Source organism: Arachis stenosperma, chromosome 3 (assembly GCF_014773155.1).
Source record: "Arachis stenosperma cultivar V10309 chromosome 3, arast.V10309.gnm1.PFL2, whole genome shotgun sequence".
NCBI classification, from domain to species: Eukaryota; Viridiplantae; Streptophyta; class Magnoliopsida; order Fabales; family Fabaceae; genus Arachis; species Arachis stenosperma.
The window spans coordinates 171,304,421-171,426,979 of record NC_080379.1 but is presented as its reverse complement, the minus strand read 5'-3'; the positions used below and the strand labels follow the sequence as shown (position 1 = coordinate 171,426,979).

General features: G+C 34.6%; 13 protein-coding genes across 22 annotated transcripts; 9 read left to right on the top strand and 4 right to left on the bottom strand.

The window, feature by feature from the left end:
- The first annotated feature begins 19,199 nt into the window (after positions 1-19,199).
- Positions 19,200-22,350, top strand: LOC130970500 (small ubiquitin-related modifier 2-like). Its single transcript, XM_057896604.1, has 4 exons — positions 19,200-19,547; positions 20,238-20,375; positions 21,493-21,642; positions 22,104-22,350. The coding sequence occupies exons 2-4, from the start codon at positions 20,238-20,240 to the stop codon at positions 22,179-22,181; spliced, it is 366 nt and encodes a 121-aa protein (XP_057752587.1). The 5' UTR covers positions 19,200-19,547; the 3' UTR covers positions 22,182-22,350.
- Positions 22,351-24,693: 2,343 nt separating this feature from the next.
- On the top strand, positions 24,694-29,455 carry LOC130967361 (uncharacterized). Its single transcript, XM_057892177.1, has 9 exons — positions 24,694-25,174; positions 25,293-25,385; positions 25,849-25,953; positions 26,399-26,551; positions 27,011-27,109; positions 27,206-27,334; positions 27,976-28,155; positions 28,337-28,453; positions 29,061-29,455. Exons 1-9 carry the CDS (start codon positions 24,860-24,862, stop codon positions 29,211-29,213), a joined length of 1,344 nt encoding a protein of 447 aa, XP_057748160.1. The 5' UTR covers positions 24,694-24,859; the 3' UTR covers positions 29,214-29,455.
- An 841-nt stretch (positions 29,456-30,296) lies between these two features.
- Positions 30,297-33,791, top strand: LOC130967928 (actin-related protein 2/3 complex subunit 4). Of its 2 annotated transcripts, none has more exons than XM_057892981.1 (9): positions 30,297-30,401; positions 30,560-30,618; positions 30,717-30,782; positions 30,877-30,929; positions 31,167-31,194; positions 31,919-31,993; positions 32,443-32,547; positions 32,924-33,013; positions 33,378-33,791. In XM_057892981.1, the coding sequence occupies exons 2-9, from the start codon at positions 30,616-30,618 to the stop codon at positions 33,465-33,467; spliced, it is 510 nt and encodes a 169-aa protein (XP_057748964.1). In that variant the 5' UTR covers positions 30,297-30,401; positions 30,560-30,615; the 3' UTR covers positions 33,468-33,791. The 2 variants fall into 2 exon arrangements, with proteins under 2 accessions (XP_057748964.1, XP_057748962.1); XM_057892979.1 differs by having other exon boundaries at positions 30,348-30,366.
- Positions 33,792-34,450: 659 nt separating this feature from the next.
- Positions 34,451-53,749, top strand: LOC130969165 (protein NO VEIN). 2 transcript variants are annotated; one of them, XM_057894783.1, is made up of 13 exons: positions 34,451-34,984; positions 35,127-35,464; positions 36,228-36,906; positions 37,248-37,352; positions 37,977-38,151; positions 38,996-40,728; positions 41,237-41,449; positions 41,569-43,830; positions 44,261-44,379; positions 44,875-45,268; positions 45,341-45,658; positions 51,404-51,661; positions 52,049-53,749. In XM_057894783.1, exons 1-13 carry the CDS (start codon positions 34,523-34,525, stop codon positions 53,168-53,170), a joined length of 8,178 nt encoding a protein of 2,725 aa, XP_057750766.1. In that variant the 5' UTR covers positions 34,451-34,522; the 3' UTR covers positions 53,171-53,749. The 2 variants fall into 2 exon arrangements, with proteins under 2 accessions (XP_057750766.1, XP_057750767.1); XM_057894784.1 differs by having other exon boundaries at positions 34,904-34,984; positions 35,204-35,464.
- Positions 53,750-55,509: 1,760 nt separating this feature from the next.
- LOC130968311 (geranylgeranyl transferase type-2 subunit beta 1-like) lies at positions 55,510-59,120 on the bottom strand. 2 transcript variants are annotated; one of them, XR_009081581.1, is made up of 10 exons: positions 58,881-59,120; positions 57,824-57,889; positions 57,538-57,688; positions 57,329-57,445; positions 56,967-57,033; positions 56,730-56,878; positions 56,416-56,549; positions 56,228-56,336; positions 56,044-56,119; positions 55,510-55,806 (listed from the first exon to the last, which is right to left on the bottom strand). XR_009081581.1 is itself a non-coding variant. In XM_057893504.1 (10 exons), the coding sequence occupies exons 2-10, from the start codon at positions 57,875-57,877 to the stop codon at positions 55,712-55,714; spliced, it is 942 nt and encodes a 313-aa protein (XP_057749487.1). In that variant the 5' UTR covers positions 57,878-57,889; positions 58,881-59,118; the 3' UTR covers positions 55,510-55,711. The 2 variants fall into 2 exon arrangements, 1 of the variants encoding a protein (XP_057749487.1); XM_057893504.1 differs by having other exon boundaries at positions 56,228-56,326; positions 58,881-59,118.
- Positions 59,121-59,166: 46 nt separating this feature from the next.
- LOC130968310 (uncharacterized) lies at positions 59,167-66,966 on the top strand. Its single transcript, XM_057893503.1, has 16 exons — positions 59,167-59,650; positions 59,759-59,860; positions 59,959-60,025; positions 60,388-60,569; positions 61,347-61,595; positions 61,927-62,010; positions 62,119-62,166; positions 62,255-62,319; positions 63,061-63,109; positions 63,242-63,500; positions 64,298-64,419; positions 64,905-64,985; positions 65,118-65,192; positions 65,756-65,943; positions 66,041-66,191; positions 66,426-66,966. The coding sequence occupies exons 1-16, from the start codon at positions 59,264-59,266 to the stop codon at positions 66,621-66,623; spliced, it is 2,307 nt and encodes a 768-aa protein (XP_057749486.1). The 5' UTR covers positions 59,167-59,263; the 3' UTR covers positions 66,624-66,966.
- Positions 66,967-67,179: 213 nt separating this feature from the next.
- Positions 67,180-79,565, bottom strand: LOC130968309 (beta-galactosidase 9). Its single transcript, XM_057893502.1, has 19 exons — positions 79,227-79,565; positions 78,615-78,710; positions 78,389-78,501; positions 77,608-77,674; positions 76,692-76,784; positions 75,958-76,101; positions 75,599-75,687; positions 74,750-74,855; positions 74,104-74,191; positions 73,875-73,996; positions 72,584-72,787; positions 71,981-72,213; positions 70,924-71,039; positions 70,065-70,162; positions 69,722-69,832; positions 69,505-69,612; positions 68,492-68,700; positions 68,018-68,366; positions 67,180-67,492 (listed from the first exon to the last, which is right to left on the bottom strand). Exons 1-19 carry the CDS (start codon positions 79,425-79,427, stop codon positions 67,349-67,351), a joined length of 2,691 nt encoding a protein of 896 aa, XP_057749485.1. The 5' UTR covers positions 79,428-79,565; the 3' UTR covers positions 67,180-67,348.
- Positions 79,566-86,113: 6,548 nt separating this feature from the next.
- On the top strand, positions 86,114-90,490 carry LOC130968766 (disease resistance protein RUN1-like). The gene is made up of 6 exons (XM_057894216.1): positions 86,114-86,715; positions 86,885-87,995; positions 88,082-88,360; positions 88,462-89,232; positions 89,312-89,801; positions 89,900-90,490. The coding sequence occupies exons 1-5, from the start codon at positions 86,219-86,221 to the stop codon at positions 89,750-89,752; spliced, it is 3,099 nt and encodes a 1,032-aa protein (XP_057750199.1). The 5' UTR covers positions 86,114-86,218; the 3' UTR covers positions 89,753-89,801; positions 89,900-90,490.
- A 1,646-nt stretch (positions 90,491-92,136) lies between these two features.
- Positions 92,137-100,489, top strand: LOC130968767 (disease resistance protein RUN1-like). 4 transcript variants are annotated; one of them, XM_057894219.1, is made up of 7 exons: positions 92,137-92,364; positions 93,152-93,189; positions 94,741-94,851; positions 97,743-97,966; positions 98,118-99,225; positions 99,312-99,590; positions 99,692-100,489. In XM_057894219.1, the coding sequence occupies exons 4-7, from the start codon at positions 97,755-97,757 to the stop codon at positions 100,487-100,489; spliced, it is 2,397 nt and encodes a 798-aa protein (XP_057750202.1). In that variant the 5' UTR covers positions 92,137-92,364; positions 93,152-93,189; positions 94,741-94,851; positions 97,743-97,754. The 4 variants fall into 4 exon arrangements, with proteins under 4 accessions (XP_057750202.1, XP_057750201.1, XP_057750203.1 ...); XM_057894218.1 differs by lacking the exon at positions 93,152-93,189 and having other exon boundaries at positions 92,139-92,364; XM_057894220.1 differs by lacking the exon at positions 93,152-93,189 and having other exon boundaries at positions 92,288-92,368.
- On the bottom strand, positions 93,414-93,926 carry LOC130967317 (zinc finger protein 4-like). Its single transcript, XM_057892133.1, has one exon. It carries the CDS (start codon positions 93,924-93,926, stop codon positions 93,414-93,416), a length of 513 nt encoding a protein of 170 aa, XP_057748116.1.
- A 111-nt stretch (positions 100,490-100,600) lies between the features above and the next one.
- LOC130968769 (disease resistance protein RUN1-like) lies at positions 100,601-104,314 on the top strand. The gene is made up of 6 exons (XM_057894221.1): positions 100,601-101,098; positions 101,185-101,487; positions 101,589-102,028; positions 102,116-102,359; positions 102,439-102,940; positions 103,300-104,314. Exons 1-5 carry the CDS (start codon positions 100,601-100,603, stop codon positions 102,889-102,891), a joined length of 1,938 nt encoding a protein of 645 aa, XP_057750204.1. The 3' UTR covers positions 102,892-102,940; positions 103,300-104,314.
- Positions 104,315-111,232: 6,918 nt separating this feature from the next.
- On the top strand, positions 111,233-116,313 carry LOC130968412 (disease resistance protein RUN1-like). 4 transcript variants are annotated; one of them, XM_057893671.1, is made up of 7 exons: positions 111,236-111,892; positions 112,626-113,739; positions 113,826-114,104; positions 114,206-114,645; positions 114,733-114,982; positions 115,062-115,560; positions 115,910-116,313. In XM_057893671.1, the coding sequence occupies exons 1-6, from the start codon at positions 111,396-111,398 to the stop codon at positions 115,509-115,511; spliced, it is 3,030 nt and encodes a 1,009-aa protein (XP_057749654.1). In that variant the 5' UTR covers positions 111,236-111,395; the 3' UTR covers positions 115,512-115,560; positions 115,910-116,313. The 4 variants fall into 4 exon arrangements, with proteins under 4 accessions (XP_057749656.1, XP_057749654.1, XP_057749653.1 ...); XM_057893672.1 differs by having other exon boundaries at positions 111,377-111,614; positions 111,695-111,892; positions 114,206-114,982; XM_057893673.1 differs by lacking the exon at positions 114,733-114,982 and having other exon boundaries at positions 111,233-111,892; positions 114,206-114,439.
- Positions 116,314-116,717: 404 nt separating this feature from the next.
- On the bottom strand, positions 116,718-117,632 carry LOC130967316 (zinc finger protein 4-like). The gene has a single exon (XM_057892132.1). The coding sequence runs from the start codon at positions 117,630-117,632 to the stop codon at positions 116,718-116,720; it is 915 nt and encodes a 304-aa protein (XP_057748115.1).
- Between the last annotated feature and the right edge of the window lie 4,927 nt (positions 117,633-122,559).

The window sequence follows — 122,559 nt, the reverse complement described above, 5'->3', positions numbered from 1 at the left end:
ATATTAACTAATTAATTATTTAATTAAATATTTAAATATCACACTCATTAATTTAATTAATTCATAAATATCAAATTGAATTTCAATCATTTAATTATGAAACATAACTTCTTCTTGAAGGTATTTTTCAATTTTATTTTGTTTGATTGATTAAACTAAATTAATTATAATCAATCAATGAGTTATAACTCAAATGACATAGTCTTTTCATATTCTCCTAAAACTTAGGGATTCGAGTCTCATTCCTATCTTTGATTAAAAAAATAATAATTATAATCAATTATAAATAATCTATTATTATATCAATTATTTGATTTTAGATGGAATTAATAACATGTCACAAGCAATAATTTTTTTCAATTCATCTAGCACAACATAATAATGAACCTAATTATATTAATATGCTAACGTTAATCTAAGTCATTAATAAGTTTTTTTATGAAAAAATATTAATATTTCACGTTAGCTTTAAAACTTTGTTATTACTATATTAAACTTAATTTGTCACTGTGATTTAATTTTTCAATTATGCAATATGTTTTTTTTTTTTACAAATCACATTAAAATATTAAATACATAATTTTAATTTGCTTACATATAATTTTAAGTTCTCATTTACTATTTAATATTCTTTATATCTTTCATTTTTTAATGATTTTTTTATTCTTTAAAATGTTCAAATATATACATAAATAAATGAAAAAAATGTGTTTGATTAAAACTCTAATTTATAACTTTATATGTTTTAAATGCAGTGACAATACATAATTTAGGGTAAAAAACCATATTAAGCCAAATGAGTCAAAAAATAACGTAAATACGCCAAAGCAAAAATCGTTTCAGCAATAAGCCAGATCGTATTTTTATATAATTCGAACCAGGTTGGTTCGAATTCTAATTGTTAATAAATCGAACCAGGTGAGTTCGAATTAGGGTTTTTTGTTGGTAATAAATCGAACCAGCCTGGTTCGAATTAAGAATGAACGTAATTCGAACCAAGGTGGTTCGAATTATAGAGAGAGAAGGTTTCCATGTAATTCGAACCGGGCTGGTTCGAATTACACCAATCATAGTTCGAACCAGGCCGGTTCGAATTAGTGTGAGACTGACTGAGCTGTGTATCTATGGACGAGGCAGATCCGAATCGGCCAAAGAGGTGCGGCCTATGTCGCCAACCCGGACACAGACGACGTAGTTGCCCACAGGTTGGAGGCTCGTCTCAGACAGGACGCCATGAGTATGCATGGTGTTAGTGTTAGCGTTATTTACATGAGTGCGCATGTTGCTAGTCTTAGTGTTATTTACATTAGTCCGCTTGTTGTTGGTGTCAGTATTGTTTACATTAGTGCGCATGACTTTTACTTTGATTGTTTATGAATAATGCTACACTTTCCGTAGATGCACAATTTAATAAGAAAAATAAACACTAAACTGTTTCAAGATTCATTGATCATACAAAATGAATGTCCCAGAACACAAATAAAAAAAAACATAGGTAAACAGACTATAACATAACAAAAAAAGTACAAACCACTATCATACATGATTGAACTTTAAAGAAAAAAATACATGAAACGTGAATCATCTAAACAGATGCGACCCAGTACCACAGCGACGGGCTACCCGTGCCCTCTGACCTCGGCGGATAAACGGCTCCTCATCCTCGATGTCATCCCCGTCATCCGGTGGGGCAGGCTGTGCTGGTGGCGCAACATGCAGGGGTGCCGCCGAAATCCCTGCGACAGACTCTGATGCAGCGGTGAAGGCGGATGGAGGAGTACCTCCGAGACAGAACTGGTGACCAGCGGATGAGGATGGAGGCTCATTCAGATCAACATCTAACGGGGCCTGTGTGCCTGAGGTCTGACCACCACTGCGTGGAGTCGCGTCCCCCTGCGTGATGGCGGTGATCTCCTCAAGGAAGCGTGGACTCCCAAAGTCCCCAACAAGCGTGTCTGACCCAATAAAATCTGACCACTGTGATCCCGAGATGCGCCAAGGTGTCCCCCCCTGCTCAGGCTGGTCATCGGCTGGCACACCAACGAAGTAATCTCCAAGAGGGCCTGATCCAAGTACAGCGTCACCTGTGTCAGCCCCGGCACCCATCCCTGTACCATACCACTCACCTACATGACCCTGATCGTGTGTGCTAGTACCAGCAGATGCAGCAGCCCCTGAACCACCCCCACCAACGTGCCCATGCTGATCAGGGTCATGCAGATCAGCCCTACCTCGCTGGCCTCGTCCTCCGCCTCTAGCGGGACCGGCGTCGTAATCATCGTGCACAGCATGGTCAGGCCACCTCCACTCACGCTGGCTCCGCCGTGTCCCCACACCCATCCTCCTCTCAACCCTACGCCTGTCCGGCACGTCCTCAGGACGATCCATGTCAGGAACTCGCCCCGGACCCCTCTGTGAGGCCTCTAATGGAATAGGAACTGTTCTAGGATCCCCCAACTGCGTCTCCGGAGACAAGAACCTCTTCCCATGCTGACGCCACCAGTCAAGGAACGCATGCGAAGGTCCGGGGTCGCCGACAACGTCGAACCTCAGCACACAGTCCTGACGAGAGTCCCAAAGGAGATGCCACTTCTGCAAAGTAGACGGGAACCATCGATCGCCGCCTCTACCGTCCTTGGACATCAAAAAGTCAATGTTCAGGGCGGGATGCGGAGGGGGCTGAACCCCACCAAACTGCGGAAGAACACGATCTATCTGATGCCACTCTATCACAGCAAAGTAGATCAGCGCCGTCACAGAGCGCCACAACGCCATATGCCGAGGCTCCAAAACCTCTGGATGCACAACCTGAAGTACGTCGGGAGTACTGTACGGCATCCATAGAAACTGCAAAAGGAACTCACATTTGTCAGGGCAACTGTAGCACACAACTAGAAATGCTAGATTCTAAAAGGACACTTGTTAACTAGCATACTCACCTCCCCGTCCTGTAACCGGTCTATCCTGAGCCTCCACAACTGCACTCTAGGACCCTTCTCGCTCCCGGAAGGGTTGTAACCTGACCATCTGCACCATACACATTTGTTACATCAACAGAAATATGTGTTCAAACTATGCAATAGAATATTAATGACTACGCAGTTATGTATGTCAAATTGAAATAGAGAAGGCCTAGTAATGTACCTCGATGCCAATGGCCAGCTCAACTCCTCATAGCCGGCAGGCCTAAACCGAGGAAAGCGCCAAAAGATCCAAGACTGGAGTAGCTGAAGCGGGCCCGCTAACTTGACGACATGTCTGTTCGCCACTCGGCAGTGTGAGGTAGAGGATGCGTGTTTTCTTTGCTTCCATATTGCCGACATTTACTGACCCAAAGCTGATAGTGATCAGTTGGTGATGTACGCATAAAATTAGGTTAGTTGATAATGTTACGCTGATCATGCTAATTAAATTATTGGGCCTATGTTTGAAGACCCAGCAAGTGTTGGCAGCTATATTTGAGGGTGGCTTTTTTTCTTGTGTTATTGAACAAAAAAAGAAGTGAACATGATATGTGACACTAGAATGCTGTTTTTGCTTAACATTTTGGACCATGACAATTTTTTTGTTGAACATAAACATGAAGTTGGATAATGAAAATACAGCTATGGTAATAATAAACAATAGAAATATATAACTGAAGAAGATAAATAATAACAATAATAATAGTCCTTACTTATCTGTTTTGTTCTAAGCCCATGTTATTGTGTTATGAAATTTTGTTCTATGAATGAAAGAAAATTAATAACCTTTATTTATCTGAGAAAAAAATCTATTTAGATATTTAATATGTCAAGTTTAATAAATTTAAATCTTTAAAATAAATAAATTGAAAATTTTAAACAGTAGTTTTTTGAAGTTAAATATAACTGTTGAAAGTGTATGTTAAATCTAAAAACAATATTTAAATTTAAATTTTTTTAAAAATAACGTTTTTATAAATTTATTTAAATAGATATAATTCAAGTTATAAAATTTTAAAATTTGATATTTGCATTAAATAATTTGTTTAATAATTTAAATGGATATTATTTAATCTTAGGTTAAGTAATATTTATTTAATAATTACTTTGTTTGAAGAATAAATAATAGTTTATAATAATGGTTGTTGTTAAGTCTCATCGAGTTCTAGGAAGAAAATTTTGAAGTCCTTCTAAGTTATTGTTTTTGTTGTTTAACACGGGTACGAGTGAAAGTGGGCCTTCGTGAGCCGTGGTTGATAAAGCTGAAGCTCGGCTCACGAAAATTGCGGTTGGCTAACAGCTGGAGTCGTTAACAATGAAGTCGAATTTTTAAGCCGACGGTCGACTGACCGAAAGCTTAGTAGCTCACTCGAGTACACGAGCTGGCTCAAATATACAATAGGAATTTAATCGATAATTCTATATGAATAAATTATAAGTTATATATTTTAAAGATATTTAAAAAAGAATAATGTTGCATATTAATTATGTTATCGAGCAAGTTTTGCCGACAAGCCCACGATTTTAAACTGAAAATACTACGACTAAATTTTTGAATTTATTTAATTTCAAAATTAAAAATAATTAAACTAAAAGAATTAAATATGTAAACAAATACTCTCCCTCTTCATTCAGCAATGACGGTGGCCCCCAACAGACATAGCGGCGGTTTAAGCTTAGCGACGAAGGAGACAAGGCACGGCGGCTGTAGCAGTTCGACGGCGGCTAGGCAGAACGGCGGCAGTCCTTCATCCGCGTCTCCTATCTCGCACTCGTCCTCCCTCTCGAACGCATCTGTATCGATCCTGGCCTCTGATGACTAGCAACTGCAGCGAGCTGGACGAGGTTGGCGGCGACGAGACGGGACACGAACGGCGTGCTCTAGGCCCGCAGTGATGAGGTGTGACCGTCTCTCCTCGCATGGTGGCTCATAGTTCAGTTCTACTATTATTTTAAATTATGGCCAGTGGTACGGTGCTTAAGAGAAGTTTTTTCTGCCGGTGCTGAAAATGTGTGGCAAGGAGAAGGAAAGGACGCGTGGCACTGATGTCTCCCAAGTGCCGACAATTTCTGCGTTAAAGTTGATAGTGATGTATGCTGAAAATTTGGTTAGGAGAAAATAATGTTGTGTTAATGATGTCAATTATGTTATTGGGCCTATTTTTGTGGATCCAATAAATATTTGATCTCATTGTTTTTGTTATGCTATGGAACAAAAATAAAATAAATATGATATATATCACAGTGACCGTTTTTGTTTGATGGTTTGGGCCTTGAAATATGTTTTTTGGACATGAACCCAAAATTGGATCATGAAAATATTATAGTAGTAATAACCAATAAAAATATAAAATCAAAGAAAATAAAAATAATAATAATAATAATAATAATAATAATAATAATAATAATAATAATAATAAAGGGAGAAGATAGCTCTAAAATTAAGAATTTAGGATAGAAAGAGAGAAGATGTTTTTTATTGGTCTATGTTGTTGTAAAGTCCATGTTATTTAGTTCTGAAATCTTTTTCTTTGGAATAAAAAAATTTAATATCTTTATTTATTTGTAAAAAAGAATATTTGTTTAGATATTTAATTCTTTTAGTTTAATTATTTTTAATTTTGAAATCAAATAAATTAAAAAATTTAGTCGTAGTATTTTGAGTTTAAAAGCGTGGGCTTGTCAGCCAAACTTGCTCCATAAGATAAAGAATATATAAAATTATTCTTTTTTAAGAGTGCGTTGAAGTTCTTTGAACGCTGTATTTTAATGTTTGGCAATCCTTTTTTTCTAAACGCATAAGTGATTTCACAGCTTAAAAGCACGTTTACTAAAAGTCAAAAATTGTTACTCCTGCGTTCACTTCAACGCGAGTTCACATTTTATTATTATTATTATTAGTATTATTATTATTGGTGTTTTCCAAAAGAGTTTTTATATTTGTTTCATTATCGGTGTTTTTCAAAAGAATTTTCATATTTGTTTCAAGTCATTTCAAATATTTTAATTTTTTTTAAATTTTAGTTTTTTTTATATTTTAGTTGTTTTGCGTCTCGGTATGTCTTTCGAAGAGCTTAAAAGCGAAAACAACACAAATAGCCAACACAGGAAGAATATGAAAGCACTCAACAACACAACATGGCAGCAACTACAAGAAGCACGTATAGCAAGTAAAGCAATAACAAGAACACAGCAAAATTTTAAGGTGGAAAACCCCGTCAATGCGAGAGGTCAAAACCACGGGTCGTCCAGACCGATGAAATTGCTCCACTATAATCGAATGAGATACAAGAAAGTCTCAAACAAAGCACAAACATGTGCATATAAGCATCCAAAACATGAAAGCACCAAAGCACGTGGATCGAACGGTTAAAGAATGAGAAACTGCTGATCCAAGGTTGTTACTACTCTGTCTAAAAAATGAGAAACCTAATTTCTCTCTTGTGAAGGCAATTTCTCTCCATGAAATTCTCCAATGAACATCTCCACCGACCATAATGAAGAACAAGATGATAGGAACATGCAGTTTAACCTTCAAACTGGTCCAACGGTGAAAATTTGAGAAATTGCCGTTTGAAAATTTCTGCTTTGCGCAGAAAGGTAAATTCTATTTCTGGCCTTCTCTGTCTCTTTGGTGGCTACTATCTTTTTCTCAGATGACCCCCAAAATTTGAGTTAGGGTTGTGGCACAATGAGTGCAAAGAATAACCATCAAAATTATGGGACGTTATGCATATTGTTTAAAACATGCCTAAGAGATTGAAGCGGTTACTCATTTAAATGAGTGTTTATCTGCCAGCTAATCTCGTGCCCGACTTGTTTAAGACATATCTTAGCCTGCACCGACTTCTTGACACCAGGTCGGCGCGTAGTAAGGCTCAATTTTCTGGATTAGGCCTTTCTTTTGGACCTGGGCCTTTATTACTGGGTCAGGGTATGAACATAAGTTTTTCTCAAAAATGTGTCATAATTTAATTGGTAATTATCTCAACTATAGTTGAGTTATTTTGTAATTTATAATTTCAGATGGGTAATTGTATAAATTTTTAAAATGTTTAAATTCTACCCCGTTAATTGTAGCACGTTCTGACGCGATCTCTTTCATCATTCTTTAACGTCTCATCGAATTCCTATGACTTGTAATTTCTCCGTTCTTCCCAGTATAGGCAGCGCCGACTTCATTCCTATTTCTTGTCCTCTCAGTGAATCCCCTTTTTTTGGCTATGACAGATGAATCACTCCATACCAACATCAACGTCGTTAGTAGTTAGTTCAGTTCTTAAATTTTTTATTTAAAAAATATATTTTTATTTAATTACATGATGGAATATATATTAATATGTAAAATGTAATATAACAAAATAAATCTATTCTAAATAATTAAAAATATTATTAGGAACCATGAACATATAAATATAAAATTAAATTTTGTTCTCTAACCAAGTTAACATATTATTTATGATACATAAATTTTTTTAAAAATACATATATCATTAAAATTAATAATACAAATTTAAAATAATAACATGTCATATTTGTTACTGTATTTTTAATAATGTTGTTATTTTTTTAATTTACAATTTATTAGTCATTTATTATGTAATTAATAACAAAACAAATTATTTTAACGAAAAATTAAATTTTGTATTATCTTAGGGAAGAGACCAATATAATAATTTAAACAATAAGGTAAAAATAAAATTTTAAATAAATTTATTTAATATTAAAACTTTTACATACAAATATAATTTGTATAAATGTTTAAAAGATAAATATAAATATATGCATAAATTATATAAAACAGATAAATTGGGAGTATTTATGGAAAATAAATAATTATTTTTGTCTTCTTTTTTTATTTTAAACATATATTTTATATTTGTATCTTCAATATGTATACAGTTTATTCTTGTATTTAAAAATTTGAATATTAACTATTTTTTATTTAAGTTATCATTTTTATATTAATTTTTAAACTGATTTTTTTGGTGACTATTTTTAAACTGATTTATTGGTCTCTTCTTTATGATTATACAAAAAATGATTTTTCATAAAAATAATTTTTTTTATCATTCATTAAATAATAAAGTACTAATAAATTGTAAATAAAAAAAATAAAAAAAAATATAAAAAATACTTGTACAAAAATTGAATTTTGTCATATTAAATTTTTGTTAATAATTTTAACAATTTATATTTTTTTAAATAATTTATGTATGATAAAATGTTTAAACAGGAATACAGAATTTTTCTTTAACGAAAAATACAGCTTCAAAAAAAAATTTTGGGCTTCAAATCAAATTGGCCCAAATACTTAACCACATTAATTAACATAATTTACTACCTAACTTACTAATCACTATCACAACTTAAAGCCTGTTGTCTCTCTGCTTCTGTTACATATGTCTTGTCCTGGGGAACATTAATACACGCGTCCAACATCTATGCATTCCACCTTGTTTCAGCATGAAAAGAAAATTCTTCATCTCATCACCGTAGCACTCCCCTTAATATATTGATGCAAAGACTTATATAAATGTCTAATATTATTTGATAAAATTTAGATGTATTTTCTACGATTTATTATTATAAGTGTCATTTGGTTATTTTTTTAAATAAAAAAAATTTATAAAAAAAAGATAGTGCCATTGTCAGAATGTGCGTGCCTCGTTATTTTCATAATTTAAATATATTATTATCTATATTTATGAATAATCTGAAAATAGAAGAAAAACAAAGAAATTCAAAACATCAAACCTCAATTTGAACAGTACATATTCACAACAGTACACTTGGCATGAAATTCATATAAAAAATAATCTAACCATTAGTTTCCGACGAGTCTAATTAACAAAATATGATATTTTTTAAATTAGTTTTTAAAAAATTTTATCAATTAAATTAATTTTTTAAATATTATAAATTAATCACATTTATCATTTTATTATATTAACTATTTTTATCAATAATTAATGATATAAAATATTAACTTATAATATATATAACACTTAATATATTTAATTAGACACTAGCTGATCAAATATTTTGATAAAAATTTATCAATTTAATTTTAAATTATATTGGAATTAAAATTTATATAATTAAAAAATAATTAAATTAATAAATGTTTATAAATATATCTTATTAACATCAAATATGTCAGATATTATGTATACGTCAATTAACATTTTACATTATCAATCGTTAACAAAAATTCTTAACGACATGATACAAAAAAATAAATATAATTAATTTATAATTTTTAAAAAATTAATTTAATTAATAAATTTAAACCAACAAATTATAGTTTAAATAGCATAATCTCTTTATACTCATCTATCTCACTTTTAATTTTAAAAATAAAATAAATTTTTTATAAACTAATTTAACTATTAAACTAACGAAAATGAGTATAACAATACAATAATTTTGCCTTTTAGACACTAACCAATAAAAGAAATCAATAAGAACATGAATCAATATCAAAATTAAACCACTAAAAATCCCGTTGAAGGGCTTACAAAGGCCTTTAACATTGCTTCAAGAGAACTTTCATAAACTTTCAATAAACTTTACAATTTTGTGATCATATTTTTGTTGACTTGCTGTGTTCTATCTTCTATGGTTCAAGCCGAACAAAAAGCTCAAAGTATTGCTTTAGAATTTTTTTTGTTGATTAAAATATGCCATTATTTTCAAAATATCATATATTAAATGAATAGCAGATCCTATACTAACTTGTTCTAATATGTAATTGTATGCTACCATGTGCTTACTATGTAGTTTGGCTGATATAATATGTTCTTTGCAAGCCTGATTAATTTGGATCCATTGGCATATTATCGTTATCTACTTATCTTAATAGTTATTTTCTGCCGCCATTAAAATGTGCATTGGCGGCCTCTATGCCAATGGCAAGTTGGTGACGGGCATGTAACTACTTCTGTAAAATATTTGTGTCATATCAGATTATGTTAGCCTCAGCTAGGGATGGCAACAGATAGGTGAGGGCAGAGGATATTTTTTCGCTCTCTATTTTTATTTTCAGATTTATTTTTTATTTTTGTTTTAATTTTTGCTATTAAAAATATTTGTCTTCATTTTTATTTTTCGTGGCTCTCAATTTTTTGCGGGATTTTATTCCTCATTTTCTTATATTGATCATTTATATTAAAATTTTAATAAAAAATTAAAAGATAAATTAAAAAATATTGTTACAACAACAAAGACACAATCACGTACAGTAAAAGGGGGAAAGGACGTCGCGATAAGAGATAATGAGGTGGCAAAAGGGTGACGACAAGATAAGCACTAAGCAGGAATGGTGAAGAATATGATTGAGATGATATAAGAGATTGGAATTTGTGAGTTCTGGCCTTTTGAAGTGATTGAGGAGTGAGACAGCGCAATGTTAGTGTTATAAAAATAAGGAAAGATATTTTTGAAATTAGGGTTAGGTTTTTCAATATATATATATGGTATGTGAAATGACTAAAAAATTTATATTAGAAATAAATTAGTAAAAATATTTTAAGTAAATTTCATAAATCGGAAATTAGTGACGACAGGGCAAGGATCCCTACTCGGATCCCCACGTTTGTTTCGGAAGAATTTTGGCCTCCATCTCCATCCCTGCAGAGAAAATTACCCATTTTTTAGTCTCTACATAGAGCGGCCCCTGCGGGATTCCCGCGCTTCGGAGAATTTTACTATTCCTAACCTCAACTCCCATTGTAGTATTATTATATTGATGTCAATTTTTTCTCAAGCTGAATTTGTGCCTTTTAATTCTATTTTTGAATCTAAAAAAGAAACCAATAACGTTGAATAAGTGTTCTTTCTCTATTTACTAAATTGCTCATATAATTGTGTATTATTTATCATGCAGGTTCTGGTCATTTTCTTGTGTGTAAGGTCCGAACCAAAATTTTCTGAAGTGTATCTACATTTTCATTAGTGTATGAAACAAATTAGATTTGGATTAACTTGAGTGGGCACAAGCAATTGAACAAAGAGAGGAAAAGTTGAAGAAGATGCTAATTTTACAGGGCAGTAACTTGTTTTCATCAAGCGAAAGATTGGATAGTCAAATCTTATTGAACTGAATCTTTAACTGGAAATTCTTCACTCGTAGTTCTTCAATTTGAAGAATTAATTTGCAATCTGAGCTTTGTAATATATGTAACCGCCAGAAATCATGAATAGCTTTTCTGGTGAAATTAGAACACTCTTCTTGCCGCCTTTCTCCTGATCTCCTCACGGGGGACCGTTGCGAGAATGGCTGGGTCGAGGCAATGCGCGCGAGCCGGTGTTGCAGTTAACCTCAGGGTTGTAGCGGTCTCTCTCTCTCTCTCTCTCTCTCTCTCTCTCTCTCTCTCTCTCTCTCTCTCTCTCTCTCTCTCTCTCTCTCTCTCTCTCTCTCTCTCTCTCTCTCTGTGTGTGTGTGTGTGTGTGTGTTTTGAACCTTGTACCTAAGTTCTTACATGATCCGGGAGTTATTGTTACCTGTACCTCCAAATGGACGCCTTTTAGGAGGATTGCTCGTGGAGCGGCCATTGGCAGAAGGGTTGGCCAGCGACTCCAAGAGGTTTCCATGCTCACCCTATTCATGAGGCGACGCCCTTAGCGGTCGCTCCCTTCTTTTGGCTCGTCCATTGGGCGGAAAACCTCAATCCTCAACTCACATCAGGTCCCCACAAACGGCGCCATTGTTTAGTAGTCCGTTAGACCGGTGGTGGAAATATCGTTGGAGGTGAGGGTCGGAACCTGAGTGCAAAGGTTGAGATGGTATGGTACCAGCAATCGACGGTAGATCAGTGGGTGGTACCACTTGCATGGACATTTCGATATCAAAGTAAGTGTCCATACGACAAGCAGCTATATTAGAGTTATGGTAACGTACCTGATGAAAGAAGTAGATCCTTCTCCTTTATCTTTTTCTGTTCGAATGGGCCCTCCTACTCGGCTGAAATTATTTTTCATATGGAACCCTCTTTGGTGTATTTGCTGATTATTGGTGAAGGAGGTGTTTTGTCGAGGTGTGAGACTCAACACGCCGGGAGCATGGTACCGGAGCCCATTAATGGCGTGTCAGTCCCCCTTCAACACGCAGGGGGTGTGGTGATGTGGCGGGCAGGGACGGGTGGCAATGTCCTGCCAACATGCGGGGGTCATGTTGTCCTGGAATCCGTAAAGCGTTGCAGATTTTTGCTAGGTTCCGATGATGCAGCAGCAGCACAGGAGGAGCGTGTTGCAGGCTTGTCTACATGCAGGGAACAGTCCCCCACCTCAATAATCAGCGACCAATACCATTGAAACTCTATAAATTGAAGCTTCTCCTCATTCTATTCATGCATATTATCAAAGAAGGGATCACCGAGAAAGAAAAAAAGAGTATGAAAAAAAGGGGCGTGTTACCTTGAAAGAAGAAGAGAATGTTACTAGCAGTGTGTTAGTGATACTAATAGTGTGAGTAGTGGTTTGAAAGAAAAAAAATTATTAAAAAAATTATTAATTTATAGTGATTAAAAAATGGTACATAATTATATGGCACTTGAGGAAAATATTATCAATTATTTGGATCATTCAATTTATGTAAGTTGATCATTTTAATTTTTTTATATATTTAAATTTTTTTAAATTTTGTTATTGTTAGTATAATGTAAAAATATTGTAGGATTATTGTTTTTTGTATTTTATGAATATTTTAAAATAAAATTTTTATTTGTATAATATAATTATATTTTATTTTATATAAATATAAATATATAATTTTTTTCTGTTATAAAAATACTATAATGGAATATATATTTTATAATTTTTGTTATGAATATACTAATGAATAAATAAATATTTTGATTTTTTGAAAATAAATATGCGAACATGTATTTTCAAAATTTTAATAAATAAATATTATAATAAATATGTAAATATTTATAAAATATATTGTTATTAAATATTAAAAAATAAATATTTTAATAAATAAAAATGATTAAACATTTTATTTAATTTCAGAAAAAAATCATTTATATTTATTTATTTAAAAAAAGAAGTGTAACTATAAATATTTATTTATAATATTTAAAGAAATAAATGTTAATATATAATTTTTTCATGGAATTATTTTTCTGTATGTTTAATAAACAACTTGAATATTAATAAATAAATATTTTTTAAAAATAAATATGATAATATTTGTTAAGTATTTTAATAAATAAATATTATAATAAATATGTAAGAATTATTATTTATTTAAGAAATATCATTTGTAAAATTTATTATTTATTTAAACTAATAAATATATTTTTGTTGAATCAGCCTAACAGAAATTTGATGGTTCGTAAATTGGATCCGCCACAGATGCGAAATTCGATGGTCAAAAATCACTTACGCTCAATGGGATTCTATCATGTTTTTAGGATTGGGGTGATAAGAGAAATTTACCCCTTATTAGCTGCTCTGGTGAAAAGGTGGAGGCCAGAAACTCACACCTTTGTATTGCTAGTGGGTGAGGTTACTGTGACACTAGAAGATATCGCTCATATTTTTGGCCTACCCATTGATGGAGAGCATGTGAGCGAATGGACAGATATATTCGGCACGGTCCACAACGTGGTTATCGAAGACCACATCGAGATTTAGGCAGGATATAGACTACATGGAAGAGGTAAATTTTGAGGGTTCGTGTGATTCCTCTTTCCAAACATTAATATTAGGGTTCTAATATACCAATAATATGTGGCAGTTTGAGTGGCGGCTGTACGACAGATTGATCAAATCCGACGAGTTACATGGACATCTTGAGGTGTGTGACATCGTTGCTCCATTGTTGTCGTTCGAGTGTGTCGAATGGCACCCTGTGGACCGAGTGATGCGTCAATTTGGGTATGAACAACCTCCCTCGCGAGTAGCAAGAGACATTCCACTGGACCAACACTACCTCACTCTTCACGGAGTGCAACTTCATGACTGGACAGTTTTACATGAGGTATGGATAGCGGAATGGGGCAACAGGTGAAACACTCGGCTGCGGGATCTGCACCCCCTTTCGACATGCGACTTTATACCAATAATGGAGTACCGAGATTGGTACATGGGCTCATACGGACATATGATGAGATTGTTGGAGCACGTTTCTCAGCATCCATATCAGCCACCAACACCACAACCACTAGCACCACAGCCACTTGCACCTCAGGGTCCACCTCAGCATGCAGTGTTTGAACCGTTTTCTTAGTATGTACCACAGCTACCGGACCATAGTCATGGTAGCCATCACACTCACCACGGTGAGTCCAACCACCACGTCCAGTCCGGCGACCACGGCAAGGGAAGTCATCACAGACGTCGCAGTCAGCATAGTGGGCACCGTCAGCACACTCGGCACAGTCAGCACAACCAGCACTCTCAGCACAGCCACCAAGGTCAATCTGACTAGCATAATCATCTCATACTTACCATTCCAACTGGTCATGAATGGTTTGACTTTCCATTGATCCCATCGCAGATGCCATTTGACGGTCATGGAGATCAACAAATACAGCATTGGGCCAACGCTGATTTGGGTGGTTGGCCAGATCTTACCACTATGCCTTCACCGATAGGGTCGACTGATCCACATGGGGTATCAGTAGATATGGCCCATGGTATGCAGGGTCTTGCTTCCGAGCACACGTCAGGGGGTGCGTCGTGTGACAGTGGTTTCATCTAGCCGTAGTGGGCGTTCGAGGTTGTTGATGAGTACAACCCTGGCACATCTGCTCCGACGGAGGCATGTGGGTCGGCCACTTCGGCAGAGGCAGGTGGGTCGGCCGCCCCGGGTGTCGATGACTCAGTTCGGGGTCACCCGTATGACCTACCGACAGAAAAAATTCCACCTGATAGGTTTACTTCGTCATGGTTCGGTTAGGGCATAATGGGTAAGGGACTGAACCGGATGGTTCGAAAGAAGTGAGCTTGGGCTTAGTGTTTTTAGATTTAATTTTAAGTTATAACTTAATGTAATTCGTAGTTAATCTTAGTTAATCTTTTGTATGTTTACTTCACAGAGGCAGTAAATGATAATATTAACCTAACATTAAACATCAATTGATAAACTCTAAATTTAAAAATACAAACACGACTAACATAAAAAACATCAATTGAAGAAAACTAACAAAGACCTAGGGACCATCATCGTTACCAGCACCACTCGATCCAACACGCTGAGGATATCGACTACAACTTTATCCCTGATCACCACAGAGACGGCATATCCGAGGACCACGCATGTCGCGTGAGTCCATTTTATTCAAGTATCGGTCAAATTGGGACGACCTTTCGACGTTCGCCTCAAGGCGGGAGTAGCGACCAATGTGGATCCCTCATAAGCAGGACATGTCTTGGGATTCCCTAATGGTGTGAACTCAAATCTATATACCTTACGAACCTCTGTCATCTTGTACACATCATGCACATACAACTATCAATCGAGACGCTGGTTAGCACAACAAGCAATAACATGGCGACATGGTAGTCGTTCCACCTAAAAGTGTCCACAGTCACACGTCCGTCGTGCAAGATCAACAACTAACACCTTTCTACTAGTCATTTTGCGCACCTCAAACACCTTATTTCGTTTATCAAACCGGTGCACAACTATATTCCCAGCATGTTGCATATTTGCTTCTATCCGCTGTTGTGCAAATATAGAGTAAGTAAATCCAGCACACCTGCGTTCATGAGTCTCGATACTCTTTCGCGCAAAACGTTCATTTAACCGATAATATGTTGCTCGGACGAGCGCTAACACCGATAGATTCGGGCACCCTTCAACACTGAGTTAATGCACTCGATAAGGTTCGTCATCATATGGCCCCATCGAGATCCCTCGTCGAATGCCAATACCCAATGTCTGAGTCCAATGGCATCACACCACCTGGCATATGCCTGACCTCACTCTTTCAACCTCTTATAGCTGATATTGTATTCCTCCACCGTTCTTGAATACCCTATGTTGACAACAAGTTTTTGCAAATGAAGGACTTTGAATGCCCTTAAGAAGTTGCTGCCGATGTGCATTATATAAAACATCTACCATGCTCTTGGAGGTTGCCAGTCACCTCCATAATTATTTATTGCTGCCTGGATTGACTCATGTCGGTCTGAGATCATACCCACACCGTCTCTTCTAACAACATGCATTCCAAGATTCCTGAGAAAGAAGTACCACACATCAACTGTCTCCCCTTCCACGAAGGCAATGCAATAGTCATAATATTCTGGTTCCCATCTTGTGCAACAACAACTAGAAGTGTACCTTTGTATTTTTCGTATAGGTGTGTGCCGTCAACCTGAACTAGAGGCTTGCAATGCTTGAACGCCCTAATGTATGGATTGAAACTCCAAAATACGCGATGAAGTATTTTTACACCGTGTGCCTCCTCATTCCCGTTGTACAGTGGTCGTGTTTCTATTTGGACAATTGAATCAGGCATTTTTTGAACTATGACCGAGAGCCACCATGCAAAGCTTGGTAAGAATCTTCCCAATCACCGAAAACTTTGGGTATGGACTTCTGCTTTGCCAACCAAGTCTTTTGTTAACTGATGGTATAGTTGAACCTTGACTGGACTTCTGCTATTATAAATTTCACCTTGATGGATGGGTCAGTCTCAACCAATGGCCTTATAGCCTCAGCAACTGTATCCGAGTCCAACTTGGAATGATCCTGTGAAATCGCTTCCATTGTGTACGTGTGCCTACCGTTGTATCTGCGTATCTCCCAACAACCTTTTTTTCTGTATCAAGTTGGCTCAGATAAGCCAGTAGCGCCCATGCCCAAACGTCTTGCATTTTGCATAGAACGTCTGTGGCTTAGACTCATAGACATTGTAGTCAACTCCTCTAGAACTGTATTCCATTCCAATCATGAACTCTCCGTCCTCAGGATCAGCAACACCTACAGAAAATAGAAATCATCATTCATTAATCAATCCAAAATATAAATTCACAAAAACGTATTATTCAGTCATCACGTACCTATGTTTGCATATTCCGAAAATTTCGGTGCATGCATGGCGTCAAGATCCAAGTTACGCATAAAAGGTGGAACGTTCATCGATTGACTACTCGAGGGATGAACCACTACATTCTCCGCTGCTGCCTCAACTCCAACATCACCATCCTCGTCTTCGTCGCCGGCTTCATAAGTGGCTTCGAAGTCATCTTTGCTGTTACTATTCATTCCTTCGTACACTATAACTCTATCATCCTCTATATCTAAATCATTTTGAATCCCATCTGCCTCTACGTTTTCAAACTCAACATACAGCTCAATCTGTGGCTGTCGCATATGAGTCTGCCGGTGAATTTGGAACATATTCTGCATACTCGCTTCGTCAATGATCGACATGATATTAAACTGTATTAGACCACCAAAAACTACAACCGGATTTCGGTATAGAATTCTGCTCACTCTCCTCAACATACCATTCTCCATACTTTGACATAGACCATTTTGAAACTCCATTAACGTCATGGTGCATGGAACCACAAATGAAAACAGATTCCAACCCACAAACCTCACTCCCTCATGAGTATTCCGTATAATCTCACTGTTGCGATACACTACCAAGTTTGCGATACCCTCCATTACATTACCAACACACTCAAAGAACACTAAAAAAAATACTCAAAGAACACTCTTCTTTGCAATGAAAATTGTACCGAGTTTTGTCTTATATAAAGGGGAGCACTCAACACGCCCTCCACGTGTTGCTTCATCAGTCAATCAGAGTGAGCCACATGTATACACGCCCTATGCGTGCTGAGTCAACACGCCTTCCACATGCTTCTATTTTAACCAATCAGGCTTTGCCACGTGTCAGCATGTCTCCACGTGCTGCTGGTCAACTCAAGCGGACTCTACCACGTGTCTTCCACGCCCTCTACGTACTGCATGTAGTACACCCCTTACGTATTAAATCTTGTATCTGACACGTCTACCAAACTGTAAATATACTGACTACACTTTTTTCTAACTAAAATACCAACCCTAACTCCATAATCGAATTCTTGAGCCCCCACTGGCACCCAATTTTTAGAAATTTCAGTCAACTATTCTAGTCTCCTCTAGGGAGATTCTGTCATGCGTTATGCACCTCAATACCTCATTGCACGGTCAAGTTGTGGGTATGCTTCGTGGACTCCCAATTACTATTAGGCCCGAACATGATTCATGTCAGTAATAATTATTTTTTTTATTTAAAGTTTTGAAAATTGCAGTTAAATACTTAAATCCACCGTTTAACGATTAAGTTTCCCGCATCATCGTATGTGAACAGGCATTCATTTATTCATTTGTTTAGATAATTGTTATTCTAATATTTTTTGGGTGACTAAAAATCCTCACTTATGTTTTCTTTTTCCGTTTTTTATTTTTAATATTGAAAAAGAAGGTATATTTTATTAGATCATAAAAATAAAAAAATATATCATAAAATTGTAGGAGAAAAATAAAAGTAATCGGATGATCAAATTTAAAAATAAAAAATCTGAAAATTATGTTTATATTTATAATTTTTTTTATTTTTTTTAAATTATAAATTTGAGATGTTTATGATTTTTATCTTTTTAAATACAAATCTAAAAATTAAATTTGTATTTAGGTCGTTTGGGACTTTTGACTTATAAAAAATAGTAGTATTAATGTCTTAGCGTAATTTTTAAAATCAAATTGCGGTTTTTTAAGAAGTTATTTAGGAGTTTATAAAAAAATTAAAAATATAATTTCTCTTATAATACTATTATTTTTTATTACATTTTTATAAAATAAGTATTTTTAGAACTAAAAATTTAAATATATAATAATTTATTTATAAATTATTTTTAATATAACCATTTATTATTTAAGTTATTTTTTCAAAAGGTAACTTAATTAAACTGTTTACTGACCTTAATCTGATATCTTTATATTAAAAAACATTCAGTTTATCCGCATCAACGAAACACATAATATTTTTTTATTAAAAAAATTAGTCTTTTTTTCCGTCTTTTATGTGAAAAAAGAGTTATAAAAATCAAATAAAAAATAAAAAATATTAGAGACTAATAAATTTTATGTTTTATAATTTAATTGACCATCAATAATATTTTTTTTTTTATGATTAAGGCTGGTTAAATTTTAAAAAAATGTTGGTCCTATATTTTCTCCAAAAAAATATAGGAATCCGAATAAACACGTATCTGTATGTGTGAGTGGGTTTTACTTCCCATCAGTCTATCAAACTGAATTGATTCTCCTTCTGCTGCTGCATATCCCGTGACGTTAGCAATATACTGATAGGAGTTCGTTTCAACTTTGAATTATCGAGTTGCATAGTTCCTTTACATTTGAACTTTCATCTGTTGAAAAAGTAAGCATGGTGGAAAAAGCGTGATGTGCATGTGCAAACTAATTATACAAAATTTTCCAGATATAACTATACAGGTTTCAAGACACTCTCACTCCTGTTTTGGAAATTTAACAACTGGCTTCAACAAAAATCGTACCAAGACAACCACTACAGTCCTTTCAACACAGAGCTAGGGATCGGACATCGCAAGGTGCATGCAAACTTCACAACTTTGAACTTCTCTATTTCCAATTTTTTTCTTCTCTTCATCATTCTCACTCTTCGATCTCTCCAAAAATCTCATTCTCCTCTCCTCCTTCTGTTATTCAAAGGAGTTTTGCTTTGGATTTTTTCCCCTTTCCCCGTGAGGGTTTTTGTGTTACGGGGAGAGAGAGAGAGAGAGAGATGATGATGATTTCAATTTCGAGAGGTTTGTTCGATTTCGAGAGGCTTGTTCGGGTGGTGACCCGCCGCACGTACAACCGCTCACGCCGGTGTCGGAGCCGTAGGAGTCACCATCGTCGTACCTAAACCCTTTAGTATGGTTTCGTAGAGTATTATTTTCTTTTTAAATAAAAAAAGGTATTTTAAATTTGTTAAAGAAGCTGGAGTTCATGAGAGGTTATTTTTGTACGAAAAAGTATTGGAACGAATGGAGTACTTGTACAATAGGATTTTAGAGATGTTCGATTCAGCAGAATATTATATGTTTATTATTCTGATACTTTGATAGTTATTCTGAATAGAATGAGTATATTGTGTTTGAGAAATTAAAAGTATTTTATTTTAAATGTTATTTTTTAACTAGTATTGGACTAAATAGTTCATTGCACAAATATTTCATTAGCTTCCGAATTCTCTTTGTATTTGGAATTATAATTCAAATTCCTTTTGTGTGCAGATGAGTGTGTCTACAAGCAGTGGAGGCATTAAGAGGAAGGGTTCAGACGAAGGGGAAGGAGGTACTAAGAGAAAGGCCTTAGACGAAGGGAAAGGGAATCAAGACAGGCAATATGTCGAAATTTGCATCACAGACCAGGTATGTAAACATATATATGTATTTTATTTTTGGCAATCTTACTTGGCCAAAAATATTATTATTTTAGGATATTAATAATTTTGTAAATATTTGATAATTAAAAAAATTAGACAAAAATCGTCAAAATTTATTTTATTTAATATTTATTAATTATTGTTAAAATTAATAAATATTAAATAAAATAAATTTAAATTTTTTTATCTTTTAGTATTACTATAATAATTTATATCTATATTTATAGAAAATTTATATATATAAAATATATAATTTATATTTATATTTATTAAAATTTATATAAATTAATTAATTCCACTTGTATTTATATTTATCAAAATTACTAAAATTTGTTGGCTCAGAGACTGTGTTCTGTACTTCTATTTTTATGTATGTACGAATGTATAATGTATTAATGTATAATTCTTATTGAATGGTAATTTTTTTAAAAATTGTATTGAACATAAAAGACAATCACCCATTAGGTATTCACTTCATCTCATGGTTGGTTTTGTAAACACATTTTATTTTTTCTTTATAAATAAATGCGTCTGATTTTCCTGATATCCTTTTGTATTAGATTGTAATTTGTAAGATTTGTGTGTTGTGTCTGCATCATGTATAACGCACGGGACAGGACACATGGCACTCTGCGACTCTAATTTTAAATTATAATATTTTTTAGTATTTTATTAATATTTACGTACAAATTAATTTTTTAAATATTTTTAATCATATCAAATATTTCAGACAATTTTTTTGTTAATAATACATATTATTTTTAATTGAAAGTCAAAATTATATGCCAAGAATGGTGTTGGATATATTGTAAAATAGTAGAAATCATAATATAATTTTTTAAAAAAATATTATTTGTATACTAAAATCTATCATCAAAATTAACTACTATGTATTTATGTATAAATATATATGCTGTTTAACTTATTTTCAATATATATTTTACATTAATAACTAATTTTAATATACACGTAGCATTATTATTATTTTTTTATATATAACAGTATGTACACTTTAGACTATTCTTATTTATTTTACTTTTTTTACAGCATTCTTTTTTATTTCCTGCTACCATTCCTGATTAATTATGTTCATCGAAATGCAGAATGATCGCAGGATGTACTTCAAGGTGAACCCTGTCAAGCCATTGTCTTTAACATTCCAAATTTACTGTGAGAGGTGTCATTTGGAATATTCGACGTTGCAATTCTTATATAATGGTTGTCGTGTTCATGGGAAATATACGCCAAAAAAGGTTAGGTTTGTTTTTCCATGCTCATTACATTTAGGACGTGTTTGATAAGAATTTTATACCAGGAAAGATGGAAATAGAAAAGAGAGATTCAGTTGAAAAAATCTGTTTGCATCTGTTGTCTCTGATTTTGAGATTTTAGATAAAAAGAAAATTAAACAAGTTTGGCTCTAAAATAGAGATATTTTGCATTGTTAAATTATTTGATTCTTTATATAACTTTAGTTCTCCTAATGTATATGTAATGTGTAATTATATATATGTTTTTTGTCATGAGACAAGTAACAAGGAGGACCTCTTATTTGTTGTGGTGGCTTAATAACTTTCACAGATTAAAATAAATAGTTAAGCATGCTCTGAAAATACACTAAATTATGCTGTAAAAGAATATAAGAAATTTGTGTTTAGTACTGTGCTATACTACGTTGTTAACTGATCTTATTTTAATTGTTAATGCACTCCAGCTCAAGATGAAAAATGGAGATGAGATCTTAGCTGTTAAACATGTGGATGGAGGTGGTGTTGCAGCACTTAGCTTTTAGGATGCCATTGATATGATTCTGTAGTGGACATATTATTAGGATAATATATTTTATTGTTGGACTATAATTAAATTATCATGAACTAACTTGCTTACTTTTTATATCTTGTGAAATATGATTATAGCAAGTGCACTTTAAAACTTTGCAAGTCAATTGATGAATGCTTAAGTTAATTACTCAATGTGCTTATATTGTTCTGGCATTCATGAGTTAGGATTCTGAAATTGTGTATGCTTCAGCTATGATTTATGTATGGATGTTGCTTAGTTTTTTTTTCCCCCCTTATAAACTGCATTTTAGATTATTATGATTCGGGTAGAATAAAAAAAATTATTCAAAATAAAATCACTTTTTCATCTTCATCATAAAATTAATGTCCTAGCAAATATAATCAAATCTAATCATACAACAATTGAGTTTGTTATCTTTTGGTTGATTTTGGTGTACTTTGAATTGTTTGTGTCATCGACAAAGTTTTAGGATTAGAATTATTTAAAAACCTCTTTTTGTCTTTTTACTAGTTAAAAATATGACAAAAATATAAATCACTGAGAAATAAGAATAATTTAATAGTTGGTAATTTTGATATTATGCTTGAAATTTCAATTAAAACTACATTATTAATGTCAATATATTTTTAAAAAAATAAAGATATTGTGATAAAGAAGGAACCACCATAACTCCATAAAAGTAACTAGAGACTAGAGTGTAGCCAGCTCTTATATGGAGCCGATTCCCCCCAAAGAGGAAACACACAAAACCAAGAAAAAGATCACAAAACATTATTGAAAAGAAAAACGAATAATAGAAGCAAATCCCAATTGATTACACTTGAAAAAAAAAAGCCAGTTCCTTCAATTATATTTATAATTCAAGGAAAAAGGCATGCTTTTTCTCAACTATATATATGCACTTCAATTCAGTGTTGATAAAAATATAAATCAAATCCATAAGTGGACTTCATGACTTTTTAAGAGTATACATTTTCCTTGTCTAAAAAAAAAAAAAAGAGTATACATTTTAATTTTAAAATAAGCATGTCACATTATTAAATATTTAAATCTCTTTAATTTTGAATGATGTTGCAAAGTGCAATCAAACTCTCAATAAGAAAATAGTAACTTGTACTCTTTTTTGGTGACTAAGGCCAATTTGAAAAAATAATTTAAATAATAAATAATTATATTAAAAGTAATTTATAAATAGGTTATTTTGTATTTGGGTTCTTAATTTTATTATTTTAAAAGTACTTATTTTATAAAAATGTAATAAAAAGTAGTAGTATTATAAGAGAAGTCATTTTTTTTAACTTTTCTATAAGTTCTTAAATAGCTTCTTAGAAAGCTACAATTTGGTTTTGAAAATTGCACAAGAGATTAATACTACTACTTTTCATAAGTCAAAAGCTCAAAAAAAATTATTTTTGAAACTTTCCAAACGGGCCAAGTAACTTAATACTCTAAAGTCTGAACTCAATAAACATGTTTTATTTTTTATTAGAAATTGATGCCAATAAAATAAAATGAATTGAGGTTAATTTAGATAAGAAAATACGAAAATAGATAAAATAAAAGGATAAATTGTTTTCTTCATTATGTTTTATTCAAACTCTCGCATTATTTTTTCTTTAGAGTTGAGCAAAATAATCTTTTTGTATTTATAGTTATATTATTAGAAGAATATTAAAGACTAATATTTCAATGAACAAATTAAAAAAAGATTAGTATTGATTAAAATATAAGATAAACAAAAAATTTAGAATAAATTATTAAAATAGTATCTAAAAATTTATATTATTGACAAAAAATAATTCTTAGAATTGAATGTTTCAAAAACGTGACAAAAATGATCTATGGTTCATTCTTCTTGATGTACTTAGTGATTTTTTTTTATTAAATATGAAGTACAAAGTTGATTTTACTATGCATGTGAAACTAAATAGCAAAAAAATGTTAATTTAAAAAAAAATAATAAAGTGCATGTTATGGTATCTAAAAAATGGTATTTATCTACTAAAAAAAATTAAAAATTAATATTTAATTTAAAAAGATAAAAAGTATAAAAATAAAGGTGAAAACTCAGGTGCAGACGATTTTACGTAGAGTTGATATTTGAGAGTTATTAGATGAAAATTTAGTCAAATCAGTCAAATCATTTAACGACTCTCATGTATCAACTTTACGTGAAGTCGATTACACCTGAATTTTCATAAATTTTTTTTTAAACAAAAATCAAATCTTATTATAAAAATAAATTAGACAAAATTTAGATACTAATTCATAGGAACAGTAAAATTAGCCAAATAATAAATGTTGAAGAAGTTGTGATAATTTCAAAAACAAAAGAAAGTCATAATATTAGGTGAAATTATATTAAATTCGTTTATTATTATTATTTTTTTAAATTAAAATAAGATAATTTAAAACGTTATTAACCAAACACAATTATACAAATACAGATACAGATTAATCATAGTTCGATTAATTAAATAAAAAATAAAATCCGAGTCCGCTTAACAATCACATTTCCTTGTGATATGTGCTCATTGTTTGTGATGTGAGTTCATTCATGTTGAATGCTTGATGCTACCAATGCAATGCAATTGCAATTGCAGAAACCCTAGAATTGGAATCAAATCCCTCTTTCGTTCATTGTGCTATCACTGAAAAGTGAAAACAATGAAGAAGAAGAAGGTACCTGACTGGCTCAACAGCTCCCTCTGGTCTTCGCCCCATCCTCCTCCTCCGCCTCCGCCTCCTCCCTTCTTTTCCTCTGCTACCGTTGACCTCCCAATCGAACAACACACCTCCGCCGTATCATCCGCCTCCCCATCGCAACCACCATCCCCTCCGGCCACCGTGGATGATCCTCCCGAGCCACAGAGGATCCAAGATTCACGTCCTAAGAATCACACTCACACTTCCACTGATGCAACGTTCTCTTCTTCCCCTTCCGCCGATGACATCTCTCGCCAGGCCGAGTTGTTGGCTGAGGTTTGTTTCCTTCGTTTTAGTTTCAATTTTCTTGTTTTAGCAACAAATTAAGAGCTACCTTTATTAACTAACCAACTAACTAACTACTTTTATTGGTTAAAATTGAATGTTTTGACAGTTATCGAAGAAGGTGATAGATATGAGGGAATTGCGAAGGCTCGCGTGTCAAGGTCTTCCTGATGGTGCTGGGATACGTTCTACTGTCTGGAAGGTAAATCGGTAAATGCTTTAGCGTTTCATGTGTGATATCTGTGTGTATGAGAGAGAGAGGTGGCTATACAGTTCAGCCAATAACATTTAGTGGTTTTCGGTTTCTGTTTGTAGATAGATAAAAGAGGTGGTTATATAGTTAACTAGATTTGCTGAATAGTGTTTTTAGATTAGGTTCCTTATTGTTGTGTTGCAATTGATTCAAATAAAAGAATGGGAAAATTATTTTTAGAGCTTTTAAGTGAAACGGAGATGCATGAGTGCATTAGGATGGGGGTTTCTTTATTTTACATGCGAATTGTTTAGTCTGTTTATATTCCCTGCCATTCCAACTCTGTTCATCCAGCTGAGTTAACCTAACAGGATTTGGTTGTGTGCTTCTGGTTAGTCTAGAGTACTTTCCCTTGAACGAGGAAATGGAATTGATAATTACAGTTGCAATTTTTGCTTATTGACATTTGCAGCTTTTGCTTGGATATCTTCCTCCAGATCGTGGGCTCTGGTCAGCTGAATTAGCAAAGAAGAGGTCCCAGTACAAACATTTTAAAGATGATATTCTCGTGAATCCTGTAAGTTAGTTGTTTAGGGAGCTCTATTGTTTTCATTGAATTATTGCAGATTTCCAGCCTCTCTCTCTCCCTCCCTGGCCTTAGTGTGCAAAGGTCTCAGTTGTGATAACATAGATAGTTGATAACTTCAGTTGTCAGGAAAAAGCTGTAAAATAAGTTGCTTTAAACACAATGAAAAATAAAAAATAACAAAACAAAACAAAACCTTTCAATCACGAGTTTAGTTTTACTGTAGGCTATGGAAGATAATGCTAAAAGATTACTTATCACATTAACATACTGAATTTTGATATGATTGATTTGCTTTTTCTGTTACAATGGTAGGGTTTGTTGTGTTTGTGTCTAACTGTGACCTTTGCCGAAGTAGTGTTTTTTCACATTTTCATGCATATTATTCTTTTTGCTTTATCTGTTTGGCTCTCTGAATGTTTACGTGGCTAGCTAGTCAGAAATCACAAGGAGGATGTACAACTCAACAAGTTCTGATGCTGATGATGCCAAAGTTGAGAGTAGAACCTTGCTCTCTAGATCAGAAATCACTCATGGGGAGCATCCATTGAGTCTTGGAGAGACCAGTGTATGGAATCAGTTCTTCCAGGTAAATTGTCAGATACCTTTTCACTGAATTAATGTTTAAAACTTCGACTGCATTTGCTTGTTATATAACTCTCAAATAACTCGAGGAAAACAAAATCCCTGATTTATTTCATTTACTGAGCAATCTTACCCTTTTTATTGCCTATCTTCTTTGGAATATTTTACTCCCTAATAGTATTTTTTATCCCGATGAAGTTGTTATGAACATTTTGAAAATGATATTTACTTGTTCTTGTGATCTGCATGAACAATGTTACCGGCATTCTATCAAACTTGTCCAAGATGCTTAACATTTTACTTTAGTGGGAAACAAATGGAAGCAATTCAAGTGGAAGGTTCCTTTGCTCACAGTAATAATAAATAAGAATAAGTGAAAATGAAGTGTTTATTCATGTATTATAACTGCAAATCTCATGCTAATAAACTATAATAGATAGATGTTCCTCTTTGCATTTTGTAGGATACGGAAATCATAGATCAGATTGATCGAGATGTAAAGCGCACTCACCCTGACATGCACTTTTTCTGTAGTGAGTCTCAGTTTGCAAAATCCAATCAGGTTGGCCTTTATCCTGAAACCAATAGAACCTCAAATTCAACTCAATCTATGAAATGAGCCTTTTGAATTCATTTTTAACTTGTTGGACATTTTCAGGAGGCTTTAAAGAACATATTAATTATCTTTGCAAAGTTAAACCCAGGTGTAAGATATGTTCAAGGGATGAATGAGCTATTGGCACCTCTCTACTATGTGTTCAAAAATGACCCTGATGAGGAAAATGCAGTGAGTACATGATATCTTCATGTAAAATTGAGTCTTTTTTGTATAATCTTGTTCTATATTTCATAGCCATGCTTTACTTACTCTACCTTAGCTTCCTATCATCTAATTATATTTGTGTTATTTAGAAACTAGTTGATTCAAGTTTAATATTTTTCAAAAGAATTGAAATTTACCTAAGAATTCCTTTAAGAAATGCTTACCCATGAGAAGCTGATTGCTTTTTCCTTGCTATGATAAGATGCATGGTAGGAAAGTCTCCTGGTTTTCATCTTTTCTATTTTTTTATTTGTAAATATCTGCTTTATTTACCTGCTGATATTTCCCATGTGTGTGCTTTAATCAAAGCGGCAACCTAGGTTTAGGTTGGGGTTGGTCAAGATTCACTAGGTCTTGTTTTGTTGCTTCCTGAAGGGAATGTAGACAAGAAATGTTAACAAATATAATTCATCATTGGGGATGTTTGAAATAGAACATGAAAATATGTGAACTACTTAATATGGTGACAACATAACTTTTTTGAATTCATTGCCAAAGAATTGATTAGATAGCATTGGAGGAATTTTAGTTCATGTTGCTGTCATGTTCTGTCCTGCTATACCTTTGGTCAATCATGCTCATGAGTTACCCGTTATAATATGCAGGCCTTTGCTGAAGCGGACTCATTCTTCTGTTTTGTTGAATTATTGAGTGGCTTCCGAGATAACTTCGTTAAACAACTTGACAACAGTGTTGTCGGCATCCGTTCCACTATTACAAGATTATCCCAGCTTCTGAAAGAACATGATGAAGAGCTGTGGCGCCATCTTGAGATCACTTGTAAAGTAAGACCAAAGTTTTAATATTATTCTATCTTTTCATTGTTTATCTTAGAGTTCAAATTTGGAGATACCGGCATGCTGCAAAGAGTTTGGGAATAATGGATCAGCTGAGGCTATGCATCATTTTTGTCAGTAACAGAAATGTCTCATTTTTGCTGCTTTATTTTTGGTTCTTAATTTTCAGGTCAATCCCCAATTCTATGCATTTAGATGGATTACTCTCCTGTTGACTCAAGAATTCAATTTTGCTGACAGCCTTCACATTTGGGACACACTTCTAAGTGATCCAGAGGGCCCACAGGTATAATTTTGCTCCTTATTTACCTTGTAGTCTCTTGAACTATAATGGACTGCTATTTAGCCTTATGATCTGTTGGCGCATTTTTTATGACGAAGATAGAACACGAAAATAAAGGAAAGGATTTGGTTCTTCCTGAATAAAATGCAACAGGGTAAGGTAACCATGAATGAGGAAGTGAAGACAGCTTTAACGATTGTAGGTTTACCATCACACAGCTTCGACCCCGTTAATTCTAAGTTATAGTGACCTGCTTTGACTTTGTAATCTATACTATGAAGCATATTTATCTACTTTAGGGGATCCTAATCAAACAGGAAATCTGAATATTCATTGTGGTAGATGGTTAATTTTATAGAACACTATAGACAACCCATCTGCACTCGTTTCCCGAGCATGCATTCAATAGTCATGTCAATACGGATTAAGTCGGAATGACACTTTTGGACCCTTGTAGACTCGTTTAAGTTTATTGTGTTACAAGTCACTTGCTACATTAAATTCAGGGTGTTTCAACAAGCATGACTAATCTCTGTTATTTTTGCTGCAAGGCATTTAGATAGTTCTTTCTTCATGAAGAGGAAAACTAACATACATATTACTCATGTAGGAGACCCTGATGCGGATATGCTGCGCAATGCTAATTCTGGTTCGCAAGCGCCTCCTGGCGGGTGATTTCACTTCTAATCTCAAGTTGCTGCAAAATTATCCCTCAACAAACATTAGTCATTTGCTTTATGTTGCTAACAAGTTTCGTGTATAATTATTAGTCTAATGCTTCTCCCTCGCCTCATTGTTTGAATTTTGCTTTTGTCTCTTGGCTTAGGAATGAAATTCGATAAAATCTATTGAACTGTTTTGAAAGTTCATCAACTTGAGCTATTGAGAATGATGAAACACGCCTATATTCCATTATGTACAAGTCTCCTAGAATAATAGATTGTTGCTCACAAAAGAGCTAAAATAGCGTGTTCGGACATTAGATAAATTTTAATAGGGAATTAGTATAATTGTTAAAACTATAGATAGTATCCTCAAATTAAATCCATCCGCTATTCCAAAGTTCAGTCCGGCATGCGTGAAACGTGTAAAATATAACATGGGATAAACAGTTGCTCGATAAAGAGTTACGCAGAATTTAATTTTATCGTAACTAGAACAAATTTGATATTTGATATGATTGCGATGCTTGTGCATTATTATAACATGCATTATTTGGTAAGATTATTGTTACGACTTTTCATACAAATTTTTTAGCTGATGTGGTGTTCTACGAGCAAATGACTAGTCTTCCTTACCGACAAAGGAATGTACTGATGGGTAACATTGACTGAAACAAACTTGTAACTACCGTCCAAAAGAAATGTAATTACTCGGTCAAATTTTTAAGATAAATTACTCAGGGGATAGTAATAACTGCAAAAGGCAATTGATTAATTTTTTTGTTTATATTTGAGTTAAAATCGATTAATTTTTTTACTAAAATATTGGTTTCTTAACATATTCCATATACAAAATTAATAATATGTTTATTTTTGATTGCTAAAATCATATGATAATTTGGCTTAAATTTATTAAAACGATAGCTTTTTTAAAATGAAAAATTATAATTTAATGGAGACTAAAACTCTCTCGCTTTTTAAAATATTTAGATTTCTATGTAAAGATGTTTTTTAGAGGATCAAAATCAAATATCTCGTGATTATTTTTATGAAGACAAAGAAACAGAATTATGTTACAAGGACCAAAAATAAAACAAAATATTTAAAAGAATAAAAATAGTTTTTAAACTTATTAAATATTTTGTTTGTGCAAATAAAAATAGATCCCCAGAAAATAATAATTAAAATTCATCTTATTTTATTATACTTTATTTTTTAATTTTTGATGCGTCGACACGGAGGCGAGTGACTGAGGTGAGGTGGTGGTAGAGCAGAAAAATACCATAGTGGTGGGTGGCTACTTTGAAACACCGACCGGACTTTTCTTTTACTTAACTTTCTCTCTTGACCCACTCCACTCCCAAATACATTCATTGATTTGATTTGCTTATACTCCAAGGTTGCTTTCTGATTTCGGATCACTTCCATTTCTTTCTTTTTGTTGAAGATTCAGATTTCAAAGGCAACCACCACCACCACCACCACCACCACCACCAAAGTCCCATGGTACGCGCCCACACGTACTTCGATTTCGATAAACCTTTGTTTTTCTTTTCAGTTATTAGCTCCTCAATTCAATTCATTCCATTTTGAATGTTTTGCAGGCCTCCACCTTGCGCCCTTACTTGGCGTGCATTCGCAACACCCTTGACGCCGCTATGTGCCTCCAGGTATGTTTTTGCTTTTTCACCTTTTATTTTTTAATTATTATTGTTTCTTCTTGTTGTGAAACTAAGAATTGTTGTGGTTTTTGGTTGATTGCAGAACTTCCCTTGCCAAGAAGTTGAAAGGCATAACAAGCCTGAGGTTGAGCTCAAGTATGCTTCTCTTACATCTATATTTCACTTTTACACATTGGTTCTTATTGCTGATTTTTTTTAATTTATTTATTATGTTCCAAAAATTATGATTGCTCTAGGTTATACTTAATGACAGTTGATATCCATGTTGAAAGATTGTGTACTATGATTAATGCATTGTGTTATTTTTTATATATATAAATCAAAGCAATAAATTTCTCAGTGAAGGTTGTAAGTTTTGTCATTTATTTGCAGGTCGAGCCCTGAGTTGCTTCTCAATCCGGTAAGAACCTTCCTATTGCAAAAGAAATATGTTAGGAGAATGCTCCTAGGTGAAAGGACACACCATGGATTACCCTAATACCATGATCCAGTGATTCTATAAAAAAGTAGCCACATTACAATGTAATAGTAATTAGGCAACTGTTCACAAAGAGTCTTAGATAGATAGCTTAGATTTTTTTTATGTAGGTACTAGAATTAAGAGAGCACATTAGATTATTGCATCCTCTTGCACATAGTGAGATTACTATTTTATGAATAATGGATAATACAGGAGGAACAATTATTAAGCAGTCTATGATTTAATGACATAGGCTTGAATTCTAAAGATTAAGTGTCATCCTTTCTTGTTACAGTACATGATTTGTTTTTGTTTGCATTGTTATGGAAAGCAAGTATTACGTGCAGCAAAAGTGGAGAATGATAACATGTTTTATGCTGGCTGTACTTGGTATCATTATTTTCTTGGATCTATGCTGTTCTGTTATTGCCATTCTCTGTTTTGCTCATTCTTAGCATAATTAGGAAACCAGTTTGATTTTTGCATGTGTTTGTTAGGTAGAACCTGAGCCTGAGACTCATAGTCGGTAATTGTGCCTTAACATTTTTCACCCACTTTTACTCTACTTTTCTGAGTGATGTTTACAGAAATTAATATGTTTTGAATCAATTCTCCATAGGAAGATGAGTGCAATTTTGTTCTTTTATTTTTTTATTTTTTACAGGTTTTGATATGTAGAAATGAGGCTGAAAAATGCTTAATTGAAACATCTATCAATTCATTGCGGATAAGTCTCAAGGTAAACTTATCTTTTTCTGGTTGATACTGTATTTTAAATAATGTTTTGTTGAGACATTGAAAACATTTAGTTACTGCTGTGATAATGTGATAACTAGCTTCCTGAGTTCTTGGCTTCTAAAGGTCCCGTGTTTTCCTTAAGATATGAGCTATCAACTCGACCTTAGATTTTTATTTCTTTCCTTCAACTTTGCTGCAATGCACATTCTGCCCCTCTTGGAAACTTTGACATATGTTATACTTAGAGTTACACTTGCATCTTGAACATGGTTAAAATAGATCCCATCAGCAAAATATCATACAAGCATCTTGACAATGATCAAATTGCTTTCATAATTTAATTCCGTCGGCATATTAGCAAACTGAGAATGTTTCTAACAATCAGATTAACATATGATGTATACCAATGTTCATAGTTTCCTTTATTTTTAATTATATCCTCTCATGCAGGTGAAGCAGGCTGATGAACTTGAAAATATACTGACCAAGAAATTTCTTAGGTTTTTGTCAATGAGAGCTGAGGCTTTCCAAGTACTGAGGAGAAAGCCTGTGCAGGTATATATCTTAGACATTTACACTACGAGATTTAATTCTGCAGCAGTGTGTGGTGATAGTTTGCTGATCAAATAATGTTTAGTCATTAATGATCAAATTCTATTTTGTGGCTGCTTCATAGATGTTGTACATTGCCTGTATCTACATTCTAATGATTTGCTTCGGTTGATGAATTGCCATCCTTACAAAGAGTAGACAAAAACATAGAACGTCCAATCTCGAGTCTTGTCCATTTCCTATGTAGTAATTGATAAAAAAAATGTGAAAGAAATCCTCTGGGACAGTGGGAACTTGCTTTGTAAACACCTGATAGAAGATGCAGAGTCTTGTTAACATCTAATTGAAAATTTGATGTCTTTTGTTGCTTCTCTTGCAGGGATATGACATTAGCTTCCTCATAACAAATTACCACTGTGAGGAGATGCAGAAGCACAAGCTCATTGATTTTATAGTGCAATTTATGGAGGCAAGAATCTTATTGTGCCCATAAATAGGATTTGCATTTCATTTCATTTCATTTTGTAGCTTAAGGTAGTATCTGTATTTGTGGTAACAAATCAAGTGGCTATCAAAACTTTGAAATCCTAGGAATTTTTAAGGAAGCATTACTGATTACTCATTTGTATTTCCCATCAATACGAAAACTTTAGCAGAAGGTTGTTTAGAACATGATTCACCCAGTAATTGGTTCAGATAATAGCATAACATGCAAAAAATGCGGCAAGATATTTTTTCTTCTTCTCTTATTATGTATTGGAACATATTAATTTATGTATTTCTTTCATATTGAGTTAATTGTTGGCAGTTCAGTAACGGATTTGAAAATGCAGGATATTGATAAAGAGATTAGCGAGCTCAAAATGTCGGTGAACACAAGGGGGAGGCTTGTTGCTACCGAGTTTCTGAAGCAGTTTATATGATGCTTTACCTTAAAAACTACCAAATGCCTGTAAATTTTCTTACTGTTGCAGAGATGTTAGTTTCCGGAGTGTTGGGTCCCAATGCAATGCCAGTGTTTGTGATTGTAGTTACAGTGAATAAATTTTGTAGATGTTAGTTTAATTTAGGAAGAAAAATCTCATGCTGCATAGGCCAGATAATGATTTTATATAATTAATGGGATTCTTAGTAGGTGGAATTTTAATTAATTATCTCATGAAAATTTATTATATAGTTTTGAAATTTGTATTCTTATTCCTAAATGAGTATTAAAAATAAATATATTTGTAATTTATACTTGAGAATGCTATAAACACCAACTAAAGATTTATTATTATTATTGTTGTTATATCAAAAACGACTTTGTACTTTGTAGCGAACACTAATCAAAGATTTAATTTCACCATAAAGAAAGATAAAGGATTTATTTTTAATAATAACAACTATTTCGAAAGTTATATGCGGTGATATATGGTTGTCTTCTCAACTTTGAAAAAATTGAATTTTCAACTTAAATTTTTCTAGATAAATAAAAATTTAAATTTTATCCTAATTTTTTTATTAAATTATACAAATTAAAATCTGAAAATAATTTATATATATATATTTGGAATTTTGGATGCTGAATTTATTTATTTATGTTTAAAAACTAAAAGAAATATGTAAAAGGTAATTACCGGGCTTAAATTTCACGCAGTTAACGCCGACTCCATATGTTTGTGTAAAATATAGGCCCAACATGTTGCTGATATGTTGTCCTTAATTTTTGGTCAAAGATATGTTGGGCTTAAAACAAACGCTACCATCAGTGTATATAAGGCTTACATTTGGACTCTTACACAACACTAACACCCATTGACCCCAATGTTGGGCTTCTATCTCCATCACGCTCTTCTTTCTTTTCTTTTATTTTTTATTTTTTATTTTTTATAGTTAAACCTCGTCTTAAACCTCGTATGCGGTTTTTCTCATAGTCGTCAAGGAGTTGCGTGACCGCGCCAGTGTCGTCCCAACATTCGCCTCTAATTTACCGCGAATGTACGGCTACCAACCCCATTATCACCGTGGCGGTGCCGGAAACCGCCCCCGGCAGCCAGCTCCGCAACAGCCTCAGAACGCTGCCGTCGGATTTCAAAACCCTAACCCGTTTCCTCCGTACGGTTCCCACCGTCCGAACGCAAACGGTGCTCCGGCATGGCTTGGCATCACTCCCCAGCAGCTGCCCCAAACGCAGAACCCTAACTTCCCAATCCAAAACGCTATCGGCTTCGCACCGCAGTGGCCTCAAACTCCCAATCCAAAACAGGCCATCATCGAGCAGCTTGACCGTGCCGCCGCCACCGCCTGCCGGGACTTCCTCGCCGCCGGAGAATATGTCTCTGCGTGGAATGTTTCCCAGAAAGCTCTTTTGGCACTCCAGGTTAATTCTTGGAACACTTTGGGCATTAAAATGCAGCAGGTTCCCTCGCTTCACCGACTCATGATCACTGAAGGCAAGGTATATTTTCAGAAAGAAAACAATTAGTTGAGAATTGATAGATTTTTTAAAGGAATTTTATATTAGAAAGTAGGTTTGATTCAAATATTATATCTTTGTCTATAAAAGATTCTGCTACCTTTTTTTTTGTTTGGTTGTGTAGGTGAATGCTTTTGTGCATTGCTTTGTTGGGGTCCGAAGAATCACTTCATTGTATGATTTGAAAATGGCAATATGCAGGAATGAAGGTGTTGCGGAATTTGAAGCACTGGGTTTGGGACCTTTTTTGCGGCAGCCTTTGGTAATGCATTATTTCTCAGTTAGTCCTGAAGCTACTGAAGTGTTTGAGATAACGAGTGGGGAGATAGTAAAGTTTCTAAGTGAGTTTTTAGATGTCTCCGGGAGTAAAGAAATTAAAGCTGAAGAATTTTTGGATTTTATTGCCAAGAAGCGATTGGTCAAATGTAGGGAATGGCTTGGCATTCGGATTCACAACTTGGGGTATGTTCTTGTTCTTTCATTTTTTTTTTGGAAGGTGGTATGTATAGTGTTAGATGAAGGGGTGGAGTTCATAATGGAGAAATTTATGCATTTATGATTAAATGAACCCACTTCACATAAATTGCTATATAGTGGTTTAATGCTAAGCCGATGGGAACTGCAAAGTTTTCTGCCAAATAAATACTCAGTGGTAATAATTTTGGGTTTTTTCCTTCCCCTTTCTAATAATTGAGTTGTATGCCAATTTGAGTTAAAACAATTTTTCTTTTCCATTGAAATGATTTTAGTTTTCATATTGTTGTTTTGTGGCACTTATAATATCGTGTGTCTGAAGCTTTTGGAGAAAATTCATAATAACCTTGATAAGTGGTTTCATGCTTATGATTTTTTGCGCCTCCTTTGACTTGAAGTAGCCTTTTTATGTTTTTATTTGGCTGTACAATATATATTTGTGCCATTTCGTCTTTCTAGCCATATCCTTATTTGATTATCTTAATCCTCTTATATGTGAAGAATCACATTTGTGTGTCTCTATTTTTTATAAATGTAAATTTTAACATATAACTATATTAAAAGTTCAAAATATCTATTGGCATTTCAATACAGTGATACTGGTGTTACACCATTCATGCACACCCAATTTCCAATACTTATAAAGGAATGTATAATTGTTTTTATCTTGTCAGGTTATTTGTTACTCTATATCTATTATACACAAGTTTGGGTTTCAGTCATACGTAATTATTCTTTGTTATGACCACAGAATGCATATAGCTGCCATACGGGAAGCTAGGAATTTTGAGGAATCAACACTGGAGAAATGCTTGAAGACTTTAAAAGTGAAAAGGGAGAAGATCAGGAAGCATCCTATTTCTTCCTCTCAGAAGAAACAGTTAGATGAACGTTTTAGTGCCATAGCTCAGCGTGTTGAGTCATTCTCTTCTGTGGAAAAGTCTTTTCGTGGGAAGCATATAAGATTTACTTCATCAAGCTCAGAAGATGAAGACTGCGATTATTCTACAGAGGATGATCAAAATCAAGATAATGACATCATTAAGAGCAGCTGCTCAATTTCAACGTCACAATTTGGAAAAAGTTCAGAACGAGTGAGTACTTGTCCTTACCCATCTGCAACTGAAGAGATGGAACGACTTCGGGTGAGGTGTGATCCACAGGCACAACTGCATCTGGATAGCAGCCAAAAACAGGAACTTGGTGGACCACCTAGGAAAAAACAAAAATCCGAGAATGCAACTTCAAAATCTGCTCCTTCTAAATTGCTTAAGAAAGAAAAAATTGAATCTGATGCAAACCGGATCAAGAATGGTACCACAGCCAAGGTAGCAACTGACACGAGTGAAGATCTTTCAATGGATAATGATTCTTTACGGATGTTTGTCACAACCTGGAAAGAAGCATGTAGGGAGCACAACGTTGCTGAGGTAGGTATTTTGGGTTAGCTGAAGTTTAATTCCATCAGGTAACAATAAGTCAATAACAGCAATGCCATTTCCCACATGACGGGGTTGCTTGGAACAAATGACGTCATGATATTTAATTCTATCTTTTATTAGATTGAAAAAAAGAATTTTCCTCCCTCCACCCTGGAGGTAGATTACTAGATTCAGATTGTTTTTCTCGTATATGGTATAACACTTGCCTATTTGAGGATGAGATTACACATTGATTCAGTGTTTTGAACATATTTCCCCTTTCCTTTCATATTTGCAAGTATTTATTCCCCTTTCTATCTTTGAGCATTGACGTAGCCATTGTTGTGTAGGTTTTGGAGAGGATGCTTCGATTTTATGAAGTAAAACCACGTCGAAGGAACAAGGTCAGAATGATGTTCTCATCATATCCTTTCATCGGGTTACTGAATGCAGCTGTAAGCTTCTTTTCCTTAAATCTATTTATGTAACCTGATATGATTCTATTATGGTTTATTATTACATTTTTTTATGTTGAAATATAATTCAAATTTAGCTTTGACTTATTAATCATATTTTATTGACAAAGACTTACTTATCATATTTTGAATGCAAAGCGTCTCTCTAGAGCCTTATTCCCCTCTGTTATGCACTCTTTGAATATTTGATGAAGTCTTTATTTTTTTTTTATTGGTTTATTTTCCCCATCTTTGTCTTAGTGAAATTCTTGTCTTAAACAAATGAGTAAACAGTCACTTTAATGCGCAAAGGATACAGTTGATATAAATTTATTCATCCAAAGAAAGTTGTTAGTTTGGTCCTTCAATAATCAAAATTACCATCAAATTCATCCTTCTGCATATGGACAATAGATTGAGCAACTAAAATGATGGCTTTTGTTAATAGTAATAGTAGAGAGACTGAGTTGATGTGCTAATATGATTGAGGGACAAAAGCAAGGTTATCACTTGGTATTTAAAAGGATTAAATTGATTTATGTTTGTTATATGTTTGAAGGAATCAAATAGCTGTTTGTCCAAAAAAATGGTATCATCTATTAAAGTTCTCTGTTTTATCTGCAGGTTTCATCTATCAAATCTGGAACATGGAACAGCATCTATGATACCTTACAAGCTATTGGCCATGATGATTTAACTAACTCTTTGACCACGAGTTCTGAATACGAGACCATAGATATTGGACCAAGCCTAGACTATGTACCACTCCCTACAAAGGACAGTGCAAAGAATACACAGAGTGAGTCTGTTTACCTTTAGATCAAGCTTTCAAATTTTTTCTTTTAATTTTATTTTGTTATCCTCTGATATTGGCTTTATTTTCTCTATGTATTCCTTTTGAGAGAATTTCAATTATGCAAGAACTTGCCCAAATATCAAATAACTTTTTCTTTTTGAGTAGGAATTACTTGAATATGTATATGCAGAGTAGGATAAATAAAGCCATCAAGCACAAAAAAATATGCAAGTTATTATCATTGTTATTATTTCGATTATCATTGTTGTTTTCTTTCTTCACTTTTTGATTAATCATTGAAGTGGATTATTTTATATAAACCATGGGCTATAATTGCCACATTTGCCACACATGTTTCCATGTTAGACTATATGGTAGTGGATGCTAGATGGAAGGTTCTACAGTTGTTTTTTAGTTATTTTAAGCTGATGCATATACTTTAATTTCTTTTTCCTTCTGTCTCTATCTCTCTTCCCCCCTTGTTTCTTAATCTGTTTTTCTTATTTTTCTCCATTTGATTGAATGGAAATAAATATTACACACAATAGAAAGATTAAAAGGTAGTTAAGGGATTACCTTATTCTTTATTCTCTTAGGTAGTATATGCATAGGGGAGTTTTATACTCCTACAATCTGTATTGTATATTACTTATTCTATGGGAAATTCTCCTAAGATAATGAGTTTTATAATTCAAAATTTTTGATAGGGTTATTTGAGAATTTTCATTTTTTCCTCTCTGAATCACTAAAGGATATCCATGTCATTTGTTACCATATCATCTTTATTTTTCCACTTTATATGACCAATCCTTGCTACACTTATTCTGAGTTGTTTTGAAATCAACAGGAGTTTCTGATGAAGATGTTATCAGAAAGATTTCAACCTATTTTGACTTCGATAATGCAGTATATAGAAATTGTAACTCACCACTTGAACGTGGATTTATGTTGTTGAGGAAGTTTTATAAATGTGAAGATTGGGTGTCTGAGCAATTTGGGGTGAAGAATTTCAATTCTCTTGGCAATGGGGATTTCTTATCATTTGTTGAGAAGTATGTTCACCACCTGCCTCATGAACTACTCAAATTGCTAGTTGGTAGCACATGTGGAAAGTCCTCTTTGGAAGCTTGCATGTCCTCGAATCAGTTGGCCTTTTTGGTATCTCAGGCTCTTAGTGGTTTATGGGATAAAGAAAAGATAACTAAGAAGATGATTTCCATGCTGCTTATCAGACAGTTTCCTTCAGTTAATTTTGATGTGATGGAAAATGGTGCACTTGAGGATTTTCTGGGGTCTATTGGGGAGCAGAAGTCTTCTGTGACTTCAAAATGTGTTCTCTTTTCTGCAGCAATTATTCAAAAGTACCACTTTGAAGACTCATTATGTGATGGAGATAATTTGTGTAAGATCTCCACAGATAACTTGCAGATGATACAGAAAACAAGCTCCGAAACTGTTATAGCAAAAAAGGCAATTGAAGTCTTACTTAAGGCACCTATGTTGTCTGACTTGAGCAAGTGGTCTCACTGGGATTTTGTCTTTGCACCCTTCTTAGGCTCTCTTACATCATGGTTGTTGAACGATGTGAATACCAAGGAATTGTTGTGCTTGGTTACCAAAGATGGAAAGGTGATACGGTTAGATCAGTTGGCTACACTAGACTCATTTCTGGAGGCTGCAGTTCAGGGATCTTCTTTCCAAACAGCTGTGAATTTGCTATCTCTGGTCTCATTAGTTGGTGGAGAAAAATATGCTCCATTGTCACTTTTAAAATGCCATGCTCAGCGTGCGTTCGAAGTCATGTTCAGAAACTCAATTGAAAATATTGAAGTTAGTAATGGCAATGTTCTCCAGTCTGATGGAGCTGTGTGTAAAATGAAAATGTTAAGTGAAATTTCAACTACAAAGATGACAAGTGAGTTCAACAAACAAATGCATAAACTGAGTAGCGTAGTGTCTACTTTGTCAAGATTTATCCTTAAATGCCTCGGTTTTCTGCCTGCTGAGTTCCATAGTTTTGCTGCTGATGTGTTACTTTCTGGAATGCAATCTGTTTCCAAGGATGCTGCTTCAGCAATTTTATGTGAATGCATCAATATGGAGCAACGTCTCATGCTTCATGAAGTAGGATTTTCTCTGGGTATTACCGAGTGGATTAATGATTATAATTCTCTTATTTCAAATGATGCTTCGGACTTGTCTTGTGCTGGTTCATCATGCGTAAAAGATGCTAAGACTGAAAAAAGTACAGGCCTGAAACATGATCAAGCCATTGTCGATAAAACTTCTGTGCCACAAGCAGAAGTGGCTTCTTCACCTCAGGCTGGTGGGTTCAATGAAAGGGGTGAAAATTCTAATGTTCAATCTATCGGTTGCCCCGAAGATGCATTCCAACATGTTGAAGATACTGATGCAGCCTTGGTCATTGAATCAATTAGGCGAGATGAATTTGGTCTAGAGCCTAGCCTTTCTGATGTTGAGAATTGCATGTTGCAGAAGCAGCATGCTCGATTGGGGAGAGCACTGCATTGCCTTTCACAAGAGCTATATTCCCAGGATTCACATTTTATTCTTGAATTGGTAAGGATGCCCATTCAATTTTTTTTTTCATTTATTGCTTTGCTTGTGCTTAAAATGAAGTAGGAACGGATGGATATTTAGTGGTTCCCTCTTTCTTCATTTTTTTAGGAGTATGTTAATGTTTGTACTCTATACCCTATTAGACATCATTTATTAGATTTTCCTAAGCGATTGAACTTTGGAAGGATGGGAGAAATATTTAGATTGTGGTAAATGGAAATGTTTTTTTTTTTTTTTTTTTTTAAATCATATTTGATTGAATTTTTTGGTTTACAATTTGATAACATCATGATAAACAATTCTTTGAGAGTTGTGGCAGATTTGATTATAATTATCTGCAACGTTTTTTATTTGAATAGATTATAATTAAATGGTTTAGGGTTTTGCACTATTATGAAGGAATAGATTCCCAACATGAAAAGTTGGTTAGAATTTTGATGAGTCTTTTGGTAGCTTTTTGTTTTAATATTCTTTGTATATCTAATAAACGGTTGTTCCTATTGTTCAGGTTCAAAATGCAGATGATAATACTTATCCAGATAATGTCGAACCAACACTAACATTTATTCTTCAAGATTCTAGGATTGTTATATTGAATAATGAGAGGGGTTTCTCTGCTCAAAATATGAGAGCACTTTGTGATGTTGGAAATTCAACAAAGAAAGGATCTAATGCTGGTTACATAGGGAAGAAAGGCATTGGCTTCAAGTCTGTGTTCCGTGTATGTCAGGAATTTTTCTGAGTTTATCTATCCTTTTGTCATCACAGACCCTTTCCCTAGATAGTTTATTTTGTACTTCAGATAGTGTGCGGTATTAATTTTTGTTGGCTTCACTGTAGGTGACAGATGCTCCAGAGATTCATTCCAATGGTTTTCATGTTAAATTTGACATCAGCGAAGGACAGATTGGTTTTGTTTTACCTACAGTAGTACCTCCTTGTGATACTTGCCTGCTCAGTAGAATGGCATCTACTGATACCGATTCATGTGATGATAAACATTGGAACACATGCATAGTGCTGCCATTGAAGTCTCATCTTCCAGAAGGGAGTGTTGTGAATAGCATTATGACTATGTTTTCAGATATTCATCCTTCATTACTACTATTTCTTCACCGCCTGAAGTGTATCAAGCTAAGAAACTTGCTTAATGATACACTTATTGTTATGAAAAAGGAAATTTCAGAAGATGGTATCATTAAAGTGTCTCGTGGGAAAGAGAAAATGGCATGGTTTGTTGTATCTGAGAAGTTGCAGACAAAGTCTTTTCGCTTTGATGTGAAAACAACTGAAATCTCTATGGCATTTACGCTACAGGAATCAGATGATGGATACAGTCCATGTCTAGATCAGCAGCCCGTTTTTGCGTATCTTCCTTTAAGAACATATGGCCTGAAATTTATTCTTCAAGGTGATTTTGTTCTTCCATCATCTAGGGAAGAAGTTGACGGAGATAGTCCATGGAATCAGTGGTTATTGTCAGAGTATCCTAGTTTATTTGTCAGAGCACTGAGAGAGTTTTGCATGCTTCCCTGTTTTAGGAATGAACCAGGAAAGGGGTTGTCTGCTTTCATGAGTTTTGTCCCTTTAGTTGGGGAAGTGCATGGTTTTTTCTCTAGTCTTCCTCGTCAGATTATTTCTAAACTGCGATTGATGAGTTGTTTACTTGTTGAAGGTGACCTCAATCAATGGTCTCCTCCATGCAAGGTATTGAGAGGATGGACAGAGCAGGTGCGCAATCTACTTCCTGATAATATACTTCTCGAACACCTTGGGCTTAGATACTTGGATAAAAATACAGTATTATCTGATACACTAGCAAGGGCACTAGGCATTGAGGAGTTTGGCCCAAACATTCTTATTAGAGTGCTGTCGTCTTTATGTCACACTAAGAGTGGGATGATATCAATGGGTATGAGTTGGTTGGCTTCTTGTCTAAACACACTCTATGTAACAATATTCAATTCATCTGGCTCAATGTCTGCTAATTCTGAAATAAGAGAAGATATTCTTCAATGTCTTCAAAAGCTTCCATTTATTCCACTTTCAGATGGTACATATAGTTCAGTGGATGAAGGCACCATATGGCTGCAGTCCAATACATCAAGCATAAGTTTTAACAGCAAGCATAACCTGGAAGCTTTCCCTAATATATGTGCTAAATTAAGGACTGTAAACCCCACCCTTTTTCCCACCTCTTCTGCCGATACTTCAAGCTTGAATACAACTATCCTGGACAATGTTACACGGTTACTTCAAAGTATTGGTGTTCAACAGTTGTCTGTACATGATGTTGTGAAGCTTCATATTTTACCAGCTTTGTCAGATGAAACAATGGCAAACAAGAACAAAGTTTTGATGGTGGAATATTTATGTTTCTTAATGCTGCACCTAACAACTACCTGTTCAGATTGTGTCATTGAAAAGGAGCATATAATCTCAGTGTTACGGGGTAAATCTTTGTTATTGACAAACTGTGGCTTTAAATGTCCTGCTGAGGTTCCAATTCATTTCTGTGCCGGATTAGGAAATCCTGTCAGTCCAAAAAAGTTGGCTGATTTTGTGAACATGAGGTGGCATGAGATAGACATAAGCTATTTGAAGCACCCAGTTAATGAGTCGTTTTCTTCTGCCTGGATGAAATGGAGGGAATTTTTTGAGAAAATTGGTGTCACAGATTTTGCCCAAGTAGTCCAGGTGGATAAGAGTGTTGCTGATGTATCTGACACCACGTTTAAGCATGCAATGTGGGATAGGGGTTTAATCTCACCTGATTCTAGAGTCATTGATTGGGAATCCCCAGAAATACTGCATTTAGTATCCTTATTGTCTAAAAGTGGCAATCAAGAAAATTGTAAATATCTCTTGGAGGTTCTTGATAGATTATGGGATGCCTGCTATGCTGATAAAACTATAGGTTACTTCTCTAATTCTGACGGAGATAGATATCCCTTTAAGTCTGCATTTTTGTGCAAGTTATGTGATGTGCAGTGGGTAGCATCATCCATGGATGGTGAGCTTCACTATGCTAAAGATTTATTTTACGATTGTGAATCAGTCCGGACGATCCTTGGAGCCTTTGCACCATATGCTTCCCCAAAGGTAAAATTTTTCCTGCAATTTTGATGCAAGGATGAGTGGGTAATACTAATGAGTTGTGTAATTTGGGAGTTGGGGATTGACTATTAATAGTATATTTTTCCCCTTGTCCTTTTTAACTTCTTTTATTTTGTTTTATTTTTTTAAAAAAAATCTTTATCTGGACTATATTTCGTATTCTGGATTTTGATTGTCTTCAGTTTACGTTCCTTGTCCTGGTAGTTGTAGTATTGTCATATTTTTATCTCTGGGATTTCAGCTTTCAATTTATCATTCGAGAAGTTGTAGTGTGTACAGATATTTTCCGGTGGTGTTCTTTTCTAGTTCTCAATCGATGTCTGAACTTGTGTATCCAAGTTTTGAATGATGTGATACTGTTCAGAAAATAGAATATAGGCTTTGGGTCTTGATGTCAGTACGTTTTCTATTTCAGGTGAAAAGTGAAAGATTGGTAAATGATTTAGGGTTCAAGACAAGAGTAACTCTTGGTGACATTTTAGATATTCTTAAAGCTTGGAGAAAAAACTTACCAAATTCTCCATTCAAGGCCAGGTATGCTCCTTTTCATCTTTTGCACACAAATGTAAGTATGTAATAACTTTGACTGTGTGAATATTCACAATTGTTATCAGTAATGTTCAGTGCTTACCATTCCCTTATGTTAAAAGCTCTTGATTTAATTTCATAACAATTCTCCGAACAGGGTGCATATTAGTTGTCCAAACATTTTTGGGATTGTTACACAGATGTTCACCTCATGTCTGTTCTGAGAAGTTCTGTTTGTCTCAAGTTGTCTGAACTCTTAACTTTTTTATTTTAAAATAGGGGGCTGGTTATACAGTGTTTTGAGTTTTCATGTTTTAATTTCTGTAAGGATTTTGTACATAAAGAATATAGGGCAGAAAAAAGAGTGAACTCTTATAACAAGAAAAACAAATCTTGAACTCTTTGAATTAGTTGTTCATTAACCTGTGTTATTGCTTCTACATCTTTATGTGATGTTTAACACAATTTTGTCTGACTGTTAGTTTCTACATATTTTTCCAGCATAAGACAAATGTCCAAATTGTATTCATTCGTTTGGAATGAAATGGCAGCTTCAAAGCAGAAAACCATGGAAGATTTGATGTCTGGACCTTTCATATTTGTCCCCTACTCATCTGTCTCTAGTGATGATGATGTTGTATGTGGAACATTTTTGTATCCAAATGAAGTCTATTGGCATGATTCAACTGGCTCTGTTCAGGAAATGAAGGAGTTCCATCCTCAATGCAGTTCATCTCTTTCCCCTATAAACAAGTCATTGTGCACTATTTACCCTGGCCTTCGTGGATTCTTTGTCGAGGAGTGTGGAGTACAAGAGTCACCTCCACTACGAAGCTATATTCAAATTTTGCTGCAGTTATCAACTGCCACTTTACCATCACAAGCAGCAGATAAGGTATGTTCTGAGCAATGAAAAATAACAGATTTCTTTTGCAAGAAACCTTTTTAACATCCCCCTTATATGTAGACTTTCCAAGTTTTCCTCAAGTGGGCAGATGGATTAAAATCTGGTTTGCTGAGTCTTGAGGATGTCATATATTTGAAAGATTGTCTTTCCAAACTGGAATTCCCAGTGCTTCCTACTGTGCAAGATAAGTGGGTTTCATTACATCCTTCCTTTGGCCTTGTGTGCTGGTCTGATGATAAGAAGTTGAAAAAAGAATTTAAGCATTCAGATAACATTGACTTTCTGTACTTTGGCGAGCTAACCAAGGATGATAAAGAACAGGTTCAAAATAAAATCTCCAACCTCATGAAAAACTTAGGTATTCCTGCAATCTCAGAGGTATGATTTCTCTTCACTTGAAGGGCTCTTATTTGTGGTAGTATGTATTTTATAAGTTGTTATATTGACACAAATAAACACTACAAACATGAACATGTTTCTATTTTGTTTCATTCCTAAATTTTGTTTGATATTTTTGTTCTTGATTGTATCGGATTTATATTCTCTGTTGGTAGTTTAAAGTTAGATATTTCATTTTCTATTGCTTGACCAAGAGTTACAAATCATAATGGACATGCGCTTCCACTTTGTTGTCTGAGCATTTAGAATGTGTTCATGCATTAATATGGTAAAAAATGGCCCCTTTGGGTTGCCATTGGCAAGACATTGGATAATTCTTTGGTAACAAAGTACATTATTCAATATGCTAGGGATGAAAAACAAATTTAGTAATATACTAAATACAGTTTGTGAAATGACATGGTTTGCTTGGAGAAAGGAATTAAAATGGTTTGGTCATAAATTCACTTTTGTTTCATAACCAGATTTTTCAGATTAACTTTTATGGCTAGATTTAATTGGGTCCTAGAAAAGACCTTTCTGGCATAGTATTCCCTAGTTGGGAATTTTAAGAGCCCCAAACTGAAGTTTACATTCAGTCCCAAGATCCCTATAATAAATGCCTCAATATCCAGATCAAATTGATGAAACTCCCCTAAAATTAATGCATTTTTGAAGATAACCAAATTTTCTACCGCAACACCTACTAAAATAAACACTTTCACCACTGATTGGATGCTCATGTGAATTCCATGTCGAGGGCCACATTGTAAATCGATAGTGAAAATCAACCCAATATTTTGTTAGATAATGTATTAGGACCTGATATTTATTTATTTCTGTTTTATGCTTATGTGTATGATTCAGTTAATAGGGTCAAAGTTATTAGTGGCCTCAGAGGCAAGTTAGTTTTTTTTATTCAGCTAGTTTCTAGTTTTAAGGAAGTGGAGTCCTATTCTTAAGATAGTGGAGTGAGTGGTTAGTTTCCTTTTCTTTCTGTTATTGTATTTAACAGTTTATTGAATAGTGGTAGAGTGTAGTTTTTTTTGCTTCTTCAGTTCTCTAGTGTTCAACTCTCTCTCTCTTTTTCTCTGAACATACAACAGTTCGAGTGTGAGATCTGCAATACATTGCAGAACAGTGAGTGAGAGTGTGTGAGGATTGAGTGAAACAACAACAAATTGGTATCAAGAGCCTTAAGTATCTTAAGGGCTGTGGTGATGGAAGCTTCATCAACAACTATTGGGCTAGCAGGCATTGCTCCTCCAATCCTTGATGGGAGCAATTATCATGTCTGGCAAGTGAGGATGAAAGCATTCCTTGAAGGAGCTGATCTGTGGGAGGCAGTGGAGGATGACTACGTGGTGCCTCCATTGGTTGTCAATCCAACTGCAAATCAACAAAAGCTCTACAAAGAACGTGTGACTAGAAAAGCCAAAGCAAGATCTAGTCTCTATGCTGCTGTTACTCCTATTATTTTTAATAGGATTATGAGTCTAGAATCTGCAAAAGATATTTGGGATTTTTTGAAGAAAGAATATGAGGGCAATAAGAAGATTAAAGGAATGAAAGCAATGAACCTTAAAAGGGAGCTAGAAAGAGTGCATATGAGGGAAAATGAATCAGTTCAAGAATTTGCTAATAAACTCCTAGACTTAACCAATAAATTGGCACTGTTGGGTACTGATCTTGGAGAGGAAAGACTTGTCGAGAAACTCCTGTGTTCTGTACCTGAAAGATTTGAAGCTACTATAGCATCTCTTGAGAACACAAGAGAAATCTCAGAGATGCCATTTGCTGAAGCAGTTAGTGCTCTTCAAGCACAAGAACAAAGGAGGGTACTGAGGAGAGGAGATGAGCCAGTTGAAGGTGCAATGCAGGCTAGGGTGAAGCATGGAAGTGGTGAGAAGAAGAAGCAAGGCAAGCAGTTTGGTGCTCAACAGACCAGTTTTAGTTCAAGTGATGCACAAGTGAGGAAAAGGAGTGATGAAGCCTGCAAACACTGTGGAAAGAAAGGTCATCCTTTCTTTAGGTGTTGGAGAAGACCAAATGTAGTCTGCAGGAAGTGTGGGAAGATGGGGCACATAGAGAGAATCTGCAAAGAAAAGAGCTCTCAACAAGGAGAGGCTCAAGCAGCTGCAGGTGAAGTGGAGCAATTGTTTGCTGCTTCAGGCTTTGTGTCTCAAGTCTCACGTGATGGATGGCTGGTGGACAGTGGCTGTTCCAATCACATGTCAGGAAATGAGGCAATTTTCACTAATATTGACAGATCAGTCAATACTAGAGTGAGAATTGGGAATGGTGATCATCTAGAGGTTGAAGGAAGAGGCAATGTGTTACTTGAAGGCCCTGGAGGAATCAAGCTGATGTCTGATGTCTACTATGTTCCCAAGATAGATCAGAATCTTCTGAGTGTGGGACAGTTAGTTGAGAAGGGCATGAAGATTGTGTTTGATAAGAATGAATGTGCTATTGCAGATGAGGAGGGCAAACTCTTGTTTAGGATCCCTATGCAGAACAAAACATTTGCATTCGATCCTGCAAGCAAAGAGAGCAAAGCTATGGCATGTGTGCAGGGTCAGGAGGAGTTGTGGCATAGAAGGTTGGGTCACTTTCACTATAAGGGATTGCAGTTTATGCAGAGGCATGGTTTAGTTGAAGACTTGCCTCAGTCGGGAAGTGAAGTGTCTGATTGTGAAGTATGTCTGCAAGGGAAGCTAGTAAGGAAGCCATTCCAGAAAACAAGATGGAGGGCCAAGAAGAAGCTTCAACTGGTTCACTCAGATGTTTGTGGGCCTATGCCTGAGGAGTCACTGAACAAAAGCAAGTACTTTGTGACCTTCATTGATGACTGCACAAGATTTTGCTGGGTCTACTTTCTCAAACAAAAGTCAGAAGTTGATGAAGTATTTCTGAGGTTCAAACAAGAGGTGGAGAATGAAGCAAATTGTAAAATAAAGACAGTGAGGAGTGATAATGGTGGTGAGTATACCTCAAAAAGGTTCAAAGCCATCTGTGAGGATTCTGGCATAAAGCAGCAGTTTACAGTTCCTTATACTCCCCAACAAAATGGGGTGAGTGAAAGGAAAAATAGAAGCATTGTGGAGATGGGAAGATGTATGCTACAAGGCAAACAACTACCCAAGAGCTTCTGGGCAGAAGCAGTAAATACTGCTGTCTTCTTGTTGAATAGGTTACCAACCAAAGCTCTCAACAAGCAGACATCATTCGAGGCATGGCACGGGTACAAACCAAAGGTTAGTGGACTAAGAACATTTGGTTGTCTATGCTATTACTTAACTCCTTCAATCAGTAGAGACAAGCTTGATCATAGAGGTGAGGCTGGTATCTTTGTAGGGTATAGTTCTCAGTCTAAAGCCTATAGAGTGTATTGTCCTGATGCACAAAAGATTACTGTGAGTAGAGATGTGATTTTTTGTGAAGATAAAAATTGGGAGAGGGCAGTATTTGAAAAGAAAATGGCTGACAATATTGTAGTTGAAGCTAATGTGCAGAATGAGGATGAGTTAAATGAGGAAGCAGATCTACAGAATGAGTGTGAGCTGATTGAAGATGAATTGATTGATCATTTGCCTATGCGAGGTACAAGACCACTGGCAGAGGTCTATGCCAGATGTAATGTGGCTCTCCTAGAACCAGGAACAGTTGAGGAAGCAAAAGGAAGTGTGGAGTGGGCCTCAGCTATGAAAGAAGAACTGAGCATGATCAACAAGAACAACACATGGCAACTTGTATCTAAGCCTGATCACAAGAAGACTATAGGTGTCAAATGGGTTTTTAAGACAAAATTGAACCCAAATGGCACTGTGAACAAGTATAAAGCCAGGTTGGTTGTGAAGGGATATGCTCAAGTGAGTGGGGTGGACTACTCTGAAACTTTTGCTCCGGTTGCTCGCATGGATACCATCAGATTGCTACTAGCTGTTGCTGCACAGAAAAGGTGGACCATCTATCAGCTGGATGTGAAATCAGCTTTCCTAAATGGTGACCTATCTGAGGACATCTATGTAGACCAACCAGAAGGATTTGTTGTTAAAGGCCATGAAGACAAAGTGTATAAGCTGAGGAAAGCCTTGTATGGGCTGAAACAAGCTCCCAGGGCTTGGTATAGCAAAATTGATTGTTATCTACATCAGCTTGGGTTCCAAAAGAGTCTAAGTGAAGTCACTCTGTACTACAAACAGAGTGAGAGAGGCCTTGTGGTGGTGTCTATCTATGTCGATGATCTGCTTGTTACAGGAGAGGAGGAGAGTGAGATAGTGAAGCTGAAGGTAGGACTGATGAAGCAGTTTGAGATGACAGATTTGGGGAGAATGTCTTACTTTCTTGGCATGGAGATTCAGCAAAAAGAAGGTGAGATATTCATCTGTCAGAAAAAGTACATCAGAGAGGTCCTAAAGAGGTTTGAAATGGGAGAATGCAAGACAGTCACTACTCCTGTTAATCAGAAAGAGAAGTTAAGCAAGAGTAATGTGCAGAATTCTGAGCATGAGAATGAGTACAGAAGTCTAGTAGGCTGTCTAATGTATTTAACAGCTACTAGGCCTGACATTCAGTATGCAGTGAGTATTCTATCGAGGTTCCTTCATTGTGCAGCTAAGGAACATCTTACTGCAGCAAAAAGGGTGTTGAGATATCTAAAGGGGACTCAAAGTTATGGTGTGAAATTCAAAGCAGTTCCTGAGATGAAGCTGGTTGGTTTTGTAGATAGTGACTGGGGTGGTTCGGTGGAAGACATGAAAAGCACAACGGGTTTCTGTTTTTCACTTGGATCAGGTTGTTTTTCCTGGAGCTCAAAGAAGCAGGAAGTTGTAGCACAGTCTACAGCTGAAGCTGAATTTGTGGCTGCAACTGCAGCTGCAAAGCATGCAGTATGGCTCAGGAAGTTACTCTGTGATTTGGGGCTGCAAGAGAAAAGATCAACTGTGTTGTATGTGGACAATCAAGCTGCAATTGCAATTGCTCAGAATCCAGTCTTTCATGGCAAGACTAAACACTTCAAGCTGAGATTCTATTATCTGCGTGAAGCACAACAGGAGGAAGAGGTGGAGCTGAAGTATTGCAAGACAGATAATCAGATAGCTGATGTCTTCACCAAGCCTCTTGCTGTTAGTCGATTTAGTCAATTGATTCATGAAGTTGGAATGTGTCCAGGTCTCTAATCCAAGGAGGAGAAATGTTAGATAATGTATTAGGACCTGATATTTATTTATTTCTGTTTTATGCTTATGTGTATGATTCAGTTAATAGGGTCAAAGTTATTAGTGGCCTCAGAGGCAAGTTAGTTTTTTTTATTCAGCTAGTTTCTAGTTTTAAGGAAGTGGAGTCCTATTCTTAAGATAGTGGAGTGAGTGGTTAGTTTCCTTTTCTTTCTGTTATTGTATTTAACAGTTTATTGAATAGTGGTAGAGTGTAGTTTTTTTTGCTTCTTCAGTTCTCTAGTGTTCAACTCTCTCTCTCTTTTTCTCTGAACATACAACAGTTCGAGTGTGAGATCTGCAATACATTGCAGAACAGTGAGTGAGAGTGTGTGAGGATTGAGTGAAACAACAACATATTTGACATACTTGATTTTCTAATTGAAAGGATCCATTTCCGGTTATATTAAACAAACAAATTATCGGCAGTATAAATCCTCTCTCTGGGAATATCCTAGTTATATTTATGTCCTTGAGACCTTGACATTATCGGTTATACATTAATGCATCATGATTTTTAGTGCAGGTTGTAACTCGTGAAGCAATATATTATGGTCTTGCTGATTGTAGCTTGAAAGAGTCATTGATTAACTGGATCCTGCCATATGCTCAGCGCTACATTCTTAAACTTCACAGTGCTAGATATGCTCAACTCAAGCAGTCCAATTTCGATATTGTGATGCGTCTCAAAATTATTGTTGTCGAGAAGCTTTTTTATAGGAATGTTATAAAGAGTTGTGGCAGTGCATCAACAAATCGAGTTGAATGTAGTTGTCTTCTGCAGGTACGTTGTAAATCCTTAATTTTATGACTGAAGGAATCATAATATTTTTTGAATGAATATTTGTGATGGAAGCTGAAAACAAAACCTGAAGAATGTGGAAATGTCTGCTTGACTTCCAATATATAAAATTTTAGAAGCTAGGCATAATTTATATTTTCAAGTCATCTTCACAACGTTAATTAATGGATAAGATTCCATTAATGCATTACTAGAAAATTTGATTGAGATAATTGGTGATTTAATTCTTTACATGGACCAAAGCCTACGCCTGGAAATTAACTGTGTGTCACAGCTCAGATATATGCTGCATTTTTTTTTTTGCTTTTTGAAGTTTTCTCTTCTGAGTTCTGAACCCTACCCTTATATATATGCGTGCGTTTCTTGCAGGAAAACGTCCTGTACACCACCCAAGAATCAGATTATCATTCTTTGTTTATGGAGCTTTCTAGTTTATTATTTGATGGGACTTCTGAATTACATTTCGCAAATTTCCTTCATATGATAACAACCATGGCAGAGTCTGGGTCTTCTAAGGAGCAAATAGAATTTTTTATAGTAAATAGCCAAAAAGTGCATAAACTTCCAGATGAAGAACCTGTTTGGGAACTATCTTCTATGTCAACACTGGAAGAGGTAGGCAAGGTGCTTCCCTTGGATCAAGCGCCATCAGTAAATGGACAGCTCTTTACAAGAAGAAAGGCTGGGGTCAACAAAAACTGGCCGCCTGCTGATTGGAAAACTGCACCAGATTTTAATTATGCGCGTGCCAATGGTTTGAAGACACAAGCTCCTGGGATTAGCAACTTCACTGAAGCAACAAAGGATGATAATTCTGAAAGCACTACTGATCGACCTGTTTGTGCTGAGCAAGCATCACTTTCTTTTGATTGGACCATTAAAGATGACCAGCCGGCAAATTCGGTGGCATTAGTGTTGCATGAGAATAACAACTTGGAAGGTCAATCCTATCATGATTTTGATCCGAGTGCTTTTGCCGTCCATACTGGATCTGATCCTGTTTGCTTAGATGAACCTCTAGATGAAGTTAACACAAATTCGTCATCAGTTTTTAGCAGGAGAGATCGACTTCAATATGGCGCATTTGATGCAGTGCAAGCAAAGGCAACAGGCAGATTAGGGGAACTTCTTGCATGCAAATACTTTGTTGAGAAAGTTGGAAAGGATGCTGTAAAGTGGGTCAATGAAGTTAAAGAAACAGGATATCCATATGACATAGTCATCGGGGAGGAGAGCAATATAGAGTACATAGAAGTTAAAGCAACCAGATCCCCAAGAAAAGACTGGTTCAACATAACGACAAACGAATGGCAGTTTGCGTTTGATAAAGGTGAATCTTTTAGCATTGCATTTGTAGCAATAATGGAAAATAATGTTGCAAAGGTCACAATTTTCAAAAATCCTGTGAAGTTATGCCATATTGGTCAGCTGCAATTGGCTGTCATGATGCCAAGACAACAGAAGCAGTTGCCTCCTAGCTGCCATTCCTAATTTATTATGCTGTTTAGATGGATTTGATCAAGTCAGATTCCCAGTTTCAAGGCCACTCCTTTCTGGAGCCGGCCAGAGGCATGCTTGTTGGGAAGTTTTGTTTTAATTGCTGACACTTGAGAAGATCAATTATGAACTCAACCATGCAAGATTTGTCACATAAACTTCTTGCACCGGGATCGGGTGTTCTGCATATAACAGTTATCTCGAACTCCCCACATCAAGGGTCCTGGGGCAAATAATGTGGGGACACCTCAACAGCACTGTATGTATTTTCTTATTCCAAGATTTTCCAGTTTTAATACAAATCTCTAATTCTTTGGAAAAGGTTCATTTCAGCTATATTGTGTTTGTCTCAAAAGTATGGCTGTCAATAGGTGCTATTTTAATCCTTGATTATCTTTCCATTTGTTAGGCAAGTGCAAGGGTTCATCTTGTTGTGGATGTAAATACTAGATAGTAAATACACGACCTTTTAAATTTTACTTGTTTTAGGATCCGAAATTTTTCTCGATCTAGCACGCAGTTGGGGAAATGTAAAACCGCTTGCTTTTGCCATAATAAACGTAGTTATTGTCATGCTCTGGAGTTTTATACTTGTGCGAAAAACTAGAGTGAGACCCGTGTTATGCACAGAAAGTTAAATTTAGTATATTCTAGTATTGTTTAAAGATCAATTAGATAATATGTAAACTATTGTTAAATATAAAGTGTTTAAATTAAAAATATTTTGTAAAATATTTATTTGATAATTTGTGTATAATTTTATATAATTTTTCAACTAAAATATAATACAAATTGATTATAGTTATTGTTTTAGAAATTTGAAATAATTTATTTTATGAAAGACACAGATTTCTTATATTAGAATTATACAAATCTACATCTTTATTTGTTGTTTTCATTGTTTGCAAATAATTAAAGAAAAATGTTAGGAAAAAAATGAATTAGAATGAAAGTGTAAAAAATGCAATATAATGATATATTTGAATGTATCTAGAAAGGAGATGGGTCAATTTTGAACTTGTTTGGAAGAGTTTTCAACAATTGATATGATATATTAAGAAATAAAGTAATAGTAGTAAGAGCGGTATGTAATATATTTTATAAATAGACTGAAGTGTATAATAACGATAGTCTAATACAACATATATAAATTGGTCAAACAGTGTGAAATTTGAATATTTGTAAGTGAAATTTTTTGAGTAAATAGTCAAATTAGTTTTTGAAAAACACTCGGTTTTTTAAATTGGTCATGTTAGTCTTTTTGTCACTTTTTTTTGTTGATGGTATCAATTTACTAGTGATACGTTAAGTGACGCCACAAAACATATCTAGGAGTTTTAATTGACTATTAAGATAATAAATTTATAAAATTATATCAAATCAAAACCTAATTGAGGGGAGAACTTGAGGTATTAAAATTCTTCAATTTCGGGTTGATTTGATCTAATTTCATAAATTAATCATGTTAATAGTCAATTAGGACTACTAGGTATGTGTTGTGATGTTACTTAATGTCTTGTATCAACAAATTCTGATGCTATTAGCAATGTAAGTCCCAAAAGGACTAACATGACTAATTTAAAATCTTTGAAGTATGAATTTGATTAAAAAATTCTTTTGAAAACCAAAATTTTTTTTGGGGATTAATTTAAAGAATGAGTGATCTTTCAGAGACTAATTTGATAATTTACTCAATTTTTTATTATGATATTTTTAATATATATTGTATTTAATTAATTTATATTTTAATTGAATAATAATAATAGTAATTTTTTTAATTTTTTTCTTAAAGATAATTGGGTGATTTTTATATGTAATCATATGTTTAGAAATGCTGATGTGTCATTATTAGAAAAAAATAAGATGGTTAAATTTTATAGTACAAACTACAAAAAATTAGTATTAACTTTTATAAATTGAAAAATAAAAGAAAGAATATGAGAATATTCATATAATTTACTATTTTATTTATTAGTTTTTTTAATTTGGACCATCAAAGTCTTCAATATTCTTTTCCCCACCCAAGACAAAACCTCCTTTTTTCTTTTCTTGTTGTCTGGAGCTGATACAACAACAGTGGCTATCCGAGTTCAATTACTTTTCTGTCTCATAATTAAATTTTAATTCTATATCGAGTTAATTTAAATTTTAATTTGAATACTCCATGAACATATCTGGTATCTAATAGGTAAATATACATACAATTCCTAACGTGTCTAAGAATAATGTATCTATTTGCAGGCTGGCATAATTCTAGGTCCTAATAATATATTTCTCGGTTGCTAATTGCTATATATCCAAAATTGTAGTCTCATATAACAGAAGTATGAAAATAATTTAAGATTTAAAAATCTATTGCAATGTCAAAACTTTGCAGTAATTTTATCAGAAGATGCGTACATGTTATCAAAAGGAGATATAAAGGGTAATCACAAATCTGATGATGTTCAAGTAAGAGGGGAAATAACACTATATCAACTGCCAAAAGCGAGTCTTAAGACTCGTTACTGAACAGTAGTTGAACTTCCAAGTCCTTTATTTTTTAAAGAAAATCCGATTTACAACATCAACAGGTAAAGCATAAGCTGGATCTATTGGTTTTAGGCCGGGATATTCAAGTAGTGAAAGCCCTGCAACAACAAAACAAAACTTTAGCATCCCAAGTTTACTGTAAGAAGGGACTACTAATACTAAGCAGGGAGGACAAGAAATACCTAGTTTACCTACTAAACTCTCCTGTCTTTTCTTTTCTCTTCATTTTTTGAAAAATAATTAAAATATCATATTGTATATACAAGTCTAATATGATTAATTAAGAAGCTGACAACGGAATATGAAAAAGGGGGAGAAGACAGGAGGTAAACTACCAGCTACCCCAAAGTAGGTATGGAAGACATCCACAGCATCATCTGGCCTGTCTGAAATTCCACCTTTTTCCTTGTCCTTGAAGTTTCAACACAATATTTCAGAAATACTAACCTTGCAACTATCAAAATAGAAAAAGCAAGAGCATTTTTATTAATAAACACACAACGCGTCAGATAAACTAACCTGACAGTCTAAGATAAATTTTATAAGTTTCTCACTACTGATCCAGTGAACCCTATCGATCATGATCAGGCTAGAAAGAACCCACCATGAATAGCAGACCTGGGATGATCTAAAATCTTGTAAAATAGGCTGAGAGAGATATTAAGAGCACAAGAGCATTAAATCTACACTTGAAAACATATGCTTACATCAGGGAGTTTCTCAGGACGCCCATTCAGACCTCCAGATTTAACTTGTCGCTCACATAACCACCAACCAAGTAAGTCCTTGTTAACCAGATCTAATGACCCCGTAAGAGCGAGAGCTCCCACACAACAGAAAACTGACAATGAGAAAAACAATATGTTACAAGGATGCTTCAACGATACAACAAACTCATTCTATTTTTCAAAATTCAGAATATAGAAAAACTAAAGCAGGCATATAAACCATTCATTCACCAGTACAAATAATTGTTGTAGGTTCTGCCATTTATATTGTAAATATAAGTGATATAACGTACTTTGGCCAGCATGAGATTCCCCACCCGGTGTGCAACCAAAACCACCATCCATATTTTTGCAACTTATAATGTAATTCACAGCCTTTTCCACATTGATTTTATCCAAGCGATGTATTATTGAAAGACAACAGATAGCAATATAGGAGAACCTAAAACAAAAAATTCAGTGGTCGTTTGTCAAAAAGACAGTAATGTCATACATGCACACCAATCAGAAAGATATCTTGTTTGAAATACCGTGTATCAACTTCACCCCACATATCTCCTGAAAAAGATCCATCTTCATTTTGCAGGCCAACAATATCTGACAAAAATATTAAGAAACACAAGATAGAGACCTACACTTTAATAGTTAGTGCGTATTTTATTAACTGATCTTACGTTTGAAGATTTTAATAACTAATCAATCAAACTCAATCAAACTTGACAACCCAAAACTAACTTTAATTTTCTTTTTTTCCATATCAAGCAAGAATTATGACTGATTTTTTCTTTTTTATTTTATTTTATAATTATGGACATCATCTCTTGCATCACAGCTAAAAATCCTTGTGAATCCAAAACCTTCAAAGTTGGCCACTATGTATGTCAAAGGATACAATTTGTCACCTTATCTGCATCAATAAGATCCATCTTGTCAAAGAGAGCCAACACCTGCACTGCACTCAGTGTATACAAGATGTGTGGGTCATGTCCAACATTTCCGCCAAATCCCCCTGCATTAATGTATCTCAGGTGTTTTAATGTCAGTAGGGTCCAACAAAATTAGAATTTTGATAGCAAGGGAACAAATAAAACATTGAACAACCTGAATCATGCTGACAACTCATTACCCATGAAACAACCTCATTAACATCCACAACGTCAAGCTTTCCCATCAAATCCAGAGCAGTCAAACCCCAGTATGCCCCGTTCATTCTTAGATGCTCCATCACCACAGATTCAAAATCATCTTTTCTCTGGAAACCAAGAAAAGAATGTGACAACGAGCTATCAAACACCAAGCATTGCAGCATAAAAGACAAATGATCCACTGAAGTTGATCTCTTTTTTATTCTTTTCTTTTATAGACAATATATAAACGGGAAGCATACCTTTTCAACTGATAATATATATTTCACGTGCTTGTCAGTAACCAGCTCTCCCATCTTGAAAGTAAACTATCCAACATCAAAATTAGAAATATCAGAATCAAAGGTTTAAGGTATCTACCAATGACCAAACCCATAAGCCCTTTCTTTTTAAGGGAGGTTTCATAAATATAAAATGTATCAATACAACAATATATAAAAGTTATTTTGTTTATTTATTTAATTTACATTTTCCCGTGATTTTGCTTTATTTTTCTTTTTCATTTTTTTCCAAGAAAATTTCCAAATATCTTTAAGAAATCATCCTTATTTTAATTTAAGAAAGAAATTGCAACAAAGTAGCACATCCAAACGCATTGATATTTTCCCTTGGTTCCTTTCCTTTAACTTCTACCAGAGCCCGAGACATGAGGAACAACAAGTGGAATGGGAAATTCCCAAATGGCAGGCTTGTGATTCATTTAGGCAAGGCCTGTATTATCTCCATAACCAATCTCATACACCAGATTTTAGTTCAAACTTCAAAATAAATAAATAAGCACAATGAAGCACTAAAAGGAGGCTGAGGAACAGGAACAACAAAGTACAAAGAAGACGACTTAGACTTTAGGGGGGGCATCAAGCAAGCCATAATTTAGAATGCCCTCTTTTAGCAATTTGCGGATGTACTGTGTAGTTAGTTTTCTTCTCCTCTAGTAAGACCAACACCAAAACTTTCCATCAAAACTCATACCATAGCCATGAATGAAACATTGCAAACAGTAACCATAACCACAAGTCTTAAAAAAAAAAGAAGCAGCAAGAAACGCAAAATGAAGCAGAATGGCAAAGTCAAACCCACACACAACTTTTGTCAAACACCTGCAGTTCACCATCCATTGCTATACAAAACAAACCAAACCAAGCTGAGCACGTAAAGCTAGCATAATCCAAAAGATAAAAAGTTAACGGCAACAACTAAATCGAGCACTAAAAACAAACAATTGCAGCAATTTCAGCACAACAATCAGCTGAAAGAAAATAATAAAAATAATAATGCAAGAAGAGTAAAATGACTGACTGTTCGTGTTGGATGAGAAGGCAGATCGTGGATCAGTGAAGGGAGAGGCGCTATCCCTGCTTCGCTGCCGGTGTTAGTCACCGAAAGTGGTTTATTTGTTAAACTCGAAGATCAAGCGGTGGTGCCCAGTGATAGAAGGGAGTGATGTTCTCGTTCAGAATACGAAAGGAAAAGAGGGGGCAGTGAGGAGAAAGGAGCAAGTAGCAAATTAGATAAATTGGATAAAGAAAAAGAAAGAATTTAAGGGGTTGAAAAGTAATTTCATTAAAGAAATCCTGCTCAGACAAGTAAAACGGCAAAGCTGTCTCTCTGATAACAGTTGAGTGTACCCTGCTAAAACCCCAGTTTGAGGCAGGGAAAAAACAAGGAAGAAGAAGAAGAAAATGGGATCGAAGGTGAAGAAGAGCGGTGCAGCAGCAACAGAGGATCTTCTAGAAACCCTAGGTGACTTCACTAGTAAAGAAAATTGGGACAAGTTCTTCACTATTCGAGGCACCAACGACCCTTTCGAGTGGTACGCTGAGTGGCCCTACCTCCGAGACCCGCTCCTCTCCCACCTCCCGCCGAATGTTGACGGCGGCGACGCCGCTCCTCAGCTGCTTATCCCCGGTTGCGGGAACTCCCGACTCTCCGAGCACCTCTATGACGCCGGATACACTGGACTCACCAACATTGACTTCTCCAAGGTCGTCATCTCCGACATGCTCCGCCGCAACGTCCGCCTCCGCCCTCACATGCGGTGGCGCGTCATGGACATGACCAACATGCAGGTGCGTGTCAACTGCTCGCTTTTCGAGTTCAAAGCCGAAGCAGCCCTTCGGGTTTTGAGTTATCTGATTCCTGCGTGGTTTTCATTTTTTTTAAATGCTGGTATGCAGCTTGAAGACGAAAGTTTTGATGCAGTTATTGATAAAGGTGGATTAGATGCTTTGATGGAGCCAGAGCTTGGCCCTAAGTTGGGAAATCAGTATCTCTCAGAGGTTTTTATGATTTCTTTGATCTATTCTAGTTATTATTGTGAAGAATAATATAGATTAATTAATTGGTCATGTGAACTTGTACTGATTCGTATTTCCAGGTAAAGAGAGTTTTGAAACCAGGGGGGAAATTTTTGTGCCTTACCTTGGCTGAATCTCATGTACTTGGTACGTTTCTGCAGTTTTTGTTACTCCATTTGTTTATTATGATAGTTAGAATATTTGGTTGACAAAGGTGACTAGTTCTGATGATAATAGTTCCTTTTGTGTGTGTTTTCCTTTTCTTTTCTGCATAATGCAAATCTCATATGAAAAAGAAACATGTTGATGCAGAAGCTATTTCGGCTCTAAGTTCATTTTGGATTCTTTGTAGTGAACTTGGACAAGGAGCTTTGTTACTGTGAACTGTGAAAGAAATGATCTTCTGGACCTTGTTTTGCGTTTTAACTTCATTTGATAATTTTTTTATATCTTTATGGGAAGAAATTGACCTGGTTGGTCTTGGAGGAAACTAATTCAGGCCTTTTCAGGTCTACTCTTTTCGAAGTTCCGCCTAGGATGGAAAATGAGTGTTGATTCCATACCTATGAAGTCTTCTAATAAATCTAGCCTTCAAACATTCATAGTTGTTGTGGAGAAAGAGCTGTCTACTTCAGTGCATCAGATTACATCGTTACTTCAGGATTCAACTCTTCATTGTAGTTCAAAACAGGTAAGATGCATGGCCTAATTCTGGTGTTTCGTTGGTGTGGATGCTTTTTTTAATGATGATTCATGGATGGTTAATGCAGCATTTGTTAGATGCACTAGATTATGCTGTAGCTTGACCTTTAATTGTAATGATTTTATAGGATAGCTAATCTGGTAGGTGAAGTTGTATGATCTGGATCAGGAAGGAGGAAAGAAAGAAAAGTGAGTAAGTGACTATGGGTACTACACGGTTGAGTTAATTAGGTCAAGAACTGGTATGGTACATTGGTACTATTTTTACTGTCATGAAACCACTCATCCCAAAAGCTTAAGCTGATAGGAGAAGGTAACATTAATGGTTATATCTCTAACATTCCCCCTCAAGCAAGAGCCTCTCTTTTGGGTTTGCTTGATTTTCTATTCTTTTTCACTTTTTGGGGTTCTCCAAGGATCGAACTCTTGACCTTTCGGACATAGAGCTCTGATACCATGTCATGAAACCACTCATCCCAAAAGCTTAAGCTGATAGGAGAAGGTAACATTAATGGTTATATCTCTAACAATTACAAACCAAGCCAACTAATATAGGAAGAGTCCAATGCCTAATTCAAGTTGGAGAAGGGATGAGTAAACAGAATGAAATTAGGGACAGCTCCTAAGATTGTTTTTCAGTTAGATAACTAATTAATTTATAATATATGCATGTTCTTAAAAAAATGTTTAATATATTTATATTAGATAGTGTATTTTACATCTGTTAATTTCTGGTGTTTACGCTATGCCTTCTCATTTGTGCAAGGCTTCTGGACTCCATGAAGCTCTAGAAAATGAAAATCAACTTCGTGAAAAATACACCAGTAGCTCTCATATATTATACTCTCCGGAAGATCTGCAAGGGGAACTGACAAAGCTTTCCCCAGGTCGACGATTTCAGCTAACTTTGGGTGGACAAGGGTGCTCTATTTTTACCTATCATGCTGTAGTTCTTGATGCTGAGGAACACTTTGACTCATTTACCTATCACTGTGGGGTTTTCATTGTGCCTAAGGTGTGTGTGTGAGCAGATTTCCCTTCCTGTTTTATGTGTTGTAGTTCCACCTGATTTCATATCAAGAATAAATTTTTCTTACCATATTAATATTAGCTCATGATTTTTTTACGATTTCCACTGGTTTTGTCATCTTCACTTCAGATTAATGTACAAGTTGTATTGACAACTTAATGAATGTGAAGGTATTGTCATGAGAAAGAATTGTGCTAATTACAAAATATTTGATGCTACACAGACATAAATAAATGCGTGCAATTTATCCAACTGCTCTACTATGTCAGGCAGTTATTCTTCTGCTTGCATTTCATAACCGAATGTGAAATTTCAGACACGTTCTCGTGAATGGCTTTTCTTTTCTGAAGAAGGACAGTGGATGGTGGTCAGAAGCTCAAAAGCAGCTCGTCTCATAATGGTATTATATTATTAGCAAACTAAAATTGCATTTTCAATGTTTTTCCATTCTTGATTATTTTGAAGATAATTTCATAACTGAAGCTTCTATGCAATCTTGAAACTATAGGTTTTGTTGGATACCAGCCATATAAAGGCCAGCATGGATGAGATTCAGGTAGACATCTTATTCTTCATGGGACATACCATTCTAATGAGTTAACTGTAATTCTTTTTACTAATATTGGCTTGTTATTCCTTTTCAGAAAGATTTGTCTCCGTTGGTTAAACAGTTGGCACCTGCAGAAAATGAGAATGGAGCTCAAATACCGTATGTAACTTATACCCAATTCCTTTATTTGTATCTCCCTTGGTTTTGGCCCATTTAATTTAAGTAACCACTATATTCTATTCAGGTGTTAATGTATGTATTCCCAAATATTTAAGCATGATATTTTGCTGTACGACAGCAAATAAGTTGTGCTTCTGGGGTGCTGCACTTATATAAATGCAAAAGTCAGGGAAGCTTTTAGAAGGCAGTTTATATCTTATATTCTAATCAGCCACATATGCTGTAACAAATGTTGACACTATTACTTGAAAGTTTAGAGGCAAGGGTATACCTTGTTCTGCTACAGAGATTCCATTGCAACATAAGATGATTAATTATGGTCTACTGTGATTATGATTTTTTTTTTTCAAAAAAAAAAATATAACCTGAAATGCCATATCGCCAGTCAGGTTTTGAGAAATTCTGATTAAATCTTCACATAAAGTTTCCGTTAGGAAAGGATTTGTGTTCAGTTTTCATCTTCCATGTCCTACACTTAGAGGGGAGGAAGCCATAATGTAACTTTTGAATATAATATGCATAAAGTAAGCAAATAGTTTCTAATATCATTATATACAGGGTTGGTACGGTAATGTTGGTACTGCTGGCTCTCTTACTATCCAGGGCAGTGTTTGTTTGTTATTAGTATTGGCTAAGCTATTTTTTAATGATGTGTAGCTCATCATTATATACTTGATGAGTCAACCTTTCTCATAAATTCTTGAATATATATCTCTACAGCTTCATGATGGCAAGTGAGGGTATCAAGGAACGAAGCATTGTTCATCAGGTTAGTAACAGCGTACATTATGTTATTTAAGTTGTGATTCCACTTTCTACATTGGTTTACATTATTGTAATGGTTTACTTGATTTGAAATGCCCACCATACATAATATCATCAATAATGATGTGTTTTGTAGGTCTCATCTTCGTTAACTGGATCAATTGTTGTTGAAGATGTAGTTTATGAAAATGTTGACAGTGAAGTCAGTAGTATTTTTCCATCTAGAGAGTTGGTGTTTCGTCGCCTTGTTTTTGAGAGAGCTGCAAATCTGGTGCAGTCTGAAGCTCTATTAAAAGATGAAAATTCATCTACCAAATTGGTTAGTGAGACAGAGAGGAAGAAAACCAACTCATCTTCTAAATCTAGGAAAAGTGGATCTCGGAGACAGAGTAGTGGTAAATATTTCCTATTTGTCTCCCATATCTTTTAAATCACAGTTCAATACATCATTGCTGATGCAACTCCCTTACATGATCTGCAACTAATTTGTCAAATCATGCTGTAATGCGTTCAAAATATCATGTTGTATTCATTATTGGCCTTTCTCTTAAAGTATTTTCTAGTTCAAAAGATGATTTGCAATGATAATTACCTCCCATTTTAGCCTTTAGGGTGTGTTTGGCAAAGCTGTAAAATTAGAATTATTTCAATAATAGCCTATTTATATAATCAATTTACGTGTTGATACATGTGCTGAAAATTGGGTTTGAGATAATTTATTTTGTTTGGATTGTACGAAAAAGTTGTTTTATGTGATAAAATTACAAAAAGGATATAGAATTATTATCTATATATAATATTTGAGTCAATTAGGAAAAAGCACAATAATCTGTGTGTAAAAAGATTTTTCAGAAAAAGAAACCCAGATATTAGCTTATGCTTTTTTCCCCCTCAAAAAATAGCTTCTCTTTTTCTTTTCTTCTTTTTTTTAATAAGCTTTTAAACACTTTCAAGAAACTCAGCCAAACATGTTGAAAATTTTATAACAATTTTTTTACCAAAATAAGTCTCTTTAGGGAGTTTCCAAACATAGTTGAATTTTCTTAGAACTGTTTTGTACCTACTTCCTATTATAAGAGAGCTGATTATACAATTTTAAATTATTCTGTTTGTTCAAATGAAATTGTCTAATATCTTCTGTTATTTATCGCTTTAATCCTGTGTTAATATACTATTTTAACTGATTGTGTAGAAGCAAGGAACCAGTTTGCAGTTTATCATGGCTATGCAGCTAGTTCCTATCATACAGGGATTATTTCAGGATTCATGCTAATATCTTCTTATATGGAAAGCATGACATCAAGTGGAAAAATGGTTCGTATTTCCCGTTTTAGTCTCGGAATATTACAAGAAGGGAACTCGAAAGTTGTAGATTTTTTTTGCAATCTTGAAATATATTTAACCAAGAATTCTTTATTTTCCTCATCCTTTTTTTTTTTTAATTTTCATTTATATTTTCAATTCCTTTAAATAATCAAATCATAAAACATTAAAAAAATTTTAACATATCATTGATAATTTGTATTGGGTGTCAAATCTCTAGTATGATGGTTGAAACCTGAAAGTATCTATTTTACTATTAGATTTACATTTATGAGGTGCATTGATGTTTGGCTTTTCGAGATCTTTGTATGATCAGTTATGCCTAGTAACTAATACAGAGTCACAATTTTTTTGAAGGTAATGCTAAGTAAATGCCAAATCTTTCTTCTTTTTTATTTTTGGCATTCGGTGATATAAAACTTTCCATTACTGTTCAATGTCCATTATTGCTGATATATGCAAATTCTATATCTCAGGTTAAAGCAGTAATAATAGGTCTTGGAGCAGGTTTACTTCCTATGTTTCTTCATGGATGTATCCCCTTTTTGGAAATGGAGGTAATTTTTTCCCCTAGTAATTAAGTGAGAAAATAAATTAGATTTCAGACCCAGTGCTTGCTTGTATGCAAGATGGTTTACTCTTATGATTTTATGTAATATCATATTCTCGATATTTATTTATATCTACAGGCAGTGGAGTTAGACCCCGCAATTTTAGATATTGCAAAGGACTATTTCGGTTTTGTAGAGGATAACCGCCTAAAGGTAGGTAACATACATATGCATCTCTCTCTTCTCAGGCTTCCGTTGAAACTTGAAATTATGAACCATTTGGAACTGTTTCTTTAAAGAATTGAGAAGCGACCGTAGCTAAGATTGATAGAGTCAAAATTGGGAGGACAAAAGAAGAAAATATCGGGAGGGGCTGTAACATAAATCTAACTCCAGCTGGAAGCAAAGAAGTAAAGTGAGATTGCTGATTTTCATAGAAGGAATTATCTACATGAAATAGTTAATGTTTTGAATTGAAGCTTTTTCTGTCCCTGCTTTGAATCATATGACTTCAACTGTTCTAAGTAGATATTTTGATCCTTGTATTTTGTTGGGTGTTGTTTTTTACACTAGGTTTTAGATATTTGATTTTAAACAAGCCAAGAATGACAAAAATGTGGTAATAGCTGATAAAGTAAAAGATTGGGGGGGGGGGGGGGGGGGGGGCTGTTGTCACGATGACTGACTGAAGTCTATATCACAACATAAGATTTTTTATGAGTCAATCTTGGGAATGGTGGTTAAAACTGTATTAAATCCCATTATGCTGGGTTCAGGTGCATGTAGCTGATGGAATCCAATTTGTCAGAGATTTTGCCAGTTCTGCAGCAGGTCAGATTCAAGAAAATGGCACTGATTCTGAATGTATTGAGTCCCCTTCCAATGGGAGTTCAACGTCTCATGCAAGTGTAGAGGCAAGGAAAGTGGATATAATTATTGTTGACGTTGACTCTTCAGACCCAAGGTGAATTTTTTTTAAGTTTTCGGCATATAGTTATTGTTGATATAGACACTCTCGTCTATGATTGAACAACTACTTATCCATTGCATATTGTGTGCAGCTCTGCAATGGCATGCCCTGCTCCAGATTTTGTTGAGGAGTCTTTTCTAGAGACTGTAAGGGATAAACTCTCAGATCAAGGTCTCTTTGTTGTCAATTTGGTCTCCCGGTCCCAAACGATAAAAGACATGGTTCGCTTGAAAATGAAAAAGGTGAAAGTAAATATTAGCATCCATATTGGTTTGGAGTGTGCTCTTTCTCCTCTAGCTTTGTATCTTTGTTTAATTTGTCACATATGCCTCATGCAGTGACAGCATTGTGTTAACATTTTTTTTGACGGTGTGTTTAGTATGCTTTTTAGAGTGATGTCTCCATCTTTTTGTTGGTTTATAGACTGATATCTCCATTTTTATTTATGTTTTTTGGTTCTTCTGTCTTTTATATAGGTTTTCGGCCACCTCTTTTGCCTCCAACTTGATGAGGATGTCAATGAGGTCCATTTTGCGCTCAAATCAGAATCATGTATTGAGGATAGTTCCTTTCCCGAAGCTTCTCTTAAACTTGATAAATTATTCAAGTTTAAACATCCAGAGATTGGCCAAAACATCATTAATGCGACAAAGAAGATCAGACGTTTGAAGTGATGACCAGCATCCTTTCCAGCTTGTCTCTGAGCAATGCACTCTGCAATCTTTATGGCTGTGAGGGCTTGCTTCGGAAAGGAAACTATTTTGCCATGCCAAAATGATCATGTGAGTAATATCAAGTCTTTGATCTTTGGATTGGGTTGTCTTGTACTCGTCAATGAGATACTTGTGTTAGAAGATGTATAAATTGCTTATAAAATTACACAACAATCAGAATGTATCAGAATTTTGAAGTGATAGAATGGGGTCAAAGTTGCTGATTAATATGACCTAAGAATAGAGTCATTGGTGGGTAAAAATTCTGTTTTGTTTGACCCCTACTTTGGGCATCTTCATATTTTTTTGAAAATAAATATTATAGTAGTGGGTTCTCCCCAAGAATAGCATATTTTGGGACTTCTTTTTTCTGTGTATATCTATAATTCTGCTTCTGCAATCCTTCTTTAAAACTGGAAATAGTTCAAGCTTGTTGTGGCACACAGGAAATATTTAGACTAAACCCCAGAAGGATGTTAAGTCAGTATATCAGAACAGACTATCTTGCTGCATGCATAAAGGATGGTAAATAACTACGTAGAAAATTAAGAGTTTATTTGCTGCTGCTTTTTTCATATATTGTACTATATAAATCATAACATAATGATAGTATTTATATAATTGTATAGTGAATACAATCAAGGGTGGTTTGTTCATGTCCGCCTGTTTCACACACCCAACAGATTCTAAACGCTGCTTACGAAGCCATCACTTGACGGTGATGTGCACCTTGCCTCCACAGCCAATGTTTTGACAACACCTTCACATGGGTCACCTCCGAACACACTGCTCGATATTTTGATTGAACAGCTACTTTTCCCTTGGCAAGCCTGTATACCACGAAAAATATATTTAGAAACCTAAGCGTGAAAATTTGTACATTAAGTTTGTGTGAACCATGCAACTAATTATGTTTGATATAGCATAAATTATGATAACACAGCCACCCGTAATATCGGATTACTAGAGGAGATTTATAATCTTTGCATTCTCCCATATAATTTCTTTCCATTCTCTTTTCCATTTCTTTGGTGAATCGGAGAAGATATCATTCATGAAAAAACTGTAAGCCTGCATCAAATGAGATGTAAAACTGCACGAGTATACACAAGCCGAGCAGCAGCACCTCCCATACACCAAAAAAGTTTTAATCAATTTTCTTCTTATATAAATGTACATCCACTGGCAACAGTAAAACTTCAACAGGGTAATTATTTTGTAAGATAGCCTGCCCCTTCAATTTTATTCACGTGATTTCTAATTCAAATTCACAACCGAAAGCTTGTGTAGCTTTTATTTCATTCAGGAAACTAATTCATAGGCACTCAAGTAAAAAGCAACTTGCTGGAGTTTACCTTGGATACCGTGGACATTGAACTAGGTGCATGGCATTGCCCTTGAGAAAAATTCTGACAACTACCTTCAGGTGTTCCAAAACCAGCAAAAGTTATGGAGGAAATTATCTGTCCATCTTGGCACCATAAATGCATTTCAGGAATCATATTATCTACGGAAACTTCTTGACCAATGACATCTACATTCACCAATTTCTGCAACGGTGGATAGTGCAATTCTGACACTTGAGCACATATTGTCCTGGCTGAATGCAACTTAACAGAAATCGCAAACGGATTTCCACCTGTTTCCTCCAAAATGACAAGTAAATTGTTTGATGCTCTCAGCCATGACCGTGGCACGTGGTACCTGGAGATTGATCAATAACAGTTAAATAGTATATCTCAAAAGTTTCTTTTCGATACCTACATATACATATATTCACATGATAGTACAATAATGGATTTAAAGGTGCAAATCATTGGAGGATATACAAGGTTTGAGTAGGTTTTCCACAATTAGTTGTACACTTGTCCGAACTGTATGCTCCACGATAATCACAAAATTGTTCACATCCATCTTTAGGGGAGACCTGTGTCCAGTATCGTCCAATATGATTGCCATTCACCCAAACCTGACCTTTCCCCATGCTTTGCAGGTCAAGAGCAATTGGATTTGTGCCATCAGGGACATCAAAATATGTCTGCATCAATAAAAGACGCATGTGAGGTCAGGATCTACATTCATTATTCAAGGTTTAAATGTGTTAGACATCAGCAGAAAGTACACAACAATAATGATAATTTACTGACAAACCATTCTTTTGTCTAGTCACTTTATAGTCAGCTTTTTGGGAAGATTGTTCTTGACATTTATTTTGGTCTGCCTTAGCCAATGATCAAAAGTCCAATCCTTGCTTCTGATCAGTGTGAATTTATGGACCAACTCTACCTATTTATATTTCGCTACCTATCAATTTAACCTTTTAGAACAAGTAGTTTTATGATATGATGTTAGAATTCTATGACCAAAAGGCCTTGGATTCAATCCTTGTTTAAACCCCCGAAAAGAAAGAATTTCAGTATAAGGCAAAAAAAAATCTATGCAAAACTCACGAAATTCCAAAAATATGGAATCTTGTGTGATGCGGTGTGTGTTAGAGATACAACATTTAGATTGTTATGAGAAGACTTAAAAATAATTTAATTATTTTGAAAGACCCCCTTAAGTAGCTCTTGTAGAAAATGTGCAGGCTTATTTCTCATTGTGCCTAAATTCTACTTTATTTGGAAAAATTGTATTAACAATCAAACTTGTGCGAAGGTTTCGATGCCATGATGATGACCAACTTAGAAGCTTAAAGCTATTATGTGTGGGCTCATGAATGGATTTATATTACTAATGAAATAAAATCAATAAAAATTAAATTATAATCTATTTTCTGTGTGTCATATTTTATTATACAACTCTCATAGATATCTCAGTTCGACAGCCCTCTAACTAGTACCTTGTACCATGTAAATATGGATGGAAGGGCATCAGGACTTAATTCAACCCATTCTGCATTATCATTCTCTTCACTGTAAAATTCTAGAAACTCACCCTGAAGTCCAACCTGGTAGAGAAAATGAGAATAAACAGTAGTTAGTAATAGTATTTTCTGATAGGAGCACAGTTATAATGCCTTATCAACAAGTAAGGTTCTCAAAGATTTATATGCATACCTGGTATGTCCAAAATGATTTTGAAAGATCTATATCTCCATTTTCGAATCCCGTGAGCTTGATTGTACCTCTAATCCCTCCACCATCTTTCTCAAGGAAGGCACCATAATTCTGTAACAGTGTGTCATAAGTGAAGTAAGTCAGCAATCATTATTCCTCTCCCTCATTTGTATTACTATCAATTGAACGGTTCAAAATAAAAAATAAATAAAAAAGATATATGTTTAATTGTTAATGAATGTGTATTCAATTCTTAAGCTATCAATTGATACCTACTTACACACGCGCACAATGATTTTAAAATAATTTAATATTCTGGTACTATCCATGGTAGGACTTTCACCTGTAAGCCCACTGTCTGAGATAACAGTGTTAAATCATTGTATCCTGGAGCAAATTGAACTGTCTGCACCACCTTGACCCAATGACCAACAGTGTTACCTTTACTTGGAAAAGACACGGAGCTATGTGAGAATATAAATGCAATATCATGATTAAATTATAAAGCCTAACAGTTGCAAACACCACATTTCTATTCAAGGAAACAAAGGGAATTCAGCTAGATGTAGGATCAGCGAACTAGCATGGACATTTGGCATGAACAGAGCCTGAATAAAAATGGCATCGGTATATGGGATGAAAACAAAAGGGGGTAAAGAAGCAAAGAGTAAGACCAGAAAACTAGAGAAGAAATCATTCCAACTAGGAAGATGTTTAGTGCAGTAATCAAGAAAGACATTATCCTCATCATCTGCACCTAGATTGAAACTGTTAACAAAAGCTGGATGCTGGTACTAACCTGCAGATCATTGTGCTAGCCTAAACCTCCAGCCAGATTGTTTTTTTCCTAATATAATATTGGCTTTTCAGTTTGAGTAAAACTATCCTCGTATTTTCACTAACTAGTATTAATTACTAAAGATAAAAAGCCACATAGGTACATGATGAGCCCAAAACCAACCAGGATTTCATATGATATATTCCTCCCAATGGTTAGAAACTGTTAGACACAATCATAGATCATGAGTTTTATTTTCTTGGATGACAACTTGGAGACGATTAGCCGAATAGCCGATAATGCAAATGTTAAGAATTTCTGGGTCAACTACAGAATTATGAGCATTATTTTAGGAAATATACAAAAAAGAAAGATGCCATCTACAAATAAATATAGCATCCATTTGACTGTACAATATCATTACCTATAAGCTGGCCATTGATAAATACACGCAATATGTCACGGATGCCATCTATAGTAAGTTTTGGAGTAACATCATTTTCCTTCCAAAACAAGATGTCGCTATCTGAAACATATATTCTGCATTGTGTATAGACAGATGATTAGAAACCATAAGATAAATCTGTTAAAGGGGGGGGGGGGATATTCCTTCATTGCATATTGTAGAATTTAAAGTTTGGTACTTTCTGGGTAAAATTATAGCAGATATATAAAGCAAGAAGCTAGCAGCTCATGGAGGGTGTCTTATTCTCTCTCACATTTTCTTCTACTCTTTTGATCTTGTTAGAGATAAGGATTGCAATTAGTCACCAGTTGTTACAATGCCTAAGATTTCCCCCATCTTAAAAAAATATATATAATTAAAATAATGTAGAGGTTTAGATGCATAGTGGCTCTATGTTTTGGGTGAGTGACACTGAGGTTAATAACTTTTTCTAGGTCATTCTTGAGCAGGAAATATATTCTCCATCCCTATCCCCATACTCATAATGGGGTCAGATACACATCCCTGTTAGCACACTTGGTTAGATAATTTCTTTTGTTTGTTGGGGTGGGGGTTGATAGAATCCTTCATTACCTAAACAACAAAATAATAACGAATAAAACATAGAACAAAATAAACAACTAGTTAAAAGGAAAACTGACAGAAAAAAATTGTAAGGAGTTTAATCTAAGTTGAAAGAGCCAAGGAGGAGTTCAAAGGCAAAAGTTTTTACTTCGTGAGCATGTTAAATATAAAACAGCAATTACCCAAATCAGTCTCCGAGGTTTTTAAAATCGGACATCTTAGTCTCCTAGATTTCAAAATACACAAAACAGTCCCCAACGTTTATCGGACAATACAGTCCTTCTCCAAAACTGGGGAAGTTGGTTCTTGACATCTAATGAAAATTTTACCTAAATTAAAATGGGTAACTAGTAAAGCATACATGCTACTAAGACAGTAAAACAAGCCACATAATTTCCTTTCTAAAAGCATATGATAAGAATGCAGAATATTTAGGGATATGCATATTTACCTGGTTGAATACCAAAGATAATCAGATTGATCCTTTGTTACATTTAAATGCTCCAATATACCTTGTACAGTGAAACTGCTGTTACTCCAAACACGAATTGGCTCTTTTGCAGTCACCCAAGAACTTGAGCTGCGGAAAATGCCATCTTGATTGATCAATTTCTGGGATGGGAAAAGACTTGAGACAAGTGGCAAATCAAAGTCTAACAATTTGACTGAAGTTTGTGCTCCAATCTGTGCAAATTTAAATATGAAATTGTCAGACAACCTGATATAATATAAACGCAGCTATAATAAGTTTAATTGGCATCTTAAAACATGTATACTTTGCAAAAATTACTGCTTGAGATTACGAGGAATTTAAGCAGGTACAATGCAAACAACCAAGTGAAAAATACTTTCAGGTAGAAAATTATTTTAGTTATAAGAATACTAAGAAAAGTAGTTTAATTATCAATTTTAAGTTTCAACTGACTAATATGTAGATCTTGGGTATCAAATTCTGGAAAGATCTATAAGTAAACCAACATTCAGATAAAGACAGAAGATGATATCATGCCAACTTTTTTTATGCCTAAAAATTATTCCAATGCATAAAACATACCTTGGCAGTATTGTAAACTGTATTCCTGCAATCTGGTAAAATACTCACAGACCATGGTGGTAGAGTATATGTTCGACCTTGGAAGGTCACAGTAGCTGTTTTCTTTTCGTCAATGTTGGCAAGAAATGCTGAGCATATACTAGAAAATCCAGAAAGAGACAAGTTCACTAATTTAGGGCGAACATCTAATTGGTACACATGTGCCTGAAATTGGTAAGAGAACCTAATTCAGTAAAATAAAAGCACTGCACAATTTTCCATACAACAATATGAAAAACCAAGCCTTACTCACTATGTGGGGATTAGCTAACATAAGGTACTAAGTTCATCGTGAATGTCTGCGTTAGCACAAAACTTAAATTTGTAAATGATAACAGTAGCTTTTCTCTTTTTCTTTTGCAAAAAAGAATGTAAGTTCGGCCGCCGAAGTGAAAACCCTAATATAGAGGTGAAGATTGGAGAAAACATTCTACGAAAAGTTAAAAATTTTAAGTATATTAGGTGCATCATACAGGATAATGAGAGATTGAATATGTAAATTATAGGATCCAAGCAGATTGGTCAAAATGGTAGAGTGCGTCTGGTTTTATATGTGGCAAAAAAGTGTCTTTAAAACTTAAAGGTAAATTCTATCGTACTGCTATCAGACTGGCTATGTTTTATGGTATTGAGTGTTGGGCGGCCAAAGGGGAGCACGAACATAAGTTAAGTGTGGCAGAGATGAAGATGTTGAGACGGATGAGTGGTCATACGCGAATGGATAGAATAAGGAACGAATATATAAGAGAGAGAGTTGGAGTAGCACCTATTATGGAAAAAATGGTAGAATTGCGTCTCAGGTGGTTTGGACATGTGAGAAGAAGACCAACAGAGCACCCAGTTAGGAAGGTAGATGAGATGGAAGATGGACAAGGGGTGAAAGGCAGAGGAAGACCAAGGAAGACCATCTATGAGGTGGTCAAACAAGATCTACATGTAAACGATCTCTCTGTAGATATGATACATGATAGAGCCCAATGGCGTCGTTTGATCCATGTAGCCGACCCCATCTGGTACTTAACTGGATTGAGCCATTCAACAAAGAATGCAAATTTCTCTACATATCTTCGGAATACACACAAAAATAGAAGACCATTCGCAATATGACATAGAAAGAAGAAGGTATATTTCAAAATAAGAGTTAACTTTCAGCAATCCTTCACCTGATACAGTGACTGCCAACAAATTATTTAATTAATCAACATAGTGCTTGAAATTCTATTAAATAAGCTATTTAAGGCTTGGCTCAAACCTCCTGCTTTGGGCCCAATTTTATGTATGTTGGTGAATCAGCTGCCACCAAAGCAGGCTCACAAAGCTTTAAAGCAGCATGTAAATCTTTCAAGTGACCCCATTTTGGCTCACTAAGCAGACCTAGACAAGTAGGTTTATTAATTGATTGTCATCAACAATCTCAACAGATGTATAAATCCCTAGATGCCATCTGAAAGAACAAAGTTTATTGTTATCATTCTACATACCATACTCATCAATTGGAGCATCATAATCATAACTTGTAATTTGCAGGGGTCCCCCTGCAGTGCGGCCAAAATTTGTTCCACCAAAAAACTGTAAACAAAAGAGGCTGGTCAAGATGCTGGTTACAAATAAATACCATGAAAACCAAAATATATTATCAAATTAAATGATATATGAAATATTAGGTTCATCATAAATATATCTTAAGTTCCACTAAAAAAAATAGAAAAGGTAATAAATTACCATATAAAAATAAGTAAACGGAACCAAGAAAGGATAATATATATTATATAAAAGAAAAAAAAAGGCGCTGAAAGCATCTGTGATAAAGGAGCTTCAATGATGATAACTACACAGATTACCATATCTCAAACTATGATACACTTTAAAAATTTGTATTTTCAGTTTCAAGACAGCAGGTCAACAGCTGTGTTTGCATTTGCCCTTGCAAATTGGTAATGTTCTTTCGCACATTAGTCCAGCTTCATTCAGAATAAATGAACAAAAAAAGAGAAAAGGCGAGAAATAGAACAGCCAAAGCATGCCTCAAAGAAAAGAATAAAAGTTAGGTAGCCATTATATTAGAGCAGTAAATAAGCCAAAAGTGAACTTTTATCTAACTAGAAATTTCATTTACTATAAATTTACCATATAGTAGTTCTGAAAGCTTCCTCCACGCTGGAAAAACCGTGCAACAGCAAATGCAAGGTCTTCAACAGGTCTATGGGGCAATCTTTCCCCCCATTGAGTATACCTACAATTCAGTCAAATGAATCAATTCATAATTAAGATGTCAAAAATGACTAAATTAGTTCTTTAACCTTCTCTTATTATCTACACACAAACATGCAGAGAGAACCAAAATGAAAAATTTTGCATCATAAATAAATAAAGACAGTAGTTTACAGCTCAACATGGCATCTACCAGCCATCCAATCAGATGCTAATGTGGCTTGGTGAATCACAAAGTAGCCTTTTAGTAAGAAACAAAAAGATAGTTCCTAAGCCTATTTAGATAAGATAAAAGTAGGGGACAATACAAAAGAAAGATGCACCTATTTGTAACAGAGCAAGCCGGATGTATGGAGTGAGTATGCACTCGGAGGTACATCATACAGATAACCACATAGAGATGAGCAAATGTCAATCTTGAAACAGGAAATGAGCAAGAGAAGAGAGTACTACTCTATGAGTTGCTGCCAACAGTGAGGCAGACAACATTGAGCCACTGGTTATTGGAAACATCACATAGTTCCAATCCAGTAAAGCAACTAATTGACAAGGTTGAAGGGAGCCATATCTTTTTGGTTTGTTTCAAAATCTAAAAAACAAAACTGAAGGTAACTTCAATATTGAAGCACTTGAAGAGACGCGACTAATGCTGCCTGTATGAGCATCCTATAGCTATCATGCTATCCTCTGATATGCTACAGTGGTGGCTGCTAAAGCCAGTATAACAGTCTGATAATAGGTAACCCCTGAAGGATGTGATCATACCATCCATCCCAGTTCTCTGTCCACATAATTGGTTTGTGAGGAGAGTTAGGTTTGAACCCATCACAATAGTATGCGTTGCATGTATCAATCTGTGGACAACAATACACAATTTATGAATGCAAAAAAGAATAATCAACAAAAACATTACAGAAAAGGATTTTTGGAAAGGATATCTACAATGAGAAACACAGTACCATCCAGTAGGTTAATTATATACTTAACTGGAAACATTTTAAGTAAATTTCCTTTTCATTATTTTCCATGATCAGTTAAGACTGACCTGAACATAAGCAGCTTGCATAAAGTATAGCTAAACAGCTATCGCAATTGTTTTCAATAATGGAAGGTATTTAACTTACAATATCATATGGAGCATCAGTTTGCTTGCACATGACCCAAGGAACACCAGCACCAAGACTTAGAGCCATTCCAGCTGCCCATTTAGTATACTCTTTACCTGCCTTGCCAAAGGAGCCTTCAATGTTCCCATATTCATTCTCAATCTGACAAAAAACAGTTGATTCCTTGTTAAACTTCACATTCTACAAGGGAAGCATCAAATTTTCACTTGCATGTGGCAATACCAAGATAAGATATTAAAAAAAAGGGAGCACATTGCCAAATATCTAACAAAAATTAGGTGTCTGTTCATGAGCTTGAAAACTAATTCAGTTGTAACTTGATTTAATAATCAGAATACAAAACTGAAAAATATAACTATAGCCAGCATGTTAAATCAAATATACAGTTTATATGGATACATCAAAGATGTAGAAACAATCCCCAGCCTTTACCAATTGTACAGCATGTCGCGTATATAGCATGTCATCTATGTAGGTGATTCCAAGGGAGAGTAATGTAAGAAATTAGAAGAGAAAAATTCAGATATGTGAAATATCCATAATCCGGTAAATGCAGACCACTCCCGCAAAAAATAAGACTTACCAATGTACAACGAGAATATGGAAAAGAAAAAGTTTACTGCCTAATCTGGATAGATCAGCATCATGGCTATCAATATCCCGTAAAATATGAAAATAAAACCAATTATGCATATAAAGGCCAAACTCCACAGTCCATACTCAATTCCTACCTGCAACAAAATTATAGGACCTCCTTGCCAAGAAAACAGCTTTTCGTCTCTCATTATGTTCACCACCTTAGAAACAAACTGCTCCATCTCCACCTAAATAATGATTTTAACAAAAAGAAAGAAAAGAAAAGAAATCATGAATGCCATGGTTAAAGCGATTATTTACAGGTCCAATGACAGCAATTACTATGTAATTATGTGCTAACAAGGGCAATTTTACATACATTATTGCAGTGGTATTGTGTGGCTGATAAAATGACTCGGTTTAAAATTTAGGCTTTGTTTTGGAAATATTAGTTGAGTATTAAACAACAACAGTCGTTGAAATTATGACAGATAAATGACTATGTACAAAACTATTTTATATTTCTTCTAACTTGATTGAAAACAAAGAAATTTTACCTATACAATGTACTAACAGTTGCTCTTAATTTGTTATTTTATCACTTCTAAGACTCTCTCTTTTTTTTTTTTTTTTTTTCTGGGAAAACACATACCTAGTGGAAGAGTTTAGAAAGAGCGATGCACAAAAATAGATTTGTAAAGGGAAGCTTTGAAATCACATTTCCAATTAAACAGAGGTAAAATTGATTGCACAGTATGCATGTTTGTGTGGAAGCAAGATATCATTAGCAAAATGAACATTGGGGATTATAGCATCATAAGTCAATGCAGTTTAGGTATCTTGAATCTAACATAAAAAGTGATGGAGAGATTGCAAGAGATACTCATACTAGTGCATATACAATTGTGCTGAACAGAGACACATGCACTTGTCATGTGATAGTCAAAATCTGAGAACAGTGAATAAAGTGGAAGAATACATAGAATAATATCAAATACAAAAGAAGCAAAAAACTGCCACAGATCTGCCAAGAAAAACAAACATAAAAGAAAGCATGGTATAGCCTTCTACCTTGAAAGGTTCATTGTCTGTTCTAAATACAATACCAGGGATATCACGCAACCACACAGGAAAACCCCTGAAAACATAGCACATGAACCAAGGAAGACGTTGTCAAAGTTTTTATCTAATTTTTCAATAGAAACGTAACAGGTAACCAATGGATAGCATCTACTGCACAAAGTTTATACTTCTATCTGACTTCCAGTAATATTGACAAGTTGTCAAAAGCTAGCACACATTTCTATGCACAAAGCAGAAATTACTCCCTGACTTTGCAGAATCCACTGTGTCTGATGCAATGTAATTATTGTTCAACTTTGATGCATAATTATGACCAAAATAATCTTGTATGAATACCCCCTCCCCCCTCCCCTCCACCAAAACCCCTCTCCCCACAATGGTTCTATAGTATCAACACTTCTCTACAGAAAAAAATTAGCTAACAATGTAGAACCAAAAGGTTTACTACGTTCTCAATTCAAAAGTTATCAATCAACCAAAAAAAAAAAACTATTAAGTTGACGTTCTTTGCTACGCAAATTATAAACTATTACATGAGTGGAAACATCGATGAAACAATCCTAGAAAACATGAACTAACACAGTAACTAAACAAAACATGCTTAACTGAAAATCATGCAACAAATGCATTCAGATGACATTATAGTATGCAAGTTGTCTTCATCAAGTTGTTTCACTCTTATTTTGTAAATAAATAAATAAAGGAAATATGAAACAGTAGAAACTTAAACAAGAAACTGCAAGATTAAAAAGAGTAAAAAGGGTGATACCCAAAGTTCCACTCAGCACAAGCATAAGGTCCTATACGCAAAAAGAAATAGAGTCCCTTGGATGCAACAAGTTTTGCAAACTTCACAAGATCATATCTCCCTTCAAAATTATACTGCATGAGTGCAAACACATGAAATAGAAAATAACTTGATATTGCTAAATAGAATAATTAAAACCAAGGCAAGGTTACCCTCCATAATATCCTGGACAAACATAATTTTTCACCTGTCCTCTCGCTGGTTCATGCCCATTCCAGAAAACATAAGTTTCAATTACGTCTGCCCCGCCTTCCTTGCTCTTTGCAATCAGATCAGGCCACATCTGAAAACAGTATGCCAAATGCATGAGAGAGAAGATCCATTTTCAAAAGTCAACATTACAAGTTATATTATATAATACTCTTTCATATCCTATTCAACCTATGAACCTAATGAGTATTAGGCTATTACCTACTGCTCCATCTGTGACATATAAAGATTGCTGGATCAAAACAATTAACACTGCTATAATTATCAGGTTCTACTCTACAATAACCTTTCCTTTCCCCTTTTTTCGAACACACCTTCAATTTCCAGTAGCAAACATCAACTCGAGTGAGAGTAATAGTGCGAGTTTTATGTGTTGACTTTACTTGAAAATTCGGCATAATCACGATCCTGTATCCTTAACAAGGTCATGATCATCCAACACTAACATAGAAAATCCTCTGATCATGAGGCCACTAAGAAAAACGTTTAGCTGCATGTTATCTATGGTGGTGGTTGAAGCACAAGAAGAACGTGCATGATTACTGAGTCAAACAAAAAAAAGAGAGAGATACAGAGAGAAGAAAAAGACCTCGGGAGTGGCGCGAGGGTAGTGAATTCCGGCAGAGATGAGGATGCGACGGTGGCCGTCGATAATGAGAGCCCTGTGATCGTAGCTGACATTAAAAGGCTTGAAGTATTCTTCTGCCTCCGTGACCGTTACGAAGCAGAAACACGCAAACAGCACAATTCCGATTGTAGAATTCGACGTCAGCATCTTCTTGTTGTTCATTGTGCGAAGGCCACTACCAACCGGGGAGAGATAAAGAAAGAAAAAGATAAGGCAGAAATGAATAAAGAAGCAGCAAATAGAGACCGAGTAATGAGTAATGAGTAATGAGTAATGAGTGAGTAGTACACAACTCAGTACAAAGAAGGAAACAGAACCTAAGGTATCGTCCACGGCATCCTTCCCAGTTTGCGTGCGTGGCAAAGCCGCTGTAAATAACTAAATATAAAATAAAGATTACTGTTCCTGCGTAAAAGTGATGATTAAGGACCATAATTTAGTTAAATTTATTAGATTATTTAATAATTTTAAATATTAATTTTATATAAAATTAAATTTTTATTTTGATGGTATTAAATATTTTATATAATTGTATAATTATATTTGTCTTTTTAAATAATTATTTATACAATTAACAAAAATAATAGTTATTTTTAATAATATCACATTATATAATAAGGAATTATGCTATACATACAAGTTTTTTTTGCTTACAAGTCTTACAAGTTGGGCCAAGTTTAACAAAAACTACATCCACCCACTGTAGCGTGATAAGTCACTCAACCGTTTCTAAAGGGCGCTCTCACTCACCATTATAGAAGATACTTCTTCTTCTTTACGTTTCTCTTTTTCCTCCTCCTCTTCCTTCTTCTTCTCCTTCTTTTTTGCGTTTCTCCTTCTTTTTCTTCGCGTGTTTCACCTTTATCGTTGTTTTTTATTATTGTTGTTGTTGCTGCATTTTTTTTCCTCTTCTTTCTATTGATTTTGTAACATTATGTATTTTTTTCTTCTTTGTTTGATTTTTTCTCCCAAGAAATATTATAAGAAAACAAAATAAGAAGACGAGGAAGAAGAAACAATAGAAGATGAAGAGAAGAAAGAAGAAGAGTTTTGAATTATGCAGAACTTATTAGAATAAAAATACACCAAAAAATTCTTAAAATACACCCAAATATCTTCGTGTTACACCCAAATTTGCTATAAATACAGAAAAATATTTTCTCTATTGCTGCGTTTTTTTCTTCTTCTTTTTTTCCTTATTTCTTTCTTTCTTTTAGTTAAATAAATGTAAGTTCATCCTCTTCCAAGTAATTCTGTAGCATTATGTGTTTGTTCTTCTTCTTTATTTGATTTTTTTTGTTTTTATTCTTATTAAGAGAGTAAAACAAGGAGAAACTTGAGAAGGTAAAATAAAAAAAATATATGAATAAGAAAAAAAGAAGAAGATGGTGATGATGATTAAAAAGAAAAGAAAAAACAGTAGAAGATGAGAAGGAGGAAGAGAAAAAGTCTTGAATTATGCAGAACTTATCAGAAAAAAATACACCAAAAAATTCTTAAAATGCACCCAAATATCTTCAAGTTATACCCAAATATCTTCGTGCTACATCCAAATTTGTTGCAGAAAAATGTTTTCTCTAATGCTATATTTTTCTTCTAAATTGAACCATATCTTAGCCACTTGATTGAATTTAAAACAATAATCAATTTCATTCTGGTTCAATTGACAATCTGAACCTGAATTATTTATTATCTTCAACAACGAGATAACTGATGATGAAGGAGAAAGAGAAAAAGAAAAGAGGAGAAGAAATTTCAATAAAAAAAAAAGAGGAAGAGGTGGTGTTGATGATGACGATAACGAGAAAGAAAAATTACGAAGAAGAAGAAGAAGGCACTGAGAAAAACGTGAAAGCGCGTGAATATAAATTACTTGTATAACTTGTATGGGAAAATGCTTGTATGTGGAGAATAACTCATAATTGAAAGTATATGTATACTAGTGTTAAACCCGTGCAATGCACGGGCTTATATTTTAATTTGACATAATAAATTAAAAATAGTATTTTATAATCATAAATTTTTTAACTTTAGTATAATATTATCATCGTTATTATATAATAAGTGTATTGAATATGTTATTTTATATTTATTTAAAATAAAATACAAGTAAAACAGTTTAAAACCTATAATATTCTTAAACCATAAGAAAAGAGACCTAAAAAAATAAGAATATATATAACTATATTGGTAGCGTATCAATTTTGCAGTAAATTTTATATCAAAAAACTAACAAAAGTTTACCGACAATATAATATTTTACTAACATCATTAGATAAATAATTGCCATATGATGTTGTGCTTTATGTTACACATTTCATTTCAAGTATGAAAGTATAGTTATAGATAAATTAGTTAAATTTACGACAAATATTCGTACAAAAGTGTAAATCATAACATGTTACTAAAATGAAAATACTATTTTTCTTACCTAAATATTATTAAAAATTTATTTGAACATGACATTTGTTGTTGATGACTTTGGATTGCTATCTTAACCTAGAATTAGAATGTTCAAGTCATTGCGACTCTTAACTCTTGACAAAGCAACGTAAAGCTATCCATAGGTGAATACTAATTTTGGCAAGTAAATTCCTACATGTTATAATGATTTACCACATAATGAAATACCTTGGTTTTTCAATATTTTTCTCCTGTTATATAGTATCCCGTCAGCTAATAATGTCAAATTGCATTCTAAATACAATTTGGTTTGCTAGCACTATTAGATATCAATAACATCACAAATAGTTTTCTCAATTGATTATCAAACCTCATTAATAGGTGTAATGAATTTTGTATCGTCATACAATAGTCCCAATGAATAAAAAGTATCTTGGAAGCTAGGATATATAATCCTATTAACTGTCCTAATAGATTCATATGTTTTGCAACCTTTCTGAACAGTTAACAAAATTCTTATTTTATAGATATCACCTGTACCCGGTGGAATATAGTTTAACTTTACAATAGAATACCCTCTCTTGAGTGAATGTCATTCCCTTTTTTCTCTATCATAAAAAAATTTATTTGAAAATTCAGCATACGTTAAAATTTGACCTGCTTTAAATTTTTTGTTGGCCTCCATCCATGCTAAGAACATCATACCTTTTCTTTTCTCTTATTCCATGATTTTCTCAAGATTGTCATTGTCTTTAAAGATGGTATTTTGCTTTCCAAACAAATAAAAGGTTAATCTCATCACTGAAAGCCATCTCTGATGAATATCATAAGCCAAAGTTCTCCACACAGCTTTACGTGCAAACAAATACCCACAATCATAAAATTATTTGATCTCATAATAATCTGAGCATCCTCTCCACTGAAAGCTTCCTTTGAAACCTTAACTACCACCTTGTCTTAATATTTATTCATGTACTTGAACAAATATTTGATAGTATTTGACTTGTAGTACTCTACGTTAACATGCCACATGCGCTTGATAAGGCATTATCAGATATGCATTGTAAGAAATTACATTCTTATTATCCATATGGAATCCCTTCCTTTCAGTAATTACTCTTGTATCTTATCTTCTATATGATGGATATCAACTATCATTAATAACCGTGGTGTTATTGAATGTTTTAGGATAATATTTGGTGTAGTATCCATTTTTCATGCAGGAATAATTTGAGTAAATGGTCCATGAATCATATGGTCCATGAATCATATATGTAGACACAACTCTAAACAATTTTGGGTATCAAACAGGATCGAACGATCCTAACAATATTAACCGGTCAATTTAAGTTGTGTTTGTTATCTTGTAATCTCCACTCAATCACAAAAGAATATGAATATGTGTTGGACCTCTCTTTTAGAATTTTACCATGTATACCATTATAATAAAAAGATGAAAAAATAATATGTTATAAATAAACTATCTATTTTATATATATGTTTTGATAAATATATAACTATGCAAATAATTTAACAAAAAATTTTGCTAAAAATAAGGTTAAATGATGAGCAATACTTGTATCTAGCACTTCAAATGGAATTCCTTGCTTAAGATTGGAGGTTATCATGTCAAGCTTAATTTTGAACACTATACATGATATATCTGATTGGTCTTCAACTTTTAAATTCTTTGGATTATTAACTCTACCAATCTCTTGCCAACTCGAATTACATGTCATTGTGTTGAAGAGATCTAGATATCCATATATTTCTTACAAATTGTTAGAATATTTTAATAATCATTAAACATGTATCTCATGCTACATGTGAAAGGCGCAGGTAGCTAGAATGATACATTTATCTGCTTTGGAAGTATGAATTTCATCCCTAACAACTATATCTTGAATCCTAATTCGTTGTATATATCACTCCTGATCTTATTATTAAATTAATTAATTAATTAATATTTTTATTTTATGGTCCTTTTAAAATAATGGCATGAGAAAAGTTGAAATTAAATATTATTTTAAAATATAAAATTCTTTTATTCTAATCAAAAAATAGAAATTAAAAATAATTGTTTTAGTTTTATCATAAATTGTATCTATCTTATTATTTGTCAATAAAAACAAAAAATAATTACAATTTAAAAATTAATAACCTTATAAATTATGTAAATATCTAAAACTAACAACTTAAGAAAGTGTATTTAAAAATTTAAAAAATAACAACCTAAAAAAAATAACTTAAGCAAATAACTTAAAATTTAAAAGATAACCACCTAAACAAATAACTTATAATTTATAAATAAAGTTTTAAAAATTTCTAATAACGACACCTAAGCAAATAATTTCCAAGCTCAATGTATTAGCGTCACATCAGCAAAAAATTCTCCATTTTTTCGAACTACTAAATTAGTTTAATTTTTTAGGAACGATAGAAAAAAAATTTAAGTATATAAAAATATATATTAGTTTTTTTTAAATAGTATAAATAACCTCACGTTTAAAAAAAAATAAATAATTTCATTCAATTTAATCTAATATTTTGTAGTTAGCAAATTTGCTTATAAATTATGTAAATAAAAATGATATTTTTAAAGACTTTTGCTTACTTAAAAATTCAAAAAAATTATATTTTAAATTAAAAAGTTTAAACAAAGTGTTTTAATTAGTAATTAGAAATTAGAATTAAGTTTTTTAAATAATTACACATTAAAAATTAATAACTAACTTAATTATATCAATAATATTTTATATTAAAAATATAAAACTTTATGATATCAAATACTAAATTAGAAATAGCAAAATATCATGGGTATGAATTGAAAAAAAAATCACAAGTAATAACCAAATAACATTAACTTATATTAAAAAAAATTCTAAATTCCAAACATAAAAATTAAAAAAAAACATAAAAAAATAACTTAAGAACAAATAATATTTTCACCAAACAAATATATGTTTGACATTATTCTATTAAATAAACTTAAAAAGGGAATTCTAAAATATACCCATTCAAATTCTCAATCTTAATTATCTTGCAAGTTGAAGTATCTCCTTTCGCTCCCGAATTTTCGGACTCCGAGAATAGTCGCTTGGTTGGTGTTGATTTTTAATTTTGTCTCTGTCCCAAGTCGTGTTTCTTATTTTCGTAGAAAAACCGGCAAGTTTTGAATAATGTTTGTAGAACTTTCCAGCTTCTTCTAGTGTCTTGAAAATCATTCCCACCTTTGGGGCAAATTTTTCATCCACAATACAGCTGGTCTGCATGGTGAACCAAAAACTTTATTATGGTGAAACAATTATATAGTGCACAGTGAACAAAACAGAATATATTCCTCTATTTTCTTTTACAGACTCATTTCTGCATATTGAACCGAACACATGCTCATGGTGAAACAACTCTATAATAATTACCGAACCGAAAGGTTACTCACAGTAAACGAAAGATAATCCATTATATAAAACCAAATTCAAAACAACTCTGCCTACAATTTAGATATTATCAATTCAATTCAATTCAGATTTAGATCACCTCCATCTATTCAATTCAATTCAAATAAAATTAGCAATTGCATTCCATTAAATTCGATTCAAAATTCAATAATTCAAACCTCATCAAATTGATGCGTTTCGGAAGAATAATCCAAATTTCACTCATTCAACTGATTTGAAGTTGATTCATTCATTGTTTCAAATTCAGAAGTCCATATCGAAGAAAAAAAGAAGAAGAAGAAACATGAAGAGAATAAGGAATTTTATTAGGTTGAAGAAGAAGAAGAACATAGAAGAAGAAGAAAGAAAACGCGAGAAGAGAACAAGGTTTACGTTGAGAAAGGTTTATCACGCAGAAAAGGTTTATGTTATATACGTTATATCAGGCGCGTGTATAACAGACGACTGTGAGGTGAGGGAACGCGTGTGTAGAGGAAGTTACTTGGATAATATCCATGTATTTTTTACATGAATGTAGAGCTTTTCTGTTTAAATATTCTTTAAATTTTCTAAAATTGATTTATTTTAAACAAAATATTTTTAAAATATCATTTAAAATTTAAGAACGAGCCTCAGGTGTGTGTAACCTTAAGCTACGTGCGTATTCTTCTTCTTCTGTCTTGTTTTGTGAGGTGTGCATCATCTAAAGTACAGGATTGTTTGTTTTTGTTGTTAAAGGTATACAAGGAATTCACTCCTCACATTTCTATGGTATTTCCGGGAATTGAAATTCCAAGAGAGAGAGAGTTGCATTGGGTCCCAAAGAAGACAAAGTTTTGGTGAGCCTCTGCTTTTGCAGAATGTATTTTCAACATTATACCCCACAAGAATAATTAAAACCATTGTGATAATGAAAAAATATGAAATAAACTAGACTTGGTTTGTTACAGGAGTCAAGGGGAATATGACTTGATTGGCCTTTAAAGGTACAATATTAGTCTTTATCTCAATTACTACGATGCTTCCTTCCTCCAAAAAGGACTTTCAATCCAACTTCTCAGAATATTTCTCCTCTGCACACAGTCTCTTCCACTCTTCACTTCAACTTCGTCAATGGAGTGCAGGAGCATCCAAAGCATGGCATCAAGTAGCACAAGACCCAAATATGACGTGTTTGTGAGCTTCAGAGGTGAGGACGTACGCAACACCTTCGCTGATCATCTCTTTGCCGCTTTCCGTAAAAACGGAATAGTTGCATTTAGAGACGATAGGAATCTGATGCAAGGACAGCACATCTCCACTGAGCTGGTGCAAGCAATTGAAGGATCTCAGGTTCTGATTGTCATCTTCTCTAAGAACTATGCTACTTCTTCATGGTGCTTGCAGGAACTCGCTAAGATGCTTGATTGCAGCAATACGATAACAGAACCAAATCTGTTGCCTATTTTCTATGATGTGACTCCGTCTGAGGTGCGTAAACAGACCGGAAACTATGGGAAAGCGTTGGCTGAGCATGAAGAAAGATTCAAAGATAACTCAAAGATGGTGCAACAATGGAGGGAATCTCTGCTGCAAGTCGCCAATCTCTCTGGTTGGGATATACAAAATAAGTAAGTAATCTTTACTAAATTCCATTACTATCTTTGTCAAATAGATTATCTATGCATGAATAAGTTGATTAAACAAAATCGCCTTGTATTACTCTCGTTTTCTCTTTGTTTTAGGTTGTCTTATATAAGGAAATGAGCTTACAAGTTCATTTTCTCTTTGTTCTTTCAGGCAGGAGAATGGAGAGATTGAAAAAATTGTTAAGAGGGTGAGAAGCAAATTAGGTTGCAATTCGTTAAGTGTGGATGGGTTGGTTGGGATGCAATCTCGTGTGGAAGAATTGGAAAACCTGATTGATTTCAACTCCGATAATGAAGTTCGGGTTGTAGGCGTTTGTGGCATGGGTGGGATAGGAAAGTCAACACTTGCTAGGGTCGTGTATGGTAGAAACCTTCATAAATATGGTGCTCATTGTTTTGTTGATGATATAAGCAAAGTTTTTCGTGACGGTGGTCTACTTTCTCTACAAAAGCAACTTGTTTGTCAAATTACAAATGGAGAGATCCAAGATATATACAATCATTACGAGGCTAATAGTTTGATAAAAACTATGCTACGCTGTCAAAAGGCTCTGATTGTTCTAGATAATGCCGATGATGTTGAACAGTTAGAGAACCTTGGCGTGACTCGTGATTGTCTATGTCCAGGAAGCAGAATTGTAGTAACTTCTAGAGATCAACATGTCTTGAACTCTTTTGGGCTAGATGAAATATACAAAGTTCAACTCTTGAATGAGGATGAAGCTCATCAATTGTTTTGTGAAAAAGCTTTTAATGATAATATCATTATAAGTTGTGATGAGATTAGCAGAGAGTACAAAAAGTTGACGGATCTTGCACTTGAATATGCTCAAGGCCTTCCCTTGGCAATCAAAGTTTTGGGGTCATATCTACGCGGTCGAGATATTTCTGTATGGAGAAGTGCCTTAGATAGACTTAAAAATAATCCAAAGAAGGAAATCGCAGATGTGCTTCAACTGAGTTTTGACGGATTGGAACCCCTCGAAAAGAAAATATTTTTGGACATTGCTTGTTTCTTTAACCACCAATATAAAGGGTTTGTGGAAGACATGTTGTACTGTCGTGGTCTTCATCCAAAGATTGGAATAAGTGTACTCATCGATAAATCATTAAAAACAATCGATGAATACAAAATTAGAATGCATGACCTGTTGCAAGAGTTAGGCAGGAGAATAGTTCAGCAGAGTGCTCCAAATGAGCCATGGAAGTGGAGTAGGATATGGCGCATAAAGGATTTTCAACGTATTATGTTTGGAAATACGGTATGCAGTTTTAAAAATTTTTCAATTTTATAGAGTTAATAGGTAATTGAAGTAGTCTAATATTTTTGTGGCTTTTTTGTATTTAGGTAACTGATGATGTTAAGGCCGTGCAATTGGAGGGATCATATGAAGAAAGAAATATGACATTAAGAGCAGAAACATTATCAAGAATGAGACGACTTGAATTTCTCAAAATAAAAAGTGTTAGTTTTTCTGGAAGTTTTAATAGCATTTCTAGCGAATTGCGATATCTTGAGTGGGAAGAGTATCCGTTTACGTATTTTCCATCGTGTTGTAAGCTATCCAAGCTTTTGAAAATAGTCTTGCGATGTAGCAACATCAAGCAACTATGGGATGGCACAATGGTACTACTAATAAATAAAATAAGCTTCAGTTATTTTGAAGTTATCAAACAAATAAGTGAAAGTGTAATTAATGATGTTTGTTTTTTCTAATTGTGCAACAGTGTCTGGACAATTTGAAGGAATTGGATCTCTCTGACTCCGAAAATCTTGTGAAGCCTCCAAACCTTAGCCAGGCTCCAAATCTTGAGCGGCTGTTCCTTAGAAGATGTAGAAAGCTTAAGCACATACATCCATCAACTGGAGACCTAAGAAAACTTGTTGAGTTAGATTTGAGTGGGTGCACAAGTTTAATGAGTTTTCCCATCACTGTATTCGGTATATCTTCACTAAAATCTGTTGATCTGATCGGGTGCTCAAGATTATTTGGTGGGAAAGAGTTGGAAAATGGAAGTGAGAGTAGTATCCAATGCCAATCGACAGTATGGTCCACTTTTAAAAGGCTTAAGCTTAGGTTACCATTCCATTTCTTCAATTATTCTAAAAGTAGATACAACCATGTGTTCCATCTCTGGAGGCTTTCTGTGGCTCGCTTAAGCTGCGTGTATTATCTTAACCTAAGTTATTGTAATCTGCATACCATCCCTGAGGCCATATCATCCTTACATTATTTAGGGATCTTAGTTTTCGAAGGAAACAATATAGTTAGAGTACCTGATTTCATAAACAAGCTTCCCAGACTGAGAGTGTTGATGTTAGATAACTGCAAACGGCTAATGTATGTAGATGAGTTCCCATTGCCATTACCCTATTCAGCGGCAGAGCGAACAAAAGTTGTGAAAAGGGGAGAATTGAGTATGTTGAACTGCCCGAAAATAGTAGAGAAGGAAAGGTTGAGTGGAATGGGTAGTTCATGGATGAGAGAGTACATTAAGGTGCGTGCGTATTGTTGTTGCCATTATTGCTGCTCTTGTTTATCAATTGATTAGGGTTGTTTGTGTTTTGTGGTTACAGGTACACAATGAATCCACTGTTGAGCTTGGTATTATAATACCAGGGAGTGGAGTTCCAATTCCAAGGTGGTTTAAGGATCAGAATAAGGGGGCGGATAATTCAATGTGGATAGAATCATTTCCGAATGCCAATGACAACAATTGGATTGGCATTGCCCTTTGTGCCCAGATTCTTGTTCAATTTGAACAATCCCTCTCCATTGAGCTCTACTTTTACGACCAAACAGGAAAAGGCAACTTCGTGTACGGTATCATTTGGCCTAAAAAGGAGCAGGAGGTGACGGGTGAATTGGCTCACCTCTGCCTATTCTATTTTTCTCGCCAACTACTCAAGCAGCATGATCTTCATGGATCCCGCTTTGAATTCAAAGAAGTTAACCACGGCTATGTGGAAGTGAAGAAGTGGGGAATGCGTGTGGTACTGAACCAGGATATGGAGTAACCCAACTCTGGCAGATATTGATTTAGTTTGATTATTGCCCAACTCACAGGTATTCTTTCATCATCTCAATGTCCAATCTTTTCCAACTTTTGACATTCACATCACCAAATTAAACATCATTTTTCTGTTTTGTTTTCTTTTCCCCAGGCTTCCAATGGATTCTGCCGGAGTGCAAACACGAGGCTTTTCTTCCCATGTTCTATATTTCTGCTATTGTTACTGTTATTGTCACTCTATGCTACTATGTTATTCGAGTATGAAGCTTGAAGGTTGGCTGAAATTGTCTAATCTATGTCCTTGTCGCAGAGAAGAGGATTGAGATATGTTGAGGGTGATTCATAATTAATATGAGTAACTGGAACTCATCAGAGAAGAACTTGTTGGTGTTCATGCTACCATGTTGCTGAAATGCACTTGCCTTTCTTGGAAAAATTGATGTAAATGGTGATATCCATGTTTCAAAATAAAGTAGCGTTCTTTATTTATGTGTAGAGACATTTTTAGTGGTTATTGGCTTTATTTCTATATTTGCCTCCACTTGAAGTTATCAGTAAGTTGGGACTCTTGTTTGACTTCTATTACCAAAAAAAAAAAGAGACTGAGAAATGTGAATGTGATATAGTAAACTCTGTGAGGCAGTAGGGTATTATATATGTTGTTGCAATTATCAATTAATCCATGGAAAAAAACCAACTTATTTGGTAGCATTGTTGTACTTGTATCAGTACTTGCATATCTGTGAGCTTAATTAATATAAAGATTTCGATATGCTTCACAAATCACAGGACCTTGTGCAAGTGAAGCAGTTGCAAACTTTGCATAAGATTTTTTTATTAGCCAGTTAAACTATTTCAAGTATGAGTGTGCTAAACTTTAAATGGAAAATGCTTATGAATAAAAAAGATAATAAGATAGGACGAAAAAGGTGTAATGCACATTAGCATATATATATATATATATACCGTTTAATCTATGACATTGTCAATATACTAAAATGATCACATGAAAAATAAACTAGTAATAGTAATTATCGATAACGCATGAACTAAAGGTTAAGATGAAGTATACAGATAAAAAAAGAATAAACTACATGATTAATATGAATTAAAGTTCAAACTTAAAGCTTAAGTGACAAATCAAGCCCCGGAGATTTAGAACTAGAGGGTTCATTATCTGGCTTGAGACCATGATCATCCTTTGCATGGCGAGGGAAAAAGATCCTCTCCAGTTTTTTTAACAATTGATAGAATCCAGTGTGATCTATCACCTTTGATTCTATGAGTGGGACCAGAAATAAATAAGAGAGAGAGCGCAATGAATGGTTAGATTGAACACTGGATACCATCCAATTTTTTTCTCACTGGAGAGGATCCACTCCCGCATGGCGAGTGAGACTTGTAGCAACATTGTTGGTAGAAGAATCTCCTAATTGGGAAGTAGTTCTATGGAAATGGATCCTCTCCAGTTTTTTCAACACTTGACAAAATACAGTGTAATCTCTCACCTTTGATTTTAATAGTGGGACCAGAAATAAATAAGAGAGAGAAAATGGTGAATGGTTAGATTAAACACTGCACACCATTCAGTTTTTTATTCACTGGAGAGGATCCACTCCCGTAGTTCCATTACCATCATTATCATCTTCTTTTCTCAAATTTAAAGAACTTGCTTGAATTCCACTAACCCCGCCTACTTCATTATTTGGTTGCAAACCCTCAATACTTAACCTATCAAGTGCTAATGATGATGATGAACCTAGAATCCCCTGCGTTGACCAATTATGATTACGACCAAACCTAAGACCGGTAGACCAAGGATAAGAAGGTTTGTGAATCATGGACTCGACTCTTACCCCAAGTGTCCTATTATAGGACCCATATAAAGATGGTGTGGAAAAGCTATTGTAATGTCCCAAGATTTTTCTTGAAACATTTTTTTTATTTGATTTCTTTTATTGCTATCCTACCATCTAATTTTATCAAAATACCTATTCTACCCTTATTCTTTTTATCAAACCCTAACCCTAATTCCAAAAATTAAACTCACAGCCTCCCTCCTACACACATACACACACATTTCAGAAAAAAAAAAAAGAGAATGAACGAAAGCAAAGAAAAGAGAAAGGGGGGAGTTGCAAAGGGAGAAGGAGAGGATGGGAACAGGGGAAAAGGGGCAGGACGGCACCGGTGGAGGGAGGAGCGCCGCTCGCCGTCACCGTCGCAGAGAAGGAAGCAAGAGGGAGAGAGAGAAAGAGCGACACGCGAGAGAGAGAGAGAGAGAATGACCAGAGAGGGAGACCACGACAGAGAAGAGGAGAAGTCGCCGCCTCTGCCACCACCAAGTCGTGCCTCGTCGTCGCCGCCGAATCTTCCCTCACTGCCGCTGTCGAAGAGCCCAAAAAGAGGGAAACTTCGAGAAAGGGGAAGGAGAATGCAACGAAGCTTGTCGTCGGGAAGAGATGAAACGATGGTGGTGGGTGTTGCTGTTGCTGCTACCGTTGTCATCACTGGAGCTCGCCGTTGAAGTTGCTAGAGCTGCTACCGTTGCCCTTTCAAAATGCCGCATGAGTTGCTTCGATGCCACTGAGTTCATTTCACCACAATTCTGGTTCAGTTAGTAATTCTTTGTCCTATTTTATTTCCACTATTGTTTTATCACTGCCATTGATGGTGCTATCATTGCTCCGTTGATTCTTATGCATATTGGTAGGCATAAAACTGCTGTTGTTGCAGCCGCAACTATTCGCTGCTCCTGTCCAAATTATGTGTCTTTTCATTTCATTCTACATCGATCTTCCTCATCCTTTCATTCAACACTTTGGGTTTGGTCTCTTCAGTAGGCTTTACATTTATAATTTTTTAATTGTGCATCTACAATTATTTTGATATTTATCTATTGATTATGATTTTGAATTATACTCACTATATTTGCCTTGAATGATTTTAAATAAATTAGAATAATTGATTTATTAGAATTAAATAATTCATTTTGTTGAAGTTTAAAATTTTTTTATTATATTTGAAATTATATGTTTTGAATTGGTTTATTAGAAAACCGTAGTTAACGGCGGTTATGACGTTAACCTAGATGCATCTGGCTCAGACCTCAGCTAGCAGGGGCGTTGCTAGCCTAACGTGTAGGCCACACGTTGGATCTGTTATTCCGTACGGACACACTAGAGGAAAGGGCTACCCATAGAGGTGGAGCCGCCAAGTGTGGACTTTTGATTTGATTTCTGTATGAAAACTCCCTTATTGATTCACTTATGATTATCAACGGCTGTTTTCTAATTAAAATTACTTTGATAATAATGTTTATATGGTCTCATGTTAATTATGGATATATTGTCTAGTCACTGAGTTGTAAAACTCACCCTGTTTTTCTAAAAATATTTTTCAGGAACAAATACTTGACTATGTGAGACTTTCTATTCAAGAGTAATGATCTGCACTGAGTATCTATTCTTTGTTAAGTTCTTAGATGGTTATATGCTCCATATGTCACAGGCAGGATCCAACCATTCTTAATTATTTTAATTTTTGATAAAAATGTATAACTATTTATTTTAGAATTTGTAAAATATTTGTAACTTTCTTATATAACTTATATTTGAATACGTTAGGCTTGCTATAAAATTATTTTTCTGAGCGCCGGTCATGCCTCATTTTGGGGCGTGACAGCTATGGTAAGGGTAATATGGAAAGTGAGGGTGACCAAAAGCACCCGTGTCCATTTCTTGGCGACGTTTTGCTATCGCACGCTCTTGTTTGGGGGCATTTTGGTGCCCACCAAGGGCTTGAGAGGACGAGAACTCTCTCTTGCAAAAATTGTAAGAGAAAGTTTTCGATTCTGAAGTCCTTTCTTTTTCTTCAGTGTTTTCATCTTTTCCTTCATCAACATTATTATTAGTCCAAATTGACGATGATCCCATCACCCTCTTCCCAGTGTTGAAAAAATCGAGCTCTTTCACGTTGGAAGAACAACGAATTGATGAAACATCGTTGTTGGAGAGCTTCACAAAATCCAACATACTTTCCATATTAATATTGGAATTTGAGGCTTGGTCCGGTTCAGAAGCTAGATCATTGTCCCTTGTGTTGTTATCAATCCCTTGGGAGGTGGCAGAGATGTTAGAGGATTCAGAAGGACAAGCATCCGAACTTTGTGCTGCCATGGCTCAAGAGAGAAAGAGATTCTTATGAGCGCTATTTTTCCATTCCAAACCAAACGCACCCTAGGCTTCCAGTGGATTCTGCTGGAGTACACCTTTAAAATTGCGTACTATATGCCAATCGACAATATGGTCCACCTTTAAAAGGCTAAATCTTAGCTTACCATTTCAATTCTTCTAAAAGATATAATGATGTGTTTCGTCTATGGAGGCTTTCTTTGGCTCGTTTAAGCTGCCTTTATAGTCTCAATCAAAGTTTTTGTAATCTAGATAGGATCCCTGAGGCCATTGCATCCTTACACAATTTACAGAGCCTAGATTTATGGGGAAACAGTATAGTTATAGTACCTAATTTCATAAACAGGGTTTGGACTTTGGAAAGAACCCACTTCTGACAAAGAACTGCTTTGATTATTTCCCAACTCATCGGTATTCTTTCACTTCATCATCTCTATGTCCAATGTTTTCCAAGACCAAATTAAACATCGGTTTTTCCGTTTTCTTTTTCTATTCACATTTTATCTCACTATAGTTTTTCTTCAGGGTCTATGTGGTTTAAGTAAAAACGTTCATTTAGAACTTTTGTATTTTTTTTTAAATCATCCCTGTTTTTTCATTCCAAACCAAACGCACACTCGTATCTCTGTATTAACTAGGCTTCCAGTGGATTCTGCAAGGTGGAGTGGAAACAGGAGGCTTTTCTTACAATGTCCTATATTTCTGCTACTGTTACTGTTACTGTTACTCTTCTATGTTGCATTATGTTATTTGGGTATGAAGCTTGGCTGAAATTGTGTAATCTATGCCTTTGTTGCAGAGAAGATGATTGAGATGTTGAGGGTGATTCATAATGAACTCATCAGAGAACTTGTTAGTGTTCATACTACCATGCTGCTGAAAGAGGCTTGGCTTTGTTGGAAATTTTGAGGTATGGTGATATCCATGTTTTCAAAGTAGCGTTCTTCGTTTATGTGTAGAAACATATTTAGTTGTCATTGCATTTATTTCCATATTTGCTTTCACTTGATGTCTTTAGTAAGTTGAGACTTTTGTTTGACTTTTATGAACAAAAAAAAGGAGACTGAGAAATATGAATGTAATAAAGTCAAGGGGGCTTCAGGATCATTAAACTCCGTGAGGCAGTAGAGATATATGTTGTTGCAATTATCAATTATCCATGGAAAACCAACGTTTTTGGTTGCTTTGTTGTATCAATTATGATTGCTTTGCTTCTAGCAGTACTTGCATATCTGTAAAGATTTCAGTATGCTTTCACAGGACGTTGTGCAAGTGAAGCAAGTTATTTGTAATAACTAAGTTTTATCAACTTGCACTAAAAGCTTAAAAGTTAAAATAGCACAGGCTATTAGTAAAATCAAAGTAGCAATAAAAGCACATAACCCTCCCAAATCACATAGCCAATCAGTCAGGTTTAATTCAAAGATTTTCTAATTTAATACAAAGATATTAATTAGAGAAGTAGAACTACCGATCTTGATAATTATAATGATCTCAGTATATTAAATTGAACCTTTTAATATTGAGCACAATTATAAACTCTAATCAACACTATACAAATGCAAGTTTTTATATAAATAACCTTTTATCAGGCCACCATCAATACGTATTCAAATTCAAAATTGCAATATCACTCTCTCTCTTGAGCCGTGGCAGCACAATTACAAAGTTTGGATGCTTGTCCTTCTGAATCCTGTAGCATCTCTGGTACCTCTGAAGGGAATGATAACACACTACTTAGTGTTGATAACAACACCACAAGGGACAATGATCTAGCAGAATGTGCATAAGCATAAACTCCTTTTTGCATTCTAAATCAATTTGTGAGAAAAGATTACTACTATCAACAACTTCATTATGCATGACTAAACTACTCCTAGCCTTTGGAGCCATAGAATAGGTATAATATTTTTTAATTTATATTCTTCCATAGCACCGCATCAACATCAAACTACTATTTAATAAAGTTTATAGAATTTATATATAAACTATAATGCTTTTTGTTAGCAGTGCATTGCCACTTCTCAGTTCTTCCTTTAAATTTATGATTCAATGGTTGCACCAGTTTTTGTCAATATTTTTCTTGCAACCTTTCTTTTATGGTATGAAAGGACAAACTTGTATCGTTTCTCACTTTTTATCAATCACATCTATTACAAAAGTGGTGCATATGGCATTTCTCTTCATGAATATGGTATCTTCAATGGATATCATTTTTTGTATCAATTGTGATCTGAATAAACTTTTTGAGTTGAACCTCAGCAAAGGTAGTACTGCAAATACCCTATCTCTATTTTGATAATAGCAGCAATGAACATGTTTACAATTCCTTAAGGTGTGCTTTTGTTCTTTCCTATTGTCAACTCTGTGATAGTGTGTAAGCTAAGAAAGAACTCAGACATAGCTAATACCTTTACTAAGATACCTAAGCTTTTCCATTCCAGGTATAATAAGTCAATTTGTTGGATCATTATTCTTTCTTTTATTCTGCTTTCTTTCTCCTCTCTTTTTTTTTTTTTCTCATTAGAAGAAAAAGAGCAACATACTGAAGGTTAGTTTTGCCCCTCTTTTTATCTTCTTTTTTTTTTATTAATATTTTTTATTTAATTTTGTTCTCCATTTTAATCAGTACTTGGAATCAAAATATCATTTTGATTCTAGCTTAATGTTAACATCCTCTAATTTAGTTTTGTCACGACAGTCCTTCAAATGATGCTTTATGAAGATTATAAAGAAAGGCTATGATACTTCTGGAATTCAGATTTCCTTGATATGAAAGGCTATTTACAATGTGTATGAAGAAGTCAAATAAATTTGTATATGGTTCAAATGTCCTTATCACACTAAATATACTCATTAATTAAACACATTAATTAAAAATAAAACTTTTCAACTTAGAGAAAACACAACATACACATATAAAAGGTAGGCATAATTTGCCGATTTCAACTTCAACGGAAGTTTGCCACAATTTGCTTATTTTAATCCGTTAAACTTAGATACATGAATTGATCCCAAATTTTTAGTTACCTTTCTTTGTTAGCAAAAGCTAGTTAACTACTTAATTATTGTATAAGCTATAAGCATACCTACACTTGCAGCTTCCCAGTTACCACTTGGTGAGCCTATGCTTTTGCAAAAAAATTATACTTTCAACATTATACCCCACAAGAATAATTAATAATGTTGTATTAATGGAAAAACACAAATTAAATTAACAGATAAAATAAAATAGAGTTGGTTTGTTAATGGAGTTAAGCAGAATATGACTTGATTGGCCTCTGAAGGTAGAATGTTAGTCTTTGTCTAAACTTCTACGATGCTTCCTCCAAGAAAGAGTCTCAGTGTCACAATCGACCCTCATTTTTTAACACTGCAAGGAGTTTCAACCCAACTTCTCACAACATGAGACGCGTTGAGAGCTATTTTACATATTTCTTCTCTGCATAAAGTCGCTTACTCTCATCTCTTCAATTTCTTACCTTTGTTTCCTTATACCAAAAGAGCCTGTGAGTTTCCACTTCATCAATGGAGTGCAAGAGCATCCAGTGCATGGCATCGAGTAGCACAAGACCCAAATATGACGTGTTTGTTAGCTTCAGGGGTGAGGACGTACGAAACACCTTCGCTGATCATCTCTTTGCCGCTTTCCGTAGAAACGGAATACTTGCATTCAGGGACGATAGGAATCTGATGCAAGGACAGCACATCTCCACTGAGCTGCTGCAAGCAATTGAAGGATCTCAGGTTCTCATTGTCATCTTCTCTAAGAACTATGCTACTTCTTCATGGTGCTTGCAGGAACTCGCTAAGATGCTTGATTGCAGCAATTCGATAACAGAACCAAATCTGTTGCCTATTTTCTATGATGTGACTCCGTCTGAGGTGCGTAAACAGACCGGAAACTATGGGAAAGCGTTGGCTGAGCATGAAGAAAGATTCAAAGATAACTCAAATATGGTGCAACAATGGAGGGAATCTCTGCTGCAAGTCGCCAATCTCTCTGGTTGGGATATACAAAATAAGTAAGTAATCTTTCCTAAATTCCATTCCTATCTATACATGAATAAGTTGATTAAACAAAATCACCTTGTATTGCTCTCGTTTTCTCTTTGTTTTAGGTTGTCTTATATAAGAAATTGAGCTTACAAGTTCATTTTCTCTTTATTCTTTCAGGCAGGAGAATGGAGAGATTGAAAAGATCGTTAAAAGGGTTAGAAGCAAATTAGGTTGCAACTCGTTAAGTGTGGATGGGTTGGTTGGGATGCAATCTCGTGTGGAACAATTGGAAAACCTGATTGATTTCAACTCCAATAATGAAGTTCGGGTTGTAGGCGTTTCTGGGATGGGTGGGATAGGAAAGTCAACACTTGCTAGGGTCGTGTATGGTAGAAACCTTCATAAATTTGGTGCTCATTGTTTTGTTGACGATATAAGCAAAGTTTTTCGCGGAGGTGGTCTACTTTCTCTACAAAAGCAACTCGTTTGTCAAATTACAAATGGAGAGATCCAAGATATATACAATCAAATCGAGGCTGAGAGTTTGATAAAAACTATGCTACGCTGTCAAAAGGCTCTGATTGTTCTAGATAATGCCGATGAAGTTGAACAGTTTGAGAACCTTGGCGTGACTCCTGATTGTCTATGTCCAGGAAGCAGAATTGTAGTAACTTCTAGAGATCAACATGTCTTGAACTCTTTTGGGCTAGATGAAATATACAAAGTTCAACTCTTGAATGAGGATGAAGCTCATCAATTGTTTTGTGAAAAAGCTTTTAATGATAATATAATTATGAGTTGTGACGAGATAAGCAGAGAGTACAAAAAGTTGACGGATCTTTCACTTGAATATGCTCAAGGCCTTCCCTTGGCAATTAAAGTTTTGGGGTCATATCTACGCGGTCGCGATATCTCTGTATGGAGAAGTGCCTTAGATAGACTGAAAGATAATCCAAAGAAGGAAATCGCAGATGTGCTTCAACTTAGTTTTGATGGATTGGAACCCCTCGAAAAGGAAATATTTTTGGATATTGCTTGTTTCTTTAACCACCGAGTGGATGGGCTTGTGGCAGACATGTACTATCGTGGTCTTCATCCAGAGATTGGAATAAGTGTACTCATCGATAAATCATTAATTACATTTGATGAATACTGTATTAAAATGCATGACCTGTTGCAAGAGTTAGGCAGGAGAATAGTTCGGCAAAGTGCTCCAAATGAGCCATGGAAGTGGAGTAGGATATGGAGCAAAGAGGATTTTCAATGTATTATGTTTGGAAATACGGTATACAGTTTTAAAATTTTTTCAATTTTATAGAGTTAATAGGTAATTGAAGTAATCTAATATTTTTGTGGCTTTTTTGTATTTAGGTAACTGATGATGTTAAGGCCGTGCAATTGGAGGGATCATATGAAGAAAGAAATATGACATTAAGAGCAGAAACATTATCAAGAATGAGACGACTTGAATTTCTCAAAATAAAAAATGTTAGTTTTTCTGGAAGTTTTAATAGCATTTCTAGCGAATTGCGATATCTTGAGTTGGAAGAGTATCCGTTTACGTATTTTCCATCGTGTTGTAAGATATCCAAGCTTTTGAAATTAGTCTTGCAAAGGATCAACATGAAGCAACTATGGGATGGCACAATGGTACTACTAATAAATAAAATAAGCTTCAGTTATTTTGAAGTTATCAAACAAATAAGTGAAAGTGTAATTAATGATGTTTGTTTTTTCTAATTGTGCAACAGTGTCTGGACAATTTGAAGGAATTGGATCTCTCTGACTCCGAAAATCTTGTGAAGACTCCAAACCTTAGCCAGGCTCCAAATCTTGAGCGGCTGTTCCTTAGAGGATGTAGAAAGCTTAAGCACATACATCCATCAATTGGAGACCTAAGAAAACTTGTTTGGTTAGATTTGAGTGACTGCACAAGTTTAATGAGTTTTCCCATCACTGTATTCGGTATATCTTCACTAAAATCTGTTTATCTGAGGGGGTGCTCAAGATTATTTGGTGGGAAAGAGTTGGAGAATGGAAGTGAGAGTGGTATCCAATGTCAATCGACAATATGGTCCACTTTTAAAAGGCTTAAGCTTAGGTTACCATTCCATTTCTTCAATTCTTGTAGAAGTAGATACAACCATGTGTTCCATCTGTGGAGGCTTTCTGTCGCTCGCTTAAGCTGCTTGTATAATCTTGACCTAAGTTATTGTAATCTGCATACTATCCCTGAGGCCATATCATCCTTACATTATTTAGAGGTCTTAGTTTTCACGGGAAACAATATAGTTAGAGTACCTGATTTCATAAACAAGCTTCCCAGACTGAGAGAGTTGAAGTTAGATAACTGCAAACGGCTAATGTATGTAGATGAGTTCCCATTGCCATTACCCTATCCAGCGGCAGAGCAAACAAAACTTCTGAACATCAGACAATTGAGTATGTTTAACTGCCCGAAAATAGTAGAGAAGGAAAGGTTGAGTGGAATAGGTAGTTCATGGATGAGAGAGTACATTAAGGTGTGTGCGTATTGTTGTTTAACCTGATTGAAAAAATTGAACTCTTTTGGGCTAGATCAAACATACAAAGTTCAACTCTTGAATGACGATGAAGCTCATCAATTGTTTTGTGAAAAAGCTTTTGATGATAATATAATTATGAGTTGTGACGAGATTAGCAGAGAGTACAAAAAGTTGACGGATCTTGCACTTGAATATGCTCAAGGCCTTCCCTTGGCAATTAAAGTTTTGGGGTCATATCTACGCGGTCGAGATATCTCTGTATGGAGAAGTGCCTTGGATAGACTGAAAGATAATCCAAAGAAGGAAATCGCAGATGTGCTTCAACTTAGTTTTGATGGATTGGAACCCCTCGAAAAGGAAATATTTTTGGACATTGCTTGTTTCTTTGACTACCAACCTAAATGGTTTGTGGAAGACTTGTGGTACTGTCGGGGTCTTCATCCAAAGATTGGAATAAGTGTACTCATCGATAAATCATTAATAACAATTAATGAAATGGGCAATATTAGAATGCATGACCTGTTGCGAGAGTTAGGCATGAGAATAGCTCGGAAAAGTGCTCCAAATGAGCCATGGAAGTGGAGTAGGATATGGCGCATAGAGGATTTTCAACGTATTATGTTTGAAAATACGGTATACAGTTTTAAAATTTTTTCAATTTTATAGAGTTAATAGGCAATTGAAGGAATCTGATATTTTTGTGGTTTTTTTGTATTTAGGCAATTGATGATGTTAAGGCCGTGCAATTGATGGGACCATATGAAGGAAGAAGAAATATGACATTAAGAGCAGAAACATTATCAAGAATGAGACGACTTGAATTTCTCAAAATAGAAAATAGTTTTTCTGGAAGTTTGAATTCTATTTTTTCTGGAAGTTTGAATAGCATTTCTAGCGAACTGCGATATCTTGAGTGGGAAGAGTATCCGTTTACGTATTTTCCATCATGTTGTAAGCTGTCCAAGCTTTTGAAATTAGTCTTGCAAGGTAGCAACATCAAGCAACTATGGGATGGCACAATGGTACACCTAATAAATGAAATAAGCTTTAGTTATTTTGAAGTTATCAAACAAATAAGTGAAAGTGTAATTAATGATGTTTGTTTTTTCTAATTGTGCAACAGTGTCTGGACAATTTGAAGGAATTGGATCTCTCTGACTCCGAAAATCTTGTGAAGACTCCAAACCTTAGCCAGGCTCCAAATCTTGAGCGGCTGTTCCTTAGAGGATGTAGAAAGCTTAAGCACATACATCCATCAACTGGAGACCTAAGAAAACTTGTTGTGTTAGATTTGAGTGACTGCACAAGTTTAATGAGTTTTCCCATCACTGTATTCGGTATATCTTCACTAAAATCTGTTGATCTGAGGGGGTGCTCAAGATTATTTGGTGGGAAAGAGTTAGAAAATGGAAGTGAGAGTAGTATCCAATGCCAATCGACAGTATGGTCCACTTTTAAAAGGCTTAAGCTTAGGTTACCATTCCATTTCTTCAATTCTTCTAAAAGTAGATACAACAATGTGTTCCATCTGTGGAGGCTTTCTGTGGCTCGCTTAAGCTGCGTGTATTATCTTAACCTAAGTTATTGTAATCTGCATACTATCCCTGAGGCCATATCATCCTTACATTATTTAGAGTTCTTATATTTCAGGGGAAACAATATAGTTAGAGTACCTGATTTCATAAACAAGCTTCCCAGACTGAGAGTGTTGGAGTTAGATAACTGCAAGAGGCTAATGTATGTAGATGACTTCCCATTACCATTACCCTATCCAACGGCAGAGCGAACAAAAGTTGTGAAAATGGGAAAATTGAGTATGTGGAACTGCCCGAAAATAGTAGAGAAGGAAAGGTTGAGTGGAATGGGTAGTTCATGGATGAGAGAGTACATTAAGGTGCGTGCGTATTGTTGTTGCCATTATTGCTGCTCTTGTTTATCAAATGATTAGGGTTGTTTGTGTTTTGTGGTTACAGGTACACAATGAATCCACTGATAAACATGCCATTGTAATACCAGGGAGTGGAGTTCCAATTCCAAGGTGGTTTAAGCATCAGAATAAGGGGGCGGATAATTCAATGTGGATAGAATCATTTCCGAATGCCAATGACAACAATTGGATTGGCATTGCCCTTTGTGCCCAGATTCTTGTTCAATTTGCACCATTCCTCATCGTTGACCTCTACTTTTACGACCAAACAGGAAAAAGCAACCTCGTGTACAGTATCTCTTTGCCTAAAAAGAAGGATGAGGTGACGAGTGAATTGGTTCACCTCTGCCTATTCTATTTTTCTCGCCAACGACTCATTCGGGATGGAAAGCAGCATGATCTTGATGGATCCCGCTTTGAATTTATAGTTAAAAACGGCGGCTATGTGGAAGTGAAGAAGTGGGGAATGCGTGTGATACTGAACCAGGATTTGGAGTAACCCAACTCTGTCAGATATTGATTTAGTTTGATTATTGACCAACTCAGAGGTATTCTTTCATCATCTCAATGTCCAATCTTTTCCAACCTTTGACATTCACATCACCAGATTCAACATCGTTTTTCTTCTTTCTTTTCCCATTCAAGGAAAAACTTTTTTTTTTCTTCAGGGTCTGTATGTCATTTTGAAATATAAACGGTTTATCTACAACTTCTCTATTTTTCTTTTCTTATCAGCGCTATTTTTCCATTCCAACCAAACACTGACTAAGCTTCCAGTGGATTCTGCTGGAGTACAACACCCATGTTCTATATTTCTGCTGTTGTTACTGTTATTGTCACTCTATGCTGCTATGTTATTCGAGTATGAAGCTTGGGTGAAATTGTCTAATCTATGTCCTTGTTGCAGAGAAGAGGATTGAGATATGTTGAGGGTGATACATAATTATTATGAGTAACTGGAACTCATCAGAGAAGAATTTGTTGGTGTTCATGCTACCATGTTGCTGAAATGCACTTGCCTTTCTTGGAAAATTTGATATCCATGTTTCAAAATAAAGTAGCGTTCTTTATTTATGTGTAGAGACATTTTTAGTGGTCATTGTCTTTATTTCTATATTTGATGTTATCAGTAAGTTGAGACTGAGAAATGTGACTCTTGTTTGACTTCTATTACCAAAAAAAAAAAAAAAATAGGAGACTGAGAAACGTGAATCGGTGAATGTGATATAGTAAACTCTGTGAGGCAGTAGGGTATTATATATGTTGTTGCAATTATCAATTATCCATGGAAAACCAACTTTTTGGGTAACATTGTTGTATCAGTTATGAACTTATGAATTATGATTGCTTTGCTTCTAGCAGTCCTTGCATATCTGTGAGCTTAATTATTGTAAAGATTTCAATATGCTTCACAGGACCTTCTGTATTTTTCTTTTTCTTATCAGCGTTATTTTTCTATTCCAAACGAAACGCACCTAGGCTTCCAGTGGATTCTGCTGGAGTACAACACAGGAGGCTTTTCTTCGCATGTTCTATATTTCTGTTATTGTCACTCCATGCTGCATTGTGTTATTTGAGTATGAAGCTTGAAGCTTGGCTGAAATTGCCTAATCTATCTCTTTGTCGCAGAGAAGGTGATTGAGATATGTTGAGAGTGACTGATAATATGAGTAATTGGAAGTGGCTTTATTTGTTAGAAAAAAATTTGGGTTAAGCGGCGATATCCATGTGTAAACACAATTAGCCAGTTAAATATTTATTAGTGGGACTTGTGAATAAATAAGTGTATTTTAAATGAAATATAAGTGGAAGTGACAATGTTGGGCTTTAGTAATCACAAGATCATGGCAAACAAGAATGTGGTGGAAATTGGAAAAACTATAACTTTTCCGATTGAACCATGAGACTTCACAAGAGACTTCTAAAATTTACTGCATTATTGGACCACTGGACCTCAAAATTCCACTGTCATGAAAGTTCGAAATAGAGATTTGGTATCATTTTCCTTTTTATTTTTGCTAGTTTATTTTGGGAATGAAATTGCATACTATATGCCAATGGACAATATGGTCCACCTTTAAAAGGCTAAATCTTAGCTTAGCATTTTCAATTCTTCAATTCTTCTAAAAGATATAATGATGTGTTTCGTCTGTGGAGGCTTTCTTTGGCTCGTTTAAGCTGCCTTTATAGTCTCAATCTAAGTTTTTGTAATCTGGATAGTATCCCTGAGGCCATTGCATCCTTACACTATTTACAGAGCCTAGACATTTTCGAATGAGGGCGGGGTTAATTCAATAAGGATAGAGTCATTTTCGAATGCCAATGACAACAACTGGATTGGCCTTGCCCATTTTGTCGAGCTTATCGTTCAACATAATCCACCATTATGTTATTTGGCTATGAAGCTTGGCTGAAATTGTGTAATCTATGCCTTTGTTGCAGAGAAGATGATTGAGATGTTGAAACTTGTTAGTGTTCATGCTACCATGCTGATGAAAGAGGCTTGGCTTGTTGGAAATTGAGGTATGGTGATATCCATGTTTTTGCAGAATGTGTTGATAACAACACCACAAGGGACAATGATCTAGCAGAATTTGCATAGGCATAAACTCCTTTTTGCATTCTAAATCAATTTGTGAGAAAAGATTACTACTATCAACAACTTCATTATGCATGACTAAACTACTCGTAGCCTTTGGAGCCATAGAATAGGTATAATATTTTTTAATTTATATTCTTCCATAGCACCGCATCAACATCAAACTACTATTTAATAAAGTTTATAGAATTTATATATAAACTACAATGCTTTTTGTTAGCAGTGCATTGCCACTTCTCAGTTCATCCTTTAAATTTATGATTCAATGGTTGCACCAGTTTTTGTCAATATCTTTCTTGCAACCTTTCTTTTATGATATAATAGGACAAACTTGTATCGTTTCTCACTTTTTATCAATCACATCTATTACAAAAGTGGTGCATATAGCATTTCTCTTCATGAATATGGTATCTTCAATGGATATCATTTTTTGTATCAATTGTGATCTGAATAAACTTTTTGAGTTGAACCTCAGCAAAGATAGTACTGCAGATACCGTATCTCTATTTTGATAATAGCAGCAATGAACATGTTTACAATTCCTTAAGGTGTGTTTTTGTTCTTTCCTATTGTTAACTCTGTGATAGTGTGTAAGCTAAGAAAGAACTAAGACATAGCTAATACCTAAGCTTTTCCATTCCAGGTATAATAAGTCAGTTTGTTGGATCATTACTCTTTCTTTTATTCTGCTTTCTTTCTCCTCTCTTTTTTTTTCCTCATTAGAAGAAAAAGAGCAACATACTGAAGGTTAGTTTTGCCCCTCTTTTTATCTTCTTTTTTTATTAGTATTTTTTATTTAATTTTGTTCTCCATTTTAATCAGTACTTGGAATCAAAATATCATTTTGATTCTAGCTTAATGTTAACATCCTCTAATTTAGTTTTGTCACGACAGTCCTTCAAATGATGCTTTATGAAGATTATAAAGAAGGGATAGAATTCAGATTTCCTTGATATGAAAGGCTATTTACAATGTGTATGAAGAAGTCAAATAAATTTGTATATGGTTCAAATGTCCTTATCACACTAAATATACTCATTAATTAAACACATTAATTAAAAATAAAACTTTTCAACTTAGAGAAAACACAACATACACATATAAAAGGTAGGCATAATTTGCCGATTTCAACTTCAACGGAAGTTTGCCACAATTTGCTTATTTTAATCCGTTAAACTTAGATACATGAATTGATCCCAAATTTTTAGTTACCTTTCTTTGTTAGCAAAAGCTAGTTAACTACTTAATTATTGTATAAGCTATAAGCATACCTACACTTGCAGCTTCCCAGTTACCACTTGGTGATCCTCTGCTTTTACAAAAATATTATACTTTCAACATTATACCCCATAAGAATAATTAGTACCGTTGTATTAATGGAAAAACACAAATTAAATTAACAGATAAAATAAAATAGAGTTGGTTTGTTAATGGAGTTAAGCAGAATATGACTTGATTGGCCTCTGAAGGTAGAATGTTAGTCTTTATCTAAACTTCTACGATGCTTCTTCCAAGAAAGAGTGTCAGTGTCACAATTGACCCTCATTTTTTAACACTGCAAGGAGTTTCAACCCAACTTCTCACAACATGAGACGCGTTGAAATATAAGTGGAAGTGACAATTAGCAAGTTAAATATTAATTAGTGGGGCTTGTGAATAAATAAGTGTATATTAAATGAAATATAAGTGGAAGTGACAATGATGGGTTTTAGTTTCACAACACTTTCGCAAACAAGAATGTCGTGGAAAAACTATAACTTTTTCGATTGAACCATGAGACATCACAAAAGACTTCTAAAATTTACGGCATTATTGGACCACTGGACCAAAAATTCCACTGTCATGAAAGTTTAAGCAGGCTTAATATAAATAGACTTTTTATGTGTATAGCAATTAAAGAGAAAGGGGGGAGGGGGATGGGTGAGAAAGTATCCTCTAAAGAAAGAAAAGTAAATTTACGAGAAATAAAAGGTTGGCATAATTTGATGATTTACGCTAATGGTAATGCTAACTCCGCTTATGCTACATCTGTATTATATAGCCAGTCTCAAACTCGGATAAAAGATGAGGGTTATGTTAGGCATTCGACAGCCAACATAATAACCTAGTCGAATCTTCATGATATGGATCAAAGATGTTATTGCGCTAAAGCTATGTCATTGTTCGAAAGTAACGCATTGTCTGGCTCGCGTACATTATCAAATGAGCAAGAGCCGCTGCATCAGTGCCTGGATGTAGTGTTAAATGAGTAAGGATTCCCGCGTTTTCGTAAATGGACGAGGGTAAATAAGCTAGTTCACAGAGAAGAAAGTAAAAGTAAAGGCTGGAGCGACAAAAGGTTGAGATTTGGGACATGGAACATAGATACTCTAACAGGAAAATCTATGGAAGGTGGTGGATACCATGACAAGGAGGAAGATTAACATCATATGCCTAAAAAAACAAAATGGGTCAGCGTAAAGACTAGGGAGTTGGATATCTTTGGATTCAAACTTTGGTATACAGGAAATGTGAATAATAGGAATAAGGTAGGTATTATCGTAGATAAGTAGTGGAAGAAGAACATAGTGGATGTCAAGAGGGTGGGTGATCGGATCATCTCTATGAAACTTGTGGTGGAATGAGGTACTTTTCATGTGATTAGCGCCTATGCATCCCAAGTGGGTTCAGACGAGCAACACAAAATAAGGTTTTGTGAAGATCTAGAGAGTTTGGTCCAAGACATACCCTCAAGAGATAAGATTTTTTTTAGAAGGTGATTTAAATTGCCATGTTGAAAGAGAAGTGACTGGGTATGGAAGTATTCACAGAGGCCATGATTTTGGGATGGTCAATACCGAAGGTAAAACTACTTTTGACTTTTTCTCAACCTTTAACCTTCTCATCGCAAATACATGTTTTTAAAAAAAGACAAACAGCTTATAACCTATAGGAGTGACATGACAAGCTCTCAAATTGACTTTTTTTGTTGAGGAGAGTCAGCCGAAAATTTTGCATTAATTATAAAATTATTTTGGGAGAGAGTTTAACAATACAACATAGGATGCTCATTATGGATTTTCGCGTTGAACAAAAGTTAAGGAAAAGACATCATACGAAGAATCAAAGGACGAGGTGGTGACGGATGAAAGGTGACGAACAAAGAAGCTTCCTAAAACGAGTAGGAGAAGAGGCAAATTAAGAAGGGGATGGAAGCACGAAGAAGATGTGTAGAGAGATGCAGAAGTTATTAGAAAAATAGCAAAAGAAAGTTTTGGTGAATCTAGAGAGATACGACTAAGAGACAAAGAGTCCTGATGGTGGAATGCGAGTGTATAAAAAAATAAAAAAGTAAAAAGAAAGTGCTTTAAAGAATGGTCTTTGTGCCGTAATGCAGATAATTGGAAAAATATAAAGCGGCTAAAAAAGAGACAAAAATGACGGTAAGTGAAGCAAGAACAAGAGCATATGAGCATCTCTACCAGTCTTTAAGGATGAAAGAAGGAGAATATATATATAATCGCAAAGAGCCGTGAAAGAAGAACGAGAGACTTAAATAAGGTAAGTGTATAAAGGATAAAGACGGAGAGGTTTTAACTCAAGATGAGAAGATCAATAAAATGTGGAGGAACTACTTCTACGAGTTATTTAATGAAGGACAGAAGACTCTTCCGAGCCTTGGTCGGTTGTGGACGAGGGAAGAAGATTAAAACTTCAACTACTATCGAAGGATTCAAGACTTCGAGGTAAAAGAGGCTCTAAAGCGGATGAAAAATGGCAGGATAGTAGGACTCAATAATATTCCGATTGAAGTTTGGAAGAGTCTTAAAGAGAAAGACATCAGATGGTTAGCCAAGCTTTTTAATAAAATTTTAAGGTTAAATAAGATGCCAGATGAGTGGATAAAGAGCATCTTGGTACCTATCTATAAGAATAAGGGGGATATACAGAGTTGCAAAAACTATAGAGGAACCAATCTCATGAGCCATACCATGAAGTTTTGGGAAAGTGTCATAGAATGAAAACTGAGACAAGAGACACAAGTAACATAAAATCAATTTGGTTTTATACCAGACAGATCTACCACTGAAACTGCATACCTGTTAAGAAGAATGATAGAGATGTATCATAGTAATAAAAGAGATTTACATATAGTTTTATTGATTTGGAAAAAGCGTACGATAGGTTGTCAATGGAGGTCTTATGGAAGGTTTTGGAAAGGAAGAGAATAAGAATTACATAGATTTGTGCAATTAAAGACATGTATGATGGGGCTACAACTAGTGTGAAGACTCATGGTGATGTGATAGAGAAATTTTCTATTGGTTTAAGATTACACCGGGATCTTCCCTAAGTTCATACATTTTCACATTGGATTTGGATCCTCTAAAATTTAAATTTCATTTTAGAGAGTAAAGTGTGATCTCTCACCATTTATTTCATAAGTAGGACTAAGAATAAATATAAAAGAAAAACTATTCAATGATAGAAGATCACACTTTACTTTTTAAAATAAAATTCAAACTTTAGAGGATCCAAATCCTTTCACATTATTCTTGAAAGTACTCATAGAGTATATCCAAGAGCCTGTGCCATGGTGCATGCTTTTTGCTGATGATATCGTCCTTATGAGAGAGTTAAGGGAATTCCTAAATAAGAAGTTGGATTTATGGAGAGAAGCTCTAGAAGTGTATGGTCTGCGCATAAGTCGTAGCAAGATGGAATATATGGAATGTAAGTTCGGCCGCCGAAGGAAAAACCTCTAATACATAAGTGAAGATTAGAGAAAATATCCTAAATAGTTTAAAATTTTTAAGTATCTTAGGTACATTATACAGATAAAAGAGAGATTAAACATGATGTAAATCATAGGATCCAAGTAGGTTAGTCAAAATGGCAGAATTCGTCTGGTTTTATATGTGACAAGGAAGTGGAAGTGGAATTCCAATGAGGATAGAGGCATAGAGGTTTTATATGTGACAGATAATAGAGAGATTAACCTGTGTTTTGTGGTTACAGGTACACAAGGAATCCACTGTTATACTTGATATTGTAATTCCAGGAAGTGGAAGTGGAATTCCAAGGTGGAGTGCAAACAGCAGGCATTTCTTCCCACGTTCTATAATTCAGCAATCGTTACTGTTACTGTTAGTCTGTTACTCTATGGTGTATTATGGGTATTAAGCTTTGCTGAAATTGTCTAGTTCTTTCCTTTTGTCATCTATGTGATATTGCATAAGCTAAGAAAGAACTAACAGATAGTTTGTAGTAACAGTTTCATGACAGTTTCAATAATAAATTGATTTTTCTTTCCAAAGTGCATTAAGAGTGTATCAAACTCAACGCTCAAAGTTGACTAAGCTAATACATTTTCTTTCCTTTGGTCTATCAACACAATCAACAAACTTGGTTACCATCGTTTGTCATCTATAATATAATTCAGTTTAGAAAAATATTTAACTTCATGATTTTCTTTCGTTTTAAAGAAAAAAAAATGCATTGGAATAATTCTAAAGATAATAAAAAGTAAAATAAATATAGTTTTGCCGCTCGTTTAAGCTTTTTTCTTTTTAATTGTTTGCAGTTGGTTTCTCTTTTAATCAGTAGTTGGAATCAAAAGATCATTCTGATTCTAGCTTAGTGTTGCCACTTGCCATCCTCTAATTTAGTTAAGTCACTACAAGCCTTAAATGATGCTTAATGAAGATTATGAAGAAAGGATATGTTACTTCCAAAATTCTGTTTTCTTTTGGTATGAAAAACTATTACAATGTGTACGGGAAAGCCAAAAGTAAATCTGTACATGCTTCAAAAGTGTTGTTATCACACTAAACGTGCTTATTAATTAAAAGAATTCATTACAATATAAGGGAAAAACTTTTCAATAATATATGCCACACATAATATATAGCAATTAATGGAGAAAACTCAATATACGACAAAGTTTAGAGACTTGCATTGGGTTCCCCAAGGAAGTTGCTGTTTTAGTTGCATATCTTTGATACGTAATTAATTATTGTAGAAACTTTACTACACTTGCAGCTTTTGCAATAAGATTATACTTTCAACATTATATCCCACAAGAATTAATACCGATGTATTAATGAAAAAACACAAATTAAACTAACAGATAAAATAAAATAGACTTGGTTTGTTAGTGGAGTTAAGCAGAATATGATTTGATTGGCCTTTGAAGATAGAATATTAGTCTTTGTCTAAACTACGAATTTTCCTCCAAGAAAATATCTGTGTCACTATCGTTTTAACACTGCAAGGAGTTTCAATCCAACTTCTCGGAACATGAGACGCGTTGAGAGATATTTTACATAATTATTCTCTGCATATAAAGTCTCTTACTCTCATCTCTTCAATTTCTCACCATTGTTTCCGTGCACCAAAATAGCCTGTGAGCTTCTACTTCATCAATGGAGTGCAGGAGCATTCAAAGCCTGGCATCGAGTAGCACAAGACCCAAATATGATGTGTTTGTGAGCTTCAGAGGTGAGGACGTACGCAACACCTTCGCTGATCATCTCTTTGCCGCTTTCCGTAGAAACGGAATAGTTGCATTCAGGGACGATAGAAATCTGATGCAAGGACAGCACATCTCCACTGAGCTGGTGCAAGCAATTGAAGGATCTCAGGTTCTCATTGTCATCTTCTCTAAGAACTATGCTACTTCTTCATGGTGCTTGCAGGAACTCGCTAAGATGCTTGATTGCAGCAATACGATAACAGAACCAAATCTGTTGCCTATTTTCTATGATGTGACTCCGTCTGAGGTGCGTAAACAGACTGGAGACTATGGGAAAGCGTTGGCTGAGCATGAAGAAAGATTCAAAGATAACTCAAAGATGGTGCAACAATGGAGGGAATCTCTGCTGCAAGTCTCCAATCTCTCTGGTTGGGAAATACGAAATAAGTAAGTAATCTTTCCTAAATTCCATTACTATCTTTGTCAAATAGACTATCAATACATGAATAAGTTGATTAAACAAAATCACCTTGTATTGCTCTCATTAGGGTGAGCATAGGTCGGTTTGGTTCGGGTTCATGATAAAATTAGAATCCAACCTATCAAAATATAATTGGTTCGATTTGGTTTAGATTTGTATTTTTTTGCATATGTATTTGAACTAAACCAAATCGATTAAGAATGGAGTGGTTCGGTTTGGGTAATTAGGTACCGATGACTTTGAAATTCATAAAAAAAATCAAATTTTTATCTTAAAAATTCAACAAGTACAATGAACATGTAAGATTAACAGAAATAATCCAAACATGTTAAACACCAAATACATTAAAAATTAAACTCATTAAAATCCAAACATATTAATAGTGAATAATCTTTGTTTAATGAAAAAGTCATGTATATATTTTTTATTTTTTATTTTATTTAATTAATATATGATCGGGTTCGTAGGTTGGTTCGGGTTCCGCACCTCAAAACCAATAATAAAGACCATCGGTTTGATTTAGGTTGAACCCGATTACCTGTTAGTTTCAGAATCAATTTAATTGGTTTGGTTCAGATTTGGATGGGTAATCGGTTACCCGCTACCCGTGCTCACCCCTAGCTCTCGTTCTCTCTTTGTTTTAGGTTGTCTTATATGAAAAAATAAGCTTACAAGGTCGTTTTCTCTTTGTTCTTTCAGGCAAGAGAATGGAGAGATTGAAAAGATTGTTAAAAGGGTGAGAAGCAAATTAGGTTGCAATTTGTTAAGTGTGGATGGGTTGGTTGGGATGCAATCTCGTGTGGAACAATTAGAAAACCTGATTGATTTCAACTCCAATAATGAAGTTCGGGTTGTAGGCGTTTGTGGCATGGGTGGGATAGGAAAGTCAACACTTGCTAAGGTGGTGTATGATAGAAACCTTCATAAATATGGTGCTCATTGTTTTGTTGACGATATAAGCAAAGTTTTTCGTGGAGTTGGTCTACTTTCACTACAAAAGCAACTTGTTTGTCAAATTACAAATGGAGAGATCCAAGATATATACAATCATTACCAGGCTGAGAGTTTGATCAAAACTATGCTCCGCTGTCAAAAGGCTCTGATTGTTCTAGATAATGCCGATGATGTTGATCAGTTAGAGAACCTTGGCGTGACTCGTGATTGTCTATATCCAGGAAGCAGAATTGTAGTAACTTCTAGAGATCAGCATGTCTTGAACTCTTTTGGGCTAGATGAAACATACAAAGTTCAACTCTTGAATGACGATGAAGCTCATCAATTGTTTTGTGAAAAAGCTTTTGATGATAATATAATTATAAGTTGTGAAGAGATTAGCAGAGAATACAAAAAGTTGACGGATCTTGCACTTGAATATGCTCAAGGCCTTCCCTTGGCAATTAAAGTTTTGGGGTCATATCTACGCAGTCGAGATATCTCTGTATGGAGAAGTGCCTTAGATAGACTGAAAAATAATCCAAAGAAGGAAATCGCAGATGTGCTTCAACTTAGTTTTGACGGATTGGAACCCCTGGAAAAGGAAATATTTTTGGACATTGCTTGTTTCTTCAACCACCAAGTGGATTGGCATGTGGAAGACATGTTGTATTGTCGTGGTCTTCATCCAAAGATTGGAATAAGTGTACTCATCGATAAATCATTAATAACAATTAATGAACGGGACAATATTAGAATGCATGACCTGTTGCAAGAGTTAGGCAGGAGAATAGTTCGGCAGAGTGCTCCAAATGAGCCATGGAAGTGGAGTAGGATATGGTGCAAAGAGGATTTTCAACGTATTATGTTTGGAAATACGGTATGCAGTTTTAAAATATTTTCAATTTTATAGAGTTAATAGGTAATTGAAGTAGTCTAATATTTTTGTGGCTTTTTTGTATTTAGGTAATTGATGATGTTAAGGCCGTGCAATTGATGGAACGATACGATGAAAGAAATATGACATTAAGAGCAGAAACATTATCAAGAATGAGACGACTTGAATTTCTCAGAATAGAAAGTGTTAGTTTTTCTGGAAGTATTAATAGCATTTCTAGCGAATTGCGATATCTTGAGTGGGAAGAGTATCCGTTTACGTATTTTCCATCATGTTGTAAGCTATCCAAGCTTGTGAATTTAGTCTTGCAAAACAGCAACATCAAGCAACTATGGGATGGCACAATGGTACTAGTAATAAATAAAATAAGCTTCACTTATTTTGAAGTTATCAAACAAATAAGTGAAAGTGTAATTAATGATGTTTGTTTTTTCCAACTGTGCAACAGTGTCTGGACAATTTGAAGGAATTGAATCTCTCTGACTCCGAAAATCTTGTGAAGCCTCCAAACCTTAGCCAGGCTCCAAATCTTGAGCGGCTGTTCGTTAGAAGATGTAGAAAGCTTAAGCACATCCATCCATCAACTGGAGACCTAAGAAAACTTGTTGTGTTAGATTTGAGTGGGTGCACAAGTTTAACGAGTTTTCCCGTCACTGTATTCGGTATATCTTCACTAGAAGAGGTAAATCTGAGCGGGTGCTCAAGATTATTTGGTGGGAAAGAGTTGGAGAATGGAAGTGAGAGTAGTATCCAATGCCAATCGACAGTATGGTCCACTTTTAAAAGGCTTAAGCTTAGGTTACCATTCCATTTCTTCAATTATTCTAAAAGTAGATACAACCATGTGTTCCATCTGTGGAGGCTTTCTCTGGCTCGCTTAAGCTGCGTGTATGATCTTGACCTAAGTTATTGTAATCTGCATACTATCCCTGAGGCCATATCATCCTTACATTATTTAGAGATCTTATATTTCAGGGGAAACAATATAGTTAGAGTACCTGATTTCATAAACAAGCTTCCCAGACTGAGAGTGTTGATGTTAGATAACTGCAAACGGCTAATGTACGTAGATGAGTTCCCATTACCATTACCATTACCCTATCCAGCGGCAGAGCGAACAAAACTTGTGAAACGGGGACATTTGAGATTGTGGAACTGCCCGAAAATATTAGAGAAGGAAAGGTTGAGTGGAATGGGTAGTTCATGGATGAGAGAGTACATTAAGGTGCGTGCGTATTGTTGTTGCCATTATTGCTGCTCTTGTTTATCAATTGATTAGGGTTGTTTGTGTTTTGTGGTTACAGGTACACAATGAATCCACTGATAGAGTTGCCATTGTAATACCAGGGAGTGGAGTTCCAATTCCAAGGTGGTTTAAGGATCAGAATAAGGGGGCGGATAATTCAATCTGGATAGAATCATTTCCGAATGTCAATGACAACAATTGGATTGGCATTGCCCTTTGTGCCAAGATTGTTCTTCAATTTGCACAAACCCACTTAATTTTTATCCTCTTTTACGACCAAATGGGAAATGGCAATCTCCTGCACTTTGTTGAGCTTGGAAAAGAGGAGGATGCGAGGAGTGAAATGGTTCTACTCTGCCTATTCTATTTTTCTCGCCAACGACTCATTCAGGGTTTAAAACAGCATGATCTTGATGGATCCCGCTTTCAATTCAAAGTAGACGTCGCCGGGTATTTGGAAGTGAAGAAGTGGGGAATGCGTGTGGTACTGAACCAGGATATGGAGTAACCAAACTCTGTCAGATATTGATTTAGTTTGATTATTGACCAACTCAGAGGTATTCTTTCATCATCTCAATGTCCAATCTTTTCCAACCTTTGACATTCATATCACCAAATTAAACATCGTTTTTCTGTTTTCTTTTCCCATTCACGTAATCATTTTTCTACAGGGTCTCTATGTCATTTTGAAATATAAACGGTTTATCTACAACTTCTTTAATTTTCTTTTCTTATCATCAGCGCTATTTTTCTCCTTTCTTTTCTTTTCTGCTGGTGTACAAGACAGGAGGCTTTTGCTATATTTCTGCTATTGTTACTGTTATTGTCACTCTATGCTGCTATGTTATTCGAGTACGAAGCTTTTGAAGCTTGGCTGAAATTGTCTAATCTATGTCCTTGTTGCAGAGAAGAGGATTGAGATATGTTGAGGGTGATTCATAATTATTATGAGTAACTGGAACTCATCAGAGAAGAACTTGTTGGTGTTCATGCTACCATGTTGCTGAAATGCACTTGCCTTTCTTGGAAAATTTGATGTAAATGGTGATATCCATGTTTCAAAATAAAGTAGCGTTCTTTATTTATGTGTAGAGACATTTTTAGTGGTCATTGTCTTTATTTCTATATTTGCCTCCACTTGATAATATCAGTAAGTTGAGACTATTGTTTGACTTCTATTACCAAAAAAAAAAGGAGACTGAGAAATGTGAATGTGATATAGTAAACTCTGTGACTGTGAGGCAATAGAGTATTATATATGTTGTTGCAATTATCAATTAATCCATGGAAAAAAACCAACTTATTTGGTAGCATTGTTGTATCAGTTATGATTGCTTTGCTTCTAGCAGTACTTGCATATCTGTGACCTTAATTAATGTAAAGATTTCAATATGCTTCACAGGACCTTGTGCAAGTGGAGCAGTTGCAAACTTTGCATAAGATTTTTGGATTAGCCAGGTAAACTATTAAATGAAAAATGCTTATGAATGAAAAAGATAATAAGATAGGACGAAAAAGGTGTAATGCACATTAGCATTCATACCATATATATATTACCGTTTAATCTATGACATTGTCAATATACTAAAATGATCACATCAAAAATAAACTAGTAATAGTATTATCCATAACGCATGAACTAAAAGTTAAGATGAAGTATACAGACAAAAAAAAAAGAATAAACTACATAATTAATATGAATGAAAGTTCAAACTTAAAGCTTAAGTGACAAATCAAGCCCTGGAGACTCAGAACTAGAGGGTTCATTATCTGGCTTGGGATCCTGATCATCCTTTGCATGGCGAGTGAGACTTGTATCAACATTGTTGGTAGAAGAATCTCCTAATTGGGGATTAGTTCCATTACCACCATTATCATCTTCTTTTCTCAAATTTGAAGAACTTGCTTGAATTCCACTAACCCCGCCTACTTCATTATTTGGTTGCAAACCCTCAATACTTAACCTATCAAGTGCTAATGATGATGATGAACCAAGAATCCCCTGCGTTGACCAATTATGATTACGACCAAACCTAAGACCAGCAGACCAAGGATAAGAAGGTTTGTGAATCATGGATTCGACTCTTACCCCAAGTGTCCTGTTATAGGACCCATATAATGATGGTGTGGAAAAGCTATGGTAAGGGTAATATGGAAAGTGAGGGTGACCAAAAGCACCTGTGTCCATCCCTTGGCGACGTTTCGCTATCGCACGCTCTTGTTTGTGGGCATTTTGGTGTCCACCAAGGGCTTGAGAGGACGAGAACTCTCTCTTGCAAAAATTGCAAGAGAAAGTTTTCGGCTCTGAAGTCCTTTCTTTTTCTTCAGTGTTTTCATCTTTTCCTTTGTCAACATTATTATTAGTCCAAGTTGACGATGATCCCATCACCCTCTTCCCGGTGTTGAAAAAATCGAGCTCTTTCACGTTGGAAGAACAACGAATCGATGAAACATCGTTGTTGGAGAGCTTCACAAAATCCAACATCCTTTCCATATTAATATTGGAATTTGAGGCTTGGTCCGGTTCAGAAGCTAGATCATTATCCCTTGTGTTGTTATCAATCCCTTGGGAGGTGCCAGAGATGCTAGAGGACTCGGAAGGACAAGCATCCGAACTTTGTCCTGCCATGGCTCAAGAGAGAAAGAGATGATGCAATTTTGAATTTGAATAGGTATTGATAGTGGCATGATTAAAGGTTATTTATATAAAAACTTGTATTGTATAGTGTTGATTAGAGTTTGAAGTTGTGCACAATATTAAAAGGTTTAATTTAATATACTGAGATCTTTATAATTACAGAAATCGGTTCTACTCTTCTAATTAATATCTTTGTATTAACTTAGAAAATCTTAGAATTAAATTTGACTGATTGGCTACGTGATTTGGGAGGGTTATGTGCTTTTATTGCTACTAATAATAGTGTGTTCTATTTTAAACTTTTAGTACAAGTTGATAAAACTCGGTTATTACAAATAACTTGCTTATTTTGGTGTTTTATACAGATATCTTGAACAAATGAAAAATTATTTTCCTTTTGAACCATGAGACATCACAAAAGACTTAAAATTTACTGAGTTTTATAAACAAACACTAAAAGCTTAAAATAGCACACACTGTCAATAAACATTAGCAATAAAAGCACGCACATGATTCTCCTGAATCACACAGCCTCTGGTTTTGCAAAAAGATTAGTCTTTTCCAACCTTTGACATTAACATCACCAAATTAAACATCGTTTTTATGTTTTCTTCAGGTCTATTTCATTTTGAAATAAAAAAACGGTTTATCTAGAACTTCTCTATATTTCTTTTCTTATGAGCGCTATTTTTTCTTTCCAAACCAAACGCACCCTAGGCTTCGAGTGGATTCTGCTGGAGTACAACACAGGAGGCTTTTCTTCCCATGTTCTATATTTCTGTTATTGTCACTCCATGCTGCATTGTGTTATTTGAGTATGAAGCTTGAAGCTTGGCTGAAATTGCCTAATCTATCTCTTTGTGGCAGAGAAGGTGATTGATAATATGAGTAATTGGAACTCATCAAAGGAGAACTTGTTGGTGTTCATACTACCTTGTTGCTGAAAGAGGCTTGGCTTTCTTTGTTAGAAAAAATTTGGGTTAAGTGGCGATATCCATGTGTAAATATTTATTAGTGGGGCTTGTAAACGAATAAGTGTATTTTAAATGAAATATAAGTGGAAGTGACAATGTTGGGTTTTAGTTGTAACAAGATCTTGGCAAACAAGAATGTGGTGGAAATTGGAAAAACTATAACTTTTCCGATTGAACCATGAGACTTCACAAGAGACTTGTAAAATTTACTGCACTATTGGACCACTGGACCCCAAAATTCCACTGTCATGAAAGTTCGAAATAAAGATTTGGTATCATTTTCCTTTTTATTTTGGGAATGAAATTGCATACTATATGCCAATGGACAATATAGTTTTTCTAACTCATCATTTTTCTATTTTCACATGTTATCTCACTATAGTTTTTCTTCAGGGTCTATGTGGTTTAAGTAAAAACGTTCATTTAGAACTTATGTATATTTTTTTTAATCATCCCTGTTTTTTCATTCCAAACCAAACGCACACTCATATCTCTGTATTAACTAGGCTTCCAGTGGCTTCCAATGCCCTATATTTCTGCTACTGGTACTGTTACTGTTACTCTTCTATGTTGCATTATGTTATTTGGGTATGAAGCTTGGCTGAAATTGTGTAATCTATGCCTTTGTTGCAGAGAAGATGATTGAGATGTTGAGGGTGATTCATAATGAACTCATCAAAGAACTTGTTAGTGTTCATGCTACCATGCTGCTGAAAGAGACTTGGTTTTGTTGGAAATTTTGAGGTATGGTGATATCCATGTTTTCAAAGTAGCATTCTTCTTTTATGTGTAGAAACATATTTAGTTGTCATTGCATTTATTTCCATATTTGCTTTCACTTGATGTCTTTAGTAAGTTGAGACTTTTGTTTGACTTTTATGAACAAAAAAAAAAAAGAGACAGAGAAATGTGAATGTAATAAAGTCAAGGGGGCTCCATGCTATTAGTAAAATCAAAGTAGCAATAAAAGCACATAACCCTCCCAAATCACATAGCCAATCTGTCAGGTTTAATTCAAAGATTTTCTAATTTAATACAAAGATATTAATTAGAGAAGTAGAACTACGGATCTTGATAATTATAATGGTCTCAGTATATTAAATTGAACCTTTTAATATTGAGCACAATTATAAACTCTAATCAACACTATACAAATGCAAGTTTTTATATAAATAACCTTTTATCAGGCCACCATCAATACGTATTGAAATTCAAAATTGCAATATCACTTTCTCTCTTGAGCCGTGGCAGCACAATTACAAAGTTAGGATGCTTGTCCTTCTGAATCCTATAGCATCTCTGGTACCTCCGAAGGGAATGATAACACACTACTTAGTGTTGATAACAACACCACAAGGGACAATGATCTAGCAGAATGTGCATAAGCATAAACTCCTTTTTGCATTCTAAATCAATTTGTGAGAAAAGATTACTGCTATCAACCACTTCATTATGCATGACTAAACTACTGGTAGCCTTTGGAGCCATAGAATAGGTACAATATTTTTTAATTTATATTCTTCCATAGCACCGCATCAACATCAAATTACTGTTTAATAAAGTTTATAGAATTTATATATAAACTATAATGCTTTTTGTTAGCCGTGCATTGCCACTTCTCAGTTCTTCCTTTAAATTTATGATTCAATGGTTGCACCAGTTTTTGTCAATATTTTTCTTGCAACCTTTCTTTTATGGTATAAAAGGACAAACTTGTATCGTTTCTCAATTTTTATCAATCACATCTATTACAAAAATGGTGCAAATAACATTTCTCTTCAAGAATATGGTATCTTCAATGAATATCATTTTTTGTATCAATTGTGATCTGAGTAAACTTTTTGAGTTGAACCTACATTATTAGCAGCAAAGATAGTACTGCAGATACCGTATCTCTATTTTGATAATAGCAGCAATGAACATGTTTACAATTCCTTAAGGTGTGTTTTTGTTCTTTCCTATTGTTAACTCTGTGATAGTGTGTAAGCTAAGAAAGAACTAAGACATAGCTAATACCTAAGCTTTTCCATTCCAGGTATAATAAGTCAATTTGTTGGATCATTACTCTTTCTTTTATTCTGCTTTCTTTCTCCTCTCTTTTTTTTCTCATTAGAAGAAAAAGAGCAACATACTGAAGGTTACTTTTGCCCCTCTTTTTATCTTCTTTTCCTTACTTCTTTTTTTTTATTAGTATTTTTTATTTAATGTTGTTCTCCATTTTAATCAGTACTTGGAATCAAAATATCATTTTGATTCTAGCTTAATGCTAACATCCTCTAATTTAGTTTTGTCACGACAGTCCTTCAAATGATGCTTTATGAAGATTATAAAGAAGGGATATGATACTTCTGGAATTCAGATTTCCTTGATATGAAAGGCTACTTACAATGTGTATGAAGAAGTCAAATAAATTTGTATATGGTTCAAATGTCCTTATCACACTAAACATGCTCATTAATTAAATACATTAATTAAAAATAAAACTTTTCAACTTAGAGAAAACACAATATACACATATAAAAGGTAGGCATAATTTGCCTATTTCAACTTCAACGGAAGTTTGCCACAATTTGCTTATTTTAATCCGTTATACTTAGATACATGAATTGATCCCAAATTTTTAGTTACCTTTCTTTCTTAGCAAAAGCTAGTTAACTACTTAATTATTGTATAAGCTATAAGCATACCTACACTTGCAGCTTCCCAGTTACCACTTGGTGATCCTCTGCTTTTGCAAAAATATTATACTTTCAACATTATACCCCACAAGAATAATTAATACCGTTATATTAATGGAAAAACACAAATTAAATTAATGGATAAAATAAAATAGAGTTGGTTTGTTAAGGGAGTTAAGCAGAATATGACTTGATTGGCCTCTGAAGGTAGAATGTTAGTCTTTGTCTAAACTTCTACGATGCTTCCTCCAAGAAAGAGTCTCAGTGTCACAATCGACCCTCATTTTTTAACGCTGCAAGGAGTTTCAACCCAACTTCTCACAACATGAGACGCGTTGAAATATAAGTGGAAGTGACAATTAGCAAGTTAAATATTAATTAGTGGGGCTTGTGAATAAATAAGTGTATATTAAATGAAATATAAGTGGAAGTGACAATGATGGGTTTTAGTTTCACAACACTTTCGCAAACAAGAATGTGGTGGAAAAACTATAGCTTTTTCGATTGAACCATGAGACATCACAAAAGACTTCTAAAATTTACTGCATTATTGGACCACTGAACCCCAAAATTCCACTGTCATGAAAGTTTAAGCAGCCTTAATATAAATTGATTTTTTTTTTTGTATATATTTTGCTAGTTTATTTCGGGAATGAAATTGCATACTATATGTATACTAAATCAGATCCTTGACGCATACACAAAGTCACAAAAACAATTATCAAAGAATGAGCTTAGCTGAAAAATAAAAAGAGAGTAATTTTTCATTTGTTCAAGATATCTGTATAAAATACCAAAATAAGCAAGTTATTTATAATAACCGAGTTTTATCAACAGACACTAAAAGCTTAAAATAGCACACACTATTAGTAAATATTAGCAATAAAAGCAAGCACAAAATTCTCCTGAATCACACAGCCAGTCACTCAAATTTAATTCAAAGATTTTATTTGGTACTTGGAATCAAAAGATCATTTTGATTCTAGCTTAATGTTATCATCCTCTAATTTAGTTTTGTCACAACTACCCCGAAATGATGCTTTGTGAAGATTATAATGAAGGGATACGTAACTTTCAAAATTCTGTTTTGTTTTGGTATGAAAGCCAAAAATAAATTTGTATATACTTCAGAAGCATTCTTATCGCACTAAACATGCTTACTAATTAACTGAGTTCATTAAAAAAAACTTTTAAATAATATATGCCACACATACTATATAGCAATTAAAGAGAGGGGGCAGGGGGTGGAAAGTATCCTCTAAAGAA

Excerpts from the sequence above, each read along its gene's own strand:
- LOC130970500 (XM_057896604.1), top strand. The coding sequence starts at position 20,238 with ATGAGTGTGTCTACAAGCAGTGGAGGCATTAAGAGGAAGGGTTCAGAC. Across the intron at positions 20,376-21,492 it reads AAATTTGCATCACAGACCAG|AATGATCGCAGGATGTACTT; the intron begins GTATGTAAACAT and ends ATCGAAATGCAG. Across the intron at positions 21,643-22,103 it reads GGAAATATACGCCAAAAAAG|CTCAAGATGAAAAATGGAGA; the intron begins GTTAGGTTTGTT and ends AATGCACTCCAG.
- LOC130967361 (XM_057892177.1), top strand. The coding sequence starts at position 24,860 with ATGAAGAAGAAGAAGGTACCTGACTGGCTCAACAGCTCCCTCTGGTCT. Across the intron at positions 25,175-25,292 it reads AGGCCGAGTTGTTGGCTGAG|TTATCGAAGAAGGTGATAGA; the intron begins GTTTGTTTCCTT and ends ATGTTTTGACAG. Across the intron at positions 26,552-27,010 it reads TATGGAATCAGTTCTTCCAG|GATACGGAAATCATAGATCA; the intron begins GTAAATTGTCAG and ends TGCATTTTGTAG.
- LOC130967928 (XM_057892981.1), top strand. Across the intron at positions 30,930-31,166 it reads AAGCCTGAGGTTGAGCTCAA|GTCGAGCCCTGAGTTGCTTC; the intron begins GTATGCTTCTCT and ends ATTTATTTGCAG. Across the intron at positions 31,994-32,442 it reads CATTGCGGATAAGTCTCAAG|GTGAAGCAGGCTGATGAACT; the intron begins GTAAACTTATCT and ends CCTCTCATGCAG.
- LOC130969165 (XM_057894783.1), top strand. The coding sequence starts at position 34,523 with ATGTACGGCTACCAACCCCATTATCACCGTGGCGGTGCCGGAAACCGC. Across the intron at positions 34,985-35,126 it reads TCATGATCACTGAAGGCAAG|GTGAATGCTTTTGTGCATTG; the intron begins GTATATTTTCAG and ends TTGGTTGTGTAG. Across the intron at positions 36,907-37,247 it reads GGGAGCACAACGTTGCTGAG|GTTTTGGAGAGGATGCTTCG; the intron begins GTAGGTATTTTG and ends ATTGTTGTGTAG.
- LOC130968311 (XM_057893504.1), bottom strand. The coding sequence starts at position 57,877 with ATGGGAGAGCTGGTTACTGACAAGCACGTGAAATATATATTATCAGTT. Across the intron at positions 57,446-57,537 it reads GAGTTGTCAGCATGATTCAG|GGGGATTTGGCGGAAATGTT; the intron begins GTTGTTCAATGT and ends ACATTAATGCAG. Across the intron at positions 57,034-57,328 it reads TGCAGATAAGGTGACAAATT|ATATTGTTGGCCTGCAAAAT; the intron begins GTATCCTTTGAC and ends TATTTTTGTCAG.
- LOC130968310 (XM_057893503.1), top strand. The coding sequence starts at position 59,264 with ATGGGATCGAAGGTGAAGAAGAGCGGTGCAGCAGCAACAGAGGATCTT. Across the intron at positions 64,420-64,904 it reads TGACATCAAGTGGAAAAATG|GTTAAAGCAGTAATAATAGG; the intron begins GTTCGTATTTCC and ends TCTATATCTCAG. Across the intron at positions 64,986-65,117 it reads TCCCCTTTTTGGAAATGGAG|GCAGTGGAGTTAGACCCCGC; the intron begins GTAATTTTTTCC and ends TTATATCTACAG.
- LOC130968309 (XM_057893502.1), bottom strand. The coding sequence starts at position 79,427 with ATGAACAACAAGAAGATGCTGACGTCGAATTCTACAATCGGAATTGTG. Across the intron at positions 78,711-79,226 it reads ACCCTCGCGCCACTCCCGAG|ATGTGGCCTGATCTGATTGC; the intron begins GTCTTTTTCTTC and ends TACTGTTTTCAG. Across the intron at positions 76,102-76,691 it reads GTCCTATAATTTTGTTGCAG|ATTGAGAATGAATATGGGAA; the intron begins GTAGGAATTGAG and ends GTTTTTTGTCAG.
- LOC130968766 (XM_057894216.1), top strand. The coding sequence starts at position 86,219 with ATGGAGTGCAGGAGCATCCAAAGCATGGCATCAAGTAGCACAAGACCC. Across the intron at positions 88,361-88,461 it reads AACTATGGGATGGCACAATG|TGTCTGGACAATTTGAAGGA; the intron begins GTACTACTAATA and ends ATTGTGCAACAG. Across the intron at positions 89,233-89,311 it reads GGATGAGAGAGTACATTAAG|GTACACAATGAATCCACTGT; the intron begins GTGCGTGCGTAT and ends TTGTGGTTACAG.
- LOC130967317 (XM_057892133.1), bottom strand. The coding sequence starts at position 93,926 with ATGGCAGCACAAAGTTCGGATGCTTGTCCTTCTGAATCCTCTAACATC.
- LOC130968767 (XM_057894217.1), top strand. The coding sequence starts at position 97,470 with ATGGAGTGCAAGAGCATCCAGTGCATGGCATCGAGTAGCACAAGACCC. Across the intron at positions 97,967-98,117 it reads GGTTGGGATATACAAAATAA|GCAGGAGAATGGAGAGATTG; the intron begins GTAAGTAATCTT and ends TTATTCTTTCAG. Across the intron at positions 99,226-99,311 it reads GTATTATGTTTGGAAATACG|GTAACTGATGATGTTAAGGC; the intron begins GTATACAGTTTT and ends TTTTGTATTTAG.
- LOC130968769 (XM_057894221.1), top strand. The coding sequence starts at position 100,601 with ATGAGTTGTGACGAGATTAGCAGAGAGTACAAAAAGTTGACGGATCTT. Across the intron at positions 101,488-101,588 it reads AACTATGGGATGGCACAATG|TGTCTGGACAATTTGAAGGA; the intron begins GTACACCTAATA and ends ATTGTGCAACAG. Across the intron at positions 102,360-102,438 it reads GGATGAGAGAGTACATTAAG|GTACACAATGAATCCACTGA; the intron begins GTGCGTGCGTAT and ends TTGTGGTTACAG.
- LOC130968412 (XM_057893670.1), top strand. The coding sequence starts at position 111,396 with ATGGAGTGCAGGAGCATTCAAAGCCTGGCATCGAGTAGCACAAGACCC. Across the intron at positions 113,740-113,825 it reads GTATTATGTTTGGAAATACG|GTAATTGATGATGTTAAGGC; the intron begins GTATGCAGTTTT and ends TTTTGTATTTAG. Across the intron at positions 114,983-115,061 it reads GGATGAGAGAGTACATTAAG|GTACACAATGAATCCACTGA; the intron begins GTGCGTGCGTAT and ends TTGTGGTTACAG.
- LOC130967316 (XM_057892132.1), bottom strand. The coding sequence starts at position 117,632 with ATGGCAGGACAAAGTTCGGATGCTTGTCCTTCCGAGTCCTCTAGCATC.